The sequence below is a fragment of the Ambystoma mexicanum genome, chromosome 5p, assembly GCF_040938575.1.
Source record: "Ambystoma mexicanum isolate Mex_15411 chromosome 5p, UKY_AmexF1_1, whole genome shotgun sequence".
NCBI lineage: Eukaryota > Metazoa > Chordata > Amphibia > Caudata > Ambystomatidae > Ambystoma > Ambystoma mexicanum.
Window position 1 is genome coordinate 777,863,609 of NC_090930.1, and position 144,179 is coordinate 778,007,787.

Consider the following 144,179-nt stretch of genomic DNA (forward strand, 5'->3'; position numbering starts at 1 on the left):
AACAGTGAGTTGTGAATGCATTTATCCCACTCTGGGTGCCCCTGTGTATCGCGTACCTCTATTCATACCTTTAGTGTAGCTTTGCGGTGTTCGTGTATGCATTTTTTGTGTTGCTGGGTGCAACTGTGTATCGCGTAACACTTTTTTATTTTTACAGAAGATATCCTGGTCTTGCGTATGCACTTTTTTTATTTTTTGGGGTTCCTGTGCGTTACACATCCTGTATTTTTGTCACCTGGGGTACTTTTGAGCCTTGCTGGACCACAGAAGTACATCTTTCATCACGTACACTGCACCCTCAGTCTATTTGGAATACCGCTGTATCAGTGCACACCAATAGTAGATGAATCTTAGGGAATAATATGTCATGTTTTCCTGAAAAATGTGGGTGCAGGGAAGGAATACCGACCCTGACACAAAGCCGTATCATAACATACAACAAAGTAGTGTCCAAACTCTAGACACTCCCTTCCCCTGCACACCACAGGTACTGAATAACAGCCAAATTATTTCGCTGTAATTGCCCAGGACAATTCCTTGCTTTGATCACTTACACCTGGAACATGAGTGGAAAGGCCCCAAGAGGGAAAGGGGTCAGAGGTGGCTGGGGTCAGGGACCTCCTTCTGAAACAGCTGTCCCAGGCCCAAGGATCCAGCTACCTCCTGGGCAAGCAGCTGTCCAAGTCCCAAGGGTCCATGGACCTCCTACGGAAGCAGTTGTCCCAGGCCCAAGGGACCAGTGACCTCCTGTTGAAGCAGATGTCCCATCCCCAAAGGGTAAGGGACGTGCAGCTGAAACAGCTGTCCCAGCCCAGAAGGGTAAGGGACATGCAGCTAAACAGCTGTCCCAGCCCAGAAGGGTAAGGGATGTGCAGCTAAAGCAGCTGTTCCAGCCCAGAAGGGTAGAGGATGTGCTGCTGAAGCAGCTGTCCCAGCCCCAGCGAGTAATGCCATGCCCCAGGCAACTAGTGGTCTGTCATCTGGAGCCCAGAGATATCCCAGCCAGATAGGGCCAACACCATGTGGCAAGAAGACTAAGCCTGCACAGCAGGAGCAGGCTCAACCGCATGGCACGGCACAGGACACTGGCACGTTGAGGAAGAGGAACTTCCATGATGATGAACTCCAAATCCACATGGACTATGTCAACAAACACCACCATGACATGTGCCTGCAACCAGGGAGCACACATCCATCTGCTCATCGTATGGTGCAGTGGCAGCATGTCATGGATGAGATCAATGCCTTAGGGTTTGAGAAGCGCACTGCTGCTCAGGTAGTTAAGTGCTGGAATGACCTCACCATTTGCACCAAGTCCAAGCTGGGTGCCAACCTCGCCTCTGCTATGGCAACTGGAGGGGGTCAACAGAGGAGGAGGAGCACACCAAGCATGAAGATACTATGAGCCAATTCATTCTAATGGAGCAGGTGCAGGGTGTGGGAGGCCTGCCAAATTACAAGGGCATGTCTGGTAAGTGGCCAAGATTGTGCATCCCTAGTGCTTTTAGTGAAGCATAACCAAGATGTATGATTGTGTTGTGCATCTGGCTGCATTTGAATGACTGCCCTGGGTGAACAATGTTGTAGTGTACTCACTCCTGTCCAGTGTACTCAAGACTGGATACAACCCATGTGTTGTACATCATTTGAACATGGCCGTGTGACAGTACTCATCCCCCACTAGCATACCCACCCAACATCTGCAACATGATACCACAGTGTGCCCTCTTGTTAGTTGCATCCTTAATGACAGTGAATCTGGTCTGCTAGACATGTGTTTGTGTCTGAAAACCAGTTACACTTCATGCAGTGAAGGGTATAGATTACCTATTCACACATGTATGTAGGTGCTTCCCTGCTACTTAGAACATCAAAGATGACAACCAACATGCCACACGACATGCCATGAGTAAGTGTGCATGTGTCTAGACTGTGCACATCCCTGCTGCTGCTATGGCAATGACTCCTGAGTCAAATCGTTGTGAGGCCTGATACCTGTTACCCTCCCACACTCAGCACACACTCCATGGGTCCATGCCCCTGTCCCTCTTTTGGGTCACTGTACCTTGTTCCTATCTCCAACTCCATTTGCTTACTCTCTCCACCTCACAGACCTTGGCTAGGTGTTTCTCTTACAGTCATACTTTAACTGGGACTGTTTCCTTTTGTCCACACTTGCGGCATAGTCCCATTGTGTGCAGTCCCTGTGCCAGGTCAACACTGGTGTGGCATGTGATGAATGCAGACTTGGGTGCGAATACGTGTGTCAGCCTGTAGACATGGCATGTAATTACATGTCACAGAGCCACAACGCCATGCCCATTTCACTGGTATTAGTCAACAGTTTGCTGTGCCATGTGCCATAATGTGCTTGCTAACGACTATGTGTGTTGGCAATGTGTCTATTGGCAACATGGCCCTGAGCAGGGAATGTTGTTGCCAGTATGCATATGCCATGATCAGATGGCTTCTTGTACATAGTGAGTTGATGCAATTTCTCTCATGGTGACATGCCCTGCATTTTGTTTAATAGCAGCCATGTGATACACATATTTATTCTAGAGATGTTGCAAATGACTCCTCATGTCTTTTTCTGTCCATGTGCAGGTGAGGAGACACCAGATGCAGTGGAGGAGGAGGAAGATGAGGAAGAAGAGTCTGCAGGGGTTTAGATCACCAGTGGAGTAAATGGCGTGGCTGGCAATGAGAATCCACTGGTGCTACAGACCATCCTGGACCTTGCTGCATACAATTCAGACTCTTTGGACTCCAGAAGCTTTGATGCTGGACCGGATGTGCAGTACTCAATGCTGGCGGAGGTGAGTGCACCAATTGTTAGAGCAGTTGGGGCACATGAGTCTGCAGGTGATCAGGTGCCTTCACAAGGCCAGTCAGTGGTGTCAGGGCCATCTGTGATGGTTATGGATGCAAGGCCATGCTCTGATGTATTGGTTTCTGGTCCTGGGGCAGATGTCCAAGGGAGGGTTGCAGTCCTGCAGCCAGAGACAGTGGCATCACAGCAAGGGCCATTCTACCTTGGGTCAGACAGGCGTGGGCCTCACACACGTGGGGTCATGTGCAGCCTGGGCAGACCGAGAGGGAGCAGCAGATCTTGTGTTCTACACACCTTGAGGGTGCTCCCCATGAGAGTTTGGCTGAGGGCCTGGATAGGATGGCCAGTTGTTCCATGATCCCACCAGCAACACAGGTGGAGCAACAGCTGCAGGTAATGTGGTCCACTTGCCTCTCCCACAGGCTTTGATTGGAGGCCAACATCAGGAGCCAGCGAGCACATCTGAGGTCTCTGCAGGCATCACTGCTTGCAGAGGGTCAGGCATGCAGGGAAGCCCAGAGGCAAGAGTTGTTGACCCACAGAGCTACAATCCATGAGGAAGAGGCAGCCACCAGGAGACTGTTCCAACAGGAGATGCTAACATTGAGGCAGAATATCTCTGGGGAACTCTGTGCATACCGTGAAGTAGTGCATGGTAACCTCCAAGCCCTCAGTTTGCTGGTGCATTCATCAGTGTCACACATGGCCGCTGCAACTGGCGAGCAGGCCAGGACACTGCGTGGTCAGCCTTAAGCACCACTACCAGCTTCTGATTCAACCCAGGATGGTGATGCCAGCAGAGCCATGCCTTCTGGTAAACCATAACCGTGTGGTGCATGAGACCATGGAGGGTTTTTATTTTTTATTTTTTTACTTCCACCCATGTGGAAGTTGACATGCAAATGTACCCTGTCCCTCCACCCTACTGATATTATGTTGTGTACCAGCACATAATGGTTAGTGGTGTTGGTGCTTTCTCAACCATGTACCATGCATACCTTGCCATGGTGTTTGCAACTTCAGGTTGACCGCAGCTCGGTGCATGGCACTGCTGCATTCTATTGAATGCAGTATTTGACCAATTGTATGCTGTGACAATGAATTCTGCATTGACCATGCACTTTTTGTTTGCATCCTACATGTAGCATGCATATATCCTTGCTTGCTGTATCACATTGCTTTGTGTTATCTGCTTATGTCTTCCATGGCAGTTGCCTCGGTGGCAAGCCTTCCATTGTGACATTGGCCTCTGTGAATTTATGTGTCAAGCATGATCCTGTAGTGAGTATTTGTGTACTTGCAGTTTTGTGGTTTGCATCACGACTGCACTGTACAAAATGTGCAGCCAACTTGCCAACCCATCCGCAGTATCTTCTGCCCCTACTCCTTCACAGTCCCTTTGTAATGCACTTGCATCGCACTTATTTTCAAAAAGCTGGGACATACTGAACATCCTTGTGACACGCTCTTCCAACACAACCCTCTCCCCTCTGCCCCCCTAAAACTCAACCTCCTTATTCCTCTTTCTCCTCCTTTGCTCCTGTCTCCCCTGAAGAACTCAACAGAGTTGTCAACTTCATGAAGGTCTCTGCCAAACAGGTGGGTCCATGCTCATCCAGGACCATAAAGGGCAACATCTCCTCTCTGGCCCCTGCTCTTGCTGATCTCTCCAACCACTCATTTGCTGCTGGTCCTTTTCCATCCTCACTCAAGAACTCCCTTGTGCACACCATCCTTACAATACCATCTGCAGACCCTTCCTGCCCAGCCAACCACCACCCAATTTCAATCACGCCCATTCTGGAGAAACTGCTCGAGAAGTTGGCCCTCCCCCAAATCAACACTCATAACGTACTTGTTGGTGGTCTACATGTACACCAGTGTGGATTCAAAGCTTTCTGTGCCACGGATGCTGCTCTCCTGAACACCCGTGAAGATCTGCTTGTATCCCTCAATTCCTAATCCCCTGCTGTCCTCATCCTCCTTGATATCTCATCTGCATTTGACACAGTGAACCATTCCATCCTCATTAAGATGCTCCATGAAACACTTGTTATGTTAAAGTGACCCGTGCACTGGCTTCCTAACCAACCATTCCTGCAAAACCATTATTGGCGTTTTCTCCTCCCTTACTTCCTCCTCCACCTGTGGCATCCCCAGGGTCTCCATTAATTTGCTCTGCATCTTTAACAAGTACATTTCCCTGGCTGCAATATTTCATTGCCTCATCCACCCACAAATTCCAGTGCTATGCTGATGACACTGCACCTTCATTCATCCCTGATTGCTTCTCTGCCATCCTGGCCTGGTCCACTGCAAATTACCTCGGCTCATACGCCATCAAAAACGTGAGTCTCCTTATTGGATCCCCTGCAACCTACTTCTTCCCTTCACTCTGGCCTTTCTCCATGGGCTCACCCTCTGCCCCCTCCTCCAAAGCCAGGAATCTCTGAATCATCTTCGACTCCACCCTTTCCTTCATCCCTCATATTCTGGACAATGTGAAGAAGTCCCACTTTCGGCTCTTACTTCTCAAAGTAACTGTGCCCTTCCACACATTTCCCCTTAGACTCAATGTTACCCATGTTCTGGTTCTCTCCAGGCTACACTTCTGCAACAGCCTCCCCCTTAATCTTCCTTGGTCCATACTGTGACCCCTTCAGTTTACCCAGAATAGGGCAGCAAGACTTATCCTTGGCCTCAGGCCCAGGGACCGCATCTCTCCTGCCCTACAAAGCCTTCACTGGCTCATGCTCTCAGCACAGATTAAATTGTAATCCCTCTGTTTGATCCACAGGGCTATCTGTGGCCGGGTAACACTCTATCTTAAACGCTTCCTGATCAAATACTCCCCTTCTAGACACCTGCATTCCTCTGGCAACTACTCCCTGCATGTGAAGCGCTTTGCAATAGAAAGGGCTGTTGGTTGATCCGTTTCCTCAGCAGACTGCCTTCTGCATAATGGCCTCGCAATCCCTCTGCGTCTTGAGCAGGACCTCCTTAAGTTCCCAATAAACCTCACGTCCTTTCTCTTCTCCTCTTCATTCTCTTCCTCTCTTGCCTGCTAATCATATAATAGTGCTACTGAATTGCAAGGCCCTAATGTATCCTTGGGACCCTGATCCCCCATATCTATCATCCAAGCCACTGTGTACATACTGAACCTACTTACGCTCAGCCTCACACAGGAGGTTGCACTTACTTTTACCTTTTCTTTTCTTAGCACTTCACCTCAAGCATTTCTCCATGAACAACTCAGAACCTTTTCCCTTAAAACCCTCCCCTGTACACTTGCACGTTGGGAACACTCACAAGGCATAGTAGGTTTGTCTCCCTTCCCAGTTATTGTCATGCTTTGTTTGTTACATTGATTCTATTATTTATCTCCATTGTAATTCATTGTCTACAGTCCCCTGTCCCAACCTTGTTGCCCTGTGTGCACTTTGAAACATTGTGCGTAATTGTATAAGTGCCTAACAAGTGATCAATACATAAGTGTATAACAAATGTGCTCTCATGACTGTGTTCAGTGCACTGTCCCAATACTAGGCAGGTGATGGCATGCCTTATCATGTCATTGGTAGTCTTCCAGGGGTGTCCCTGCTTTTTTGTGGGATGAAATATCTTCATATGTGATGTCTTCTCATTTTCATGCAGCATGTTGACTGACGCGTGCATTGTGTATGTGCCATCGTCTAGTGAATGGGGATGTGTGATATGCACATTTGCTGCATGCCATTGAGCACGTGTTTCTGCATTTATGCTGGGATACATGTTCATGGTTGTCTTGTGAGTTGTTGTTTGCATGTGTTATATGTCACTGAGGGGTGCCCATGGATCTTGATTTTTTTGGTGCATGGATGTGTTAGCTGCACAATGTTTCATTTTGTTCATTGTCTGCAGATCCTTCCTTCAGGCAATTATAGCTATTTCATCGGATTAAATTTGACTGTAAACTGCATGCCAAGTGGACAGTTAAGATATTCAATTATATTGATTGTTATGGAATGTTGAGGAACTTGTGCGTCAATACTGCACTGCTTTTCTACCCATAATATGGACATATTTGTGTTCATCATGCACAACGTAAATAGCTGAGGCAATGTATGGCTTGCAGCTCAGACATGATGTTTCAGGATGTATCGATGCTTACAAATTTGACTGCTGTGTTAGTTACTCAGATCCACCAGAGCAGAAGGGGACCACTACAGTGGGTATGGTGTGCAGTATAAATATGCCTTTACATTACATATGGGATGGTTCTGTTGATACAGAGGTGATTTAATTGAATCGCCTCTGTGATTCAAAGAAACAAGCTGGGTGTAGATCTCTGTCTTCGGCCGGGGACTCCCTCTGGAACGGCCTCCCTGCCACTCTGAAACTTGAGGAGAACCATCCCTGTATCCGGAAGAAACTCAAGACCTTCCTCTTTTCTTCTGCTTTTGCTCATCTTCTCCCCTGCTAATCTGCTCTGTCTTGGCATCCCGCACGTGGTTACCCTCTGAGTTTTGGGCCTAGGTACCTTCTCACCCTGCCACCCACCAGTACTGCCTCTTGGCAATCCCTTGCACTGGAGTCTGTACCTGTAACCCTACAGTACCCCCTACTTTTCCTGCATTATCAAACACACCCTGTGTTTTACCTTAATCCTAGCAATTGCCACTTTCTGGCTCAACTACCACTTTTTGTTGCTTTTTATTTTTATTTATTTACAATTTTTTAAAAATCATTTGCTTAGCACTTTCCACTTCTCCCCCTCCTCCCATACACTTTCCCCTTTCCCTCTCCCATGCACTTGTGCGTTCTCAAATTCACTGGGCCTAGTAAGATCATTGTTTTGTTCTCCCTTGTTCCTCTCCCTTGCCTCGTCGTACTCTGAAATATTCTGTACAAGCATGATACAAATAAAATATCAATATTAATGGTTGGCATGATGGTAGTGGTCTACTCCCCATTCAATGTGTTTCTTTTGGAAACACAAGATGAAATGTATTTTAATTCGAAGGGATATACACAATTTAGCACTTCAAAGGGCCTTTCTCAAGGTGGTTTTGTGGGCACAGTGGATTGGCCCATTGTCATCATTGAATGGCACCTGGGATGTAGTGGGATCATGTACACTCCACAGGGGAGGGCTTTTAGGTGAAATATGATTGCATAAGCAGGGTATGTGCAGCCTCTCCACTTGCCCTTTGCCCAGCCATTTGCAAGTGGTGGGCCTGTGGGTGTGGATGGGGTGCCATCACCATTTCCACTGGGATACCATGCCGTGTTGCATCATTGTGCGGGACACATGCTGCAACAATGATCCTGCAGACTACTGGTGGTGCATATAGCAACACACCACCAGAGTGGTCAAGGGAGTGGAAACGTGACTTGAGCACTCCGGATGTGCGCTCCACTATGCCCCGAGTTGCAGTATGGACAGTGTTGTATCTTACCTTGGCAGGTGTGTCGGGGTCGCGTATGGGCGTCATCATGTATGTGCTTAGAGGGCAGGCACTTTCCCCTGAAGAGGTTATAGTGGTTGTTAGTGACATTTGTTGACAGTGTCATTTGGTCTGTGTGCAACATGCATGCATGTGCATGGCCATTCATACTCACCAATGAGCCATGTGTTGCCATGCTTCCCAGCTTCCAGGGCCCAGTATAGAGGGGGCATCCTGAAGATGTAACTATCATGGAAGTAACACGATCATTGGGAAACATCACAGCTCACACAAAGGACATATCCTCGACTATACCAAATGAAGCAATACCCATCTTCAATCTGAGCAACTATATTCTGTCCAGGGCGGAAACCAATATTTTAAGTAAATGTCTCAGCTTTATCCGCAGTCCACACGCAGACAGATTCAACACAGAAATTGAGTTACAGACATTTTTTAGGACTCAGGTTCAGATACTTTTTCAGAGACACCCCGGAAAGAGATCCACCCAAGTCTACCGGCCTAAAATTACCATGAACATTCACACCCCGGTGTGCAATGGTGTATCCAGAAATGTTACCCTATGAAAACCGGATCCTGACTGAGATGCAGAACCTTTTCTCAAACAACATCCGATACAGACATGACTCTAACAAAAACTCGAAGGAAACCATGACTGCCTTATCAAACGAGCAGACAAAGGCGGTGGTATTGTCCTGTGGGGTAGAGACTTATACAACAATGAAGTGAACAAACATCTGTCAGATACTAAATTCTACAGACAAATCAACACAAATCCTACCAGTAGACTTCTCACAGAAATTGAAAGCCTCATGTGTCATGCATGGCACGAAGGATGGATTGATGAGGATGAAAGGGCATTCCTTGTCAACCCCCATCTAATTTTGACTGCTTTTTACTTACTTCCTAAAATACACAAGAACCTCCTCTGTCCCCCTGGCAGGCCAATCGTCGCTGGGATTGGCTCAATTCTGGAACCCATATCAATCTACATTGACTATTTCCTGCATCCATTCATTAGCGAAATGGCATCTTACGTCCAGGACACCACCTCCATGATAAAGAAACTCAGCACCCTGACTACGAATCACAATGATGTCCTGGTAAGACTCGATGTTGAGTCACTGTATATCAGTATCCCCCAGCGTGAATGCATTAAGGTACTAGCCATCTATTTAGACAAAAGACCAAAACTTGAATCGCCTACGCCTTTTCTTCTGGACTGTATCAGACTCGCCCTGACGGAGAACTATTACATTTATGAAAAAAGTTTATACTAACAATGCCACGGCACGAGCATGGGGGCAACCTTTGCCCCCTGACGTAGCAAACCTTTTCATGCACTCTTTTGAAAAAACATCTATCTACCATGAATCAAATACCTTCAATATCAATATATGGTGCTGGTATCATTATATAGACAATGGGCCTCATTCCGAGATCGGAGGTAACCACGCCGCTATTTGCGGCATGGCTGTCTCCAAACTCATCCAAACTCCGGCCTGGTTAATGGAGTAATTACCTGTCCATTCCGAGGTCAGAGGGACCGGTAATTCCCCATTCACCAGGGCCATTCCCCATTCCCATTTGAGCCCCCATTGGGCTCAATGGGAAGGTGGCAATAACAGTACCGTAAATTACGGTACCGTTATTGACCCCGGAGTCCCTTTGTGGGTCCCGTCCTTAATGCCTGCTAAAAGCAGGCATTAACGAAGGACCCGCAAAGGGAACTCGTAGTAAGGCGGTAAGGGTCTCGTTACCAGTGACCGTTAACCCTTACTGCCCTACTCGGAATGAGGCCCAATGTTTTCATGATTTGGCAAGGGACAGAGACACTGCTACTTCATTTGTTAGAATGGCTAAACACAAGGAATACTTGCATCAAGTTCACAATACATCATGACACATCCCATATACCATTTCTGGATCTAGAAATTTACAAAGGGGACAACAACACCCTAGGTACCACTCTGTACAGAAAACCCACATCAAAGAACACTCTTCTAGAGTACAACAGTTTCCATCTTGCAGGGCTAAAAGAGAATTTACCTTATGGCCAATTTGTGCGAGTGTGACACAACTGTACCACTGTGAGTGACTATGAGACCAAAAGCATCGAATTATCTACATGTCTCAAAGAACGTGGATACCATGGACACATCATTCGAAGAGCCAGAAAAAGAGCGAAACATATTAATAGAGGGTCGTGTCTCACTCCAGTCATCAGAAACAAACTCAGGGACAAAATCACCTGTGTAATAACTTTTACACCTCTGAGTAACCCACTCAGAAAGGTGATACTTTGACACTGGGGCATTCTGTCCACAGAATATTTCATACCAGAAAAACCACGGTTTGCGTTCAAACACAGTAGGAACTTAAAAGACCTTCTAGTCCATACCTACGAAGAACCGAGCCAACCACCTAATATGCAACAAACCCTCTGGATTCTACCACCAGTAAAAGGACAATGATAGGTGTGGTGTCTGCTCGGTATGTAGCCTTACCAAAAGCATACACGAGATAGACCTAAATGGCAGGATTTGGACTTTCAATACCTTTACCAACTGTAACACCAAGCGGTCTGTCTATGCTATAAAATGCCTGTGTAACCTACTCTACATAGGTAAATGTAAACCTGCCACTAAGGAAAGGATTTGCAACCACAGACCATGCATAAATAACCTAATAGAAGACAAACCAATGGTGGCACATTTTAAAGCTAAGAAACACAGACACAATGATATCTTCTGGTTCATCCTGCAAACAGTAAAAAATCCCTTCCGCGGTGGCAACCGCGATCTGACACTTCGCATACTTGAACAAAAATAGATTTATCGTCTAGATTCTGTAAGAAAAGGTTTCAATGGTGCAATTGAGCAGAACCTATTCTTTGCGTAAAAACATATATATTCTTTCAAAAACATCCCACTGCACTTCGGCCCCTAAACATAATTAACTAGCAGTCTACCATTATAAAGTAACGTCCCCTACTGCTGAACCTTGTGTACGCAGTGTGCTTACAATATCCCGTGTAGGATCAGAACTATTTTCTCTACTATGCTATGGTTCCTCCTCTGACTTTTGCCTTTTTGTCAGGTTGCACAATTAGTTGTGCTGTTACAAACATTGTTCATTCATTTATTCACATAGACATCTGAGAATGTTGGTCCCTCTTTGCTATTCCTGGTTGCTTTGTTACATTCACTTTTGCCTGCAGTAATTTCAGCATCTTGTACTCTATTGTCAATTACATGACTGCCGCACTTTTGCATATTGATGCTCTGTCACTGTCAACACAATCAGTTATTTCTGGATTCTGACATACGCATTACTGTTCTAAACATGTCCAAATGCTGTGAAAAACCTTGTTACAATCTACTACAACAGTTGCTTCGCATTGTTAACTTTATGGAATCTCAGTATTTATTACTGATGTATCTGTGTTTTTTGAGTTCTGTCATAACATTAATGTATGCCTATTTGTACATGCTAAGGCTTTTTCACCTATGCCTACGACCAACGCCCAAATGGTAGAGTATGTCTAGATTTTTTTTTTTTTGCGTTATTGAGGCTCTGTAATTATTGGTTAATTAAGAGTAACATACCTGTCTTTTTACAGTCAATATTTTGTCATGTAAGGTACTAATACCACCCCCTTTTTCTTGCTACAACATCTATCGCACAGTTATTTCTTCCGCCCGCATGTATGCCAGCTCTGAATGACACAATTTAGCACTTTTCTTCTGCAAAAACATCGTTTTGCAGCTACATGCATTTCCACGTTGGGCGCGGCATTCTTTTTCGCGCCTTGAAACACTTGTGTATAGGCGCATTACAAATAACATATCATATCATATCGTTATTCAACACCCCGGTCTCCCGCTGGCTTTACAGATAACGCTCATTAGCCACCTTTCATGCGATCCCGTGCTCCACTCTAGTATGTCTTCTGTACAAAACATGTGGTTAAATAAAGTTTCACTCTATTCATTACCTCGTGCTTCTGCACATGCGCGCACAAGCAACACTAGTCTCCTGCACAGCTCTACAAAGCGAGGTATGATGAATCAGGGATCTCTTGCCTTTGTACTTTAACTTACCACCTCACTTTGTCCACGCATTTCACCATGCCTCATTGACCCGTACTGCAATATCTCTAAGCACGGCACTCCACACCAGTACAAGGTAATTCATCGAACCCTCTTTCAATAACACAGCGATCTGCCTCTTTATCTCTGCATGCCTGAACCCTCACTGCCCAACCACTAGGTCCACCATTTCAACCACAGGCATATTTAGCATGCCTTTCCCGTGTTGTGTCTACTGACTGATACGTTCTCCTTATCAATAATATTGCATGTCCTTATCTACTGTGTCTACTGACTCATACGTTCTCCTTATCAATAATATTGCATGTCCTTATCTACAGGCCCACGGATGATTATTCCTTCCGCAATGCATTCCGAGAGTTAAGCTCCAGCTGCTTCTGGCTCTTTCATCATTAACTGCTCTGCTGTACTTGTCACTACCTAAGGAAAATGAGGAAAATGAGAGCTCACTATAATGAATATATAATCTTTTGAATTATCGTCATTCAATAATTTTACTTCACGTATGCTGTGTTAACATTTCTCATAAATAAAATGTAGTTTTCATTTCCATTTTTTTTTGTCTGAATGAACGGAATTTATAACACAAGGATGAAGGAGAAATGTTAACACAGGATACCTGAACTAAATTTTATTTTTATATATTCATTATAGTGAAATCAAGAAGATTCAAGCAACCTTTCAAGACAACACTATTTCTTTGCATGTTGAAGTACTTATCAAATCATTAAGGTGAAAGCACAACTTTGGACTTTATTAAACAGTAAGCTATTCCAAAGCTCTGGCCAGCCTCAGGGCATAGTCACAGTTAGCAGCGCACCTTTCCTTAAGATTTAATTTTGAACTTAAAAAAATCTTTAGGAGAGTGCAGGTGCTGTCAATAAGGCTGGTAGTTTTTAAACCATACACTTCAGTAATGATGCCCTGGGCATCACACACAACCTGAACATTGATGGAGTTCCAGTGTTTCCAGTTGCAGTAGATGTGCTCTGTTGCTCGAGGTGGACGTAGAGCAACATGTGTGCAATCAATGGCACCTAGCACTTTTGGGAAGTGTGCCATCCCATACAAATCCTGGACTTCTGCTTGCCTTTCTGCAGGTGTTCTGGGCATATAGATAAGCCGGCAAACAGAAGGTCGTGCAGTTATCAGTGCCAATACCTGGTGTAGGCAGCGTGACTGCGTGGCCTGTGAGAGGCCACCGACTATGTCAGTGGTTCGCTGGAATGAGCTAATGGCCAAAGCCAAAAAATGCAGTACAGTGAACATCCTTTGTAAGGGACTCAGTGGTTAGCAGCACAAGGTGGGTGATGTGAGGTCATCTTCCCACTTTGTGACCAGGTCTAGGATCATATGGGGGAGAAGCCGGACCTGGCAAAAACTGATTGTCAGGCATCCCAACAAGCTGGTCCTAGGGTGGACGAACTGGGCCCTGGCCATCCTCCTCCAGCAGTGTCCCAGGATGACTGCTGCAACAAGTGGTGCATTCATTGTGGCTGTATACATGCATTTGTTGATCATGTGTGCTATTTATGCATTTGTGTGTGCGTTGATGCTTACACCTTCTATCACGTGACGTAGGTGTTTCGGGATTTGCGCGTGTTTTTTCATGCACCAGCGGAATGTCCCTCATAATGCCCACATGGTTGCTTGTTCTTCCTCATTCCACGTGTTCCGCCCCCTTTTCAGGTGGCTGCGCTGGCCTTGACCGGCTCTTCCCTTGGAGCCTCGCGCAAAGTGTTTGCGGGGTCACAGTGACGTGTTGGACTGGCGCGGATTCCTATCAAGTCCAGGGTAAGCCCTGCCACTGTGTTTCATAAATTGACGAATGGGTACTTGCATGCGATTTCACACGCAAGTCACGATTTTGCAGTACAGATTATTCCATGAATCGGGCCCAAATGTTTTTGGAGTATTTTTGCTAGAAATGCAGATGGCATGGACTTGGGGACCAATGATACTCTGGAAATTCATGTTTCCTCCAAAAGACTTTGGGCCTCATTACGAGGTGGGCGCAAAGGGATACCGGGCACCGTTAAGGACATTGGTGCCGGTAATCCCTTTGCACCCTATTCCGAGGTCCCTTAGCGGGTCCCTTCCTTAACGCCTGGTTTTACCAGGCGTTATGGACGGGGCCCGTTAAGGGACTTCAAAGCTAATAGTGGTACCGTTATTAGCGCCTTCCCCCTTCCCATTGAGCCCTATGGGGGCTGAAATGGGAATGGGGAATGGCTTTTTCAATGTGGGGTTACCGGTCCCGCAAAGGTCGGAATAGACCGGTAAGTCCCCATTGAACGAGGTCGGACTCGGTACCGGTATTGGAGGTAGTCATGGCGCTAACAGCGCCATGACTACCTCCAACCTTGGAATGAGGCCCTTTGTTTAAGTATTTTGCCTCTCTTTATAGTCCAAAGGCCAATGTTATAAGAGGGGCAGAGAATCAGGACTTCTTGGAAGATGACACATTTCTACTTTTTGAGGTAACTGAACTTGCATGGGTCATTTCCAGACAAAAACCATACAAAGCGCTGTGGTATGAAGTGATACCTAATGATCTTTTTTTGTGTTTTTAGCGCCATCATCCACACAGCACTGTTACCAACTAACTGGAGAACCAGCATAATTTTGCCTATATGTAAAAAGGGTATTAAACCCCTTTCTTCATCCTACCGTCCAGTTACTGACGGGATGTGCAAGCTCTTTAGGGAATCATACTTAGCAGACTGGAGGAGTGTCAGGGATAATGGCCTCCTTCGTTATATGCAACTGGCTTTCAGGGCGGTGATGGGCATGGTCCATCAGAGCATTAACCTCTATTTCATCGTTGCCAGAATTTCCTTTGTCCTGGGTTCTCCTGTCTATGCAGCCTTTATGGATCTAAGTTTGGCATTTGACCATGTGGACAGAAGACTCCTTTGGGGGACTCTGGATGGGATGAGTAACCGGAAGCCCTTGATTTGGATGCATGAGCTATTGCACACTGATTCCTGTGTTAGGGACTACCCTGGTAAAGCTGGCGAGTTGAGCGACCCAATTATGGTTGGGAAAGGTGTAAGGCTAGGGTGAGTCCTCATCCCCTTCTGTTGAATTAAAATGTAAACTCCCTTGTACCAACCTTAGTATTGATTAATGCTGAAGTCCCTCATAGTAAGGCAGGAAGCCTCTGGTGTTAATTTACGTGGATGACGATCTGTTGCTTGTGAGGACTCTCAGAGCTCTACACATCCATGTGAATACCTATGGCAATTATATGTCAAGCGATGGGCTCGCAGCAAATGCTGGGAAGTGCTATATCATGTGTTTTGCCAATCGTTCATGTAGTATCCCTCCCATTTTGTAGAATGGTCAATATTTGCTGGAATGTACTGCTGTCTCCTCTTTGGGATTAGGTTTAATTGCAGTTTGGCCTGGAAAGCAAATGTAGAAGCACAGAGGTTGAGGATGAACAAGACTATCATAGGGCGTTTTAGATTTGCCAAAAACATAAGGCAGTATTCAGTAAAACATATGCTGGAGGTATATAGGTAAAAGGCAGGGGTGGTTGGGGCCTATGACTGTGAACCTTGGGATTGTGGGTATTTCAAGCCTCTGCAAGGCACTGAAAACATTTTCATTGGTGTCTGCTTGGGGTAAACCCCTCAACATCATCATACATCCTGTATTTAGAGCTGGGGATTACCTGACACATGTGCTTTCACTGCAGCCCATTTTGTTATGGAGGGATGTGTGGAAAAGCAAGGTAGACCAGATTGCTTCTAAGGAGTGTTCTATCATTAGGGTATTATCAGAATATTGAATGGCTCTCCTATATCAAAAATACCCAGTTCTATGGGACTGTGTGATTGTTTCACAAACCCAGAAAATATTGCTTATGTTCCCACCTGGCTCATTAAGGAGAAGTTCTGTGTTGTTAGGAGATCTGGGAGAGAAGATACACATTTGTGTATGGCCCTAGTTGTGCTATAGCTCCTACTATTGCCTCTCAGGGGTCTAGCAGACTATCTGGTGTTGGTCCCTGACACGTAGCACTGGTCCCTGTTAACCAGGCCCGGGGTGCTGTGTCTGGGGAGAGTGGGAATCCCTTGAACATTTTATTATATTCTGTCACTATACAATGCTATCATCAAACGTTTCCTCCTAAATGTCCTCAGAAAATCTGGTTTCCCAACAGTGGAGACCAGCTTTTATGAGGTTGCTGTCACTCCCTGATGTCGGGACTGCATGTGTTTCTTCTAGCTACCCGAAAGGCACCTGGTATTGGAGACTTAAACTTCTGAGTGCATAATGATCCCCTATTGTTAGTTCCCTTTGGGTGATTGTTGTGCCTTCTAGCCTGCTCTGTTTCTGCAAGTCCATGTCATTTTTAAAGTGGCATGAATTATATAATGTTTGGTATGATTTTATAAAACTTATGTTTTTCTCTCTGATAAGTGGCTCTGTCTTAAAGTTCAAAACAAGTGGCACTGATAACTCTTGGAGTATGCTGATCCTAATCGTGTTTACTATTGTGACTGCTTTGTATTTATTTTGTGGAGCTGATTGACTCATTTTAATAATTGTGTTCTAATGCTGTATTATATCTTTGATGTGTATTTGATGCAATAAATCTGGATAAACACATGTCCTACTAAAAAGAAAAAACAGATTGTGTTTCTGGTTTCACCAATAACCTCAGAAAAGGTGTAATGCCGCTCTCCACAATGTAATGCCACAGTAAGTACATAACCATGCTGACATCTTAATTTCCCCCCACACAAATTGCAGTGGCAACAATGCCTTGTCATTATTATCCTAAAAATAACATTACGATTCTGGCTTCAATTTTCCCCAGAAAACTCTGATGTCAGCCCCAACAACGGTGTGCCGATGTTACCCTAGTAGAGCCAGGTACCTTTTTGGTACGGATATCGGGAACCTCGTAGCCAATGACATGCAGTCCTATGGCTGATCAACAATCTCAATTTGATAAGACTAATATACGCCCAACATTCAGTGCATCCAAAGAAACTCTTTTATGGATATGGGTGTTGAGCAAAAGCATTGAAGTAGAAGATTACCAGCTCATTCTGTGATTACATGTGTATAGTTTGAACTTTATTCACATTGGCTGAGGGCTTCTCTGAATTGGTGCTGTATGTGGTCCTGTCGAATATAACAATATTGGTTGTGAAAGAGGTACGTCCTAATTGTTAGCTGTGCGGGAAATGGGTTTTGATCGCCTGCAACCTTCTGCTTGAATGGGATCCAGCTAATTTGATAGTCTTTCGAGACCCTTTCTCCTCCTCATGCTCATCCAAACGTAACACATCTAAACAAAACAAAACATGTCTATCAGTTGTGTGGCAGATTCGACCCTGGCCTTGTCTATGGCGGCTTTGTATCAAGCCTTGCTACCCCAGTGAAGTTTTCATCATTCACCCTGAAAACCAAATCCTAAGTGGCTGTAATCAAGCTTACGCCACTAAGCTGAAAGGGCCGAGGCCCCTGAAATGCCTTTGCTGAGCATTGTATAATGCAGTGATGTGAGGATACGTATAAAGGAGCGGCCAAAGTCTAAAAACGATGATCCTTATTCTAATGTTTTTTTTTCTTTCACGTTCTCAACTGTGAAGACCTGTGTTTATGTTAGATGCCAACCTGTAATTATGTCCATTCTTTTAGCCTTGTCTGGATACTTCCAAAGTCCTTGGTGGTCACACGTCTACATCTCAGGCTACAGTTGTATGGACTAGCCTGCCCGATAGCCTGCCTGATAACCTACTCCTCATCTCTGCTTTTTCTAAAATTTCATGTGGATGCAGACCATGATTTTAAATAGTGCAGTGGTGTGGAAAAAATGGGTCTGTCATCAGTGGCTGTGATTTCCGTGGTAAGGAATGCACTTTTAAATTGAGGCGGCACGACTGTGTTAAGGAATGCGCTTGCAATGTGAGGTGGCACCATGTGTGCACCCAGACAACACAAATATCCTTGTACCTTGCCATAGCTTTAGAGCAGATGTGTCTGGTTTTAGGTGTGTGACCATTTACTATGAACTTGAGAATTTAATTGGCCATAAAAAGGTGCAGTTGGCTTGTGATGATGGCACCAGGGCCTGTGAGGCTAGATCTATAAAGCGAAGACTATGGTTCATTAACTGGTGTCAGGCAGTCACACGTGGTAATTTGAGAATGAACAAAATATCGAATAGTATATGACTGCCTTAGCTTTGCAATTGAGGCTGTTCTTAGTAAATGTATTCTTGGCAATGTTCACCTTTTACACGATTGCACCATTTAAGTGTTCTGACTGTTAATTACGCATCATTTTGATCCAAGGGGGGTTTTGGAGGTGTTCTCCCCCGCCCCCAGATAATTTCTTTTTAAATAATGGGTGAAAATGATGCATTTTAGACCACATTTTTTACAAAAATTGGGTAATAAGCCAAACAGTTTTTGGGTTTCGTAGGGTAACTCATGAAAATAATCCATTAGTTGCAACTCACTAAAGTATACAGGGTTTTCATGATTCATTTGCCCACAATTTGTCCAAGTATAAAAAGATTTTCACGCTGTCTGTACCCATACATGTCCATACTGACTGCACTAATATATGCCAGTATTTGCAAATAAGTTGTGCATAATGCCAATAATTATACTATAAAACAATATGTTCATGCTGGTTCTGCCAATTTATGCCAGTACCCTCACAACATACTCCCGTTGGCTTTACCAAAATGCATGCCGCAGCACACAAGTATATTCAATCGGGCTGCACCAAAATGCCAGTCTAGCTGAGTTTCCCCAATCTTGTTTGTCAAACCAATCAACATTATGCACATATTGCATCTACAAAGCAAAATCAAGAGATGGCTCTACCCCTCTCACACAGCCTAAAGCAAAAACAGGACTTTTGCCGTTCAGGAGCGTGGCTATCATTGGGCCCCAAGTTCTGCAGGGCAGTCTGCACTGCTGAATTTGGGATTTAAAAGAGATGAAATGAACTTACTAGCGCTGGGTCTGGTACAGCCAGCCCCTCTGCCTCTTGTCTCCAGTCATTATTGTGAACTGCAGAGCCCGACCCATGTGCAGGAATTTACGCAAAGGAACCAAACATAGCCAATGGAGCTTGTTTGGTTTGGTTTCAGTTCCTGCACGTGGGTGGGTCCTCATAGTGACGTCACCGTGACTCTCCCTTAGAATTCCAACCTCTCTTGCACAGACTTGGGTGGGGTCTGCAAAGTCTGGACCCACCCTACTTTGTTTCAGGGACAGGACAGGGATTTGTGTTAAGAAAAGGACGCTGTGGGTGCCTTTCTTTCTTAACGTCACCAGACATTCTTTTCAGCTTAGTTTATCGGCTTACGCTGCTGGCCCAGGAGGGCCTGCAGTGTGCAAGTGTGGCAGGGACTGCTGATTTCAGCGCATCCCACTGCACATGCAGTGCAGCCCCCACCATGCCCATGTCTAACAGGATTTTGCTGTTACTTGTGGACATGGTGGGGGTGTCATTGTTGGTGGGGTTCCGACCCTCAGCACCCATTGACCAGCCGTTATTTTTTCTGTTTAGAATATTTTATGTTTTCACTATTACTTGTGTTTAACAATTGATTCTAAGATTTTGTAAATTAATGGGGGCTAGTTCCTTAAATGAGTTCTGAGAATAGTGATTGCACATATTTGTCTATAATAAATACATTTATATTTTTTCAAATTGTGTTGATATATTCATTGTATTAAATGTGCATTCTTAGTACATATGCCCCTACTAAGAGGTTGATATGTATTCTCTGTTTCATAAGTCACTTACTGCAAGATTAATTCATTATCAATTTATTCCATTTGGCACATCATTTTTTTTTTTTTCTTTTTACTGTAGTAGTCTCAATTGTCTGTAGGTTACGGGGATGACCTGTTTTGATGTTTTTTTTTGCCTTGTGAAGAGTGTGCCACCAAGTGGGAAGGATTCCTGGTGCTGGGGAGACTGAGGCCCTGATTTTGATGGAGTCCACATGAGAGTTCACAGAGATAGGATACCAGCAAAATGTTTCCGCTGTTTTACTCTAGGTTTTTTCAAAAGGTCATTAGCAATTTTGAAGGAACTTTTAACTTCCATTAGCACCTGGGTGGGAGAAGCCAGCCAAACAGATGGCTAGGAATGCGGGCTTGACCCGCTGGTACAAACCCGCGTTCCAAGCTGCCTGACGACCGGCTTCCCCGCCACCATCTTCCCCCACCCACCTTCCCATTTTTTTGTCTCCTCCATCCCTGTATTTACCTTATTTCGGTGGTGAGTTTGCTGCCACATCCACCCTTCCCTTCGCCTCCCGCAGGCTGCCATGGAAAGGGAAGATGGGCTCTGTATGGAGCCCTGCCTTCCCTTTCATGGCAGCCATCTTGGAAAAGGATTTTCCTTTCTACAGTGGGACGCTGCACGTGTCCCTTTGTAGGAAGGAACACACATTTTTTTTTTTTTAGCAACCCGGTTTACTGCTTTGGTAACACAGGGTGCTATGGGCCTTCATCCCCCGTTACAGCCCCTAGAACGGGGTATATAGCGGCCAGGAGCCCTTTGTTATCTGCCCACACATCGCTCGGGCTGATCACTTTGGCTGCAGGAACATTATCCCCCATTTCAGTCCCTGAAAATGGGGATGGACGCCACAAGGAATATAGGATATGTATATGGCACCGGTTATATCACTTCTTCGGCAAATCTTGTCCTCCATTTCCTGCCTGAACTACTGAATTTTCCTTAAATAAAGACGGTTTATCAAAAACAGATATCCCCTGATGCATGTATGAAAAAGAGCAATTTAACATATTGCCTTGTAAGAGTTGTGTTGGGTTAGTGCGTGCATGCGTATTCCTTGGAGTGAACAGGTATTAACCATGTGGTGTGTTTTGATACATTTGGATTGCAGATATTTGCAGCTACCTCTCTCATTCACATCAGTGCACCAAAAGTTGCCATTCTACATTTGGAAACATGTTTGTTTTCAAACACAACACCTTTGATAGAGAATAAACTTCTTTCGTTAGCCAAGCCCACCACTTTAGGACTGGAATTTAATTCCACCAAAAGCAAGAAAACCCTTTGGGGCCAGATTACAGAAATGTTTCACGGTATTAGCACTAGGGAAAAGTTTGCCCTAGTTTTAAAAACACTAGGACATATTAGAAAACTATTGCACCATGACAACTGCACCTTGGCATTGTATAAGCACCTGGGCACAAATTTGGATGCGTTTTTTCACCAGGGCAAAATGTGCCCCAGTGCTAATACCATTCCGTGAAAATCTATCTTTTTTGTCCGAGAGCAATTTTTGACCTGATGCCTGCACCATGCCAAATTGCACTTGTTATGGTGCAATAGGTTTCTAATATGTCCAAGTGTTTTGAAAAAATAGGGCAAACTTTGCCCTAGTGCTAATACCGTGCAACTTTGCACTTGCACTGGTGCAAGGTTTCTGTAATCTAGCCCTCTGTTAAAGTGATCACAAAGACAAAGGGGGTCATTACGAGGTTGGAGGTAAGGGATTACCGGTACCGGTAAGGGTGCCGATGCTGGTAATCCCTTACCTCCGTATTCCGAGTTCCCTTTGTGGGTCCTTCCTTATCTCCTGCTTTTAGCAGGAGTAAAGTACGGGACCCGCAAAGGTACCTCGGAGGTAATTACGGTACTGTAATTTACGGTGCCGTAATTACCTCCTTCCCCATTCCCATTGAGCCCTATGGGGCAGAAATGGGAATGGGGAAGGGCAAAAGGTGAATGGGGAATTACCGGTCCCTCCAACCCTGGAATGGACCGGTAATTACTCCATTCACCATGCCGGATTTGGGACGGTTTTGGAGGCAACCATGGAGCTAATTACTCCATGGTTGGCTCCAAACCCAGAATGAGGCCCAAACTAATTGCCATTAAGGACGCTTATTCTGTAAAAGTGATGAAAAAAGATGGTGCCGGTGTATCTTTTAGCAACTCCACCGTTTTTACTTCTAAAACTTGTGTAATGAAAAACAAAAGTGCATTCTTTAGCACAGGCGCACGCGAACTGCCAGCTCATTTTAAAGTGCATTCTCCAAGTGTAATATAACCACTGTGTTTGTGATGTAACACAGTTTAACGTGCAAAGGTGAACACATAAAGTGCCACCTTCTAAAGACTTATTTTAATTAAAATTTCAATCTGCCCATGCCCACAGGCCAATTTTAAATTCATCATCGTTTTTAACTTTATTGCATACGAAAATTTAGCCACTTAATTCAATCTCAAACACGCTAACATTAGCATCTCTTGTGAGCATCAAAACATCATACTGCTAAAACGTTATGCATTTTCATATTCCAGTTTGTTAATCATCAGCAACATACTATTATAATAAACTCCAGCTATACATTTAATATTAAATGATTCCCTTATCGCATTAATTAAGTACCCACATTACATTTCAATCATTTTACCTAATACATTTAACTCAAATTATTCCTGTTGAGCTCCTAATGTGAGCAACGTTATTGAAACATGATTGCACAATCTTCCCACTACTCATTGCACATTATGTAATTTTATCAACTCTGCCATAAACACAGCATATTTCTAGGTTGACATCTCCGTTACCAGTAGAGGTTAACTTATGTTTCCCCTTCTTTTGCATACTCATTTGTATTGTTATAGTGTACAGGCCCATGAACAAGGGCCAAAGTGCAGATTTTCATCAACACAGTAGGTTCATCATAGATCCTAAGTCTACAGCTCCCTCTAGCGGTGACAATAGGTGAAGCTATGAAAATTGCACCACTGAGGAGCATTCTGTGTGTTCGGACAACCTCTACTGCGCATAAAGTCATCAGACAAACATACATCTGGCCTTTTGTTATATAGCAAGATTATTAAATCAATATTGACTTGGACAAAGATGAATTGAATGCTAATGGTCGTGTTTGTTCTTCACACTTGTTCTCCGAGTTGCTAGGTAACATTTCAATCCATATATACTGGTAAGCAAACTCCATATGCTGGTGGGTCCTTTGTTCTAACCTGCCTGGGATCTTGAAGATAAATGGTGCTCAGAACTCATAGCATTTGCCATTGCCCAGTCCTTCAAAAGTAAGTAGGGTGCGAGCGACAGTGTGTTCGCATTGTGATCATTTAAAAGTAAATGTAAAATCGTTGCTGTTTCCCACTCATGCACCATTTCCAAAATAAAATGTCTTTTCATGGTATAATTCATGGTTGTACACTCTTGCAGAATCTCTAGGCATATCCTCTGTTTCTTCATTGAGTATAAGAATAATATGGTAGACAAGTACATTGCCTGTTACATTTCGAAAAATGCAGTTTCACTCTTCCTTCTTGTGCATGCAAATTGGTACATGGGACAGAACACATACGATCCATGTGCTTCCATACCTATTAAGTTTCTCATGTAAGACAGTTGCTAGCAGTAGAGGTGGGCACCACCTGCTATTGCATTTACAATATAATGGCAGCCAGATGATTCACCCACTTTTATTTTACAAGCCAGTTCGTGCTGATTCTTGTCTCTCAACTACTCTTTCTACTGTACTTTGCAATGAGGTAGCTTCTCCACATGTGGCTAGGGAACGACAGCCGCTACCTGATCCTGACCCCGAGGGTGGCTATATGAGGGAAAGGTGACCGTCAGGGGATGATATGACCTCATTGGAGAAAGTCACATACCCCCCATTCCTTTCAGGGATGTTCTTTCCCTTCCTCATGCTATGATGGCCTACTGTGACACTCTTCCCCAACCACTTCCCAGGTCTACTTCAGGCATTCCCCAACATTATACAAGCACTAATATGCCAGTTACATAGACAAGGAAGAGGCAGGGAGCAGTGATGATCACTCCCAATGGTCTTTCAGGAACCGAGATGAGGAAGAGGGACAGAGCAGTAAAGACGAAAAAAAAACAGTAAACCTATGCAACAGTCTAGTCGATGGAAGTTGTTCAATCATGCTGGGATATTAAAATCTGCCACAGCTGACAACCAAAGGAGAGAAGTGCAGAGGCTGTATGGTGCAGCATCAAGAGCTGACACGTTCCGATCGTTGAAGAGAAGCACACCATGGGAAGCGGTGTGTAGACGAATCCAGGCACAGAGAGAAATCGGGCTGCAGAAGCCCTGCTGGCTGAGACCACGAGGCCGCAGGACCCACATTCACCAAAGCTGGACACGGCAAAAGCACACCAAGTAACGGGAAGCACAACAAGTCAACAACCTGAAGTGAAGCACAGCGGGAAGTGCGAGAAAGACTTTAAAGTACCTGGTAAGACAGGAAGATGGATGGGTTACCAGGTTACCTAAAGCCGCAAAGTGAAGCCTGTAAAGAAATTAACATTCATGTTAACTATACCAAGGAGGGGTCGTTGGACCCATATATAAAGAGAGAGAATACCATAAATATGAAGGGTCTTTGAAAAGGGGAAAAGACCCAATGCATGAAAGCAGTTATAGAAAAAACATTGGTAAACATGAATCGATAAACCAACATTGGGCAAATATTGTTTCAAGGAAAAAAGAAAGGCAGTTACCTACAAATCCTGGCAGGGGAAAATACCAGGCAAAGACAAATATTTGAAAGAAACTGCAAACCAAGTATTTGAAAACTGCATAGAAGTCCTGGTAGGAGAGTACACCAGGCTAAGCAAAGTATATGAAAAAGACTAAATCAAGTGGAAATCCTGGTAGGAGAGAATACCAGGCAAGTTCAAGCATGTGTAATAAACATCAGTAAAGAACAGAAACTCATGGAAGATCCATGACCTTGAGATTGTGAGTTGTGGTGAAAGAGAAGAAGAAAATGGCAGGGAAGTTCACCAGATGACCTGCCAGTTTTGGACCCACACATAAAGTTTATTACATTATTACAGTGAAAGAGAAACTCAAGGAGGATACATGCCCATGGGAATGTTCCAACTGTCTTAAATGTGGTAAAGAGAAACCTGGGGAAGAGAGCCATTCCCTGGAATTGTGAACTCACCAAGCGGTGGGAGTTACCAAGAGGAGGGACTTACCCTCTTGGGTTAAAAGGAACTTGATTGTATTGTGTTGTGATAAAGAGGAACCTGGGGAAGGAAGTGATTCCCCTGAACTGTGAACGTTATTCACTTGGAACTTTTGATTGAATTATACCTTTATGTTGGATTCAAACATGTATGCACTTTGAGAACCAGAGACAATACCCTTTTCAGTTTAGGGTTAGTTTTAGAGTGTGAGGGCGAGGATAGAATTCCGGACACAGGACATATTTTACTATGGACATCTTGACAAAGGACAGACCCATTCGTTTTTGCTGAGGTAAGAAAATACCTTCCCAATTAGGGATAGTGGGGCATTTTTCCAAACCCCCTTATTGTTTAAAATAAATGTTTATAGCCCAAAACATGAGTCCTCTGTGTCCGGGTCTCATTCCTGACTCCTCACAACTTAGTTTTTCTTTGTAGAATTCAGGTTTATCATGTAAAGTCCACTTTAGATAGCACAGACATAACCCTTATCTGTATTTAATGATGCTCTTTGGCACATACATCTGTTCTTTTCTGATCGCTTTTTTGTGCTTTACGGAACCATTTCCTCTGAAGTGAACAACTTTCTTGCTTTACCCACTGTCCTGCTCACCCTATTAGCAAGTGGAATCTTTTTTTCCCACTCCTGTGCACTCTTTTATGTGGGCAATAAGCCTTGGTGCTTTCAGCCCATCCCTTCTTTCCTGGCCCTGTTACCCGTGTTACCCTGTTAGCAATTGGGGAATTCCTTCAGTTACTGTTCCCACTCCGGGGAAGATGTATGTCTTCAGCTCTTCTGAAGGCATTGTCTGTGGTCCAGGATGCTCCCTCACAGCAGCCCTTTTTACCTTGTCGCCAATGTTATATCCAATGATTGCACACAAACTTGACAGATAGACACTTGTTCGCGTCGGGCAGTTTATTGAAGTACAGCAAACTTCTAGTCACAGTATGTAGCAAATTCAATAGGCAGAACACCGGTCAGTCATACTCACTGAAGTCAGGCCTCTCTCAAATGTTCATCATGGAAATCTCTTAGTGCCAGCAGGTGAAAGCTCCGTGATGTCAGAGGTTCTATGCTGCGATAGCCTGCTACCACTGAGAGAGAATATCAGAACATAACACATCTTCCCCTTTTACACTGTGCAGACCAGCAGGACAAAACTGACATCACATTCAAAGTTCTTAGTTCTTCTTACATATACATGGTTTCAAATGACATGCTACTGCATGATACTCAGAAATGAACATAGCACATGTTTTCAAAGAGTAATGTTGGCACAAATTGGGCATGAAAATGTTTATTCAATGCACGTTGAATATATTGGGCACAATGAGAATGAGAGGCAGTGCTGGCATGTTTTTGGCAACGCCAGCATGCAAATATATTTTTACAGAGGCAATAATGGCTTTTATTCGGCACAGCCAGCATGAAAAACGTTTTCTCACTGGCACCTCTAGCATATATTGAGCACCGACAGCGTGAAAGGGTGTTTTTAAATGCACTACTGGCAATTTCTGTGCACATATTTAATGAAAATATTCGACAGTGCCAACATTGGCATACATTGAACACAATCAACATAGTTGTGTGTTCATTCAGTGGCAATACTGGCATTCATTGGGCACAACCAGGGGAGTTGCTAGGTCTGGAAGAGACCCGGGGCTAAGCTGATGTCAGAACTGTTGGGACTGGGGGCTAGCTAGTCTTTTGGCTGTAGCTCCTGAGATTCTATCCGGGGCTACAACCAAAAGATCAGGGGCTATAGCCCCCTTAGCCCCCCCCTAGCAACGCCCCTGGGCACAACCATCATTGAAATCATTTACATTGACAATACTGGCATTTTTGGGCACAGCCAGCATAGGTGTTTGTTAATAATTTGCTTTTATATGCAGCACTTTATGCAAGATTCCCTCTGATTCTACATGCTGTGATAACTGTTGTTATTTTTACTCAATATAATGGTACTCAATGTATGAACCTCAGAAGTCTGAAGGACTAAGTCATCCCTACCATGGGAGTCAAACTTGTCAAGTGGAGGTTGGCCAAGTGAAAGGTCATCCCCTAACGTGTGAGGTCATCGAAACAAAGTTTGCTCTTACAGTGGTAATGTCATATATTGGGGCACAGTTCTCAAGAAAGTGTGTGTTATAGTGGCAATGCTGTCTTGTATTGTGAACACAATTGACAAAAATGTGTTAATAAATGCCCATGTGTGCTGTTGGTGGCCTGGCATCTATTGGATTTGTTTATAGGCTACTTTCCACAGAAATTATTATATATTGTATTTATCTTTACCCATTTTGTGTCAAGAATTTGGTTGTAAAATGTACCATTTCAAATAACAATTAAGATTTCAATGGACTATAACCCACCAGAACACATCTAAAATGGTTTTGGCTTCCTTGCTACACTTGATTGCACCCACTAATTCAGAAGAAATATTAATACAGATCTTCTGAAATGAAATCACTTGCCAACCCTGAGCTTGAAACATTTCGAATGGAGCTGGGAACTCGAGATCCCCAACCCCATCTTGCACTCCTTCCCTCCCTCTGATCAGCACCTTGAGAGAAGTCTTAACCGATTGTCTCTGGAGTGACTGGTGAGTACCAAACAGTAAGCCGCTGATTAGTTCATGGGGTGATATAGAGAGTGGGTGCCCTCATGACTACTCTGAATCTGAGCACTTCAATAGAGCTTCGGTATTTGCTGCTTATAGTTTAGAGGATGCATGTGTAGTGGGAGCTACAGAATGTAAATATGACTCTTAGGCAACGTTCTTTGATTTATTTTACTGCTGTTTTAACCTACTATCACGTATCCTGTGGTTGTAATGTTAATGACGTTGGCAAAAATAGTCTGCCAGTATTTGAAGCTGCAGCCCTTCACAACCGTCAACTGTTTGCCAGCACTTGCAGATGCAGCCCTTCACAACCCGCAACTGATGAACAAGCATGTGCAGCTGCAGCCCTTCACAACTGGCAACTGATGGCCAGCACTTGCAGCTGCAGCCCTTCACAACTGGCAACTGATGGCCAGGGCTTGCAGATGCAGCACTTCACAACCCGCAACTGATGAACAAGCGTGTGCAGCTGCAGCCCTTCACAACTGGCAACTGATGGTCATCACTTGCAGCTGCAGCCCTTCACAACTGTCAATGGACGAGCCAGCGCTTGCAGATGCAGACTGTCACAAACCACAACAGATGAGCCAGCGTGTGCAGCCCTTCACAACTGGCAATTGATGGCCAGCGCTTGCATCTGCAGCCCTTCACAACTGGCAACTGATGAGCCAGCACTTGCAGCTGCATCCCTTCACAACCGTCAACTGATGGCCATCTTTTTCAGCTGCAGCACTTCACAACCAGCAACGGACGAGCCAACGCTTGCAGATGCAGCCCTTCATAACCCGCAATTTATGAGCAAACGCGTGGAGCTGCAGCCCTTCACAACTGGCAACTGATGGCCAGGGCTTGCAGTTGCAGCCCTTCACAACTGGCAACTGATGGCCAGGGCTTGCAGCTGCAGCCCTTCACAACTGGCAACTGATGGCCAGCGCTTGCAGCTGCAGCACTTCACAACCCGCAACTGATGGCCATTGCTTGCAGCTGCAGCCCTTCACAACTGGCAACTGATGGCCAGCGCTTGCAGCTGCAGCCCTTCACAACCGGCAACTGATGGCCATTGCTTGCAGCTGCAGCCCTTCACAACTGGCAACTGATGGCCAGCGCTTGCAGCTGCAGCCCTTCACAACTGGCAACTGATGGCCATTGCTTGCAGCTGCAGCCCTTCACAACCGGCAACTGATGACCATTGCTTGCAGTTGCAGCCCTTCACAACTGGCAACTGATGGCCAGCGCTTGCAGCTGCAGCCCTTCACAACTGGCAACTGATGGCCATTGCTTGCAGCTGCAGCCCTTCACAACCGGCAACTGATGACCATTGCTTGCAGTTGCAGCCCTTCACAACTGGCAACTGATGGCCAGCGCTTGCAGCTGCAGCCCTTCACAACTGGCAACTGATGGCCATTGCTTGCAGCTGCAGCCCTTCACAACCGGCAACTGATGACCATTGCTTGCAGTTGCAGCCCTTCACAACTGGCAACTGATGGCCAGCGCTTGCAGCTGCAGCCCTTCACAACTGGCAACTGATGGCCATTGCTTGCAGCTGCAGCTCTTCACATCATGCAAAGGATGCCTCTTATTTTTTTTTTCCTGTGGAATTCATTCGCTGCAGTTTTCATCTACAGAAAAGTACGAAAATCCTCTTGATCCAAAGACATAGGAAATAGTGTATTCCGATTGCAATGAAATAGCTCCTTTTTGTAATGTTTGCTAATAGTCACACAGCAGTTTTCTAATTGTAGTTAATATATTCCTAGCAGTAGGAAGACCATGGAAATGTGCTCCAAATCACGCAATTAAAATATATATAATGCTATTATTCCCGATACAGTTCGAAGATTGTTTAAAAAATGATCCTAAGTAAAATAAGTATCTGAGCAAAAATGACATGTTATGTCTAACATTGCCACACTGTAAATATTTCACAAAATTACGAAGCGACAACATTTAAAAGCAAGATATTCTCAACAAGAATAAAAAACAGAATACCGGTTCATAATTTTCTAGCATTTGAAAAATAAGCCCAGTGCACCTTCAAATATTGAAAGAAAACGTCCTGCATACCGTATGGAATGTGAGTTAGTGCTACCGTTAGGAATTCTTATGATGTGTTCTGCGGTATAGGATTGCCATCTAGTGGTAAAAGTAAACATTATCCTGAAACACATTGCATATTTACGATGACAAGTTGAAAAGTCTGACCAATTTTCTTGTCTGATTTACGCATGCAGTTTAGCATTATTGTCACTGTTTTTGACATCTAACTATAATTATAGAGAAATATTCACACAATGTTTTTCCGTAATGAATTATGTCTAACTTCAGATTATTGACCTGCTACAATTTGAAAATATGTTATCATGTTACATATTGTTTATACCAATGTTCGTCACTTCACTATTTTGAAAAGCATCTACTAAGAAAAACATGGTTACGATATCACTGTGATTTGATACTCATTTCATACAAGAAAGGATCACCATATATAGTGTTAATATCTGTATGTATAGGTCCATATTACCATATTTCTGTGAATGTAAGAAGACGTCCAACTAAACAACATGGACTATTGTACATCGCTTAGGCTAAGCATTAAACAAAGCATTAAACAGACAGAGCATCTCGAAGAGGCCTAATGCAAAGCACAGACATCCAGTGCCTGCCAAGTGTCTGCACACAGACTCGAAACAAAAACTATCCAACCCAAGTCCAACTATAAAAACGATGGTCTGGAGGGTTGGCCAGAGCTGTGCCAGCGGTAATGAATGATTTGAAACCTTCCAGCCATCACCTTTCTATTTTGCTTATATGGTAAGTAACCCACAGTATTTTTTTGTTAGTTGAGGGATACAGTGGAAGGATGTGTTGCAGATCACAGTAATTGCAGTTTCTTTTTTTAATTTTAAAATATGAACAGTAGCAGCAGCTCCAAGACATCAACCCTAGAAAAGCCTGCTGGGCCTACAGGACCACGATGCTCCTCACTGATGATGCCCAATGAGACTGAAACATATTTGGGGATTCTCGTGGTTTCGTGCAGAAGGGATGTGACCTAGCAATTCGAGTTGGACTGCCCCTTTTGGGGTGGGACTAAGCGTGATTTGAATATGGTCTTTCCACTCCTGTAGTGTCTTGGCAGGCTGAAAAACGATGGTCTGGGTGGTTGCCCAGAGCTCTACCAGTTATGAATTATTTGAAACCTTTCAGCTATCACTTTTCTGTTTTGCTTATTTGGTAAGTAACCCACATTTATTTTTGTTAGATGGGAGACAGAGGGGACATGTTGGAGGATGTGTTGCAGGTCACAGTAATTTCAGGGCTTTGTTTGCAAAATGTAAGCATCAGCTCCACAACATCACCTCTAGAAAGCATGCTGGGCCTAGAGTCCTAGGCTACTCCTCACTCACATTGCCCAATGAGACTGGAACATGTCTGGGGATGTTTGTGATCTCATGCAAAAGGAATTTAACCTGGCAGTTGAGGCTGAACTGCCCCTTTTGGGGCAGGACCAAGCATGATTTGTTCCAGTGTTTATGAATGATTTGAAACCTTCCAACCATCACTTTTCTTTTTTGCTTATTTGGTAAGTAACCCACAGTTTATTTATTGGATGGGAGATAGAGGGGAAGGATGTGTTGCAGGTCACAGTAATTGCAGGGTTTTTTTAAATTTGAAATGTGAACAGCAGCAGCAGCAGCTCCATGACATCAACCCTAGAAAAATTGTATCTTATTATTTGATCCTTTATATCTTGCTTAATGCCAGCCTCCTCCAGCTTTTAAGCACTGACAGAGGAACTGAACCCATGTTGCACTGCTTCCTCTTGTTTGGTCCTAAAGCAAGTGCATTGCCCCTGACTTATCCTTCCAAATTCATATTCGTTTTGCTTGAGGAAGCAACAGGTGGTTTACTTCAAAGGCGGAAGGCAACTTGATGTAAATTAATTATCTCAACTACCGCCCATTTAATGTGTGCCTATGATGCAGTTCTGGCAGATCTGGATCAGGTCACACGGTGCCCAGGTAGGATTGGTGGCAGAAGCCACTGGGGCACACCCCTCTCATCACAGGCCCAGTGGCTCACTGGAAGTGCAAAGAAGGCAACGGGAAACACTGATGAAATTTGCGTTCACGCTGTGATGTCACTGAGTACTGCAGGTTGCTCTTACCCATTCCCAGCCGGGTGAAAAAAGCTGTGGCACATTTAGCTGCATTTACGACTACCTTTTTCAGGTGCAACAAAGATATCTGCTGTTGACGCTGCATCTTTGTCCAGTGGCGCAGGTGTCGCAAGGGCACGTCTATGGGTAGCAGAGGGGGAGCCAGGAGTAGCAGCTGCTACCCCTGGCAACCCCCAAATGACATCCCTGAAAAACATGTACTGTAACGCTACTTACTATGTGTCTGAAATCAACTATTGTATTTGGTTGAACCAGAAAATGGTGCTAAAAAGTAAAACATGTACAAAACCACAGAGCAAATACAATAGCAATCCTGCAGCTAAGTGCCTTAAAATAAAAGGGTTGTAAAGGAAACAAAACTAGTTGGAAGCAGCATACAATATAGGACATGATGTTGGAACAATACTCACAGGTCAATAAAACAAACAATAAAAAGAATAATGTCTTAATGGGCATAGTGTCATATGCAATTTATTTGTAAAATGGGGAATGGGAGAGGCTCAGAAAGAGGGCAGGGTAATTCTGTAATAAACAATAAAAAAAACACCCAGCAAGCTCTTGAATCTTTTGAGAAGAGTTGTCACTACCCTCATAATGGGATGGGCTTTTGCACTGATTTGTATTTGTATTTTATATTTGGTTGAAGAAGAGCACAGTCCATTCAATCAGAAATTACTTACAATAACACATTTACAGATGATGGAGTAATCCCCTGAAGGGTGCCTGTACAATGGCACAACGACGAGGGAAAGTGGGGTAAACAAAGACCAATAATAAAACAAGACAAACCCAAGACACAACACAAAACAAATATATATGTACACAGTCACCTGTTTGGCTGTTTGAACATATGTATATAACATATATTTTATAGTGGATAGCGATCCCATTGATTTTGAGGATATAGGGATCAATGTGGACTGGTACAATAAAAGTAAACTTAAGTGTACTTCGAAGTTTAACCAATCCTTGGCTACAGGAAGCAATATATAAGCCTTCCAGAATTTGGTCAAAGAGGATCTTAAAAAGAACAGGAAACGTATAAATACCCAGTACATTGATAATCTTTCAAAGAATCTTTCAAAGAAGAACAGAGTTACCTTAGAAGAGCTGCGCACCTTCCAGAGTATATTATTAAACCCTCAACTAAAGGGAGAAACATTGTTATCATGAATGAGAAGGATTATATCAGAGAAGCTGAAAGACAACTTCATAATCCAACATGTTACGAAAAACTTGCAGCTAACCCGCTTAGGGAACTTGAAACTAAAGTACAAGAATTTCAGGCAGAGTGGGAAATAAAGGTTTGTTGGAAGAGGATGATTGCAAATTCCTGTTTCATCATCATTCAGCGATTTCCACCACATATTTTCTCACCAAATTGCATAAGAGTACCATTGGACCTCCAGGGATACCCATTATAGCATTGGTGGGATTACTATTGGAAAACATGTACACTGATGAAGTTCTCTTTCTTTTCGAATCCACACTTGCATCATAAATTAGGGTTACTAGGGATTTTCTGTACATCTTTGCCATGATGGATGTTGTATCACTGTACACATCCATCCAACATGATTTTGGCAACCATGCTTGTGAATATTTTTTAACTACACATTCCCTGAACTACTTACGGCACACAGAAATTATCCTGACCATGATTGACTTGTGCCTTAAGAACAATTGATTCCTGTTCATCAATATTTTTTTTTCTACAGTCACAAGGCACGGCAATGTGCCCCATTTTGACTCCTTGATGCAAATTTGATGATGGGTTACTGGGAGAAATATGTGGTATCGTCTGGGAAAAATGAAGCCTTCATCGATAACATTGTAATGTGGTCTTGATGTACAGAAATAATAGCTGTGTTTCAGGCCTGCTTCTTACCCTATGTATATGCATCACAAGATGTGACTGAACTGTAAGAACATATGAGAAGGGAACGTCTGAAAATACAGTACCTTTTGAATGTTCTGTTTCTGACTGTCAGCGAAGAAAACCACCTGGCCTAGATATGTCAGTGAATAAAAAAGAAGGAGCCAAACATTTGATGTAATCTTTGATGGCATGGGTGTCAGTCTTAGCAGTGCACAGTGGTGGCGTGAGTTGTGGTTGCTTAATTTACCGTAACTGATGAATTTCTGGGGATTTTACTTGTAACCATAAAATGGATGGATTTTTATTAGTGCAAAGTAACAGTAACGTCCCTTTAACAATGTTTCTGCACTGAATTTGATAGGTTTTTAGTAGCGCAACTGAACCATAACCTCCCTTTAACAACGTTTTTTCACTGAATTTCATAGGTTTTTATTAGCACAACCTAACCATAACGTCCGTTAAACAACATTTTTTCACTGAATTTGATAGGTTTCTATTAGCGCAACTTAACCATAACGTCCCTTTAACAAAGTTCTTTCACTAAGTTTCGTAGGTTTTTATCAGGATACCCTTAATTTGTATAGATGTATCATACAACATACTGAACCCCCTGACCCCATGCGTATAACTACAGGGTCTGCGGACGATGAGACTGTCCGCAGACATTGGGTAGCATTCACAATGCACAAAAGCTCAGGGGTTGTCTCACATTGTTGTAGCGTGCAGCAAAGACGCTGAAAATGTTTAAAGATCAACACATAAGTGAATTATAAGGAAAAATTAAGTAGGTCTACAAACTCTGTACTTATAAAAGCAGCAGTTCAATTGCATAGGGTGTGTAACATGATGGAATGCACCAAGAAGAAAAATAACCTGTGTTTCCAACAGTATTACCTCAGTGCTTTTTTACATATAAACTGAGAAGCAACTGTCAGTGGTAGAAGTGCAAAGTAGTGACAGCAGAACATTATCAGAAAGTGGTACGTACACTATATTTTTTCCTACAACTTTGCAGTTTGTTCTGAGTACATGACTAGTAAAATGTTGTTGTTTTTGTACACACAAATGGCGAGCACCCTGGAGTGGCTTGAGGTGAATGTCCCTCTTGATGAAATGAGTGAAGATAGTAACTCCAATGTACACACTGCAATTTGAAAAATAAGAGAATTAATACACATTGCTTCACATGTAACTGAAACATGTTGTTTTGTTTAACATTACACACATGAAATGAAGAGAATGGCCCAGACGCACCAACTACTACACAAGTGCATGAGCACATAGAAACCCAAACTGACAATGCAAACAATGAACTAGTGAGCGTGGGGGCAAAAGTGGACCAATTGAATGACAGTTTTGCAGATTTAAAGCTACTTGTTCAAAGGCATGAAATGGAAAATATAAAGTACCACTGCCCCCACAAATCCCCTGTAAGCAAAGACGTTATGATGAGACCTGAATCCCTTCCTCCCCTGATGACCAGCCTATACAAAACCCCAATTCCTCTGTATATGTTTTCATTTCCGCTACCCCTTCCCTTTCCTAATTGTGTGTATTTGTGTGTGTAAATAAAGTTATATGTGTATACTGTTGCTGTGTGTGTGTTTTCTTTTTTAAAAGCCCTGTTCGGAGACAGTGGAGCGTGTGACTATCCGGCTTGTCCATAATCAAAATGGAGATGTTCTACGGACAACATGCCTGTCCGTGCTGTCTGCAATCAAAATGGACGTGTCCGTAGTGCCTGTCTAGATATGCCCTAAAAGGTGTGATGTACCTCTCATTAGTTTGGGGACCGTCCCTGTCCTGAGGACACCTGGGTGCACGAGCATCACATTCGCCGTGTCCTACGGACAAAGCGCCTATCCGGCATGTCTGCAAAGTTGTGGCATACTTTTAATTAGTTCAGGAGCCCAGTCCTGTCCAGCAGACACCTGGGTACATGTGCATCTCGTCCCTCGGGTCCTATGAACAACAGACCTGTAGGCATGTACGCAAAGCAGTGACATACTTTAATTCGTTCAGGGAGCCCACCCTTGTCTGGCAGACACCTGGGCACATGCACATCACGCCCCCTCGGTCCTATGAACACCATGCCTGTCTGGCATGTCCGCAAAACAGTGACCTACTTTGATTAGTTCCAGGAGTCCACCCCTGTCCGGCATAAACCTAGGCACATGTGCGTCACACCCCCTGGGTCCTATGAACACCGCGCCTGTCCAGAACTGTCCGCTGCATGAAGAGCCCAACCCTGTCTGTAGGACACCTAGGCGCATGCGCACAACCAATCCCGCACAATAGGTGTCCTGCAGACAGCACGTCCCATTTGTGAACGTTTGCAACATCATCATGTGACCGCACCCACGCTGAGCATCGGTCCTTATTTGCGAACAGGGTCCGGGACCGCGAACAGCAAATATTTGCTTTTTTGAGCAATCCACATTGTTTTACTGTGAAACTCCACCGTTGCAGAGGTCCCAGACCATGACCCTGCCAATCTAGAGACTTTTTGCAACTTTTTGAGCCCAGCTTGGGGTTTGGAGTGTCCGCAAATCGCACAACTATCTGTGAAGCGCTTGCCTGCACCCCTATTAAAGGCCACGCCCCAGTGCTGTTCCTCATTCTGAATAGAGCACTCTGCCAGATTTATGAATTGCTGCCTTACTGTTCGACATTGCTGAATTGCTTCATTACTGCTTCACATTGCTGGATTGCTGCATTATTGAACTGCTGAGTTGCTTCCTGAATAATGACACCCACTGCTGTTACATCTGCTTCCTCTGCCCCAGCACCACCCCCACCACCATCACTACCACCACCTTCCCAAGGACCTGGTTGGGGTCCTCACTACCAGCTGCAGACGTGAGTCTTGGGTGTGGAGGCTTTTTACCACCATTGAGGGGTAGCCAAGGCTCAAGCAGCCAAGGTTCGCCGCAATGAGTACCTTGTACTCAGTTGCAGCAATCCTGGGCTGTAGAGTTATGGCACCACCTCATGCAGCGACATCTGAGACCCAACCACAAAGCAGCAGTTCGGAGGGTCACCCCCTTTGAACAGGGTAATAGGTTAAGTTCCACTAAAGCATCCTTGACATCTGCTCCTGTCACAAAAAGGGACACTTCTGTGGGGCAGCAAATCCCTGACTCAGCCTTGCAGGCCATAAGCACCGCAGTAGATTCTTACCTTTCAAAGGTCACTCTTTTGTGTGTGCACTGCAACGCGGTACTGTGCAGGGGTGACCAGTTCCAGAGTGGTTTCGAGGCTGCGGTCCAGGAACATGAAGGAAAGTGCCCCCTACGTCGATTAGGCCCACCCAACATCTTCCTCTCTCCATCTGGCCCTTCTTATCTCTGTGGTTTGTGCCCCTTACTTACCCTCCCTTTCGTTCCCTCCATTGTGTGTCGTGTTTAAAAAACACCTAATGCACAAATGATTGCTATACTTGCAAGAACGGCTGCAAAGCATTTTGGATATTTCGCAAAAAAAGGTGAATGCAGGCATCAGTAAGATGGACGCCATCTCTGTGGAAAATGTTCATGCTATGAAATGTAAAGTTTTCATTGGGAAGGAAGACATACCAACATCTCGCAAAAATGCGCAAACAGCCTTGTTGACATTGTGCCTGGCTTTCTCCATTTGCAGACCAAATGAGGAAGAGCGCAGCCACATCTTTCTGAAAAATTACTCGAGAATTTGAAACATGTCCATGACTTTCCCAAGTGCTCCCTTCATCGCAAACTGAAGAGAGATTTGCGTAACGTGTCCTAAACTGTTCCCTCCACAATGAACAATAATAATGGCTGGATGATGCAGCGTCACCAAAGCGGCACAAAGGGGAAGCAAATCCAGCCCCTTCATGTCACACACTCCATACTAGTGCACATCCACATGAGGGAATCCAAGATGTGCAGCCACTCCACAGTGCTCTGCATACACCTGCAATGAATGTTTCCAAGAGTCCCCAAAATCCATACACTCTGCCTCCTGAAACACACAACCATAGCCACAGCCATATGCACTCCTCTCAGAAAGCAAAGCCTCTGCCACACTCTCTCCTTGCACACCACACCAGGGAACCTTATTGACCAATACCCTGGCCTCCATAGTCCCATTTCCATGCCTGCCATCCTTAAAAGTCCCAGATGTGGCACGCATGATCTGCGACCTACCGATAGGCCAACTCAAGGGGGTGCAAAGAGACATTTAACCCACAGTAGGAGATTTCCTCTGTTGTGGTGGCTCTGAAAAGAGCCTTGTTTATTTATACATTTATTATTTTTTTTTAGGTGCTGCTGAACAAAACTCCTTTTGCCTTGTATTTTTTTTTGGGGGGGTTCTCTTCTTTTGGTATGGTTACTTGCCACTACATCAAGATTTATAGGAGCAGTGTTAGCAATAGTGGTAGCTGAATTCTTGTTAATCACTTTCTGTTTCGGATTACATTTTGAAAGAGGAGGCAAAGTTTCTGTACTGGAAGCTTGTTTTGTTTCGCTTAATGACCGTATAAGCTGTTTTGTTTGAACTTTTTGTACAAATTCTGCAAGAGATGGATGCTCATTTTGGACACTTTTATTTTGATTTGCTCTACTTCTGCGTTGATTTCTACAGAGTTGCTTTTTGGTAGGCATTCTTTGGGGTCTGTTGGAAAGAAAATAAAGTATGGGCTGGGCTGTTGTGCAATGTATGTGTGCTGTGTGCATGAGTGTCTGAGTATGATGGTAAGGATGTATGTGTAGGTGTGTGAGTGATTGTGCAATGGCCAGCTACAACAAGTTGGGAAGGCTATTCTTGTATTTGTGTGTCACTATACTGGGGTTGACAATACAAAGTAAGCTAGTGGTGAGGGGAAGCACTAACATTCTAGTGTGTTTGAGTAACAGTTAGAACATTATGGTAGTATTGTACTTACTTTTTTGTATGGAAAGAGTAGGTTTCTTCTGAGTTGTTGTTCGTACTTCAGATGCTGCTGCTTTTCAGGAGAGTAGTCTTCACTGCAGTTGTAAAAGAAAGAAGTTAGTAAATGTGTGTGTTTATAGCACTGTTGTTAATTTAGACTTTGATTTTTTATGTTTTTGTAGTAGTAGTTTTTTTGATAACTGAATATAGTGTGTAAATGCAGTTTCCTTTGCCTAAGTGCAGCCTGTATATTTTACTTAGAATCTGTTAGTTGAACATGCTTTGCAAATGAGTATAATACTAAGCGTATGAAACTCACTTGGCTTCTTAAGGCTGTGTTATTGGATGTTAGGAGATAGAATAAATAATCATATACTTATTTTGCTATTTTTATAGGGTAAATGGCAGAAACTGTATAAAAAAGCATGGAATGTATGCATTTGTGAAGCTGTGGGTAATAAAGCAAAAGGATGTAATGTAGAGGCAGTGGTGTTGTTTCAGCTGGGAACTTTTTTAATAATATTGTCTATCTGTGTGAGTGTATAAGGATGCATGAACTCATCCTGGCTGTGTGTAATTTTATAATAAACTAGAAAGTATTTTTATACAATTATACTGTTATTTCTCTGATCTTTTAACATGAAATTACAAATTACCCTTTTTTAGATAGTTGTGTGTGTAAAAGAAGAATTTAGATAGCAGACAGGTTTGGAAGTGACGGTTGATTATAGCAGATGGGAAAAATGACAGTACGTTCATTTTGTAGGTTATACAGGTTAAGTGGCAGTTACCCTGTTTATATGCATTTATACAAGATCTGTACATGTACTGTGCAGAAAATATGCATACCTGTAGTTTGCATTCTTGCATGTGGATATGCTTGAAGCTGCAAGTAGAAATGTTGGAGATTTGTACAGTAGTTTTTGTAGTAGGTGTTTTCCAATGACATGAGACTTGTACTCAGAGTGATCAACAGTACATCTGAAGTCTGAAGTGCTGAACTAAGATGATGGAGTTAGATGTAGAGTTCTTGGATGTGATTGTTGGATGGTTGTGTGACTGCTTAGCTGTAGCCAATGAGGGAATGGCACAGAGAATTAAGTCGAAAGGGTAGAAGGGCTGCCCAAGAGGTACGCACTCCACGGACACTGCGGCTGTCCACGGACAGGGCGTGCCACATCCAGGGTTTTTCAGCAAATCCAGCATGAAAAGGGGACTGTAGGGATTAACCAATCAGGTGTTGAGGTTGTGGATTTGTGTTGAAAGAGGCTGTGTGTAGTGAAGATGTCAGAGGTGGAGAAAGTCAAGGTGTTGGTGGTTGGAGATATGTTTGTGCATGGTTTGGAGCAGTATGCTAAATGCAGGAATGTGGCAAATAATTTTAATGTTAAGAGTGGAGGTGGTGTGGAGCACTGTGCCTGATTTCAATGTGCAGGGAATTGTACACGTTTATGGGCAGGATGAACAGTCCCCATGTGGTAGTTTTGCGCTGTGGTGCTTTGCATTTGGGCTATGTCAGTGCCCATACTTTGTTGGCAGATTTGGAACACTTGTTCAAGCAGTAATGAAAGTCCTTCCAAATGCCAAAGTTATTTTTTCTAGTTTAGTACCTAGGGCAATATGGGACAATAGTTCTGTTTTTTTTGTCCTCAGCAAAACATTGCTAGGTGTGCAATCAACCGAGGCATGTTTACTTCCATGCTTAGAGCTGGTATGTTCTTTTGTAATAATAAGAACATTGATTGTGGTAATGGTGTTTATTTTAAAGAATATGGCACTTCTTTATCTTTTATGGGAAATGCCATGCTGTTTTGGAACACAAGGACTGCTTTGGAGGAGCCAATATGAAGATTTTAGGAGTAAAATAAGAAACAAAACCAAAAAAAAATACAAAATAAAAGGTGTCTCTCAAGCATCTGCTAAAACACCCAAAAAGGCTCTTTTCATAGCCACCCTCAAAGGGGAAATGGGGCACACTATTTAAATTTACATTTACCATGCTCAGATTTTTCAATTTGTCCGCGGACAACACACATTACATACAGGGATTTTGGGGTTGAGAGGAATGCAAGTGAGACTGAGCAGAGCAAGGGATTGGTCAATAAGGTTTACTGGGTGTGTTGTGTATGGAGAGAGTTTGTCAGAAAGTCTTTTTACTGAGAGAAGAACAGATAGCTATGGCTGTGTGTTTCAGAAAATAGATTATCTGGATTTTGGGAGACTCATGGATAAATTGGTTAGAGGTGGATGCAGAACGCTGTGGAGTGGCTGAACATCTTGGATTCCCTCATGTGGAAGTGCATTGGCATGGAGTGCGTGGAATGAAGTGGCTGGATTTTGTACTTCTTTGTGCTACTTTGGTGACACAGCATCATCCAGACATTATTATTATTCATTGTGGAGAGAACAGTTTAGGACATGTGTCTGGAATTTCTTTGCACTTTGCAATGAAAGAAGTCTTGGGAAGGTCATGGACATGTTTCCAAATTCCCAAGTAATTTTTTCCCGTATTGCCCAGAGACAAGTGTGGCTGCGTTCTTCTTCATTTGGTCCACAAATGGAGAAAGCGAGGCGTAATGTCAATAAGGCTGTTTTTGCCTTTTTAAGAGATGTTGGCATGTCCTCTTTTCACAATGAAAATATTATGTTTCACAGCACATACATTTTTCGCAGAGATGGAGTACATCTTACTTATGCTGGCAATCAAATTTTCTGCAGAATATACAAAATGCATTGCAACCTTTTTTGTAAGTAATTTAATACATTTTGCAGTTAATAATTTAAAGTTTTTGAAACACAAAGAACACCACCAAAATGCTCTTTTCAGAGCCACCACTTCCTCCCATAGAAAAGTGCAATGGTTCCGATAGGGCAGCACCCCCAAAAAAATAAATGTCAGTGGACTGTCCGTGAACTTCTAAAAAATGCACAGGGCCCTGCACTATTTATTTGTCACTTCTATTTATATACTGTGAAAGGCAGCTCTGAAAAGAGCCTTTTCTTGTTTTGTTTTTGTTGTTTTATATTTTATTAGGTTTTTTGAACACGACACACAAGGAAAGGAGGGGGAAAGGAGGGTAGGGAAGGGACACCAACCACAGGGATAAGAAAGGGCAGGTGGAGAGAGGAAGATGTAGGGTGGGCCTTATTTAGGTAGGTAGCAGACCTTCTCATGCTCCTTGCCCGCAGTCTCGAAAGCACTCCGAAGGTTCTTCCCCTGCAGAGTACTGGTTCGCAGTACATGCACAATATTTTGACCCTCGAAAGGTAAGGAACAACAGCATCATGAATGGCTTACGAGGCAGCTGGAGTGTCTCTTGTGGTGGCAGGAGCGGAAACGGAGGATGCTGCAGGGGAACTCAACCTACTAGGTTTATCATAAGGTACAACCTTACGAATAGCCCCACCTTGGAATGACCTCAGGTGTCGCTTCATTGATGTCGTACCATAGCTGTACGAACCAGGTTTTCCACGACTCAGCACTATACAGCACTGAGTGCAGATCACCTTATTCCCACAAGCTTTTGGCATTCCATCAAGAGTGGTAAATAACCACCACACCCAAGACTCAGGGTGAGTGCTGGTAGTAGGGACTTCCACTACCTCATCCTCTTCATCCGTCTCCTCTGCATCCTCACACCTGTTCCCCTCTGCAGGCCCTTGGAGAGGTGGTGGGTGGGTGGGGGCGGTGATGAAGCTGAAGCAGCCATGGTTGCCATCTGGACAACAGCAGGCAGAAGTCACCAGCAATGCAGTCAATACAGGTCTGATGCAATGCTCTGTCAGGTAGCCAGAAACACAATGAGGAGCAATTCTAGGGTGTGACCTTTTATAGGGGTGAAGGTGCACGCTGTCCACGGACAGATCGAACACCAAAAAAAGGCTCAAAAAGTTCCAAAAAGTATGTTGATTAGCAGGGACATTGCCAGGGACATGTGCAATGGTGAACTCATAGTGTAAAATACCTTGGATTGTCTAAAAAAGTACTTTTAAAATGTTTAGGTCCCGGACCGTGTCTGCAAATTAGGACACACACTCAGCGTGTGTGCGGTCACTTGATGACATCGCGAACACGTTCGTGAATGGGAAGGCTGTCCGCAGGACACCAACTGTGCATATTCAGTTGTGCGCACGCGTGCGCGTGACAGAGTTGTGCGCATGTGTGCGGGTGTTCTACGGACAGTGTTCTAGTCCCCGAACTAATTTAAAGTGCGACACATGTGCGACTGACAGTTACGGACAGGCACGATGTTCGTAGGACCCATGGGTGTGGTGCGCATTTGCGTAGATATTCTATGGACAGTGTGGAAGACCCCGAATAAAAGGAATGTGCGTCATAGAATTGCGGACAGGTGGACGGGTTAAGTGTTCTACGGACATATTCATTCTGGTTGCGGACATTGTGAACAGGGGATTGTTCTTAGGACACTTTAATTTAAATAATTACAGACATGCGAATAGATGTCGTGTCCTGCGGACACTCCCATTTTAATTATGAACAGTACGAACAGGTATTGTGTCCTTAGGACTCCTCCATTTTGGTTCATTACGGACATCCTGGACATCAAGTATGTTCTAAGAACAGTTCCATTTTGGTTGCAGTCAATACGGACAGGTATAGTGCCCTTAGGACACCTCCATTTTGGTTAATTAATTAATTGGTTAATTACGCACATGCCGGACATCAAGTGTGTTCTATGAACAGTTCGATTTTGATTGCGGACAATACGGACAGGTATAGTGTCCTTAGGACACCTCCAGTCTGGTTAATTGCGGACATCCCATACAACAAGTGTGTTCTAAGAACAGTTCCATTTTGATTGCGGACAGGTATAGTGTTCTTAGGACACCTCCATTTTGGTTAATTGTGGACATTCCGGACACCTGTGCTGTCCACGGACAACTTAACTGCCTTTTAAAAAGAAAAGAAGACACCAAGGAATATAGTAACAACACACATAATATTTTATTATTATATACAAACATAAAATGTATGAAAGAGAGGGGGAAGCAGAAACTGACACAAATACAGGGGAAGTAGGGGTTTGGAGATGATGGATGGGAGGGGATGAAGGGATGGAAGCCTCATCATAACGTTTTTCTTGGTGGTGAAGGTTTGGGGATAGTTGACTGGGACATGGAGAGAGGGAACAGGTACATGTGGCACAGTGATAATGAATGTTTTCTTTTATGTGGTCCTCCAAAGAATGTTTTAAAAGATTGACATTTTTCATTAGCATATCCATTTTTTGTTCCATTCTCTGCAGAGCATTTTCTAATATCGCTCTTGGTATATTATTTTCACTGTTTCTATGGTCTGTATAAAAAAATGTGTTAAGTACACATAAAGTAATGGTTATTGATTGGCTTATACAGAGAAGTGTTGTGTCTACCATTAGTATCACTATCTTCACACATTTCATCACGTGGGAAATTTTCCTCAAGCCATTCCAAAGTACTGAACATTTCTCTATAAAAAAAAATATTACTTTTATTGTACCTAATACAGAAAGTTTAGAAATATATAAGAAAAATTAACCATTGTGTAAAAAAGTTACCGTTGTGTAGGTCTGCTGTTGATTTTTGCTGTGCAATTTCTACGAGGTAATTATGTTGAAGGCATATCTTTTTTTGTTTTGGTATATTCCATTCTAGTGCATATGATATTTAAATGGACGGTTGATGTCTTACATATATAGGGTTCTCTTCTTATTTATTATTACATATAATGTGTTTTTGTGCTGCTTTTTGAACTTGTTCAGTGTTTCTATTGCATGATACAACAATGTAAGATACCCCCTGAGTTTTTGGGTAGTGTTGATGTTGACCGTGTCCGTCCATGGACATATGCACAGTTCCCGGACATCAACATCACTAGCTGGGGGTTCAGTATGTTCTATGTTACATGTATATAAACTAAGGAAATCCTAGTAAACACTTATCAAATTCACACTATGTATATCTATATTCAGTAAAAAAAAACTTTGGTAAAGGGAGGTTATGGTTAAGTTGCGCTATTAAAAACCTGTGAAATTCAGTAAGACAACTTAGTTAAAGGGATGTTATGGTTAAGTTGCGATACTAAAAACCTGTGAAAATTCAGTGAAAAAACTTTATTAAAGGGACGTTATAGTTCCAAGTAAAACCGAAAATCCCCTGAAAATCACCAGTTATGGTATGCTAAGCAACCATAAATCGCGCCACCACCATGCCCTGCTAAGACTAACACCCAGGATATACACATATTTTGTAACAACTTATACCATTGAATAATCAAAATTTTTTTTTTACTCTCATATTTAGTAGATTACAAACCAGTGTACTGTGCAATTTGCTCAGTTTCTCTGTTTGTTGCTAAAATCATTGGGTCTGTAGGAGAAAAAAAAATCCATGCTGGATTTTAAAAAAAACTTTTTTTGTTATGCTACAGTCTATTTGTTTGTTTTCAGTGTTCACTTGTTGTTTCTGTCTAATGCTCTATATATTGGCTTGTTGCAGATTTTTGGAGCAGTTAGATACCTGTTGACATATTCTAACAGTCTATTTTTTGTTATAATGAAGTGGTATTGATTTATCTGTTTGGACATTGTAATATTTTGGGTTAGTTACATACCATTTGGCGTATTCTAGCGGTCTATTTTTTGTTATAATGTAGTGGTATTGATTTATTTGTTTGGTTATTGAAAATCTTGGGGTAGTTAGATACCATTTGGCGTATTCTAACTGTTTATTGTTTGATATAATTTAGAGGTATCATTTATCTGTTTAGTTGTTGTAGAATCATGGGGCAGTTATATAGCTGTTGGCATATTGTAACAGTTTATAGTTTTCTTTTAATAGAAGTTTAGTTAATGTTTAAGTACAGTTTAGTTAATACATTTTGGTTTTAAGAACATTAAATAAGCGTTTGTAAGATTTTCAGGTAATCTCTGCTTTAGAGTAATGGTACTATCATTACATTCGAACCATCCACATTCGTTTTTTATATATGCAGTATACTGACCTGCATTGGTTGTGGCTCCTGTGTGGTAGATTATACTTATTGTTGTGAAGGTTTTTTTACCAAGTGATATTTGACCATGTGTGAATCCAGTTAGCTTGCAGTTGTTTTTGGTATCATCTGCATTGTAACATAGAAGCATTAGTATTACGTATTTACTATGTGTTTGTATTAGTAAGGTGGAGCGATTATCAGAAATGCAGGTAGTACATAATCTACCATGGTTTGCATTTTGTACAAGTTGCTGAAATGGCAAGGATTCACAATTAGGTATTGATACATACACAAAGCTCTCATTGGGGATTTGTTCTTGTGTCACATTGTTGCACAGAGTGCATGTATGTTTCCACATGTATGGAATCTGGAAGATTTCATGTATAGGTATGTTTTTGTTTTCCAGTACTTGTAGTAAGTACATTAGAAATTATTGTTGATCTTCCTGTGAGTTTATAGTGAATTTCACCATTCCCGCACAGTAGTCCAATTGTTGTCTTATTCCATAAACACTATACGTGTAGTCAGGATTGTTTGTTGCGTTTCTATGAAGTACTAACATTTGCAAACACAATTGGTCTGTACTGTGTAAGTAAATGTTGTCAACTATTGGTGGTAATTTAAATAGAATATTCATTGCTACATTTGCGTAGCAACTTACACTAATTACATTTTAAAGTTTAAATGGACCAGGTACTTCTGTATCTGAGTGCTTTTTTGGAGTTTGTCTTCCTTCTTTGAAGAAGTACCTGGTTTACTTTCCCTAATAGGTTCTTTTTTGATTGTGGTACTTGATGAAGTATTAGTTTTTTTAATCTCTTTGGAGGATTTGCAGTGACATCCTGTTGCATTTCGGTTTGATTGACTTTACTTTTAGAACATTTTACTTTTTGTGGAATAGGATATGTTTTTCGATGGGGTGTATAGTGAACGAAATCTATTGTATTCTGAAACGCAATGAATATCAGCGTTTACTTTACTTTCATCATTTACTTTTAACTTCTGAAAGTTTGTCAAAGAGAATATTGACAAACTGAATGTTGTTGTCACGTGGGTATGTTTGAAAGCCAACAACTCTACCCAGTGCTCCATTAACTAGTCCTTGATCCACGTCAAGGTTACGTTTAAGCATTACTCTGCAATTTAAGGATAATTTTAATATTTTTTCCAATCCAGGTGTATTGAAGATTGAATTTTCTAAACTATTTAGTCTCGTTGTGGCTTATTCACACATGGGTAGTGTCATACCATGTATGTCTAGTTTGTCTGTGGCGCTAATTTCAATTATTGGTTGCTTTTCTTTTTTTAACATTGTTTCATTGAATTTGAAACAGCTTGCAAGAGTTGGCATTAAGGCCATACATTTGACATTTTTGTGGGCTAATTGTTCCATAACATCCGTAGCACATGCATTATCGCCATAAAGTGCATTCATGTGCCGGGTTTTCGATTCTGCATGTGCTTCTTGAGATAATATACCAACTCTAATACTTTTAAAGATGTTGGCATAAGTGAGATCTGCAGATTGCTGCATGTTTTCTGTTAATTCTCTGTATTGGAAATGTTGCCAAAGGTTTACATTTCCAATGCTGCCAATGCTGCCAACAGTTTTACTGCAGAGTTTGTGTCCTAAGGTTTTAAAAATAGGCTCACCTTTCACTGGTGTCAATTGAAGAAGATCTCTGAAAACAATAATGTGTTTTCCTCCAAAGAGCTCTTCGTAGTTTGTTTTGAGTACTTCTTCAAGGCCAACATTAGGTTGGAGACCATGCTCACTTCATCTATTAGTAGCATTTTCATTTCTTTTAATACTCTGAGCAGTTCCATTGCAGCTTCTGTAGAAGGTTTGTAATAGTCTAATTTGTTTTGGTGCTCTACTGGCAGGAGTAGTAATCGGTGTAAAGTGACACTGCCTATGTTGTAGGCAGCTAAACCTGTGGGGGCAGTGACAACAGCTGACAGTTTGTTGTTTGTCAATTGTTGAAGGAATTTACTGATGATTTTGATTAAGAATGTTTTGCCAGAAACAGCTTTACCACTGACGTACAGTAGTATAGGTTTGTAATTTTGGCAGGTGCATTCTTTGTTTTCATGTTGTACACCATGTGCAATTTCTTTTGTTACTTCTTCAAAAATGCTATGTTGCTCATTGTTTAGTTTTGATTGTAGTATAGTTAAGTCTTCTTTATCTTCATACTGACACATGGCGTTTTCTACTTCTGTCATAGCTAATTCTGCCTCATTTGTTATTAGTGGCTCTCCCATTGGTTCTTGGCTTCCTGTCACAGAAGGTTGACTACTGTCAGGAGTGTCCTTATCTAGTTGGGCCTGGAGTTCTTCTTCATGTTGCTGTTCTTTGTGCAACATTGTTTTGTACTGTGTAAAGTTTACATCAGTTATAGTGCTTTCATTTGCTTTGAAAGCGTCTTCATAGGAGTCATAGTTATCTAGTATTTCTTCTTCTTTTCTCCATGGTTTAAAGAGTTGTAGCAGGGACATGTGATATAGTTCTTTATGTTGAGGAGTGTTTAATGACAATTTGATATCATTAATTAAATTTGGTTTTGTGAGTTTTACTAAGCTACCGTCACAATTTGTCACTTTGTATTTACCTTTTTTTCATCGGGTTTTATATTATTTTTGTATGTGAAGTTTTGTGCTATGTGGTATAGACATATGGTTTCCAAAGGGGTACTTCTGTTTGGGTAGTATGTGTCCAGTAAATTGTTTTTTCAAATGTCTTGGCTTTTGGGATCATGTTTGGCTATTGTTTCTATATCTTTATATGATTTTAGAATTCTTTTTCTAGATTTAGCAGGACAAAGACTTAGCCATACTATATTTTCACATTTCCATACAAAGCAGTACCAGTTAAATGATGTGCTGCTTCATAGGAGCCACATTCTCCATGGGAAAGCATGACAGGTCATTCCAGAGGTCATGGAGCTCTGTTTTTTCTGCTTTGGTTAAGTATGCTGTAACATATCGTGCAACTGCAGTGGAATTGTCTGCAATGTACTGCACATCTATGTTTGCATTCCATAAGTGGGCAATGATTGCATTCATATATTTTTTTTCTTCTGTTCTTTTTATGTAATATGTATTTTTAGGTGATTTAATTACCTATAACACTATGGGCCTCATTACACGGATGGCGGTAAGGATTTACCGGTACCGGTAAAATACCGGTACTGGTAAATCCTTACCGCCTTACTACGAGGTCCCTTTGGGAATTGAGGGATTTAACGCCTGCTTTTTGCAGGCGTTAAAAACCAACCCGCAAAGGGAGCCAGGGAGCTAATTACGGTACCGCAATTTGCGGTACCGTAATTAGCGCCTTCCCCATACCCATTGAGCCCTATGGGGCAAAAATGGGAATGGGGAAGGGCAATGGTGGAAGGGGGAATTACCGCCTCGCCAACCTTGGAATGGGGCGGTAATTCCCCTTTCCGCCAAGGCGGTGCCGGTATTTTACCGGCATGAACCATGGCGCTGATAGCGCCATGGTTCTCCGCCATCCGTGTAATGAGGCCCTATGTCTAACTGAAGACATTAAGTTGTTCACTTGACTTGTTTTTTAACCGGTCTAGGGAAACCAAAGCGGCATTTGGTGTAGTATTTCCCTTTGTATTTCGGACAACAATATTTGCCACATTTGTGTCTTTGAAATTGTAAAATTTGTGCATGAAGATCACTTCAGTTGTGTCACTGTCTTGACCAAATTTAGGAGCATCTTTAATCCATAAAAGCATGTGGATATGTGGTGCCCCTCTGGCTTGGTATTCTTTTCTCCAAAAAGAAGTGTTGCACTTCTCCGAGGGGTGGAGCAGTTTTATAACAAATAAAGTGTAGCATAGCAATGAAGTGATGGTGAAAATATCTCGAAACATTAACAGGATCTAGAGAACAAAGTTCTCCAGGTGTTAGTATATCTATGTTTGTTTTGTTTTTGTTTGATATGCATAGGAAATCATGTAAATCTTCCCATGTACATTCTGCACAACTTAATGTAACACACCAAGTGGGTGGGACAAGGTTTCTTATAATACAACGTACATCTCTATGACGTCGAAACCAGTACTCTTTAGTACCATGCATATTTGCTAATAGATTTGTAATATTTGATTGTAAAACCTCATCTTTTTGTTGCATTTTTTGTAATAATTGTGTAGCTGACATATTTTGAAAGTGGGATCCTGATTTTAATGTGTGTGCAACTCCGTAACATAAAGTTGCTGGTTCACTTTCAAAGAGTAGGTGGAATATGTATTCCACATTTTGTCTAAACCTGGGATCTTCAGAATACATCCGTGATGAGCGGTATTCTGTTGCTGTTATTTAAATAGGTCGATAATCGTGCCTTCCTCCTTTGCCATTAGGAAAAAGTAGAGGAAAAGCACATGCTTCTATACTTTTTTCCCATATGCTGATTGGTGATCCTTTTGTTTGACGCATTTGGTACGTTTCTAGTGCATCTTCTATGGTGTCATTAGAGTGCAATGGGTGAATTGTATAATGGTCTAAAGTATTGGATATTGTAGCAGGATCTAGAAGCTCAAATTGACCAGCTTCTTGTGTCTCTTGAATTATTGCAGTGGTATCCTACAGGTTTTCTTCAATATTAATTTCTTTGTAATATTCATTATTGTCTTTTAGATATTGCAAGGCTTGTCTAACTTTATGTAAATCTACCAGTTGTTACAATTTGTTTTGTCTTTTGTAGGTACACCATTTACTAAGATAATTAAAGATTGCTCCATTGGACGTTGCACTCCTAGAGTGCGCACATTTTCTTTTAGATCTAATGGTAAATACACTACTTTTCCCCGAATACCTTTCACTAATTCAGAGGGAGGTAATTTTGCTGTTTTTGGTTAAAGGCGTATTATTGCTTGAAATGGGTGCACTGTTTGAATTATGATGCTCTCATATAAATTCAGTTGTTGTAGGGGTTTTGGTAGTGGAAATAATTCCAAATTATTTCTGATAGCACGTGAAGGAGTTTGGTTGTTGTCAGGTTTTGTAGTGAAGTAACTGCAAAGTATTAAGGGGTCAGTTATTTCATATTTGTTTTCTGCGATAAGGTAGAGAGCTAATTCAAACCATTTGGAATCTTCATTGTCTTCTATTTTGTATTTTAGGTCTACAGTTTTTGTGTTACTTTTATAAAATGTTCTACGGCAACATACACACACGGTTTGGTATTTCAGCAGATGTACTTTTAAATTTCAGTATTTCTTTTTTGTATGTGTGTAGTAGAAGGTTGCCATGCATAGAATTTTTGCTAATTTGCTTTAAAGCTATTTAATTCTGTAAGTGGCTTTCACTTCCAAGATATTTTTTCTGGATATAGTCAATTTCTTCAAGTAGGTCTTTTGCTGTACCATGTAGAAGAATGTTTTTTTTAAATTGGCCAGTGCTAAAGCAGGACTTTTAGCATAGTACAGTTTATAGACTAGATTTCTTATAGTTGAATGATGTGTTGATATCATTTTGATATAATGGAAGGTGGTTTTGCAAGTAGGTCCTGAAATGCAGGCCAATGCAGGCCAATGAATGTCCTTGTAGTCCTGTGTACTTGCGCACTGGACAGGTATCCATATTTTGCAGTAGTTTAATTTTGATTTCGTCTTTGCCTTTCACATATTGATTGAGGAATTGGCATAAAGACTTGAAAGATTCTTTGGGAATGTTACACATTGACGTGCATGGCCATTTGTATACTAGACGTTCTGATTTAGTTGAATGGAGAGGTAATTCTAAGTTTTTCGGGGATATTTTTGTAAGGAGTATTGTAAGGAGTATTTCTTGTTCCATTATGGTATTATTAATGTTTTCATAACCTCTTCCACTGTATGGCAATTGTATTTCTTTGCTTTTGTTTGTAAGCTTCTTCATTAAAGTATGGTTCTGTGCTCGTAGTGTGACTCCATTCACCTCCACAGATACTTAAGAAGTTATTTCTGTTGACATTTTGTTTATTGAGAAGTCTTTGTAATTTAGTCATTAGTTTTGTTAGTGGTTTCATTTTGCTTAACACTAAAATGAATAACTTTCTTTTGAGAAGGATTGCACTGTCTATCTACGCTTCTAAGATTAATTTCCTACGATAGGTTTTAAGGGTTGAGCTTCATTTCTCTCCTGTTTTTATAAGATTTAGAAGGACTCTGTGACGGAACATTTTTGCTAAAATACTTTTTTTGGTATGCTTAGTTTGCACTATATCAAAATTTATAAGAGCAGTTTTATCTGTAGTGGTAGCTGATTTTTTGTTAATTGTTTTGTGGTTCGTTTTACATTTTGATAGAGGAGGCAAAGTTTCTGTACTTGTAGTTTGTTTTGTTTCGCTAAATGACTGTATTAGCTGTTTTGTTTTAACTTTTTTTTACAAATTCTGCTAGAGATGGATGCTTGTTTTGGACACTTCTATTTTCATTTGCTCTGCTTCTCCGTTGCTTTCTACGGACTTGATTTTTGGTAGGCATTCTTTAGGGTCTGTTGAAAAAAATAAAGAAGGTATGGGTTGGGGTGTTCTTAATGTATGAGTGCTGTGTCCATGAGTGTGTGAGTAAGATGATAAAGATGTATGTAATGATGTGTGATTGTCCGCGGACTTCCAAAAAATACACAGGGACCTGCTTAATTTATTTTCACTTTTATTTTTTAACTGTGAAAATAAAAAAAAAAGCTCTTTTAGATCTGCAGCCTGTGTTCTTAGAACAGTTTCAACTTGCCTGCAAACAATACGGACAGGCATAGCATCCTCAGGACACCCCCATTTTGTTTATTTATGAACATCCCAGGACACATACAGGCCGATTCATGGAATTAATGTGCGCTGAAAATTTCTGCGCAAGCGTGCGAATCGCAGCGCTGGTGCGAAAATCGCAGCGAAACCCGCGCACAGCGATTCATGGAAGTCCGTGCGCGTGCCTGGATGTGCGCCAAAATCCTGCGTGGTGCACGCTGGTGCACACGTCTTCAAACAGCGTGCACTATGCGCACAGCGAAAGTGCACATAGCGCAGCGCACTCAACAAAAGTAGGCGTAACACGGGGCGTAACATGCGGAATGGGGAACAACGCGTGAAAATGTGGGCGTCACGGGGGAAGTACAGGAGGCAAATGTGCGGAACGCCCACACGCGCGCCTACAACACGTATTCATGGAATCGAACGGGACTAATGTATGCGCCAAAAAAGACACGCTAATCCGGAAACACGTACGCCAGCAGGAATCAGGCGTACGTGGACCCGCGCAGCATAAAAGTGCGCACAAACAACAAACAAGCTCAGATGCTAATATGAATATACCATTCCTTGCAGCAGTGGTTGTGGGATACCGCAGGAGGAGGAGGAGGATAGTCAGGCTCAGAATTTTTACACCCAGAACCAGCCTTTTTGGGATGCCTGATGACCAGGTGTATGGGAGGTACAGGTTTCCACCTCACATAATACTCGACCTGGTGAGTGAGTGGGAGGATGACCTCACATCACTCACCGTGTGCTCCCAAGCACTGAGCCCCCTGGTAAAGGTGCTCAATGTACTGCACTTCTTGGCCACTGGATCATTTCAGCGGACAAGTGCTATAGTGGGGGGGGTGTCACAGGCCACGCAGTCACGCTTCCTACACCAGGTGTTGGCCATCATGACTGCACACCCATCAGTCTACAGGCACATCTACCTGCCCAGAACACCTGCAGAAAGGCAGGCTGCCGTCCAGGATTTCTACGGGGTGGCACAATTCCCCAAAGTGCTGGGTGCCATTGATTGCACCCATGTGGCTCTACGTCCCCCCAGGGCAACGGAGCACATCTATAGAAACCGCAAGCACTGGCATGCCATTAACGTGCAGGTAGTATGTGATGCCAAGGGAATAATCACCTCAGTATATGCCAACTATCCTGGGTCCACCCATGACAGTTTTATTTACAGAATGTGAACCCTAAACCGGGACCTAGAAGCTGGGCGGCATGGCGATACATGGATGCTTGGTGAGTATAAATGCCACTGCACATGCATGCATGTCAGATACTGAGTAATTTCACAAACCCACAAATGATACCCATCACCCCCTCCCCAGGGGACAGTGCCTACCCTCTGAGCACCCACATGATGACGCCAATTCGGAACCCCACCACACCACCCAAGGTAAGATACAACACAGCCCATATTGCAAACCGGGGCATAGTGGAGCGCACATTCGGAGTGCTCAAGTCATGTTTTCGCTCCCTTGACCGCTCTGGTGGGCAGCTGCTATGCGCTCCCCCAGTAGTCCAACACGCTGGGGCCTGCGGGTGGACATGGTGGTGCCCCCACATCCCAACCACATGCACGGCCGCTGCGCATGGGAGGGGAAAGGGCACGTGGTGAGGCAGCCCGTACGCAGCTGGTGGCCAATTACTTCACCTAAAATCACACCCTGTGGAGTGCACACAGTCCTGGCACATACCAGCTGACAATCAATGATGATGACATAAGGGACAGTCAACTGTCACAACCATACCAGTCTGAGATTGGTCACCTGGAAGTGTTACATTGTGTGCATCCTTACCTACCGAAACACCACCAATGCTGTGTCATTATAAGACATACATCTATGCTGCTAAATTGATAACCCCTTTGCAAAATACAACATGAAAACAGCGCCATGTCACCCAGCCCCTCCCCAGCTCTGCCACCCTGCACACCATGGCATGTCATGCAGTGTGAAAGCAAACAAAGCAATGCACAAGACCTGACACAAGTGTCACAAAGTGCACTGTCCCAAATGGAAACTGCCCACAGACAATATGCTCCCAGTAATCAATAACAAACAGCACACATGAACAAATACTTACCACCAACACAATATAGCAACACACCATGAAACATTGCAAAAACATGACAGTACTAAGTGAAAGTAGTGGTAGTCTTACAACCTGAATAAGCCAGCACATCGACCACTTCCAACTGTAGAGTGTTGCTGCCAGGCAAATGTGTCAGTGTACTGCATACAACATGAACTCCATCTGCAAAGGAGACGGCCTTTTGAAGACATGAGGAAGGAACCTGATAATTAGGAGGAAGACATGGATGCAAAAGCACATATCAATACACCATGTAGTGTACAATACAACAACAATACCCACTAGGGATGGCAACACAGTATTGACTACAGACTTCCCACACAGCTCATGGGAGTCCAAAGTCACTGTGTAAGTCACTGTCACTTGGTCACACCCTTTACAAGTCCATGGAAACGGGAAGCAGGAGGGGTGTGTGTGTCACGAACCCAAGCATCTAACCCAAACTCAGGACAAGCCTGCATGTACCCAGCCGGAATACAGTGGATGCCCATGGGAGCCACACAAGGCAACACACTGTAAAAATAAAACAAATCAAATATGGCCATGTGGGGGATAGGGGGGTCACCCAGGAGGTTCGAGGACAGGGTGCACACCAACACCCACCTGCGTGGATGTTGCAGAAAAAAAAATACCTCCATGGGCTCATGGCCTGCACGGCTATGCCATTGAGGGAGAACTGCTGTCGCTCACTTCACCCTCTGCTGTTGCATCAGGAGGTGGTGGCACTATGGGAGGCAGCCCACGCAAAGCCCTGGTATGGTCCTCCATGGCAGCAAACATGTGGGTCTGGAAGGGCTGATTTTGGAGGATTAAAGTGCAGCGATCCCCATGCAGCACCTCACGGGTTGCCTGCACTTCTGCACGCATGGCCTCGCGTGATGCCAGGATCTCCTCACGTGTTGCCTGCAGTTCAGCTGAGAGCAAACGTGTGAGCTGCTCCAGCTGCTGTTCTTCCCTAACATTTCGGGAAGCCTCAAGTTCAAGCAGATTCTGCCTGAGGTTATGGAGTTCTACCCTCAGGGCTTCCCTGTGGCCCTGTGACTATCTCCAGTGCCGCCCGTCGGTCCCTGTTGGACGCCAACATGTCTTCCCTGTGTGATTTGCAAATGGAGTCTGTTGCCTGCTGTTGTTGCTCCATCTGCCTTTCAGGGGGGATAATTGAAGTGGCCACCCTCTCCATTGCCTGAGCCATCATTTCTACTGATGCTGCTTGTTGGGTTGCCATACCGTACATGGAGTTTTCCCATACAGTATTGCCTGGTGGCGCACGGCCACCGCGTCAACGGACACCACACCTGCTCGGGGCAAGGCGATCTGCACCTTGCTGTGCTGGCACTGCCTGAGGCTGCAGGACTGCAATCCCCCTCTGATCTGCTGGCCCAGGAACAGGATCAGATGCTGTGGAGTGTGACCCTGCATCCGTAACCGCCAAAGGCGGACCTACCAACACTGACATCCCCATAGAGCGTTCTACCCCTGGTGCAGGTGGGTTGGACAGAACAGAATCCCTGCCAGAGGCATTGACCTGTGACAGCACATAAGTCTCATCATCCGACTCAGCAGCTGAATAGAGGTCTGGGGAGGATTGGGTTTTCACCCACCACCACACCACATCCCCCACTGGTGCTTGGTCGTGGCTGAGAATCCTCCTGTGTCTGCACCATCTCCTGAACCTCACCAGCATCAAGTGCGTCGTCACCTGCAAAAACATGAAATACAAGAAATTTAAACAGGCATGAGCACCATAGCACACACATAGGCCTGACAAGACAGATATCCTGTACATGGTTTACACATGTCCGACATGACTATAACCTGGCACGCATGCACTGTCAATGAGTTTGAAGGGGAGTCAAAAAGGCAGACAATGAGGACACCAAGATGGAAAAGCAACACATTCACAGCATGCTGTGTAGCACTGGCATCACACATCAGCCTGTGAGTGGCATGTCCAATACACATACATGACACATGCCAGCACACAGATGTCATGTAGCATAGCCATGAAAAATTAGACAACTACAGCAATATGTCAGTGAATGAGTACTGTTACACATCCATGTCACATGGACATGATGAGAAGATTAATGGAGAGTAGTGTTGCAAAATATGCATGTGCCACACACTGAAACACATCCAGTGTACAATAATACAGTGATTGTAGGCAGATGTACACATCAATGGTTGGTCACTTCAACATGACAGGAAACAACTATCATGTTCCACATGCAAACAGGCCCTAAAAATAAATTTCAGCAGGCCAATACTCTCTCGCCCTGAATGGTCTAATCATTCACATAACCAGGTAGCTAATGTGGCACAATGTGGGGTGTAAACAATGACAGAAGCTTGTCACATATGTGGCATTAGGGATGAAAAAAGCATATGAAAAATGGGATGATCTAAACAATCAACCTGAATGAACACAGAAAAAATCAGAACAATGTTGTTGCAAGATGATAGTTCAAGGGAAACAGCAGTAATGTGGGGCTAATTGGCTACTGTGGGCAGAAGGGATACTGTCATACCCAAATCAAAGGCACGTGAATGTATTGTAGGAAGCCAATGGGTGACCCATAACACTCAGGAGTACACACCCTCACCTGGCACTCAATCAGAACCCATCACCCAAACAACATACACATGATTTACACACACATGCATGGGCACTCACCGGACAATGCGTCGTAATCAGGTAGGTCTCCCACGCCTTGGATCTGTTCCTCTGTGACGAAGGTCCCAGCAACAGACTCAGTGAGTTTGTTGTCCTCTGGTGGAGACCCACTGCCAGTCACCAGAGTAGCAGCATGATTTGAGGCCAGCTTGTTCTCTGCTCTGCGTTTCAGGTCATTCCACCGCTTGTAGCAATCATCAGCTGTGCGCCTCACAAATCCAAGGGCACTTATGCAGCCCGCGATGGTCTGCCAGTGTGCCCTACATTGACCAGGTGTGGTCTTGCACCCTGCAGTCACCAACATTTCGTGGCTATGTGCCGACACATAGGCCACAAGTGCATCAAGTTCGCCGTCATTAAAGCTAGGCTTCCTTGACGTGCCGGAGTGTGTAGCCATGTCTGGGGTCTCAGCCTGTAGTGCCACAGCACCCTTCTTCCTCTTTTTCAAAGGTGGAGCGGAGCCTGAGTGGCTTACGCTGCTCTGGTCAGTAGGGGCTGAAGCGCCGGTGGACTGGGTACTAGGAGTGTGCGAAGGCACAATGACCATAGGTCTTGGTGCATGCATTGGCTGAAGTGTGATGTTGGCAGGGGCAACGTTGGTTTGATGGACCTGGACCGACACTGTCCCGGCTGGGAGACTCAGAGCTGGGGTGGATAGAGCTGCAGCTGCCCCTGCAGCCTCCCCACCCTGCCTACTTGGGGCAGCAGATGACATTGCTGCCCCAGATCCACGTGGCCTGGTGACACCAACTTGCACCACCACATGTGGCTTAGACTAGCTGACCTGGAAGTCAGCCTGGGAGTCATCCTGTGCTGCGTCAGGTGCCACAATGGCCTGGTCCAACAAGGGCTGAGCTGGGATGGTGTCAGCTACGTTTCCCACAACCATGGGGGGAGGGGGATGGGTGTCCCTGATTGGTCCTCCACACATGGGGGTCTAGGGGCACCCTGCAAATCCGGGCCACGTCCCCTACCACACCCACCATGCCCACCTTTTGGAGGTCAGCCACCTTTGCCTCCCTTACCACTTGGTCGCCTCCCAACCATGACACTGATATTGTTGTGCGTATGGGAGTAGCAGTAAACGATTGTCCTGGGCAATTGGGAATGAAAGGGGTAGGGTACTAGATGGAATTGGTACCCTAGTGCTCTAGCAAGGCTGTCTTTTACCCCTGGGGGAAGATGACGGGTCACGCAACGCACAGGCACCCGGAAAACAAAAAATAAAGTGCACGCAACCCCTGGTAGACCACGTGCGTGGAAAAATGAACCTGCACTCTGATGTGGCACCCAGGAACACAAAAATAAGCGTACGTGTGTTACACACAGCCTACAATGACCTCTGAAGGGGTACGCAACACACGGGGCAAGCACAATTGGTAAATACGTGCATGACTCACCGTCTGCCTGGAAAAAGAACGTGAAAAAGACACACGTGTGCACGTTGGCAACACCCCGCCAAAAGAAGAATTGTACGCTGTCTGAGAAGACAGGACAAAAGAAGAAGTGAATGCTGTTTGAGGAAACAGGCCCAACAAAAAAAATGAACGCTGTCAGAGGTAACAGGGAGTACAAACTTGAAACTCTGTGAAGTAATCGCGTGTGAACCGACAAGAAGTACACCCAGTCGCTCTCCATGAAAAGCATGTACAAGGAAATGGGGTCCTCCACGTACCTTTTAAAGCGGCCCACACGCACAACGTCACTTACGTGTGTACGCGCTAAAGCCCCTTCCTCCAATTACACGAGCTGGCACTCGGATGTGCAGTTTTTGGACGTGTACAATGAACATGCACCCGTGTTGAGGGAAACACCCGCGCGTGTCACGTCACATACGCGTAGGCCCTTTCCTCGGATTACACGCATTCACACACAGACGTGCAGTTTTTTCACATGCCATGAGACACTATGCCCACGTCATGAGGGAAACGCCCCCGCATGTAACGTCACAGATGCACTTACGCGCCAAGGTCCTATCCTCGAATTACATGCAGACGTGCAAGATGTTCACGTGCCAAATCACTCCATATCATGCTGGCCACGCAACAACACACGGAAGACCACACTCTTGCCCAGAAGGCCAAATTACTGCCCCCCAGAACCCCTGAGCATGCTCCCACCTGCCATCTGCTGCTGCCTGCCTGCTTGCTGCCCACGTGCCCTGCTATTTGGTGCCTGCACGTCAGCCAGGGTTCCAGTTGCTGTGTCCACCCCTTCTAGAATAGAAGACTCCCGACTGGGATACCATCGCTCCACAGCCCAGCCCCAGGACCCAGTTGCCCACCCACGCCTGCCTCGGGGGCTGCCATGTCGGGGCAAACACCATCTGAGACCACTGGCAACCCCCAGCCAGAGAGGCAGAGGGCCACCAGCTTCAGTGTGAAGGAAGTTGGTGTCCGGGTGGAGCATGTCCTGGGGCATTATGATGTCCTCTTCGGAACATCATGCGCCAACAAGGAAGGACGGGAGAGGATCTGGGACGACGTAGTGTTTAACATCAAAGTGGAGGGGGTGGCAACCCGCGACATCAAGCACGTCAAGAAGCGCTGGGAGGACTTCAGGTCCAGGACACTCCACAAGGCCCGGCACCTCGCGGAGGGGGGCCGTGTCAGCATGAATGACATCCAGATGAGGGTCCTGGAAGACGTATGCCCAGCGCTCCACGCCCAGATCCTTTCGGAGGAAGACCCATCTGGAGTTGAGTGGTAAGTGGCCAAGCATTGGTGTGTGAGACAGGGCATGTTGCAGTGTGCTGGTAGCCTGATACTTGCCTGTATGTGTGACATGGGCCATGTATGGATGTCTGTGTGCAGGGACATCATGGTCATGCATGTGAGACCAGTAATGTCCGAACCACATGGTTGGTGCATGAGTTCCAATGCAACATGGGGAGCTGTATGGCAAATGCACACATGAAAGCATGCCAGTGTCTGTTCTTGCACATGGTGGGTTTGTGAGGGAGGGGTGCTGTTGTCATATACATGTATGGTGCACATGTGTGTGTGTCTGAGAAGTGTGTCTGTGACTTCGATATGCCAAGGATTCATGACACATGTCCGTGATGATGTGTACATTCACTCATTGTTGTATGCACTGTGTCTATCCACTGTGTCTGTAGTGTACAAGGCATGATGCATGACCCTCCGGTGATGTGTGTGCATGGGATCAGTGTGAGCCATGATGCATGTGTGTTTGAAGGCAACATTTTTATTAATAGAGGTCCTTGTACATGGATGCTTATGTTGATTGCAGGTGCCATGCCTGTTTATGCATGTGTGTTGCGTGCATTCACCCATGTATTGTGGAGGGACAGGATGGAAGTGACGTTAGACACTGCCACTCATTGCTTATTGCTTCCTGTCTAGGGGAATATTGTACTGTACCCTGATGCTTGTGTTCTATGTCTCCCTCTATGCAGAGTCAAGTGACGCAAGGCCCAGCCACCCTCCCAGGATTTGCCATCATCCTGCAGCGAGGGGGCTGGTGCCGCGTCTGCCACTAAGGCTGTGGTGGAAGGGCCGGGTGAGCCCCCACAGGGGCTTGCAATGGCGGAAGACGTTACGGAGACATCCAGGTTGGTGGTCTCCACAGAGGAGGAGGAGCCCGCTACTGAGCCGCACATGGGGCCTGGTGGGGGTAGTACCACTGGTGCAAGTGGTGCAGTCCAGGGCCAGGGTCAGGAGGCAGCACAGGTCACCGCGGAGGGGCCTGTGCATGTCCCTGTCCTTGACCCTGTGACTGCACCACCATGCACCAGCAGTGATGCCCCATCCAAGGCCAGTCAGCAGGTAGGGGAGAGTGCCATGTCATCTGCCTCTCCACTACCTGCGGACGAGGGGTCCCATGAACGTATGGGCTCCATCCTGAGTGGTGTCGCGTTGCGCACGCGTGACATTCGTGATGACGTGCATTCTTCCTGGGTAGAGAACGCACGCCATCACGAACAGCAGCGTCGCGACGTGGCACTGTTGGGAGGGGCCCTGGTTGGTGGGTTCCTACATGTGATGCGCACTCTGGCGGACCTCTCTTCTCCCTGCCGTTTTCCAGCCCAGATTCCACCAAGGCCCCCTGTGGACCTGGCCTGACCAACACAGCCAGCTTGGTGGAGATCCCATCCCTGCCACAGCCGGGAGTCGGTGGTCCAGCTGGGGTGGACACCACAACTGGAGACCAGCTGATGGAGGATGTGCAGGCATCATTGGGCAGGGCACATGGACAGCAGCAGCAGCAGGAGCAGGCTCTAGGTGGGAGCAATGATGGCTCAGGGCCATCAACATCAGGGGGGAAGGCATCGGCCAGAGGGCAGGAGGACCCTGGAATGGATGTGTCTTCCGTGTGGCTGCGGTTGGGCCAGCGTATAGGTGCGGAGCGGCGGCGGGCGGAAGAGGCGCGGCTCACCATGGTCAGGGCGGAGTTCTCCATGCGTCAGGCATTGAGGCGGGCAGGGTGCCTCGAGGCGACTCGCAGGGAGTTGGAACAGGCCAGGACAGAGGCCCGCCTCCAGCAAATAGACATGGAGTTCGATGATGCCCTGGCCGAAAACATCACTGAGTGAGCCGCAGGACTTGCCTGTCGCCATTGTAAATAGTTTACAGTGTTAGGTTTCCTTTTATTTTTTTTATTTTGGGGCTTTTGGACTATACCCCACACTTTTGTAAATAGTTTTTTTGTTAGGTAGGTTATTAGATAGGTTTAATTTGTTTTGTTGGGCTCATGGACCCTTGAAAATTGAATTGTACATAGTTGGACGTTGGATTTATTTGGACATTTTAATATCATTTCACCATGGATCAATGGATTTACCTTTTTGCGTTTCATTTGGATTTGGTTTGGTGGATAGAGAGTTTTGGCCATTTTTCTTTCGGATTACTTTTGAGGATTTTTTTTTTTTATTTGGACATGCATTTCATTGCATGTTTGCCATGGATTCACTCATTGGGTTCATGCATGTTGACATATGGGTTTACTCAATCAATGGCAATGTGTGTGTGTGTGTGTGTGTGTGTGTGTGTGTGTGTGTGTGTGTGTGTGTACATAGTTGACTTTTGGTTTGTGTCATGAGATCTGCTGGGTGGGTGAGTGGGTGGGGGGACATGAGTGGGACATGAGACGGGGCCTGCTGGCAGGTTTCCCTCACTGCAGGGGGGTGGGGGTGTTGTGTTCTTAGAACAGTTTCAACTTGCCTGCAAACAATACGGACAGGAATAGCGTCCTCAGGCCACCCCCATTTTGTTTCTTTATGAACATTTCAGGACATCGCGTGTGTTCTTAGAACAGTTTCAACTTGCCAGCGAACAGTAGGGACAGATATAGTGTTCTTAGGACACCTCTATTTTCGTCTCTTCACGGACATTTCAGACACCCGCGCTGACCAAGAAATGAATTAGGACACAATATAATAATTTTACTTTATTTTACATGTATGTCAAATTTATGACAGAGAAGGTGAGGCAGAAACTGAAACAAAAACAGGAGAATTGGGGGTTTCAAGAGGATTTATGTGAGTTGAAGATGGGATGGAAGTCTCTTCAAAATGTTTTGGTTCATGTAGAGGGTTTGGGGATAATTGACTGGGATATGGTGAGGGAGGACAGGTACATGTGGGACAATGGTATGTAGTTGTTTGTTTGAAGTGATCCTCCACAAAGTTTTTTAAATTATTAAAATTTGCCAAGAGTAGGTCCATTTCATCTTCTATGTGCTGAAGAGTCTTATCCAATACTGCTTTTTCTTTAGTATTTTCAATTTTTGTATGGTCTGTACAAAAAAATATATATATGTTAAATGTATATAAAATAATATTAATTAATTGGTTTATATAGTAAAGTGTCTACCATTAGATTCACTATCTTCTGACATTTCCTCACGTGGGAAATGCTCCTCTAGCCACTCCAGAGTACTAGACATTTCTGTGAGAAAAAAAACATAATATCATTTTTTTTGTATCTAATACAGAAAGTGTACAAATATATGAGTAAAATGCAGTACACATACTATTTCAGGTAAATTGTGTTCTGAGTGGTCTGTAGATCTGCTGTTGCTCTTAGTTGTGGAGTTTCTGTGAGGTAATCATGTTGGAAGCCAATCTTTCTTCTTTTGGTATATTCCATTTTAGAACATATTGGGCTTCATTACACGGACGGCGGTAACCATGGCGCTATTAGCGCCATGGTTGCCGCTGGTATTTTACTGAGTCCGCCATGGTGAATGGCGGAATTACCGCCGTATTCCAAGGTGTGTGGGGGCGGTAATTCCCCATTCACCATGGCCCTTCCCCATTCCCATTTTTTCCCCCATAGGGCTCAATGGGAATGGGGAAGGCGGTAATTACGGTACCGCAAATTGCGGTACCGTAATGACCTCCTAGGTCCCTTTACGGGTCCCGTCCTTAACGGCTGGTAAAACCAGACATCAAGGTAGGGTCCCACAAAGGGACCTCGTAGTAAGGCGGTAAGGGTTTACCGGCACTGGTACCCTTACCGGTACCGGTAAACCCTTACTGCCATCCATGTATTAAGGCCCATTGTATTTAAATGAATGGTTAGTGTGTTATATATATGGGTTACAATTCTTATTTATTACTACATATAATGTGTATGTGTGCTGGTTTGTGAATTTGTTGTAAAATGTTCATATGTTAGGATATAACAATTAAACATACCCCCCCAGACTTTTTGGGTAGTGGTGCTGTTGTCCGAACATGTCCGCGGACATTAAAAGAGTTCGCGGACATCAAATTTAGTAGAGGGGGTTCAGTATGTTCTATGTTACTTTTACATAAAGTCAGAGTTATTATTGTTAAATTGCGCTACTAAAAACCTATGAAATTCAGTAAAAAAACTTTGTTAAAGGGACACTATGGTTAAGTTGCGCTACTAAAAACCTATGAAATTCAGTGAAAAAACTTTATTAAAGGGACATTATGGTTAAGTTGCGCTACTAAAAACCTATGAAATTGAGTGAAAAAACTTTGTTGAAGGGATGTTATGGTTCCAAGTAAAACTGAAAAACCCCTGAAATTCGCCAGTTATGGTAAACTAAGCAACCATAACTCGCGCCACCAACGTGCACTGCTAAGACTAACACCCACGACATCAAGATGACATCATAAATGTCATTGATGACATCACTGATGACATCACATGTCTGTCTCCCTCTTTTTTCCTTTACTGACATATCTAGGCCACATGGTTTTCTTCAGTAACAGTCAGGAACTAAAAATTATAATCACACTATATTTGTAGACTTATCATTCAAGCATGTTCTTACAGTAATTCCCTTAGGGTCCAGTCATATATGAAACTTATACATATGGCAAGACACAAGCTTGAAAAACAGCAATCCTTTCTGTGCATGAAGATAATCAGTAGAGTTATCAGCACTTTCTGATAGTTCTGTTTTTTTTTTATTACTGTATTTTCCCTGTATATGCTCATATTTGTATACATTGTATTCACACTACTTTCCTTAGGGTCCAGTCACATCATGTGATACATGTACATAGGGTAAATAGCAGCTTTGAAACAGAGGAATCATTTATTTTCATAAAGATAATCAGTTAGGTTATGAATTGTTTCTGCTACTACTTCTGCTTTTTTGCTTACTTCACTTTCCCTGTATATACCCATATTTGTATGTGTTATTGTGTCTTTGTGTTTTGTCTGTAATAATGCAATTATGTTATACGTGGGTTTTATTAGCTACTTATTACGTATTTCACAGTACACAAAACTCTAATAAGAAAACAGTTATCATTTCATTATTCAACATATCAACATTATGAATATTATACCTTCATCATGTATGCTGCACACAATGCCTATGTTTCTGCATGAGTAGCTTAGTATACTGGATAGAACTTCATAATAGAATCCTATTTATATCAATGCATTGCTTAATGCACTAAGTAGCTCTTTATATTTATTCCAATGATCTTTGACACTTTTTTCTCAACATTATAATAAGAATCCCTTGTACAGACATTTCATGAAAAGTAAATGCACATGTGATGTCATCAGTGATGTCATCAATAACATTTGTGATGTCATCTTTGATGTCGTGGGTGTTAGTCTTAGCAGTGCACAGTGGTTGCTTAGCTTACCATAACTTGCGAATTTCAGGTTTTTTTTGGTTTTACTTGGAACCATAATGTCCCTTTAACAAAGTTTTTTTCACTGAATATATATATATATATATATATATATATATATATATGTATATATTTATATTTATATTTATTTCAGTTTTCTTCTTCTGTGTTAGCCAATGGTAATATAAATTGTGTTGCTCCAAAAAAGACAAGATGATGCCTTAGGTAGGCTAACTAAGGTATAGTCTTTTTTAGAGTATCATCTTGTCTTTGAACTGGGGTGTCCGACCCAGCCCTTTAAGACGAGGCAGCAATACTTAGAGACAGATGGAGATGCAGATTATTACTCAAACATCAATAATCAAAACTGACTCAGGAAGTTGGCTAAATGCAACTGTTTTAATATCAATTATCTAAAACAGGAAGTTGCAACGAATATCAACGCGTTTGCTCGATCTTCACTCTCAATGCAACACAGCAAAAACAGGTTATATACTAAACACCCATCATTATTGACATCAGTCTATGTTGCAAACTACAACAACTTACTTGGGATGGTGATAGGATTACAGGGAACATCTAGGTAAACGTTCCATACTTATCAGGGAAGGTGATTGGGTGTCTACATCAGGTGGGGCACTAATCTCTCCCCTAGTGCAGGTTTCTATGAACATCATCAAATACACAAAATTGTTGGTTATACAAAATATAGTGCTCTCTATCACGTGTCCTTGTATAATTGGTTGGCACCCTTGTACCCTTCTGCAATATTCCACCTACGCAAGCAGCACAGAGGCTGGCACACAGGTGCTGGTCATAACCATAGCTTCCCACCAATTTGGCACTGGCATCCATCATCACTCTTGCAGTCTACTAGTTAATTAATGCTTTGAACTCGGCCTTGGAAATTTTCTCTGTGCTGGAGAATACGAGGGAGTATAGCATACTCTATCTTCTTGGTTTTGATACAGCTCATCATAGTGACTATTTTCATCTGACCAAATGACTGTAGACCATGTTTTCGATTCTTACTGCATTTAAAATACTATTATTTCATGAACCTTTGACGTCTTCAGTGTTCTTGCCCCTCACTTAAGATAGAAGGTTTATTCTTTTCACACGTTCTGTAATTGTACGCACATCTAGGCCCACGGTGGCCTTGACTTCCTGGTGTTGACCCAACCAAGCCTTTCTTTGATTTACCTCCATGGTTAAGTTTTACCGATTTCTAACTGCGACACACTGAAAAATACGTTTTTTTCAGCGAAATATATTTCTGCTCATGGGATCCAGCTCTGCTAAAGTGCATTGTGGAATCATGCATAGTCCTTACATTTCCTATGTATATATGTTGGCGCATCGCCACAATCTATTCACTACATAGCTAGCCTTTAAGAATTCTTGGTCTCCAACTGTTACTGCATTTGTACAATTATAAAATTACTTGATATCTTCTTCATTATTTATGTAGCTTGAGCATCTTCATCTCGAGCCTGAAATGTTGCTCATCTTTAACACCTCCTCTTTAGAGCTTATAGAATATTTATGTTCTCTCGTCTCTGCATCTCTTCTGGGTGTATCAGCTCTGCTTTTCATGACATCACCAGTCTTCCCCTTTGCTCAGTTTTCACACTTCCTGAGGGATTTCATTCAAATGGCCATCATATTGACGTGTATTCATGTATGGCTTTCTCAATGAGAATCTTACTTCCAGGATTCTCTTTGGTATAGGTATTATTACTGGTAATGCGCGAGTCTCAGACGCTGGCTCCCAAAATACAGGTAACATGGGAGAGGAGCTTTGGATGGGGGTACTTGGCTCCACCTCTAGATCTTTTTTGGAGCAACCACTATGTGTGTGTGTAAATAAACATGGGACAGACTTAAAAAGTCAAACTTATTATTAAGCATCAATGAAAGGGGTCATGAGATATGATGTAGAGGATGGAAGAGGGTGTAGGTAGAGCTCCCTCTTTGGCAAGTAAGTGAAGTTTAAGCCAAACTTTAAAACAATCCTTTAATGTCTTGCCCAGAGTGTGCTGTTGACTTTGCACGCCAAAGCCTTCAATATATTCAAGATATTGGGGAATGGTCTAGTGCAAACCATTCCTTATTGACAAAGCAATCATATCCCCTTTCATACAGTGGCAGTCCATGATAATAGAAAGCCAAACAGGGTTGCAATACCTTTGGTATGAATTGGTAATAATTTTGATCCTTCTAAAGATCAACAGTGTACAGACAGCACCACACTGCAGACCATGAGCTGTTTTCTGTTTTTGTAGAAACATCTTGTATCCTAGCTGCACAATATTACTCAAACATCAATAATCAAAACTGACTCAGGAAATTGGCTAAGTGTGACTATTTTAATATTAATTATCTAAAACAGAGAGTTACAACGAACATCAACGTGTTTGCTCGATCTTCACACTCAATACAACACATAACAAAAACAGGTTATATACTAAATACTTGTGATTATTGACGTCAGTCTATGTTGCAAACTACAAAAACCTACTTGGGATGGTGATAGGCTTACAGGGAATAACTAGGTATATGATCCATAGTTGTCAGGGAATGTGATTGGGTGTCTACATCAGGTGAGGCAACTAAGCCCTCCCCCAGTGCAAGTTTCTATCAATGTCATCAAATACACAAAGTCCCATTGGTTATACAAACTATAGGGCTCTCTATTACGTGTCCCTCTATAATTGGTTGGCTCCCTTGTACCACTCTGTAATATTTCACCTACGCAAGCAGCAAAGAGGCTGGCACACAGGTGCTGGTCATAACCATAGCTTCCCACCAATTTGGCACTGGCATCCATCATCACTCTTGCAGTCTACTAGTCAATTAAGGCGTTGTACTCGGCCTTGGAAATGTTCTCTGTGCTGGAGAATACGAGGGAGTATAGCATACTCTGTCTTCTTGGTTTCGATACAGCTCATCATAGTGTCTATTTTCATCTGACCACGTGACCGTAGACTATGTTTTCTATTCTTACTGCGTTTAAAATACTATTATTTGATGAACCTCTGACATCTTCAATGTTCTTGCCCTTCCCTTAAGATCGAAGGTTTATTCTTTTCACATGTTCTGTAATTGTTTGTACCCACATCTAGGACCATGGTGGCCGTGACTTCTTGGTGTTGATCCAACCAAGCCTTTCTTTGATTTACCTCCATGGTTAAGTTTTCCCGATTTCTAACAGTGACACACTGAAAAAATTATTTCTGCTCATGGGATCCAGCTCTGCTAAAGTGCGTTGTGGAATCATCCATAGTCCTTACATGTCCTATGTATATATGTTGGTGCATCGCCGCAATCTATTCACTACATAGCTAGCCTTTAAGAATTCTTGGTCTAAAAGCGTTACTGCATCTGTACAATTATAAAATGACTTGATATCGTCTTCATTATTTCTGTAGCATGAGCATCTTCATCTCGAGCCTGAAATGTTGCTCATCTTTAACACCTCCTCTTTAGAGCTTATAGAATATTTATGTTCTCTCCTCTCTGCATCTCTTCTGGGTGTATCAGCTCTGCTTTTCATGACATCATCAGTCTTCCCTTTTGCTCAGTTTTCACACTTCCTCAGGGATTTCATTCAAATGGCCATCATATTGTCGTGTATACATGTATGGCTTTCTCAATGGGAATCTTACTTCCAGGATTCTCTTTGGTATAGGTATTCTTACTGGTAATGCACAAGTCTCACACTCTGGCTCCCAACATACAGGCAACATGGAGAAGGAGCTTTGGATGGGTTACTTGGCTCCACCTCTACATCATTTTTGGAGCAACCACTATGTGTGTGTGTGTGTGTAAATAAACATGGGACAGACTTGCAAAGTCAAACTTATTATTAAGCGCCAATGAAAGGAGTCACGAGATCTGGTGTAGAGGATGGAAGAGGGTGTAGGTACAGCTCCCTCTTTGGCATGTAAGCGAAGTTTAAGCCAGACTTTAAAACAACCCTTTAATGTCTTGCCCAGATTGTGCTGTTGACTTTGCATGCCAAAGCCTTCAATATATTCAAGATATTGGGGAAGGGTCTAGTGCAAACCAATCCTTATTGAAGAAGCAATCATATCCCCTTTCATACAGTGGCAGTCTATGATAATATCAAGCCAAACAGGGTAGCAATACCTTTGGTATGAATTGGTAATCATTTTGATCCTTCCAAAGATCATCAGGGTACAAACAACACCAAACTGCAGACCAAGAGCTGTTTTCTGTTTCTGTTCCTGTTTCTGTAGCAACATATTGTATACTAGCTATGGTTTACAATAAGGAGATTGGTGGGATCTATACCTGACTGGTTTGCATTAATACACATTTAGAATGATGGCCAGAAACAGCTGCCTCTTTAGCAGCAGAATCTGCTAAAACATTTCTTTTTCAAAACTTGTTGCAAAAGAGCACACTTAACAAAGCAAATTATTTTGGTGAAACGATTCCATAAAATAGGGCAAAAACAAAGGCATTAAGTTGATTGGGGAACCTGATGATGTGAGAAAACCGCTCTGATTCCAAAGCGGAACAAAATCAGGCATTCCTACAATCTGTATATTTTGTAACACTTTGTTGTTCTGCTAATTTGCGTGCTCTGCCAATATTGACAAATTCAGCATCTTGAGCAAAATACACATTTGTCAGTTGGGCACTTTGTATGAACAGCTTCGAGGGACCAGACCATACGACCAACAATGAATCCCCTTTATCATCACAGAGACATGACCCATCAACAAGATAAATCAGCATTGTATAATAATAATAATACATTTATTGTGAATTAGTTCAAATTGAACTTTACACAAACAATCTATATAAAATAGAGAATATATGTAATAAATTAAATTAATACCTACATTCAAGCTAACCATTACACTTTAAATAAACATATAATTTAAACATAACATATAAATCCGAGTGCAATGCAATACATGACTGCCTAAATAAGTGGTACAGGTCTCACTTGTTATACATCCCGTGCAACCCAGGCATACAAAGTGGTACTTGTGGCAGGATAATCACAATGGACACTAGAGACGCTAGGCACTAGGCACCACACTAGCATCATGCGTCAGGCCTAAAGGCCAAACGGATAGACATCAAGCATCAGGCCTGGAGGCCAGAAGAACAGGCATCAAGCGAAAGGCATGTAAGCTAGGCCCTACGAGACCACTCTAGGGTCCACTTTGGCCAGTTGATTTGGTAATAGACTTTTGACTCTGACCCAGACCCTATACAATGCCAGTTGGGTCCCAATAGAGTCCGAATTTAAACAGTAGTCCCAGAAGGACTCTCCCTTGATGGTATCATAGTTGCTTACCAACGTTCCCAACAGGCACATATATAATGACCTAATTCAGGGCACATTGTTAAAATGTGCCTGGTGGTTTCAAGATGTTCATCCTTCATACAGATACGACAATACCTGTCCTTTACTGAAATACCAAGCCGAGGCCCCGTAATCGCTAGTACCTGGAGTTGGTTTGTCCTTAACCTTAGCATGAAATGATGTACCTCTGGGTGAGGGCATAATTAGTTTGGTGAAACGATTCCAAGAAATAGGGCAAAAACAAAGGCATTAAGTTGATTGGGGAACCTGATGATGTGAGAAAACCGCTCTGTTTCCAAAGCGGCACAAAATCAGGCATACCTACAATCTGTATATTTTGTAACACTTTGTTGTTCTGCTAATTTGCGTGCTCTGCCCATATTGACCAATTCAGCATCTTTAGCAAAATACACATTTGTCATTTGGGCACTTTGTATGAACAGCCTAAAGGGAACAAACCATACGACCAACAATGAATCCCCTTTATCATCACAGAGACATGACCCATCAACAAGATAAATTAGCATTGTATAATGGTAAGAAGTTATTTTATTTGTTGTGCAGGTTCATCTGCAATGTGAATACATGCATTGGGGCTCAGTGTCTATAGTACTAAGTAGGAGATATGCAGGAGTCAAAACGGGGCCTCATGTCAAATTGATATAGGATGAATTCAACTTCAATTCAATTTTCAGAAAATGAAAAGAATCATATTTTTTTCATCAAATGTGCGGGTATATAGTGCTGAAACCTTCATTGCTGCACTTCCAATATGGTTGCTGCAGCAGACCTGGGAAAGGAGGAAAACCTGTAAGAAACGGGTCTCATACAATTCTGTGATATGCAACTGGGATGTACTTTTCAACATTTCCTCTGTGGTAAAATTGCTACTGCAAACCTGGTTTGCTCATAAAAATACAGAATGAATGTTTTCTAGTAACCCTGAAGCAGTTTACTTCGATGAATGCTTGTGCTGCTTCTGAAGCCCATGGCAGTGGCTCTGGTGTGTTTAAGTGTGTTAGTTCTTGTAAAGGTTTGACAAGGGCTCCATAAGCCTGTATGCATTGGTAATAATATCCTTCCATACTCAAAGATATTTGCATCTGTATAATGATGGTTGATCAGATACTTTTAATATTGCTTTAGTGGTAGTGTTTGTTAACACTGTAACAACAGTGCAACAAGGACATTTTAAAGGTAATTAACAACTTCTCTGCACATTTGTGATTTATGTTTCCATGCGTAGTGTCCTATCTGGACTAATGCAGTCAATGATACCAATGTATCTTGTTTCCAAGCATCGTTAGAGTGTGAAGCTAATAGGGATATTATTCACATATTTTTGCAACATTTACTTTCCTGGGAATGTATGCCATATAAATCCCTTTTCAATAACTGGGAAATCAAAGTGAGAGACTCTCTATACCTCTTTGAGCAATGTCTATGTGTTCTGTGACCCATGTTATGAAAAAGCGCATAGAACAGTGAAACAAGTAGTTGAAGATAAAAAACAATGAATCATGCTGGTCAAGTGGCACAGCGAGTAGAGCGCTCGCTTTGACATCCGTGCAGAGCCTGCTAACGCAGGTTCGAATCCCAGCGAGCACCACACACCATGGGTAATAATAAGCAGCGCTCAGATACCTGAGGGTTTGTAGTGCTATATAAATGCCAAATTATTATTATTAATCAGCAGGAATAGAGACTATAAAAAAGGTGGCAGTATTACTGAACTAACTGCATGAAGGTCCTGTACAAAACTATTTTGTACCCTGTGTAATGAGAATCTACCACGTAAAAGCCTTCTGAAAGGCTTGTATGCATTAGGTTCTCATCACAGTCCATTTTCATGGGTTTGTATAGCAGTAAGGGGGACGGATTGTAGGTTATGTTTCTGCCGCACCCTTCGTCCTTGCCATACAAACACTCCAGCATTATCGCCAGCACAGATTTTTGATAGCACCAGCAAAAGTCAGTCAGACTCCATAAGAAACCATTGTAAATGCTAGCTGCCATGAGTACATGGCATTCAGTGATTACTCAATTTGCATGACGGAACAAAGTACCGAAATAAGGTGGTGGGGACATGTCTACGTTAAAGTGGAAACATAACAGGTCACTGCTGTCTTTTAACAGAGAACTTGAAAATGAGCTCTAATTTATTGTACAACTGACATGTAGACCTCTACTGTTATATCCATTTGGCAATCAAAAAAGACCCATATGGTTTGTCCCTCGTGGTCATGGGCAGTAGCCAGATTGTCCGGGTCATGGCCTTATGCCATGACCCGGACAATCTGTGCAATGCCCATGGCCACAGTCTACTCCTCAGTCAGCAAAGGTGTATCACTATTTTTGAACCTACATTATGACACTTGTCAAAAAATAATACACAGGCACATTTGCAAAACCATGCTTTAAGGTCCTTGCCAATGCTCCTTAGACATGTTTGCTGGAAATCCACCCATGTTTTATTTTTCAAAAGTGTCAACATGTATGTACATACAATAGTCATATAACTTAGCCCCACTTGACAAAATCCATTCAGACTTTACACAAACATTCAAGGGTGGGTCTATAATCTTTCTGAAAACGTTTGTCCACATTCGTCAAATGTCAACAAAGTTATAAGCCATCTAAAAATGTTTAGACCCCCGTCTAATTTAGCCCCCTCTTGACAAAATCTTACCAAACTTTAGAAAAACATTTATATCTTGATCTAAAATCCTTTTGCAAATTTTTGTGTAAATTCGTCAAATGGCACCACATTTATAAGCCGTTACATTATTTTGAGACCCCCCTCTACTGAGGATGATTCCTGGTGAAGGATGGGCCACGGGACATGGGCTGCTGTGCACAGTGCTGCTCGGTACGGCGCCTGGCCTTCTCCAGGATGATTCCTGGTTAAGGCCGGGCCGTGGGACTTGGACTGCTGTGCACAGTCCTGCTCGGTCCGCCGCCTGGCCTTCACCAGGATGATTCCGGTAAAGGCCGGGCCGCGGGACTTGGGCTGCTGTTATGCACAGTTCCTTTTAAATTTTACCCACAAAACATAGTTTCCTTTCTTGTGCCTCGTTTATAAAACTTTAAAATGTTCCATTTGTATGCGAACTAGAGAATCCTTAGTGCTTTTTAGTCACCTTCCCTTATTTGTGCATGTATGAGAACCATTTCCAGTTGTCTATGTTAGCGTTGTGAATCTATTTGTTTGCCTAGAGACCGGTGTCTTGATTTTTATTTTTTGCCTTGATTCCGTCCTTACAAAAATGAATTGAAATTGAGTGAGAGCAGGCTTTTACTTTGGTGGAAAATGGAGCAAGAAGAGAAGGTTCACACTTCTATGGTGACAAGCATGCTTGCCCTCAAGGTAAACGCCAGGGGTGCTGATGGTGGGTCTGTTGTCTTTTTTCACATAAACAGAATCCACAGGTAACAAGCTTGCAATGTTGCACATTTTCCCTAAATTGTTGCAATTTATGGAAAACGCGAGACGTAACAAGTTTGCGACCTGTGGATTCTGTTTATGTGTAAAAAGGCTTCGGGCACCGGGCCACCATTCACATTGGATCCAAAATGGATCCCTCCTTCCATTTCTATGGCATAGGGATCGAGGTTCTGGCAGATGCCAGACACATGAAGATGGGACCCGCAGAATGTGGCACTGGGTGTTTTGTAAGGATATGATATGGTAGGTTATTTATAACGTGCTTAACACCCAGAGGTTTCATGGCGCGGACCCGGGGATCGAACCCGTGTTGCTCCGTGTTGTCTTGCTTCCAAGGCAAGAACGTTGCCCCACCCCACGTTATCCTCCCGAGAAACCAAATGGCAAATTAATAGCACTGAAAGGTCAACTCCATCGGTTGCCCATAACACTGGTCAAGAGGCACACATTGGGCCTCATTACACGGTAGGCGGTGGACCAAGGTGCTTTAAAGTAAAGGTAAATTACCGGCACCGCCTTGGTGGAAAGGGGAATTACCGCCCTACTCCAAGGTTGGTGGGGCGGTAATTCCCCCTTCCACCATTGCCCTTCCCCATTCCCATTTTTGCCCCATAGGGCATAATGGGAAAGGGGAAGGTGCTAATTAAGGTACCGCAAATTTGCGGTGCCGTAATTAGCACCAAGGTCCCTTTGCGGGTTGGGTTTTAACGCCTGCAAAAAGCAGGCGTTAAATTCCCCAACCCGCAAAGGGACCTTGTAGTACGACGGTAAGGGTTCACGGTCACCGTTACCATTAACGGTGACCGTGAACCCTTACCGCAGTCCGTGTAATGAGGCCCTTAGCCTTAGAAAAAAGGCAAACTGTGAAGCACCCAAAATGCTCTCTTGCCATCTTACAATTCCAGGGGGCTAATATAGTTTTGGGGAATTTCTTCTCGTGGGGGTTCTTACAACTGCGCACTGATGAGTCATCAGTGCGCAGTTGTAAGAACCCACACGAGAAGAAATAAAGCAGGGATCACACGCATTGGAGATGTTAAGCAAAAAACAATATTAACTTGAGAGTGGGCATAGATTAAGAGACTTTTAAATGCTAATTTGTCAACACTCTTATAACTGCTTTTATAGTTGACTGGACGAAATCTACTCTGCTTCCTCCTGACTTTGTCAAAATCATTTTGTATGAGGGATATATTTATACAACTATATTAAAATTTTACATTGTGACATGTTTTCGAGGTATGCAGTTTTTAGACATTTTCTAGGATGGTAGTGTTGCATTTCTATTGCAGATTCATTGTGGGTCTTCCTGTAAAGGGGCGTATTTTCCGAGACACTGAAGCGTTTGCTTTTCCTGGCAGGCTTTCATTCTGTTTTAAAACCACCTAAATAAAAAGGTCAGAATGTGTCCACATGCATCTTTCACACCCAGTGCGTTCAGATGATGCTGCATGCATTAAAGAATGTTTTTGGTTCTGTTCCCCATAGATGTAATAGGCCAGTAACACTGTTCCTTAATTGTATAAACGTCTTCCATTACAAGTTGTAAGGAAGACCTTCGCCAACCAGAGGGACCTAGTGAAGTGGTACAAAGGCAGAGTCCATAGCAAACGAAAAGTGGTTATGTATTGAATGCTTTCAATTAATCTTAACCTCTGCAATTGCTCTGGACAACACAGATCCTCCTACAGCCTGCCAGTTAATTAAAGCAAAGGTTAAGACAATATGTAAAAGGGGCCTGGTCACACCCCAAAAGTGAAAATACTAAACTTAGTAAACTATTTCTGTTGCATTTTTCTCCATGCAATATGTATGTGCTATTTCTGTGACCTGTGCGTTCCACGTGTTTCAACTTAGAGCAACTGAAGCAATGGGGGCTTAGCGAGGCAGGCAGTCATTAGAGGTAGGACAAATGTTGCATTGATTAAGTGGTTAACAACTTATTTTAGCTTGGTTTCTCCCCTTTCAGAAAATTCCTAAAATCCCACCTTAGTAAGAGGATGAACGCATATGAATGCCAGTAACAGCATGACAAAATGATATTTTTCCATCATTACTGGTGATTTATATAATTAATTTTTTTATGCATGCACCATAGTATCAGTTAATCTCAAGACAAGCTTCTGTAAAATACACCATCACACTTGCATACGTAAGAATAATGTACCACAATTAGTGTGTAAAACCTAATGCTTTTTATGTCATATTTCAGTGGGTCTGGACAGTAAATTGCACATTTTGGAGGCCATTTTTTCAAACAATTTCCAGGGTGGAGACCCCCCCCTGCAACTCCCTGCAGTGGCGTGGGCTCACGCACGGCGCACGCTCGCTGACAAATTCCCAGAGGGAAATGTATGCCGCACCAACTTTCAAACTCACCAGCCACCACTGGCCCTTGCTCTTTGTCTTTTCTGTGAGATACCCATAGTCCCTTAGCATAATGTTTTGCAGGATGCTATGGGCACTGGAGGGGCAGAGAGTGTGAGCACCAGCTAGCAGTGCTGGGTTTCCTGTGCATGCGCCCTGGAGCTGCTAACAGTATCTTTCTCACACGCAATCTTCTTTAAGATGCTTCTAGTCAAGCACAGAAGCACAGTTCTGGCTCGCTGCCTGGAATACCAATAACAAACCAGACTGTGCGCCAACCAGCCACACCGTGCGTTTCATCCACCTACACTGACAGACATGCATTAGCAATTGCTCTGTACTGGGCTGTCTTAATTGTCAGAAACGCTTGTGATAGCATGGGAAGAGTGCCTGAGTGGGGGTTCTTTGTGGATGGAGCCTCTGCAGGTCTCTTCTGCTGATGGTTGCTTCTCTTAGAGCTGCAGCCCTCTGTCTCTTGATCTTCGCTTCACTTTCTGGAGATGGAAGACGGCAATGCACTGGTGTTTTACCAGTGCAATGCTCATGGGTGCTACTATGTCCGTTTTGGGATGTGGGCTCTTTTCGGGTTGGTAGGAGTCTCCTCTATCACTTCAGTTTTGACCCCATGAAGGCATAAATACCCTCTCTCAACATCCTCTGGCTAAAATCTCAACACACTCCACCAAAAAGGACCAATAAAACCGATCTCCTCCCTTCCAAAATATCTGAGAGACTGGGGGCCTCATTACACGGATGGCGGTAAGGGTTTACCGGTACCGGTACTTTACCGGTACATCCTTACCGCCTTACTACGAGGTCCCTTTGCGGGTTGGGGAATTTAACGCCTGCTTTTTGGAGGCGTTAAAAACCAACCAGCAAAGGGACCAGGGAGCTAATTACGGTACCGCAAATTGCGGTATCGTAATTAGCGCCTTCCCCATTCCCATAGAGCCCTATTGGGCAAAAATGCGAATGGGGAAGGGCAATGGTGTAAGAGGATTCAATTCAGCACTACAGCCAAGTTAACGCCTAGTCTAGAATACTGAATGAAAACCCTTATTGATATATCTTTAGGTCCAGTTCATGCGTTCTGGATGACTACCCTTGTATAACACCCCTCTCTTGGAATCCCCCTGACCCCACTGAGACAAGAAGTAATTCTGGTTTGCAAGTTTAAAAGGTTTATTTGATAAATTAAAATATATATCACACTTTTTAATAAATTAATAATTGAATATCACACTTAATCTGATATGGTAAATATTAACAACGGAGAATCTGGCACTAGCACACTTCTTTAATCACTAATGAGTTGACATGAAATGGATAAGGTAGCACACTGGTAAATAGGAACAAAAGTATAATGTGGTAGAGGATGCTTTATGTAGGCTCAGGTGGATGCAATATTCAATGAATGCAGTACAGAAAATACGCAATATGATTTCAACCAAACAATGTAATCACTTTTCTCTGGCTACTCCCCTCCCCCCCTTGATGCAAGGCAAGGAAATGGAAGGAAAACACACAGTTCTCAGAAATGCAATCAACTGTAATTCAGTTCAATCCAGCAAGCTTAAACAGAAGTTTGAAAACACAGGCAAATGCTTTGATAGGTGCTAGCAATGAATGAGAAATATGCTGGAAACGCTCTTAATTCCCTTTTAGAGGTTCAGGATGAGTGGTATCTAGTTAATATTAGTCCAGGCTCACACTAGCAATGATGCAGGGATAGTTATCAGGTTAAACGAATTTCTGGCAAATGAAATCAGGCAGCAGCAGTTTTTTTACATGTGAAGAAATTGCAAATCGCGGCAAAATTCGCGGATGCGCCGAGCGCTATTACAAAGGAACCGCAAGGACTATCTCTACCGTTTTGGGGTCCTAGGAAAGCCTGGGATCTCAGCTTCCAAATGAAAGTTATTGCAAGTCTCTAGCCCAAACGGTTGCGGAGATATGAGTAATTTAGTAAAGGTCGTTTTTGGTTTTGTAAATTTTAAACGCACACTTTGACAAGTGACAAATTTTACTAGAAATGACAGGTGACAGCTAGGAGGCAGTTCTACTTAGGTTAAATAGATTGAATTAGATGAATTTAAACTAAGAGATGTGTTCTGAGTTTTGCTAAGTACTCACAAGAGATTTTGAACAGGAAAGCGGCTTTGTCACGATCTGGTCAACAGTCTGGTCAGGTCTTTCCGGGTTCTGCTCACAGCGCCTGGTCTGGTCTCTGCTAAGCACAGCACTGCTTTCTCTCTGGTCTGGTCTCTGCTAGGCACAGCACTGCTTTCTCTCTGGTCTGGTCTCTGCTAGGCACAGCACTGCTTTCTCTCTGGTCTGGTCTCTGCTCTGGATAGATTGAAGTCTCTAGTTTGGCTTTCTGGAGTTTGATGGAGGTAAGTATGGATTTTTCCGGCAGGGCTTCCAGCGGCAGATGAAATTGAATGTCTCTATGTGTCCTGACTCTCTGCTTTTATCTGTTTCTTGAGAATGGGTGTGTGTGTGGCATCACTAGACTTGCCCCTCTCATTCGTCATTGGTCAGGCTTCCATTCCTCCGCTTGATTGGCAAACTGAACTGTGAGACAGATTGATGTCATTTTATGATCTCTTGAAACAACCTCCCTATCATCTGTGCACCCAAATATATATATGATCAAAATCCATACTTCAGAGTTACACAGTTGTTTGAAATTACATATACATGGTGTGGCTGAATTTAGCCATGTCTATGTCCAAATCTGCTCATTCTCGGAGCTTGCATTCAAAGAGTGTACATAATTGACTTTTTAACTGCTTTTTCAATTTCCGACATGGACCCAACTTTACATACATGTGTGCAGGGGGTAGGGACATTAACTGATGAAGTTTCAGATTTTTAACATGCACACATTTAGAGTAATATCCACTTTTCCGCTAAAACCCCCCTGAACATACCACCGGTTCCTACCACGTCTTAAACTGTGGGCAGAAAAATCACAAGAATTATGGTATCATTTATAAAATTTTCACATGTCCGCTCTATGAGTTATTCATCTTTTTAAAGTTATGTTCTGGCTCCAAAGGGGTGTGGTTTACCCTCAGCACAAGGTTGAATTTCTGGTTCTTTCCAGTTCTGCCAAGCCAGCTTGCTCTCACAGGCAGTGCTCCTCCCAGCTTCTCCAGGAGGAAGCCACTTTTTACGACGTCTGTAATAAAAACCCTTGCCTGAGTGGAGAGGGCTTTGTTCACTCTCTGCAGAGCACAGATAATTCAATTATCAGATAGATGGCATATCCTTTGTGTGAGCAGCAAAAGGGCAGATGGCCTGGGAACACAGCTGTGACTCAAGTTTCCTTTCTGATGGGTAGTTGCTAGGCAAAATCAAGTTCCTTAAGCCAGACCTTCAGCTAACTGGCAGGTTTTTTTTGTTGCTTTTTAACTTAACTTGCAATTTTACACATGCAGCTAGAATGCTGATTCTAAGTGCAAAACTATGACATTTCAACAGTTACAAAGGCATGTGACACCAAACATAGGTCACTCATTTAATTTAACATTTTCGATTTTGGTGGTTTTAAATCCAGTTGCAGTTAGGCTTAAGCTGCTGACTCCATAGCATTTTTGTTATAAGCATTGTTTTTGGGCTCTTCATTTCCCAGATTTTGTAGGCACACAAAACTCCATTCTGCCAAATGTCTGCTGGTGTTCAGTGAATATTTTGCACATGTTGCAAGGTTTGAAATAGGCATTTTGCTTTGCCTTCAGAAACACACAGAGTGGTTTTAAAACGCCGGCTTTTGGATAGTGGTGAGTACTGGTACTGCACTCATTTTTGGGATTTAAGAAATGAATTCCCCACACTTCTAGGTTGCATTTGGCAATCAGCATTGCCATTCCCAATGGTTTCAGACTACTGTGCGGGTAGTCCAATGGTGGTTTTAAAGCGCTTTGAAGCTAACCGGCGCTACTGTTTTTCCTTTGGCAACCCATTTCCCTCATGGCAACCCGGCCTTTCATTCTCGCACTGGTGGGTGGCAAGTGAGGCAACCATTTTGGTGGGCGCACAAACTGCGCAGCTTTCCTGGATTTCGGCGCACATGTGGGTTTTCCGCCATCTTGAATTTCCTAAGCCCACAGCACCAAATGTTGTAGCAGGGTAGCTTAAACGTGGGTCAGGACACCCTACAAGCCCCCCCACGTGACTGCACTTTGAGTTTGGGTCAATGGGGAGTCGCGTGCCCAAGGGTTTTGACCCACGCACCGGTCTGTCCGCATAATCTTCTTCCTCTTCTGTAGATGGCACAGTTCAGCATCTTCTTCTCCATCCGGTCAGATCGATCAGTTCTCCTCGCCGGTCCTGATGGGAAGATTGGGCGGTACCCCGGGCCCGTTGTGTCTTTGCTCCCGGTCTCCGGATCGTCCTTCTTGGTCATCCTTCATGGTTTCATCTCTCCTAGGATGATAAAGGAAGAGCGGCAATATCTACTCATAGACGATTTTTTTTTCCACCACTGTTGAGATAGTGGGGCAGCATATGCATTTCATCGTAACGAAATATTACATTCTTATTTTGAAAAAAAAAAACAGCATCACTAGAGACAGTTTCATGTAAATCACAATATTTTAGAGACTAGATGTGGTAGGTTTTATGATTGGAACTGAATTAGTCTGATACAGTACCCGCTAGGATTCCAGATGATTCCTCCAGTTGTTGCAGAGTGTGCCTGGGATGGCAACATTTCAACTGGTTTATGTGGACCCACTTGTCTTCCCCCTCTGCCGAACCACCTTTGGGGATGCGGATCTTGTAGGCCACAGGGGAGATCTTATCGACGATCTCAAAGGGTCCCTTCCATGTAGGCAAAAATTTGCGCTGCTTGGCCTGGTTCCTTTGGAAGTTGTATAGATAGACCCGGTCTCCCACCTGATATTCCTTCCTGGAAGTTTTCAGGTCATAATGGGTCTTCATGCTATCAGTCGATCTTTCTAGATTCCGCTGAGCATAAGCAAAAGCATGTTGGAGGTGTTTCCTTAAATTCTCTACATACTCATGAGTAGTGGAGGCATTTATCAGTGTCTGCTCTTGGGTCCTGTAGAGCAAATGCTGCGGAAGCACCATCTTGCGCCCAGTCATCAACTCAAATGGTGACATTTTGGTTGCAGATGAAGGGGTAGATCTGATGGCCATTAGGACCAGAGGTAATCGGATATCCCAACTTGGCCCAGAATCTGCCACAAACTTCTTTAATATGCTCACAATTGTCCGGTTATATCTCTCTACTGCCCCAGAAGAAGCTGGTCTATAAGCAATATGCAGCTTTCTCTTGACCCCCAGTATCTCCCACATCTTTGTCATTACTTCACTGGTGAAGTGGCTACCTCTGTCTGACTCAATCCTTTGAGGTAGACCAAAACGGGAAAAGATGTGGTTAATCATCAAGGCAGCTGCAGTTTCTGCCTTGCAGTTTGGGGCTGGGAGACATTCCACCCACTTGGTAAACAAGCATGTCACAGTCAACATGTACTTATTCCCCCTAGCCGAGCGAACCACGGGGCCTACAAAGTCGATTTGTAAATCTGACCATGGCAGTGTCATTCCCCTCTTTTGTAAAGGCGCCCTGTGTGTGAGGGATGTCGGCTGAAATTGTGCACACACAAGACAACCCTTCAAATATTGGTTGAGGTCCTGGCCCATGTGTGGCCAGTATGCAACCTCTCTTAAGATTTCCAGTGTTGTGTGAAACCCCCTATGACCGGCGGTGGCCGCATCATGGGCGTGACTTAACATCAGGCTTCGGAATGAGGTAGGAACCACCCACTGATCGTGGCCAGCTTTGGATTTCCTTACCAACAAACCGTCTTGGATTCGGAACATTTTTGGACATTTCATCAACACTCTTAGGTCCTCTTTCCCAATGTAATCGGTATCCGTCAGGGGAAAGTTCTCAGGGTCCTCAAGGTGCTGGTAAAATTTACCAATTATTGGATCCCCCTTCTGAGCGGTAATCAAATCAGCATCAGGGGTCTCCTTACTCCATTGTGCAATTGAAAGGTCGTTGTGAGCATTTGTCTGGGACCTAGTGATGGCAGTGACCTGGATTTCCCCCAACAGGGACTCAATCTCAATTAGATCCCCTTGGATGGCCCCGGTTTTGGCCAGCTGATCAGCTAAGTCATTTCCAGTTTTGTCTGGTCCCTCTACTTTGGAATGACCCTTGATCTTCTTCCAATAGATGGTCATCCCATTCGAGGTGACCAGATCATCAATGTTTTGGATCAACTTCCCATGTTTCAAGGGTTTGTTGTTAGCACATACCATGCCTCTGGTCTTCCAATTAACCAGGTGCTCCACGAACCCGTTCCGTACATAATCCGAATCTGTGATTATGACCAGTTTGTGGAGTTGATGCCGGACAGCAGTGAGGATGGCCTGATACACAGCCATCAATTCTGCCACCTGACTACTTCGGGGACCAATTTTGTATCCAGCGGAGGGTTCTGGGGACTCATTCACCCATGCATTCCCTACGCCGGCCACCAGTTCTTTCTCCCCGTTGTTGTCGACATGGTAAGAGCATCCATCCACATACACAGTGGGCATTCCCTCACACTTGTCTTCTTCAAAGACTTTGTGGGGGGAATTAAGGTATGCCTCCATGTTGTCCTTTATTTTTAGACTTTCGTCCTCGAGACAGTTTTCTCTGGCACAATCATGCAAGTCAGCCAGACCTTGCGCGAGGGGACTCTTCTTGTTTTGGCCATATCTGACCTCCACAGGAAAGCCTTGCATTGACAGAATCCAGGAAGTAATTCGGGAATTACTCACATTTCCGGCCCGGATTCTGTCACTTTGGAGATATTGCAGAGGCTGGTGTGGAGTCTCCACTCTGATGTGTTCCCCCTGGATAAACGGGCGGTAATTCTTCAATGCCCACACCGTTGCCAGGAGTGCCTTCTCACAATCGTTGAATTTTTCCTCCACAGAGGATAAGGTTTTGCTCGCATAGGAGATTACTTTATTGACCTTGTCATGCTTTTGATATAATACTGCCGTCAAGCACGTATTAGAGAACCCCGTCTCCAGGAAGAACTCCTTGTTTCTGACAGGGTAAGCTAGGCAAGGCGCTTGTGAGAGGCTTCTTTTGAGTTGTCTTACTGCCTCGGCTTGTTCTGGACCCCATTCCCACTTGACCCCCCCCTTCAGGAGATGAATCAGGGGTCTGGTGATCTCTGCGTAGCCCTCAATGAACTTTCTGCTGTAATTAGTCAGTCCAAGGAGGCTCCTTAGTTCCCGCAGAGTTGTGGGGTCTTTCAGTTTCTGAAGTGCTTCCACTTTCTTTTCCTGGGGACAGAGGCCCTGAGGAGTAATCTCATGCCCCAAGAAATTAACACGGGTTCTACACCACTGTGCTTTCTGAAAGGAAAGTTTTGCTCCGGCGGCCCTCAACTGTGTCAGAACATAACGGATCTCCGCTATGTGTTCCTCCACAGATGAACTTTTGATGAGGACATCATCTACATAAGCCAGGTTACCCCTTGCACCCAGGTCGGGCATGGCCTTATGTAGGAAAATGTTGAATTCATTGCCGGAGTTGAGGTATCCGAAGGGAGTCCGGGTCCATGTGTACTGCTGGCCCCCAAAGTTAAAAGCCAGTTTGTATTGGTCCTCCCTGCTGACAGGCACGGTCCAGTATCCATTGGTCAGGTCTATTGCAGTGAATACCTGTGACCCCTGAATCTGGGCCAGCCCTTGGTCAATGTAGGGCAGAGGCCATCGGGAAGTATGGACCCGTTTGTTGAGCTCCCTGAGGTCGGCGCAGAGTCTCCACTGGCCGTTTGGCTTCAATATTCCCAGCACCGGATTATTGAAGGTGCTGTGGACTGGACGGATTATTCCCCGGGACTCAAGGTTCTTAATTATTTCAGTAAGGGACTCCATTGATGCGAGAGGCAAGCGATATTGCTTCACAAATACTGGAGTCATGCCAGGGTCCGTGGGGATTGTTGTGGTGTGGATGTCGGTGCGACCACAGTCATATGAGTCTACCGCAAAGAGATCTTGGAAATCCAAGAAAACTTGTTTCAACTTTTGCTTTTGTTCAAGAGTCACACTGGCATCAGCTAGGTTGACTCTCTCTTCCACCATCTGCCTGAAGCCTGGAAAGACTTCTGGTTTGGCTATCTCCGCGGCCTCCTCCAGCTGGGTGGAGAAGTCCCTGGTCAGGGTGCTGATTTGGACCGGAGGCTTCAGGTGGGAAAGGCAGCCCTCATGGACCTGGAAAATCACCTCATCCCTCCTGAAGTCACAGGTCACATCTTCCTTACCATAGGGGCAGGAAGTGTACACCAGGAAGTTCCCCCCATGCCGGGTAAAGATCCTGTCTGGTGTTGCGTTGTCATCACTGTCACTGTCAAAACAGTCCTTGGGGATGGGTCCTAACAGTTCATTTACAAGATCAATGGAGAAATGTCGGTCATCAACCGCCATTCCAATAATGGTGCCTGCGGCTAGAGTAATACTCTTTAAGTCGCTGTTATCCACCTCTATTAGAATGGGGTCATGTTCTATGTTGACTAATGGAGTCGGGTTTACCCCCAACCCTTGCTGTTGGAGAGAAGCATTTAGATGTATGTAAGCATCAGGGTTTTTCAACTCTTGTCCCCTTTTAACTTTCACTTCCAGGGAGAATTGTCGGGTCCTTTCTGGGATGGTGACTCCCTCTTTAACCTGAATTTCAACTGCATAAGGTAGCAATTGAGCTGACCTAAATGCTTTTTCTGGATCATCAAAGCCCATGGGATTATCCGCTAATCGGGACCAAGCTTTGAAGTTTATTAGGTCCAAACTAATGGCAAAGCGATTGAGAATGTCACTGCCTAAGTAAAAGGCGGCAGTGACGTCTCGCACGACCCAACAATTATGGACTATGCTCTTGTTGCCAATGGAGATTTTGAGCATACACCTGCTCGGCAGGAGATGTTTGGAGTCAGGTGCTTCCAGGTCCATTTCCCATTTGTCTATCAGTTTGAAGGTGGGAATGGCTGGATCTTTTGGGAGTTGGCGGAACATGGCTTCGCTGATGAAGCTCTTACCGTTGTTCACACACACTCGAGCGAGAACAGAGTCCTTCCCATCATTTAACTGAACAGGGATGAACAACTGCTCTCCAATTTGCTGAATATCAGCCAGGCTTTGAGCTGATTTCACATCTTTCTGGACTATAGGAGTGGGGGTTTCTGATTGTGGATTAGTATAGAATTTCAGAGTGTTTCCTTCCAGCGTGGAATACCACTTTAGACTGGAAGGAAGGTTGATTTTCAGAAATAGAGAGGACCCCCCATCACCAGTCTGTTGTCCTACTGCTATTACCGTCACGTCTGGAATTTGGTTGTTCTGGAAGTGAAATTCTACTTGGTCAGATTTTTGTTCAACCATGTGGCATGTGCCGTTTAAACTAACATGGTTGACACTCTGTTTTAATTTTATGGGTCGGCTAGTCTGAGTCCAGAGGACCTTGTTTACGCAATCTATTAGGGGTGACAACCTTCTCAGGAGGTCATTCCCTAGTAAACAAGGGGTGCCCTCTGGGGTCACAACTATGACCGGGTGTTTCAACTTATGTCGCCCGATCTTAATGTCCAAGTCTGCCGTCCCCTCGACGGGAATTTCCTTCCCGTCAAAGTTCTGCAGTTGTCCAGGAAGAGAGGTGAGAGGAATTTGGTAATTCTCTCCCCTTCCTGCATTCAGTTCGTCAAAGGCCCTTCTGGACAGAAGGGTAGCTTGAGATCCAGTGTCCACCAGTGCTGAGATTGTACCCTGCCCCTGTACTTGTACCGGGGCATAATATCTTCCCTCCTTCTCCTCAAGGGGGCACAGATAATGTACATTTTTGGACAACTGGTGGGCCAATTTTCTGGTTTTGGACATCGCTAGCGAGGAGATTTGGGCAGAATTCTGTGGAGAGTCTTGGGAATCTGAAAGAAAAAATTTGCAACTGGAGATCAGAGCCATTGTGGGTTCCCCTGGCTCCGTTTCTGGGCCGCCCCCCCCTTTTTGGAGGCAGTCGCCAGGATGGGTTTGAACCAGGGGATTTTCTTGCTGTTGGTTCTGGGATGAGATGGTGGGCGGCGGTAGCTCAGTCTCCACATCTCCCCAGTCTGGATTTGCATCCCTAGGGACCCATTTTTCTTTGGGAGGAGTTCCCCCCTCTCTGAAGGAGAAGATCCTTTTCCCAGGATCCTCTGAGGATCCCTCTCCCTCAAATTGGAAGATCTGTACCTCCTCCTCAAACTGAGTCTGTTTGGGTCTTTTGTTTCTCCTACCCCCCCTCTGCTCCTTAGGAGGCAGACTTTCAGGGGCAAGAGATTTTGTTTCCGGTTCCTGGGTTTCCAGGGGCTGTTTACAAGTGAGGAAGGAAGGTTCCTCCAAGGCTTTACACCCCCCTTCCCTTTGTGCCTCCTCCCTGGGAACCGGTGAGTTATCGGGGTGCTGCCCCCGTCATTGTTCTGGAGCACCAGGTCCAGAGTTGGGTGCGTTCTGCGCCGTCACGCCCATCTGAGGGTTCTGCTGAGCCCTCAGTATGTGACCCAGATCCCGCGCCATGTTTTGAACCTGGCGCTCTAACTGGGAAACCCGCTCAGGCTGATACGGGGCCCTGTTTTCTCCCCTGGGCTGATCCCGGGAAGGGTAGCTGTCCCTCCTCTGGTAATACCCCGGGTTGGGAAGATTTGGGTAGCCCTCCACCCTTGGCCTCCCCTCTCCCGGATTCAGTGGTCTGGGCTCAGGGAATTGGGGAAAGAAGGATGGATGGTTTTGGGGCTGAAAGTCGGGTGGATATCTGGGGAAAAAGTTCTGCCCAGGGTTTGGTAAATTTCTGCCCTCCTGTGGGAAGTTTGGAGGGAAGTTCCCTGGGTTAGGTGCTTGGCTGGATCCCCCCCCTTGGGCTGGAGGAGTCCACACATAACCCAGGATGGGTCTGTTACCTTTGTAGCGAGGACTTACATAGTCAGGAGAGCGAGGGACCCCATTTGCGGGGCTGCCTCCCTGGCTCCCTGTCTGCGACTGGCCCGAGGACCTTCTGGGCCTAGCATTATTAGGTGCAGGTAGGTTTTTAGGCCCCCCCATCTCCAAATCCAAAACGGGGGTGACCTTTACCTCTGCCACCTTGACAGCAGCAGGGGTGCTGTTGGCTTTGGGGTTTTTCTGGGCATTGCTTTTATTTTCTATGGGCTTCTGCACCTCATAGATCCGGGTAGCCTGTTCAATGACCCAGTCTAAAGATCTTTTCTCATGAAAATCTCTCACGAGCTGGGTCATTATATATTTGGGCAAGGCATGTAAAAATGTATTGACAAACTCTCTACTATCTGTGCGCACCCTTCTTGTGGTCTGTGCAAAAGCACGCTTTAACTCCTGCACAAATTCTTGTGGGGCCTGATCCTCCCCACATTGTAAATTGTAGGCTGCCTTGCGAGCCTCTTGAGGATTTCTGTGAACAGAAAAATGTTTCAAGATGGCCGCCTTATAGGTGGACCATCTTAAATGATTTTGGTCCTCCAGCCCTGCAAAGAAACTGGAGTATTCCGGGGAGAAGGTCCACTTTACATATTGAATGCAGCTTTGGCTGTCCTTCAAATGGAAAGTCTCCATCATTTGTTCAAACAACTCTAAGTGCTCCCAAACAGAATACTTAGCGTTCTTATGGTAAGGCGTGATGACGCTCCTGATCGCCTTAATCTGCTTTAAGGGGTCCTTAAGCAAGGCCCTTTTTGCCTTATTGGCCTTTTTGGTTCGGGTAACCCTTGTCCATTCTTCCTCGGACTCAGAGGCACTGCTCCCAGAGGTTCCCGTCTGTTCTTCCAGGTTTTCTTGGATTCTGCGAGCCTGGGAATGGCTGGCAGAATGTGGGGACCTGGTCTCCTGTGTCCTGCGCAGTTCAGAGGAGTCTTCAGATTCCTCCTTGCTGCCAGGATTTGATGGGTACCCCCTCCACTGACCTAACTGGGCAGAGGTTTTCAGGATGCCCTTAATGGGCCTACTCTCCTGGGGTTCCCCATTGAACTGTACTGTACTTGGGTGCCCATACCCGGATGTCCACCCCTCCATTCCTGAGTGGTACTGGCCTATGAGCCCCATACTCTTAGCTGGATAGTAATCTGCCATCCCTGTGGCCCTGTGCTCATGTGCGCCAGGGGACATGGGGGTGGTAGAGTCCAGGGACTGGGGAAGATGAAGGCCCCTGGTGTTAGGGCTCCTGCGGTTATGGTCAGGAGTCTCTCTTTCCCAGCGGACCTCATCTCTATCCGCCCCTTCTCCCTGTTGCAATGCAAGAGCCTGCATTTGTGCTTTCAGTTCCTCTGTTAAGGCCTTACTCGACTCTATCAGTCTCTCCTGCATCGCTACCTGCTGTTGGAGCCTATCATTGTGCTGGCAGAGAGCTTCATTCTCTCTCTGTGTTTCCTGGTTGGTCCTGGAGAACTGGGCCAGTCTTTGCTGCAGGAGGGTTACCTCCTGAGCTGTGTCCCTATTGGCCTGCTCCTTTCTTGCTAGAGCATCCTCCACCCTTCTGGTGTGCTCTACCAAGTTCTGGTTTTCTTTTTGGAGGTCACCCAGCCCCTGGTGGGCCAGGTGATTTTCTTCCATTTTTCTTTTTAAATGGCAGACTTCCTGGCCTAAGGCGTCTCTTTCCTGACTAAGAGCCTGCATTTGTGCCGCCAGGTCGTCCCTTTGCCTTTGGAAGGCACCAGCTTTCTGGCGCTCCTGATCAAACTCTGCCTGGGTATCCAGGTCTTTCAGAATCAGTTTATTGCTCTCCTCCTTCACTCTATCTAGGTGGCCTTGCAGGGTGACTACCTGCTCAGCACATGCCCTATTGAAGTCTAGCTGTTGCTCCAGCTTTTTCTGGCTTTGCAGTAGGGAGTCCAAACCTTCTTGGTGTTCCTTCTGCAAGGCCAGAAATCTGGTATCCTGTTCTGACTTTTCCTTTTGCAGCACATCCATATCCTCCTTTATTTTAGTGATGTACTGTCTGGTCTCATTTTCTGACTCCTGGCTTCTGTGCAGCCTTTGCTCAGAAGAGTCCAGATCAGATTGGGCCTTCTCTAACGCCATCTGTTGCCTTTTTGCCAGATCATGGCCTTCAGCACATTTATTCTGTATGGCTCCCATGTATAAATATAAATATGCCGCTATCCTAACAATCTTGTCGTGCTCATCTTTGGCCTTAGGAGCCATATATAGTTCACTCAGGGCCACGTGTAATGGACCCTGATCTCTATATATATCTGACCCTGTTTCAGTGACCTGTTGCGTGATGGCCTGCAACCAGACCGTTTGGTCCTGGTGAGTCCATTCACCTCTCACAAATAGTTTGTGTAAGAAGTGCTCTCTGGCTATTTTCATATCTACCAAGGTCGTCATTCTAGAGATTGGTCTCTGTCCTGACTTACAGAAGTTAGTATTTTAGTTTTGCGGAACAGAACTTTTCTTGGAGTGTCCCTTTTGAGGAATGCTTCACAGCGTAATGCAGCGTGGTGATCCGACTGGATGTATGTATCCCGTCAGTTAGCACACTGTATTAAGCTGCACAAGTGGTAAATCTAACCCAACGTCTCGGCTCGAGCCCCCACTTTGTAAGAGGATTCAATTCAGCACTACAGCCAAGTTAACGCCTAGTCTAGAATACTGAATGAAAACCCTTATTGATATATCTTTAGGTCCAGTTCATGCGTTCTGGATGACTACCCTTGTATAACACCCCTCTCTTGGAATCCCCCTGACCCCACTGAGCCAAGAAGTAATTCTGGTTTGCAAGTTTAAAAGGTTTATTTGATAAATTAAAATATATATCACACTTTTTAATAAATTAATAATTGAATATCACACTTAATCTGATATGGTAAATATTAACAACGGAGAATCTGGCACTAGCACACTTCTTTAATCACTAATGAGTTGACATGAAATGGATAAGGTAGCACACTGGTAAATAGGAACAAAAGTATAATGTGGTAGAGGATGCTTTATGTAGGCTCAGGTGGATGCAATATTCAATGAATGCAGTACAGAAAATACGCAATATGATTTCAACCAAACAATGTAATCACTTTTCTCTGGCTACTCCCCTCCCCCCCTTGATGCAAGGCAAGGAAATGGAAGGAAAACACACAGTTCTCAGAAATGCAATCAACTGTAATTCAGTTCAATCCAGCAAGCTTAAACAGAAGTTTGAAAACACAGGCAAATGCTTTGATAGGTGCTAGCAATGAATGAGAAATATGCTGGAAACGCTCTTAATTCCCTTTTAGAGGTTCAGGATGAGTGGTATCTAGTTAATATTAGTCCAGGCTCACACTAGCAATGATGCAGGGATAGTTAGCAGGTTAAACGAATTTCTGGCAAATGAAATCAGGCAGCAGCAGTTTTTTTACATGTGAAGAAATTGCAAATCGCGGCAAAATTCGCGGATGCGCCGAGCGCTATTACAAAGGAACCGCAAGGACTATCTCTACCGTTTTGGGGTCCTAGGAAAGCCTGGGATCTCAGCTTCCAAATGAAAGTTATTGCAAGTCTCTAGCCCAAACGGTTGCGGAGATATGAGTAATTTAGTAAAGGTCGTTTTTGGTTTTGTAAATTTTAAACGCACACTTTGACAAGTGACAAATTTTACTAGAAATGACAGGTGACAGCTAGGAGGCAGTTCTACTTAGGTTAAATAGATTGAATTAGATGAATTTAAACTAAGAGATGTGTTCTGAGTTTTGCTAAGTACTCACAAGAGATTTTGAACAGGAAAGCGGCTTTGTCACGATCTGGTCAACAGTCTGGTCAGGTCTTTCCGGGTTCTGCTCACAGCGCCTGGTCTGGTCTCTGCTAAGCACAGCACTGCTTTCTCTCTGGTCTGGTCTCTGCTAGGCACAGCACTGCTTTCTCTCTGGTCTGGTCTCTGCTAGGCACAGCACTGCTTTCTCTCTGGTCTGGTCTCTGCTCTGGATAGATTGAAGTCTCTAGTTTGGCTTTCTGGAGATCTCTTGAAACAACCTCCCTATCATCTGTGCACCCAAATATATATATGATCAAAATCCATACTTCAGAGTTACACAGTTGTTTGAAATTACATATACATGGTGTGGCTGAATTTAGCCATGTCTATGTCCAAATCTGCTCATTCTCGGAGCTTGCATTCAAAGAGTGTACATAATTGACTTTTTAACTGCTTTTTCAATTTCCGACATGGACCCAACTTTACATACATGTGTGCAGGGGGTAGGGACATTAACTGATGAAGTTTCAGATTTTTAACATGCACACATTTAGAGTAATATCCACTTTTCCGCTAAAACCCCCCTGAACATACCACCGGTTCCTACCACGTCTTAAACTGTGGGCAGAAAAATCACAAGAATTATGGTATCATTTATAAAATTTTCACATGTCCGCTCTATGAGTTATTCATCTTTTTAAAGTTATGTTCTGGCTCCAAAGGGGTGTGGTTTACCCTCAGCACAAGGTTGAATTTCTGGTTCTTTCCAGTTCTGCCAAGCCAGCTTGCTCTCACAGGCAGTGCTCCTCCCAGCTTCTCCAGGAGGAAGCCACTTTTTACGACGTCTGTAATAAAAACCCTTGCCTGAGTGGAGAGGGCTTTGTTCACTCTCTGCAGAGCACAGATAATTCAATTATCAGATAGATGGCATATCCTTTGTGTGAGCAGCAAAAGGGCAGATGGCCTGGGAACACAGCTGTGACTCAAGTTTCCTTTCTGATGGGTAGTTGCTAGGCAAAATCAAGTTCCTTAAGCCAGACCTTCAGCTAACTGGCAGGTTTTTTTTGTTGCTTTTTAACTTAACTTGCAATTTTACACATGCAGCTAGAATGCTGATTCTAAGTGCAAAACTATGACATTTCAACAGTTACAAAGGCATGTGACACCAAACATAGGTCACTCATTTAATTTAACATTTTCGATTTTGGTGGTTTTAAATCCAGTTGCAGTTAGGCTTAAGCTGCTGACTCCATAGCATTTTTGTTATAAGCATTGTTTTTGGGCTCTTCATTTCCCAGATTTTGTAGGCACACAAAACTCCATTCTGCCAAATGTCTGCTGGTGTTCAGTGAATATTTTGCACATGTTGCAAGGTTTGAAATAGGCATTTTGCTTTGCCTTCAGAAACACACAGAGTGGTTTTAAAACGCCGGCTTTTGGATAGTGGTGAGTACTGGTACTGCACTCATTTTTGGGATTTAAGAAATGAATTCCCCACACTTCTAGGTTGCATTTGGCAATCAGCATTGCCATTCCCAATGGTTTCAGACTACTGTGCGGGTAGTCCAATGGTGGTTTTAAAGCGCTTTGAAGCTAACCGGCGCTACGGTTTTTCCTTTGGCAACCCATTTCCCTCATGGCAACCCGGCCTTTCATTCTCGCACTGGTGGGTGGCAAGTGAGGCAACCATTTTGGTGGGCGCACAAACTGCGCAGCTTTCCTGGATTTCGGCGCACATGTGGGTTTTCCGCCATCTTGAATTTCCTAAGCCCACAGCACCAAATGTTGTAGCAGGGTAGCTTAAACGTGGGTCAGGACACCCTACAATGGTGGAAGGGGGAATTACCGTCCCGCCAACCTTGGAATAGGGCGGTAATTCCCTTTTCCACCAAGGCGGTGCCGGTATTTTACCGGCATGAACCATGGCGCTAATAGCGTCATGGCTCACCGCCATCTGTGTAATGAGGCCCTGGGTCTACATTTTTTTCTGGTTTACAATTTATAGTAAACAGTTACAGTAAAACTGCATATTTCCATGTGCTCATTAGGAAACCCCTTCACATAGATATGTACATGGCTTCACGCGTACACATCTACACAACGACATAGTATACACAAGCAGTACATGGAAGCAAACTCCAGAAAGTTGCAGAAATACATACACAAAAGCAAACATTGTCACATTGTCACGTCCCAGGGATTAGCAAACTATTCAAAGCCATTCAAAGGAATTTATTTTGCAAATATAAAACTAAGGTTTAGATTCACTTCATGTGAAATATACAGAACACAAGAAAATGAAGATGTTCTACTAGAATGTGTCCTTCGCTCTCTCGACTATGATCTCCCCCAAGGTGAAATGCAGTATCTCCCAGTCTTTGCAGTTTAAGATTTCCACACTCTTGGCCCTTGAAGTGGCTTGCTTGGCTTTTGAAAATGTTTCCAAGATGTCACACTTTTTTGGCAAATACGGCACCATCACCCCATCTATCATCTTTCGTTTAGGTGTGTCGCATGCGTCAGATACTGTACGGTCTTTTCGGGGTCCCATTGATGACTTGGGTTTTTAAACGTAATCCCTTGCAGACTGCCAGAAACCTAATCCGAGAAACCCCCGTCACCATGCTAGGAGTCTCTCCCAGACTACAGGGTTGAACCAGCATTATCTATTTAAGCTTATCATTTAGCCTCTGTCTCCTCCTCCTTGTCACTTTATCTCTTCTCTGATCTCTCTTCTTCCTTCTCATCTCTGCCCTCTTCCTTCTCTCTCTCCTCCATTCCTCCTTGATGTTCTCCAGTGCTCTAATATGGGCCTCATCCATCCCTCTCTTCCATACCTCTTCTTTCAATTTCTATTCCTCTCATGTTATCGCTCTTTTCTCGTTCAGTGTAAATTCATATCCTTCATCCTTATTTGTGGTATTGAACACGACCCCTTTTTTCTTAAATAACCTCTCGTTCTCCTTAAGCCTCTTGAGACCTCCTTACCTTGCAGTCCATTCACTTTCTCTGATTTTCTCCCCTCCTTTGTAAGGTAGCCCTTCTTACTCTTGTTTGCCTCCACAACTCTTGCTACTTCTGAGGGTCTGCTCTCCTGCATCGCCATGCTTCTTTTTACACTCTTCTCTTCCATTCCTCCTCCTTTGACTGTGGTTCTCCTCTCTTCCTCTCTCCTCTGTAGCTCATTCACAGCCTCCTTCTAGCACTGGTTTTCTTCCATTCTCCTCCTCTATACACATCTTCTCCTCGTTCTATTTCACTCCTTCTTTCTCTGTTATTCCCTCGTCCTTTCTGCTCCCCTCTTCTACCTCCGGCCCGCTCTTTCCCACATACCACGTTGCCATTTGTATCTTCATATCCAAAATCTGACTCCTCACTCCCATTCGTCACTCTTGTTCCCTCTCCTTTTTATAGTCTGGCGAGATTATCTACATAGTTTGCAATGTTTAAATTGATTTAATCTGAGATACCATCGTGAGCGTGCACTGTGTCTGGCATTCTTGCCATGGAACCATAAGCCACAGGGACTATCATGCAGGCCCACACAGGCCTCAGGAACCTAGAGCTCTTTAGTTTGGTCCACCATCTTGGATTCCTTTGCATTGTCATTGCGGGCATGGTCATTTTGCAGACTTTAAAATTCCTGCGTACAAGCAGTGGGTACATAATTTCTTGACTGCCTCTTGCCTGCTTCCAAGAACACCAGCAGTCTAGATTCATGTGGGCAACCACTACCAGCAACAGCTGCACAATGACTTGTCTTGCTCCATCCTATACTTGCCATGAACTTCAAAGAAACCGTGGATGTGGTAATGTGGTTTGCAGAGCTTAGTGTTTGAAATCTATGTTGTTTGTTAAATGTGTGAAACAATACGTCATCTATGAATGGGACATGTGGAATTTCTTCCAAGCACACAATGGTATCAGCACAATTTATCTTAGGGATACTAACACGTTCTCTATGAGCAGGATCAATGGCACTTCTCCAAGGCCAGGGCATATTGACAGGTTTTTTCTGAATGTTTCAAGATATGTCTTCCTTAGTAGAAAGACCCCTTGACCTGTACAAGGATTGTTGCTATATATGGACCGGGCTTCTTTGGCCTGCATACACAGAAGAGGAAAGATGGATTTCGGACCCTGGGAAATCCAACATAACCACATCTGGTGCCTACATTATGGGACAGGTGAAGGTTCTGGCTCCATATGATAGGTTTTTTATAACGCGCTTAATATCCAGAGGTTTCTAAGCGTGGACCCGGGGTTCAAACCTGTGTTGCTCCGTGGGGTCTTGCTTCCAAGGTGAGCACATTGCCCCTCTGCTATCCTCCCGAGACTGGTGCCTGCACCATGGACCAGTTGAACGTCCCGGCTCCCCATAGTCTCCCCAGTTCAAACCACTAGCCTATGACTTTGGATTTTATCACTACACACAAATACTGATACTTACATATTGAAATTGAGGGAGCTGGTAATCTGGGATGAAAATTGAACTTATCTCTTAGTGTTGGTTATCCTGTGTTGCCTCAATGTGATAGTGCTGTGGACCAATAGAATGCTCAGTCGGTTGTTGCAATTGCTGCAGAGAAATGGTAGGATGGATGGGCACCAGCACAGAAGTTACTTTACAGAACCTCTATTTGGCCCTCCAGTTTGTCCCAGTAGCATGTTGTGATATACATGTCTAGAAGAAATCAGCTGCCATGAGCACACACAGGGCTTTATTAGCTACTTGGCACCTGTTTATGGCTCGTCTGCATATCTACTGAAGATCAAGCCTCCACACCCACTTCACATTCCACTCTTTCACATACTCAATCTCACTCTGCCCACTGGCTCCTCTACCGATACCTGAAATCTCCCACCACCAAGAATTGAGTTGAGCTGGATTTCCATATCAGATAGTCACATTTTCTGGTTTGGATGTAGTGTAGTTTGCAGTTTATTGGGTTTCTTGTTTCCGGTTATTCGCATTTCAAACCTGATACCGATTGGTACATTTTCTTGCCTGCCTTCTCTCTTCTTCCATCCTCTCTGCTTCGATCCCAAACTCTTCTTTCTCTATCTAATCCTCCCTTCCCCTCTCCTTTTTCTTCCCATCTCCTTTCTCTTATCAAATTCACAACACTCCTCTTTCCCCACCCCCTTCCTCTTGAGACATCTTTACCTCATTTTGACCACTCGCCTTCCCTCCCTCACCTTCCTCTCCCTCAATGCCCTCCTATTACTTCACTGCCTGTCTTCTTTTTGTTGCTGTCACCCTGCTCTCTCTGCTTCTCTCCCATGTATCAATTTCTCCATTAAATGCATCACTAATTCCTCTCAGACTTCTACCGTATAATCTGCCCCTCTTCGCACCTTCTTTTGCTACATAAATAGTTTCTTCTATCTCCTTCTTTACTTTCCCCCTCATCCTCCCTACTCATGGCAGTTGTTGTATCACCCATCCACCCTACTTCATCCTCGTTTTTCAACATCTACTCACCATATCATCCTGGGTATACCCCACCAACCCACCCTTCCACATAAATGTCTCTCCATAACCCTCTATTAAACTAATCTCCAATCACACCCTTTTCCCACCCTACCAACTCCACCTCATTGTCATTTTTCAAAGCACATCTTACCCTACCCCTCTATTTCATCCTGAGGGTAGAGCCCCCCAGGGTACCGGCATCTGGTATTTACCTTTACCGGCACACGGTCTGGCGGCATTGCCTCCGGATTACGGGTGCTGGCGGAGTGGTGTAAATCCCAATTCATGGAGTCCCATTGGATTCAATGGGGGGGTTTGCTGTCATTACCACCACAGGCAATGCCGATGGTGGTTACAAGGACTTTTTTTGCCGGTAGGGCATCTGGAACGCAGGTGCCCTAATGGCACTCTCGTAGCCGGAGAAGTGCTGGTATCCTCATTTTACCAGACTGCCCGACTTGGAATGAGGCCCAATGTTGGTTGAGTTACGGTGGTGGAATTACCGCTCACAGTAATTCCACCAAAATCCCCATGGAATCTTTGAACTGGGATGAACACTGCCTGGCCACCATTCATAATCCGGTGGTAAACACACAGGAATTGGAGAGCTAACAGTAATCGATTTTGGCAGTGGTTCAGCTAATTTACCTCCGAATTACTGGCAAACTCATAATGAGGCCCTAAGTGTGACCATCATTATGAATGTTGACCATCAAAGACTTGCCAGTTTCTTTTCCTCCATAGCTCACCCTTGCCCATGCACTGTGCAACTCCATGAAATACCTCCCCTCTCCCAGCCCTCCTCCCTGTACAATCTCCAGGTCTACATGTTCAAGCTATCAAACAAGCAAATACTATAAGAGTGAGCATTATACAGAGAGCACTGGACTAACAGAGCATGAAATACCTCCCCTCTCCCAGCCCTCCTCCCTGTACAATCTCCAGGTCTACATGTTCAAGCTATCAAACAAGCAAAGACTATAAGAGTGAGCATTATACAGAGAGCACTGGACTAACAGAGCAGACAGCGAAGTGGCAGAGCAATAGGGCAGGACCATCCGGCTTCAAAGCAAGTCCTGCATGACTAGTAGGCTACCAAAATGACCTGCAGCTCTCTGTGCTAGAGGCCACACCTGCGCTTGTGGGAAAATGTTTATTAGGAGTTGCATTGTTGTCAGTCATGACCCTGAACAAAATATGCAAACTGCACGAAATTGCATTCCATTTAATGGGAGAGCTGATAACTACACACATTTGCTACAGGATAGACAGTGCATCCTAATGTACGTTTCATGTTCCACCTTTTAGCACAGCATCCCAATAACAGCATGCAGAGTCCAATGACCCACATTCTGTGCAATGTCACAATTCACTAATCACTGACTTAATTAAATGCACTGCAATCCCACCCAGCTCTTCACAAGTACTTTTAAAGATAATTGTACAGTACTCTTTACCTCTGCCAAAGCAATTTTTGATTTCCTGCAGCGCAAAGCAAAATATATCATGTTATCTTCTAGCAATGTAATGTACAGTTTATTATGCAATGGCAGACAGGGCTCACAACTGCGATCACTTGTTCCAGGTCAGATACTCACATTCCAAAGCACGTTTCCTGCTCATCATTTTAGCGAAACATTCTTGTAACAGTTTTCAGGGTCCTGCGAGCTGAATCCACTTTTCTTTCTACCAGTCACTAATTTACTGACGGGCCTGGTTCATGGAACGTTTTCCTATGAGATTGCGCCATTATAAAACACTTCCATGAATCAGGTATAGTCAAGAAGACACACACCCTGATTCATGGAATTATTTGCGAATAAGATGGTGATTTGCATGCCATTCTGCCCGCAAATCACCATTTAACAAGCAAATAATTCCATGAATCAGGGCCACAGTATTAACCACCCGATTCATAACAACTCTTAAAGGTCATGTTTCAATAATGGTCACATCTGCCAAAGAAATTAATTCATATTTTCCTGCAACAAAGTGTATAGTTTATCATGGTCTGCACCTGAAATGCAATGCACATTTAATCATGTTATGTATGTATGAATAGTTAATCATGTAATGTTCAGACTGTGGTCTACCACAAACCATGCAACTCACAGTGCTTCAGGACCATAACAATGCTTGTTGTTGCTTGGGAGATTTTATTAGTAAGCCCTTTATCCGTCAATATGAAGCACTCAATCAGTAGAAAGCTTAACTATAAAGCCCATTTTCATACAGTGACTATGCCAGGATTGTGATGGCAGTTTTTGGCCATGTGCAGGTGCATGTGGCAAATGTGGGCTGCAACTGGTGATATAGAGCTATACTTTAAATATGGTGACCACCCTAGACTTAATGATAACTTTATTAGGGCATCTGGGGCTGCATTTAGCATATGATGAAAGCATCACTGAGGCTGCACCGTAGATATGGTGATTTAGCAGGCAAGGTTGCCAAATCCTATTGGCACTGCTTTTACTTGTTTCAAAGAACTTTGTTTCCTTCAGTTACTGAGATTCCGTTACCCATCTCAAGGATGGCAGAAAACACAGAATGGTCCACAAGTGCCTAAACTGACAACTTCAAATGTAGGGTTTTCAACCTCACTTGGAATGTTTTTCAATAGTTATCATTAATCCAGGCCTGGCCAGACAGACCTTTAGATTTCTTGTGGCGTTCATTAAGGAGCAACCTTAAGGGGCCCTGGTGTCAATCGGCTGCTTCATATTGCAGACATTGGGGATCATTACGAGGTAGGAAGTAACCATGCCGCTATTAGTGGCATGGCTACCCCCTTACTGGGTACCGGGTCCGGTTTCCTTGAATGAGGAATTACTGGGCCATTCCGACCTTGGAGGGCCCGATAATTCCTCATTCAAGGAACCCATCCCCATTCCCATTCGAGCCCCCATAGGGCTCAATGGGAAGGGGGAGGGTGCTACCAACGCACCCATTAATAACGGGCCCATTGTTAGCACCCTGGTCTGCTCGCAGGACCCGCTAAGGGCGCCTGGTAAAACCAGGTATCCCTTAGTGGGTTCCCGCGAGCAGACTCGTAATGGGGAGGTACGGGGTTGATGGCTCCGGCACCTTAACCGGCGCTGTTAACCCCTTATCGCCAAACTCGTAATGACCGCCATTGTCTGTGATTAGCCCACTGCACTCCGCTTCACTCACTTCCACTCAATTTGTTTATTTTTGAATGTGTATGGTTCCACACGCCACAAGTGGTCTTAGAGCATGCATGCCTCCTACCCAAATCTTGGTAACCTTGTTTCCTCCCATGTATTTGGAAGCATGCTTACTTCCTTTTTAAAGGTATTTCCTGTGCCTCTCCGCTCTCACCCTTGCTCCAACATGGTGGGTACTGTTAAGGGACACTACATACTTTCTTATTGGCTGATATAATAATGAACAATGGGCCTCATTACAAGTTTGGTGGCATTTTGGCAGTAAGTATGGCAAGATACCACCTACTGTATTACCGTTATTGCTGCTTCGTCTGGCGGTATTACTGCTGGATTACAATTGGAAGTAGGAAGTCTTATTCCTCATTGATTGGAGGCCATTGGACTCCATGGATGGATTTTGGCGGTACAACCGCCAGTGGTAATTCTGACAGCAGTAATTATGCCATATTTGCCGATTTTGGGCAGTAAGGTGGAGGAAATGCTTCTTGAGGTATTTCATCCACCTTACTACCAAACTTGTATTTGGGTGGTATATGGTATTACCAGTGCATTTTACCACATCACCCAACTCATAACGAGGCCCTGCATCCCACCACAGACGGGCACTAGGTACTCCCACTGTGTACCAAATATTGGCAATAAGCCCATGGCATGCTAATGCCTGGTCTGTGGTGTGGATGGACATTTGATGGCAATACATGGCAGATCGCGAGGCTTTATAGAGCACTCCAGTCATACATTTATTTGTTAAAACAACTAAACATATGAACATTCAACAGCCTAAAATCCAGCAAAACGACACACAAACAATACTCTCAAACACATATCTATTCACTCGTAAATATATCCACTTACTAATAGACGAATTTAACGTAACCAACACCTATTTGTTTTACCACATCATTATGTTAATTGGTGTTGACAATTCGGAACAATTTCTCTGAAAAGGTATTTTGTATCATTGATCCAGAGTATATTTGTGTGACCCTGTGTTCTGTTCTAATGAATCTACATTTACCAATATATCTATCAGGTTTGTGAGAAACAGACGTTTCATTATTTTACCAGATTGCATTACGTCACAAACAAGAATCTTCCCACTCATTAAATAGCGTTATTTATTTATTTATTTATTCACATTTGTATAGCGCACTTGCAGCCCATGGACAGATGGTTTGCCGGAAATTCAACATGGTTTTGATCCAGCATTAATATCACCGATGCAGCGCTATGAAAAACTACAGATCTAAATACCACACATGATTAAAATGCTAAAAAGATACATTGGCTAAACCTTTTGAAGTAAAGGTTGTGCTTTAGTTAGTTACATTAAACATGAAACTATTAAAACAAACTTGTTTGATCATTTAGCCCTAGGCATTTACTTTTTTGGGAGATTTTTACATCGAATAGATAACTTCCAATAATACTTGGAAGTGAGCTGTTAAAAGTCATGAAATGGAAAAATAAAGCGAAACTACCTCTCTAATGTACTAAATAGAGAACAATTAAAATGGCCTTAAAACTCAGAAACAGACCCGTTCAAAATGCCTTTGAAGTGTTCACATTCATAACAGTAAAAATACTAATCTATAGCGCCCTACAGATTCTCTCCGCTTGACCGCAGTGATCTCCAAAGTTATAAAGAGTGTTGTAAAAAAGTTCCCGACACTTACAGAAGAGGAAGTTATAAGACATTGTAAAAGTCATGTTCAAAGAAAAAAGGCTTGCTTAGACTACCTCATAAAGACTGTTCACAAATTAATAATACATCTGAAATACCATCCAAAGAACTCACTGAAGCAAAAGTTTACATGGACAAAAGTGGTGAATTTAATTATACAACTAACTGATTAGGCATGCCATTGATCATCAATACTGTGTTTTAGTGGCTGTCAAAAGAGGAACATTACATTCCTTGTTAGAAAGCAGTATAAAATCAGGATGAATAATTATAAATCTGCCAAAGGTGTAGGTTCTTAGGGGGGGTCATTACAAGGTAGGTGGTAAGGGGTTAACGGCGCCGGTAAAGGTGCCGGAGCCATCAACCCCTTACCGCCTCATTAAGAGTTCTGCTTGCGGGACCCGCTAAGGCCGCCTGGTTTTACCAGGCGGCCTTAGCGGGTCCCGCAAGCAGCCCAGAATGCTAACAATGGACCCGCTATTAACGGGCCCGTTGTTAGCCTGCTCCCCATTCCCATTGAGCCCTACGGGGGCTCGAATGGGAAAGGGGATGTACAGGGTCTGGGTTCCTTGAATGAGGAATTACCGGGCCCTCCAAGGTCGGAATGGCCCGGTAATTCCTCATTCAAGGAACCCGGACCCGGTACCCAGTAAGGGGGCAGCCATGACGCTAATAGCGGCATGGTTACCCCCTACCTCGTAATGACCCCCATACTGTGTAGTCAACCAATGTTAAATGGAGGTGAAGCCACATCACATAATACTTGATAATATTGCATAGGCTTGAGTGGGATTGCCTGAAAAACAATTTGGAAAAGGAGTGTTTGTTCTACCGTCATCTACAATGAAACAAGATTTGCATTGGCAAATCTGCTTCACACTAGGATGTTTAAAGTGTGTTCAGAGTCAGAAACACCTCTTTATTTCTATACATCTCAATCACTCACTCTCCCTCATCTTCTTCACTCTCCTTCCCAGTCATGTCAACTAACCCATGGAACATCATACTTAGATGACGTGGCACCTTGGAAGACCACATAACTTCTGAAAACCACTTAAGGCTTGGCTTTCTTTTAGAGCATTATACTATAAACATCAGATGTATGTTTGTCCGCAGCTGTCCTGCCCGCTTCACCTGTTATCACCACTAGAGGGAGCTGGTGTCTTATTAATGCAACAACAAAACTTCAGGTTCATCTTCCAGGCGAACAAAATGTTTATTTCATGTTATTACCGCTAGAGGGGGGTATTGTTTTACGCATACAACAATACGGCTTCAAGCTCATCTTGCAGGCAAACAAAATATGTATTTCGACAATGATAACATACAATTAGCTGCAGAAAAGGCCCAAAACAGGGATACCACTTTAACAGCATACTTCAAGAGGCATACACTAAGAAAATATATACATTACAAAAACATATAAACAGAAATTCATTTGATTAATCAGTATGTCTCTAACAAAATACATACATTTTTTAATGTACTCATGTATTATGCAATTATTCATCGTGATATTTTGTGGTATGTATTTATTTGGCTTCAATTCACTTTATTGTATGATCTCATGTCTACTTCGAATCATGTGGCACGTGAATTGTATTACTGTGACATCCCTCAACATTATGTATTTCAGTCCAAATCCCATAAGTGGAATCCAAGACAGTGAACAGCAGATACAATTGGTTGTATGTACAATGTAAAACTTTCAATGATTTTGTTAGATTCTGTTGGAGGTTACTACTCCTCCAAGTAAAAGGAGTGCAATCCATGACAGTGTTTTTTTTGTTACTAACATAAATTACTTTAAAATACACCACATATTATTTTTACACTCTGAAAATGTCTTCTTTTACTCACATCAGCCCGTGTGCACAGGCTTTTCCACTAGTGATACATAAAATATCAATGTAATGTATGTAGCAAAGGCCAGACCCCATCAGGCTGATCTAACTCAAAACTCTTAAATAGAGACTCGGGAATCTAAGATTTCCAATTGAGTACAAGTGAGCAAACACAACGCCTCCCATGTCTGGACCCATTTTTTCCAGTCTCGACCATACATAATTCATGGTGAGACATGAGCCATCAACACCACCTTTGAGCACAGGCTCAGGCAGAGACCATTGAACCACGGGTACCCAACACTAGGCCCTTTAAGACAGGGTAGAAATACTTTGAGATTGATAGGGATGCAGAATATACTCAAACTTCAATAATCAGACTGACTGAGGAAGTTGGCAAAGTATGTCTGTTTTATTTTCAATTATCTAAAACAGGTATAACGAACATCAACAAACATCTGCTCAATCTTCTCACTCAGTGAGTTGAAAATAAAACATAGCTTACATAGTAAACACTCGTCATCATTGATGTCAATCTATTTGGCAAACTACAAAAACCTACTTGGGAAAGTGATAGGCATAAAGGGAACATCTAGGTATATGTTCCATACTTGTCCAGAAAAGTGATTGGGTCTCTAACATCAGATGGGCAACTAAACCCTCCTCTAGTGCAAGTCACTATGAAGGTCATCAAATACACAACATCCTATTGGTTGTACAAACAAAAGGGCTCTCTATTCCGTGGCCCTCTATAATTGGTTGGCACCCTTGTACCCATCTGTAATCTTCCACACGCGCAAGCAGCACGCAGGCTGGCACCCAGGTGCTGGTGGGCTGGTCATAACATAGCTTCCCACCTAATTAGAATGCCATCTATCATCACTCTTGCCGTCTGCCAGTCAATTAGCCTTTGAACATTGGCCTTGGAAATGTTCTCTGTGCCTGAGAATAAAAGGGAGTATAGGCATACTTTGTATCTTGGTTTCGATACCCCTCAACTCAGTATCTATTTTCATCCGACCATGTGACTGGAGAACATGTTTCCGAGCTTTTCTGTATTTGAAATACTATTAAATGATGAACCTCTGACATTTACAATGTTCTTTCACCTCACCTCGGAAAGGAGTTTGTTCTTTTCACACGTTTTATAGCTACTGCATGCACATCCAAGCTCACGGTGGCCTTGACTTCCTGGTGCGGAGCCAGCCAAGCCTTTCTTGAATCCACCGCCATCATCAAGTCATTTTCCAACTTCGCCACACTGAAAAAGCCTTTCTGTTCATGGGGTCCAGACTCTGCTAATGTTTGTTGTGTAACATCCATAGCCTACACATTCCAATGCATATACGTTGGCACATCAGCGCAATCCATTCACTACGAAGCCAGCCTTAAGAATACTTTTCCCTACTTGCATTTTCTGCATCTGTACAATTGTAAAATGACTTTGCATTTTCTTTATCATTTCTGTAGCATGAGCATCTTCATCTAGAGCCTGAAATGTTACTCATCTTTATCACTTTGTCTTCAGATTCATAGTATGTTTCCATTCTTCAGCCTCTCTTCTGGATGCATCAGCTCTGCTTCACATGACATCATCAGTCTTTTTTCTTGCTCATTTTCACACTTCCTCCGTGATTTCATACACATGGCCATCATATTGTAATGAGTGTATATATGGTTTCCTCAATGGGTACTTTACTTCCAGGATTCTTTTCGGTATAGGTATTCTCACTGGCACTGCACGTGTCTCACATTCTGGCTCACAACACATGGGCAACATGGGAGCAGAGCTTTGAGTGGGGGTACTTGGCTCCACCTCTACACCATCAAATTACTAAAAGCATAAATCTGTTACCAGTCTCCCAGGGATGCTGATTGTGATACTTTGTGGCTCCATCCTGGAACCTATTGGCCAGTATTTAGACAAACTGTTGCAACCACAGGCGATCAACACCAGGTCATACTTCAGTGATTCGAAATCTGTCATGAATACTTTTAAAAATATTTTTTTTTACCCCAAAAGCAATATCTTGGCAACACTCGATATTGTGACACTGTACACCAACATTCCACAGAATGAAGCACTTAGGGTCATGCAGAATAAACTGGATATCAGACCTTTTCTGCAAATAATTCCAACAACATTCATTATTGCCTTTCTTGTAATCACCCTATGTAACACCTTCTTTGTTTTTGACACCACCCTGTTACTCCAAGAGAAAGGCACTGCCATGGGTGCTTCATTTGCCCCTAGTTTGGCAAAGATCTTTATGGCCAAGTTTGAGGAACTATATGTCTTCGATAACAATCCATACGAAACATCCACAACCCTTTGGCATCGGTATATAGTATCTGGTTGGGACAGGAAGAAGGATTGTTGGAATTTGTAAACTGGCTCAATCAGTGCCATCCGGCTCTGGCTTTCACAAGCAATTGCAGTAGGCACCAAATACTATTCCTGGATTTGACAAGGGATACATTTGTTAATTTAAGTTGAACCAGGGATGGCACAATACAAGGTACCCTTATCCCACAAGGAAAAGTGTCACATGTCGGGGGATCAGGGCACCACCCATGTGGCAACTGCTCAGTGTGTGCATTCAACAGTAAAACTACTCTTTTCATACACCAACATGTCAACTGGAGTTTACGACAGTTTACCAACTGCAACGCCAAGAAGGTGATTTATGAGATCTCATGTCCATGTGAATTAGTATATGTTGGCATGACCATGAGAAAGATGGGCATTCACATTGGAGAACATTGCAGCAAGATCAGAAACAATACAGCCAATGCCCTCCCTAGTAAAACACTTCCAGGAATATATCATGGTCCTGATGATATTACATGGGTAGTGATGGATCAACTAAAACCTGATCTATATGGTTTTCTGAACCTTGCTAAACTCCTCAAATTGGAGCACACTTGAATCCACCATTTAAAAACCCACATCAATGGCCTGAACAATGGGATCCAATGGTCAGCCCTTATTACCTCAGAGGACAGTGACTCATCCCGGTCCAGATTCCCTATGACCCACTGGACACTTTGTACCATAGGTTCATGAAACTTTACATTCCCATGATTAACATGTCACACATGTTTCTCGGCCTCCAAGGGGCTCCCTCAGCCTACAGGGTAGCTAGATACACACCATTCTAAGATGCCCACCAGGGAAGCACAACCTGTAGTCTCGAGCCAGCGTAGAAGACTTCTACATGCAGACATGCCCACCGGCCTGCCACAGATGTCAGTTGCTAGTACAAGATGGCAACACTTTTGTATAAGTGTTAGACCACAAGAAAAAGTATTTAGAGAGTTGACAAACATCCTGGGCCAAAGATCGGCCTGATGCTAACAAATTTCAGATCCCTGATTTGATTCCCGACATGCACCCAGCGACCATGCAGACAAGCATCGCACAGGAGGTGCAAGTGCTTCCACTCTCCTAAACCTAAAAATCTATGTAAGCGTCCTTGGTCATTATGTCACCAATGTGTGACTGCTTGGCATTCCAGCACGGGTGAGAGGCTACCTATTTGATTCATCCAGTTCTTGCTCTTTTTTCACTTCTAGGTGTCTGATGTACATGGCACACAAAGGGAGCCCACACACACTGCTAGTACCTATTAGTACAGTGAGCTAAGCACTGTTCTGCATTCTGAGTTCTCAGCACCATGCAGGATTGGAATGTCTGCTAGGTAAGGCCACTGTCAGTGGAATCCACACTATCACACAGTGAAAAATCTTTCCCCCTTCTATGCATGCGGATGCACGAGGCACAAGCTAGCATGCAAGCTTGTTCTTCATTCATGAATCACCTAGGCAGAATGCATCACCCCCCTCGGATCACCACAATTGGTGGATGGGTTTGTCTGTCTGGTTGCATTCCGGGGCATCTGAAACTCTTGGTGGGTGGCTGTTGGTAGGAGGACCCACGTGAGTGCAGCATCTGGCACATTGGTTACATGTTAGATTGGCAATCAACAGAAAATACCAATTGATGCATCATTATACACCATTCTGCTTTTTCTTTTTCAATTCAATTTATATCCCTCATACATTGCTTCTCACATTGAGTTTTATATCTGGCAGACATTTTTGACTGTGTTTCTTCCATGCTCCCAGCTTCTTGCCCTGAAGAAGGCCTTATGGACCACAACTTCCATTGTCGCAGTGGCTGAAACTCGAGTTGGCATATGTCGATGATTTCTTTGTGATTAACATTCTCCAACTGCTTGAGGCCTTTTTGTGTAAATGTATGTGACATATATGAATGTAGCTGGTAATCTCTCTCAAACGTCTTGTTCTACAGAGAAATGGCACATAGTGTTCATTATTGACACTGCTTTCTGTATTTGTACACAGGATAAGAGGAGCTGATCAGATTGCTCAGCCCCCAATTGGGTTTTCTTGTTTTTGTTTCTTTAATGGTTAGTTTACAACTTTCTGTCTTCTACATGTGTTTTTGCGCTAGCATGTGTCAGTATGAATGAGAGTGTGGTTGTGCGAATGTTTGATGCTTGCAGTACCTCTCACTAGATAAACTATATATCCTGTGAGGGACAGTGGGGAAGAAAAACCAAATGGGTTACATATTTTCCATGCAATGTCATGTCCCCCAACTTTCTTCCTATGTATGTTTGGTATGTATGTGATATCTTGATTTTAGAAATAGCTTTTTGATTAAAATTGTATTGTTCAAAACCATGCAGTGCTTGATTTTTCACTGAAATGAAAAATGAACATTTAGAAATTCAACTTTGTTAAACAGTAGAAGGGTCTTTTTCTTCTTGTGTCATTCAAATTCCCTCCACATCAGCACACGCTTTGAAGGTGTCTCCTCTAATACAGTGTTATCTGTTAATGTTAGATGTTTGAATATGGTTAGTGTTATGTTTTTGTATTGAGCCTTAGTGCTAGTGTTAGGCTTGCCAGTTGTCCAATATCTACCAGGTATATCACACAGATTAACCAAAGGCATAGCACAGCAGGACTTCTCAATGAGCACGCACTCAAGCTACCAACCCGCACAAATAATCATACGAACAAACATAGACAGGAGTCCTTGCTGTAATAAAAACTGTTCTACATACATGGCTACCCATACAGACTTAATCTGTAATACATGCTAGTATCCTCACCACTTCGCTAACTCCAGTGATGTTATGGGGAGCGTTCTCCGGATGACTTTGCAACACATCTCTCCTGACACCACACATCAGCCAACCAGTGGCTCTGCTGTTGAATCTGCACTTATAATGAATGGAGCAGATACTTCAAGTGTTACTTCCAGGAACCTACAAGCACACAGGAGCCAGACTTCTAACCTGCACCCAGCAACACCTCAGGATTCAATCTATTGCTCCTTCTTACTCCACTGACCAAAACCTCCCCACCTCTCATACGGAATCGTGCACCAAGAGGCCACAACAGTGGCAGCAGCTGCTCTATAGAAGATTGTTTTGCATTGCTATAGATTACATCCACACTTTGTGCCAATAAAATCAAGAGTAGGGGAAAGAAACCCATCACACATGGAAATAAAATATAAAATAGGTTAGTATAGAATTAAACATGAGAGGAAGTGAGTGCAACATCGGATAAGATGAGGATGAGAGGCCACTCAGTGTGTCAATTATGGCAGCCCGTAGATAAGGGTGCCGATAGCACCAGACCAGCACCCTTTCTGCACTGCCATACTACAACAATGTCGGTAGGGATCATGGATCTCCCGGCAGGCCTGACCAGCTGGGTTTTCATTCCCCTACCGGCATGGTTGTCACTGAAGCACCATTACCATTAGCAATGGTGCCAGCGCTTTAGTGACTCCACTGGATTCCATGGAAATAGGGATTTACCATAACCACATTGCTTGCGATATCCCAGTGGCACCAGGATATCAGGTGGTGTTAAGGGTGTTACAGGGTTACGGGTAACCGCTGCCTACGAGCGGTTTTTAGCAGCAACCCTGTAATGACCCCCAAATCTTTCATAATAGAACCCACAGTTCCGACAGGCAACAGTGATATATTTCACCGGAACACGTTGGTGCAGGTATGAGCAGCAGTGCTGTGCTTTGTTGCAGTAGCTCAATCAAGAAATCTGATAATATGTACTCTAAATTCCAGGAGACATTTGAGAGCCAGGGAATGAACTGTGAAAGCCATCTTCGGTGTGAGATAAATCTGCAACTTGCCATCTTAGAAATGGCACTCCTCCTGCCTTTTCCATTGTGAAGAACTATGTTTTCCTATGATGTATTGCTAGAGCTCTGTATACCTTGAAGTCCCTGGGCACATTGAATTTGAAAGTCCTAGGATGCACTAGAGGCCAAATGTTCACCTCTATACAGATTACATGGGGAAGGGAACTTGTAATGGCTCCCGACCTACCACGCAATCAAGGTATTGACATATCAGGTTCATTAATAGCAAGCCAACATCTGACATGTACATTGGGCCTTGAATAGAATGATGTCTGTTTATTTTATGTGAGTTATGACATTAATAAAGGAGATCCCCCTCACTTTCACTTTCCATAAGTCACTTTGCATCATCTTTTAAAAAGCATCAGTCCATTGTGGCATGTTTCCACAACCACCAATGTTTGAAAGATGCTTCCTTGACAGTTAATTAGAGGACCTTTCGTTGAACACTAGAGAAACACATTTGTTTGACTTTTTGAATCAGGAAAATCTATTTTCTTTTCATGAATGTGTGTATATTACTTTTGTATTGCATAGTGTTTAGTAACATTGCCAGCTTTGGAAAACAAGTCCTTGGATAAAAACCCATTAGGTTCTATCCTTAACAAATAAACATTTCTTTTTTTTTTTTTTTTTTTTTTTTTTCAAAACTTTATTTACATTTTACAATAACCGGTAGGCATGGCTCCAACAGGGAGCTGCCGAATGCAATATCCCACCACAATTCCCCCGCCCCACCGCCCCCCATCCCCCGTTTCCACAGTATCTTTGAGAGTTTCTACTCGTTGCCTTAGTCGCATGGACGTTTTCTCTCCTTGTCTTCCCGCTCCTCCCTCTTACGGACCTGAGTTCTGGGTGTTTGGATTATCTGAGTCCGAAGTAACAGATTTGTTCATCAGGTAGATGATATATGGTCCCCAGTTGTCAGGAGGGCGTGCGTGTAAAGGTAGTGTACGAATAAATTCAGTGTCCATATCTTGGCAATAAGTTATATCCTTTTCCCAGTCAGCTACCCTAGGGAGTGGGCCCCTGCCCCACGACATGGCTATTCTCCTTCGTGCTAGCACCATGAGGAGTGCCGCCAGCTTGCGTGACGATGGCTGCAGATGTCTTGTGAGGCCAAGAAGCGGGCCCAGCGGCAGGGGGGTCATCTGCTCTCCTATAATCTCGGATGTTGTTTGTATAACGGTGGACCAGAATTGCTGGATACCGGGGCAGACCCATGCCAGATGAAGAAAGTCGGCGTTGGGACAAACGCATCTCTCACACTGGGCCGACGCCTCTGGGTGGTGCCTGTGTTTTTTGGCGGGTGTGTAATATGTTTGGTGTACAAAATTGAAATGGATCAGTTTGTAGCGAGAATTTAGCGCCACTTTTTGAGTTTGTCGCAGAATGTAGGCCCAGTCTTCCTCACTGATTGGTTCCTGTAAAACCGATTCCCACCTGTGTTGCACTTTAGGTAGGAGCTTCCTCGTGTCACTCACCAAGGTTTTGTACAGAGTTGACACCAGTCTGCCCTCTCCCTGTGCTAATATTGTGTTATGTAGCAGCTCCCACGTGGGGGGTTGTTTAGGGAATGAGGGGAATAGCCCCTGCAGGGCGTGACGGAGTCTGAAATAGAGAAAAACGTCCAAGGATGTGTTCCCTCCCTTGTCCTTGGCCATTTGGGTGGTCAGAAAGGTGCCCTCTGGGAAGAGGTCTCCTAGCGTTTTTACTCCTATTTTGTCTACCCATAGCAGGAATACCTTTTCGTTCGTGAGAGGGATACCGGGGATACATTTTATAGGTAGTATGGGGGAGAATCGTACAGCCACTCCACACGCACTGGCGATCTTCTTCCATATCGCATATGTAGACAGGACCGTGTTCAGTGTCTTATGCGGCACGGGGATGTGGCTGATTATGACTGCGGATAGTAAATCGGGGGAGGCCAGGGCTCTTTCCACTTGCACATGTGGTCTTACATAGTGGATTGAGTACCAGTGGCTCAGGAATTGGGCCTGAGCCGCCCAGTAATATTTCTCTATATCTGGGAGCGCCAGACCTCCCTTCGCTATAGGTAAAGTGAGTGTGTCGTATGCCACCCGAGCTGGTTTCCCCGCCCATATTAACTCTAGGATCGTGCTCTTGATCTTTGACAGAAAGGACTTGGGGAGAAGTAGCGGGATATTTGTGAAGAGATATAAGAGTTTGGGGAGAATAACCATTTTCGTCAGTGAGGTCCTGCCCCACAGCGTCAATGGGAGTGATTTCCATCTCTGAATACGTTCAAGTAATAGCTGCAGTGCGGTTCCGTAATTATCTCTAAATATCTCGTGATGGTTACGTGACATCTTGATCCCCAAGTAGCGCACTTTCGAGGTTTCCCATTGGAACCCATGGTCGTCGGCGAACTCTGAGGTGCACGGAGTCAGGGGGAATACTATCGATTTGGAGTGGTTGGTTTTGAGTCCTGACATTAACCCGAATTTTATCACCTCTCGCATTACGGGGTTGAGGTTGACTTGGGGGTCGCTAACGAACAGCATGACGTCGTCCGCGTAGAGGGAGATGATTAGCCTGTGAGGACCCAGTTTTAACCCTCGCTCTAACTGCTCGGCCCGTAGCCTCGAGGCTAGGGGTTCCATCACCAGGGCGAAGATAAGGGCCGAAAGAGGGCAACCCTGTCTCGTCCCGCGTTCCAATGTGATCCCCGATGATTTAGTGTTCCCGAGTGTGATGTACGAGCGTGGTTTATTGTAAAGCAGAGCTACCAGCTTCAGGAAGAAGTTGCCCAGACCCATCTGCTTCAGTGTCGCGAACATGAAAGGCCACTCTACAGAGTCAAACGCCTTCTCGGCGTCCAGCAGTACTGCTATTGCCTGCTGTGTCGAGTCTAGGGCCTCGATGACACCAAACAGCCTCCTTATGCCGAACGTTGTGCTACGCCCCGGGATGAACCCGGCCTGGTCACCCAGCACTAGTGCTGGCATCAGAGGGAGCAGTCTGGCCGCCAGGATTTTGGCCAGGATTTTGTTGTCCAGGTTGATCAGAGAGATCGGTCTATACGAGGCGCAGCTCTCTGTAGGTTTTCCGGGTTTATGCAGCATCATCACGTTGGCTTCACGCGTTGTGGGGGGAAGTGCTCCTCGACCCACCGCCTCTTCGTAGACCTGCAAGAGGAGGGGGGCCACTATGTCCATGTGCGCCTTGTAGAACTCGCCGTTGAGCCCATCGGGGCCGGGTGCTTTGATGTTAGGTAGGGATTTGATTGCCATCCGGATTTCTTCCAGTGAGATGGGCGCGTTCAGGGGTTCGCGCAAGTCTTGGCTTACCCAATACAGTTCTGTGTCATTCAGGTATTCTTGTATCGTTTCGGGGTCTGATGTTCCTTTTGAGCTGTACAGGTCTTGATAGAATTCCCGGAAGGTGTTGGAGATCCCCTCCTCCGTGTAGACTATCTGTCCTTGCGCATCTGTGACACATTCAATATGAGGTGGGACTCTGTCTATCGATAATAGTCGGGCCAGCAATGCACCTGGTTTTTGCCCCTCACCGTACTGCCTGATCTGCTGTCTATGACCCATGAACTTCAGTTCGCGGTCCGCTGTCTCCTTAAATTTCAAGAGTTCTTGTTTAAGCTTGGCTTGCGTGCATGGATCGGGGGTGTTGAGGAGATTCTGTTCCAATTCCTTTAAACGGTCCTCTATGTTGGACAGTTCCCTTCGGATCATTTTTAGTGTCCCGTTTTCTTTGGTCAGGCAGATTCCTCTGACAAAGCACTTGAATGTTTCCCAAATGGTGCCTGCGGAGTCGACCGAGTTTTGGTTGGTGTCTATGAAGGAGAGTATTTCTTGCCGCAGTTCTGCTGCAAACACTGCGTCTGTGAGTGAACCGGGTTTAAACCTCCAGTTGAGGCCTGGCACTGCTGTGCCCGCTAGGGTGGCCTCCAATACCACCATCGAATGGTCGGAATAGGACCTTGGTAGGATCTGGCACGCGTCCCACCTGAAGGGGCTGTGGGAGGACGCCAGGATATAATCGATTCTAGAACTGGTGTTGTGCACAGCTGATCGGAAGGTATAGTCTCTCTTGTCTCGGTTGTGTCTTCTCCACATGTCGGAAAGATTGAAGGCCTGACAAATCTCTCGAACCTGAGTACTTGCTTTGGACGGGTTTCCTGAAGTGTTGTGGGACCTGTCGAGCCTGGGGTCGAGCGCGGTGTTGAGGTCGGCCCCCCACACCACAGTCGACGCGTCGGTCGTGGCTAGATGGGACATTATCCAGTTAAAGTTATCGTGTCCGTCTGTGTTTGGAGCGTAAGAGTTGACCACCACCACTTCCTTTCCAGCGATTATTCCTTTCACCAGTAGGGCCCTTCCTTCGGTGTCTTTCTTTGACTCGATGAGGCTGAAATTGGTCCTCTTATCGATCAGGATCGCCACGCCTCTGGCGAACGATGAGTAGGACGAGAAGTACCGGTGGCATCCCCATGATCTGGCCCAGCGCTGTTCCGACGAGGGTAGTAGGTGAGTCTCCTGGAGTATCGCTATGTTAATTTTGTGTCTCCGCAGATATTGAAGGATTCTCCTCATTTTCGTAGGCTGGTTGCCGCCGCGTATATTCCAGGTGGCGATTCTCAACGTTGTCGCTGCCATCTGAACGGATCAGTGTAATCCTGTCGGGCCGGGGCCCGCGGAGTTAGCTGGAGTCGCTTTCGGAGAAGGAGCCAGGAAGACTTGGCGATTGGTAGGTACATAGTTCCTCGCGTGGCTGTCGTGGATCGGGGGTATGTGGGTTGAGGCGGTATTACTGAATTAACTTCCCTCCCATGCACGGGCAACCCCCAACAGGCCCGTGGTAAACAGTCCCATAGTAACGAAACAACTTGCATTGCTGTGCTCGGGGCGCAAGTGGCCCTCCAAGAGAGGGCTAGCTCCCTTCCCCGGATACAATAGTGGGCTGCGGTGGTCTCTCCTTGTCAGCCATGCAGACACTAGCCCTCCCATTAGGTACCTTGTAGGCATATTTTATGGTGGATTTCTTCTCGGTCTCTCTCCCCTTTGAGGCCTTCCGTTGGAGGAGGCGGGTCTGCAGCCCGAGCGGTCCAGATAATCGCTCGTCTCTTCCGGAGAGTTGAAAAACTGGGTCGTCCCCTCATGTTGGATTCGGAGTTTGGCAGGGTAGAGCATGGCGTATTGTATCTGGTTCTCTTGAAGCCTGCGCTTTACTGCCATGTACGATCTTCTTTGCGCTTGGACCGCCTGGGAGAAATCCGGGAAAAACTGGATCTTATCACCGTCGTACTGAAGATCGCCTTTCTCCCTGGCCGCCCGTAGGATGGCGTCCCGGTCTTTGTAGTTGAGCACTCTCGCTATGATTGGGCGAGGATTAGCCCCCGGGATCGGTCTGGTGTTGGGAATTCGGTGGGCTCTCTCCACAACAAACAGTTTGGACAGGATGTCTGTGCCGAAAAGGTCCACGCATAACTTCTCAATGTAGTCCTCCATCTTTATGTTGAGTTGTTGTTCCCTAGCTCCAACGATCCTGATGTTGTTGCGTCGGGAGCGGCCCTCCAAGTCTTCATTCTTTGCGTTTACCGCTTTCATTTGCACTTCTAGGGAGGCCACTCTGGAAGTCAGGGCCGCCGCTCCGTCGTCGAGGTCCGACACCCTCTGCTCGACTGTGTCAAGTCTCTCGGCGTGTTTGTCTAACCGGTGCTGGAGCAGATCAACCTTAGAGGAGAGGGTGTCGAGTTTGCTCCCAAGACCGCCAATTCCGGCTTTCAGTTCTAGGAGAATTTCCCTGATGTCAAACCCGTGGGCCTCCTCCTCGTCTTGGATGGGAGATAGCGCTCTGCCATTTGAGGTGGTTGGTTTGGTCACGGAGCTGCCCTCAAAGTTTAGCTTCTTTTGAGCTCTGTCCATTTTCTTTGAGGCCGCCATTGGCGCTCGTGTAGCGGGGGTCCTACAGGGCACCGGAGGTAGGTCCGGGGTCCCGGTTGATCCGTGCCTCCGTTGCGCTATCCCGGATGGGGTTTCTCTCCTGATGTTTCCCTTTGTGATAGGGTATAGTGGAAGCGGGAGTGACGCCGGGTCCAAGCGCTATCTACTGCTGGTTCTCGGCTGGGTGGCCCGTACGTTGGAGGTTCACGCGGACCCTGGCTTGCGGTTTCCCGCGCCCCGCGCCTTCACACAGGCTGAAATTCACCCCGGGGAGTATGGACGGGGGCGCACGGGGGCGCGCGTACCTGATCTTCGGGGTTCGTTCAGGACGGCTCCTCCGAGATTCTGCCGGATGTCCCACCGCTTTCGGCCGCTCAGGCCGTCCCCCTCCGGGCCCGCTCTGTCTCCGACTGCCTCGCGTCTAGCCCGCGCCGGCGCTCCACTCGGACCAGGGAGGGGGAGGGTTTCTCGTCGCTGAGGAATCTGGACCCAGCATCCGAATTACGACGAAAGAAGTACTTCGTTCTGTTCAGAATCGCTTTGGCTACAAACTGGGGGTGGCTGCATACACAATGCCCATCGCAGATGCCTCGATTAGTCAGGATTTCTGAGGGAGCTCCGTGGAGCTCACAGGGAGGCCGCCATCTTGGACGGCTCTCTAGCGCCCTCTCTTAACAAATAAACATTTCTTAATTCACATTGCCATATTATAATGCCATTGTCAAACTATGCATACCAAAATGGATTTGAGAAACCATGCTTTTAAATTCTCCTTTAAATTGCCTTCCTCTTTGTTATAATACAATATCTGTGTATGTGGATCTCTCTTTCATTATATTTTGTTAACTTACCTACCAATTATTCGATATCTGAAATGGTCAGTATATAGACACATTAGGCAACCAATAGAACATTTCAAACTATAAAATCAAAATATCAACCAAATTGTATATTTATCTACTTCTAGAATTGTAGCTTTTGTGACACGAATTGGGGCTGATTTAAAAAAAAAAAACGTTTTTTAAAGGGAAGATCCATTGAAATATGCTTTGTAAATTATGCCCTTTGCCCCATCGTTTCTAAATAATAAGGTAAACTGTAACTATATGGTTCAGCAAACCCTCGTGATGGCATATCAAAAAATCCAACACAAGTTCCCTATTTAGTGTATGTATTTTGGTTTCAGTAAACAAAAGCATAAGAGGATAACAATGTGAGATTTCAGAACCTTTGCTCAAATTTCTTCAGAATGTCAGTGATTTATTTTTTCCAAAGATGGTCCAGTGTTTTCAGGAATCCTTCCTCTTCTGACCGTTTGCTATTCACACACAATGTATTTATAATGTTTAATGAATTATGTTGTTGTTACTCTCACACAAGTAGGTAGGTGATTTTATAAATGAAGCTTATAAATATGAAGATTCCCTTTACTTAGGATTAATATTTATGTTGTGTATTTTTTAACAATGTGTCATTCACAAATAATGCAAACAAAAGATATTCGTATTTAATTTACCATTGCTGCATACTACTTAAAATGAATTATGTTATTTGGGAACATTTTATTTCGAAACCTGTAATCACAACATACCCGATGACACAGTCGCTTCCATTCAACAAGCACTGCTGTACCTCGACCTTTATTGCAGGAGTCCTCAACTATTTGTCGGCAATAATCAACATTTGTGTATCAAATGAATTGCTGCACAAAATCTGTACTTCAACATAACATATCAACTATCACTTTGTGGCAAAAATGTACAGCAAAACATATAACTGCAACTAACTTAATACTACAAATATAATATGTTAAAGGGCCACATTTAATGGCAATCTGGACCAGGCGCAATTCTACTCCAGGCAATTTGTAGTGCATTTTACTTTGTTTGTCTTTATCTTGTTGTTTACAAGGCCTCTCGGACATTAGGGGTCTGATTTACAAAAATGTTTTCAATGGTACTTTCCCATGTTAAAACATTTTTGTAAATCGGGCACTAAGTAACGGAGAGGCATTTTTTGGCACAAGATGTGTAAGAAGGTTCACACATATGGCAGGATTTAAGAAATATTGCAGAGATCGTGCGGTTCTCCCACATTTTCAGGACATTTACTAGCAGATGGTATCATTTAGGAATGTTTGGACAGTATCATTGGTCACAATTTGGATAATGTAATGCAACCATTAAATGACATGAGCATTTTAAAAGGGTCCATCCCCCCGGCCACCCATTCCCAATGAGTTTCCAGGATCCTTACTTGCAAGTGTAGCATTTTTTACGCACACCAGAAAGGGTGCACTGATCAAAAACATGGTAGCATACATCACTTCCCTTAGGCTGCATGAAATAATGCCACTTAAATCACAAGTCATGAGTTATCTTGGTGAAAAAGCGGCTAGGAATAATGAAAACATGTTACTGAAGGATATGTGGGATCACCTTTGGGAACTTCATTTGCAAGACAATTAGTCCTTTAACATTGGGTATATCTTGAAGCACTTGAAGACCACTTTAGGGAAGGGGAAGGGGTTGAGGATGTTACCTTAAATGTGGAGGAATTATTTAATCATTGTCCATTTGCTATGTCTTTGCCGTATTTGCCCATTAACCCTGTGGCAGGTTGGGAAAGTATCAGGTGATGGCAAAAGTTCCACCTGGGCACTGCAATAAGTATACAACCTTTTCTAGAAATACTACATATGGTGGCATCAAACAAACCTCAGGTGTACAAAGATTGCCATTTGCAAATTAGTTAGTAAAGAAATGTGTTGCATGCTTGACATCTATCTGTACCTTATCCACTTGCCAGCTTGTCAAATGAACCACGAGTGTTTTCACAGGTGCTCAATACACATCCACATGGGTCACTTATTTTGTCCAATAATGCACTTTAATTATGAGGACGTTGCAAAATCCACCGTGAACCGCGCTGGATAACTTTTGACCACCATCAGTGCAGCCATGATTCATTAACCTGAACTAACAACATGTCATTAACAAGTTTATGCATTAGAGCATCTACACTTTTCCGTGTTTTGCATCATTTTGATGTTCAAACATTCCAGCCATTCTCTTTGCTGCTTAGCTCTTAGCAACATAGACAATGGGCCTCATTACGAGTCCGGCGATAACCGAGGCGGTAAAACCGCCTGGTGACCGCCGGACTCGTATTACCATTCCGCCTCCGTGATTCCCAGAATTTACAACCCCGGTGTCCTGGGAATTCTGGAGGCGGAATGGTGTAAATCCCCATTCCCATTGAGTCCTATGGGACAGGTCAGACCTGGCGGGAACGCCACCTCCTGCCTGCAGGACTCGGGATCGGGCGGTCCGGAATTAACAGTGGTGGCGGGTTTACCGCCACTGTTATTTCCGGACCGCCCGACCTGTAATGAGGCCCAGTGTCTTCATACAATACAAATTAATGACACTAGATCATAAATATAATGAGCTGTAGGGCAGATAAAGAAATTCACACTAACATCCATGCTTCTAACATATACATACGGGCTAATAAAAGCTGAAGTCTCAGAGGGAATTCAGCAGCTTTAGTTTTGAACTTCCAGCACAACAGAAAGGTTATTGTGCCAAAAGATGTTTGCCGGTGTAGCATCTGTTCCTAAGGAAGACACAGCAGCCACAGTAATCCTTGCTGAAGTGGCACCGGCACCAAGCCGCCACCAGGGCCTTTACTACTGCCTTGACAGCCTTCATGGTATGAGGAAGAAAATAAATGGCAAGTTCCAGCAAATCCAAGATCAGTCGGACCAGGTGGAGGCCATGGTGGGGTGTTTCGAAGAGTGGCTCACCTTCTGCGATTGTGGCCTTTAATAATTTCCATTTCCCTTCTTACATTTTTCCCCTTTTTGTGTATTTTTTTATGGTCATATGTATTTGTGACTGGACAGATGGACACTGTTTTTCCTTTTGTTTTAACTTTTGGATTGCTGCTGAGAGGTAAGAGATTTTTTTTTGTACTAAAAATATTTTTGAATCTCCTTGTGACATTTGCCATGTTGTATTGTTTGGCCCACCGGAGCCATAGAACAGTGCCACAGTGTCTAGGCAAGTGGTGGTACAAACGTATGGATGACACAGGGACTAATTCATGTGGGCTACTGGTCTGCAGTAGTGTTGTGTGTTGGTTTCTTCTTCCATAGCTTTTAAAGGTTGATATTTCCATTTTGTGAGGTGAGTACTTACATTACACTTCCATGTCTGCAAAACGTAACTGAATACATTATGTGAAATTCTTAGTTTAGGCTTAACCAAAGTGAGCATTCAAAAAATAAGCTATTTACAAAACGAATTTAGAGAAATGATCCAAAATTAGACTGCTTTTGCAAATACAGTAGACGGACTTGAAGAAGATACGCTTCCCACATAACACACCCAATCCAATTGGCCTAGCATGCACTGCAGGAAGTGAATGAAAATATGAAATCAGTGAAGACCATGCAAACATACCATGCTAAAACATACCTTGCCAACACGTACTGGCACAATGCTCACCAATTCACAATGTTACAGTCCAGAGGTGACTGATACACACAGTTGTATATCATACTCCCCCGCACATGACCAGTCAAAAATACCTACAGCACTCACGGAACACCATATCCACAAACTAATGACTAACTAATGGAAGCATCCATGCCTGTATACACACATGGGAGAGAAGAACAAGGAAATAGCCATGAGTTACCACATCCCTCCAATGCACTCCAGAGTTGTCAGCTGAATATGAGATTTACAACATGCAATGGGGTAGCAGTAACACGCCCATCTCAACCCAGTCATTCCTCAACCATAGGCACATACATTTGCATGAAATGCCCAGGCTATGGACAGCTGTCAGAGGCACTGGGCTCCTGCAAAAATCCAATCCATATCCCCACTCATCGTGCACATGGCATGGACCTACTTGTGGCACAATGAGCAAGGACATGGTGTCCGGGACATAGATTTACACTGTGCAGAGCAATGGCCAACATCACTGAAGATATATGTATGCATGGAATTGCCATATCAGAATGCCCACACAATCAATCAACTGTCTCTCATATGGCAACATTGACTGGCTTCATGCATAATGACAACAGAGGTATGTAGACCTCCTGCAAAAAAGGATAGGTCAAATTGGGCTGGTTATGTTCATGGTAAATCTGTTGATGCATGTGCCTGAGTAATGCTACCAACAGAAATGTAGAGCAAATTCAGAGGGTGCTGGGAGTATGGCTGAATGTTACTCAGCTGCCATGTTACACATATGAAAGACATATCTCCATTATCTGTCTTCCACCAGAGTGCCTAGTTACCCCCGTCAATGATGTGAAGGCACTACATACTGTGCTTTTGCACATGGCCAAGTCACACTGATCTGCATGCCCAATACTGTGGGCACACATTACCCAGGACAACTGCACACACCACTGTATAGGAAGCACATTGTTGCCACATGTACGAGCAGCACTAACATTGTCTTCTCTTTGACAGGGGATGAAGATGACACTTAGGAGGAGGAAGATGTGGATAACAGTGATGTTGATGACACCATGGAGTGGACAAGCCAACCTGGCCATTATGATACAGTGGAGAGTGAAGCTCCATAGGACACCTTGCCACCACCAGTTTACACCATAGCGACACGGCCCCCCACATGCCCGCAAAGGCACAGCCACAATGACCAGGATACTGACATCACTGTCACCACCATAGACAACGTCTGTGGCTCCATGTGAAATCCTTCTACTGATGGCTAAGCAGTGCATTAAGTGGGATTAGAAATCGAAGGGGCTCTCCTTGGTGGCATTGCCTATTTAGGCCATGCCACCACAGAGAGCCCCCACTTGCATAAGTTTGGAGGTTCAGGTAATGGACGTAGAGCTGGCACGCACTGGCATTGTTAACTTTTAAACAAAAGAAGGGGCTGGGTGCCCCAGCTCACACACAGCAGGCAGTCCTTTCATCCATTGAGGTGGTGGTAGGCAATGCATTAAGCACCAGCTCCTTGAATTAAACGTCACCCTGCTGCTGATGTCTCTGTACTCAGAAACAGGAGGAGGGCTTGACGGCCCAGCTCTCCTTTTGTTTTCGAGGTAAGTCTTCAAGCAGCATGAAGCCCTTTGGCTTCATGCTGCGTGATGGGTATTTACTCAGAAAAAAAGGCGCACTGAGCAGTCCAGCCCTCCTCCTGTTTCTGAGTACAGAGATATCAAGCAACCTGTGTAGCCTAAGTGCTGCTGATTACACAGGCTGCTTGCAGATGTCACTACTTTTGAAGTGCTGACATCTGCAGGCAGCCTGTGTAACTGCAACACTTTGGCTACACAGGCTGCCTGACTGAAGTGTCGGCGTGGTTGGGGCTAGTCGGGGGTGGCCCCCACCAGGGCCCCAGCTCACAAGCCCTTTTTGGAGCCTGCCAGGGCTCAACCCTGGCTAGCCCCGGCCCACTTAAAGCCCTGGGCCTAGTTACAATCTGGTGGTGGAGAACATCACTGCTTCTTCTGTGGAGCCATCTCTTCCATGTCCACGTAGGGCTCAAAAATACTTCTGGTTATCTGCCAACTACAGACCATACACCCAGCATTTCCAGCCAACATCCTGTATGCATTGCACCTGTCCCTGTGGCTGCTGCTCTCTTGGCAAACATAATTGAGAGAATAATAGCCCTGGAGGCAACCCAGTAACAGGTAGAGGCAAGGGGAAGTCAATGCTGGGTACCTGCCTTGAGCCAGTGCTGGTGAATGTCCAACTATCCCTGCAGAATGAACACTATGAACTGGTGACAGAAAACTGGGTGAGAGGAGTCTGCTGGTTGAGGTACAGTCTTCTGGAGAGAAGCCAGGGAGGATGGTCAGCTTTCTTGAGTGCAAGCCTCTTCTGCTACTGCAACAGCTCAAGAGGTCTGTGCTCAGGGAAGGGAGGATTCCTGGCTTGAGGGCTTGAAAGGGTGCAGGTGGCTGCGCTGGCATCATAGGCCTACAGCAGGCCAGGGTGGAAGCCCGAATAGCCTGAGTGCAGGCCTCTGCAGTGGATGCAGTGGCGGCAGATGCCTATGCTGGTGCCAGAGAAGTCATTAGCTGACACAGAGGCCACTACAGAGGCCTATGCTGGGGTCAAGGAAGTGTATAAAATCCATGGAATTCCCCTTGAGTGGATTCCCGGCTTGAGAGAGCAGGTGGCTGTGCTGGCATCAGAGGCCTACAGCAAGGTTAGATTGATATTTTCTCACTTGTTAATGGTTTCTGTTTGTTTGTTCCTTTATTCCGTACGTTTATTACAAATAATTATTCTTCCACTTTCCCAGGGAACATTAGCCAACCTTAATGATTCTGTCTCTTGAGACTCTCTTCCCTTCTGTATAATTCACAACCTTGGTTCCTTCTACTGAATCAGTTTTTGGACTTATATTTCAGTTTGTCCTTCTCTTCAGGCTTTTCTCTTCTCTCTTTGCTTTCTGTCTTGGTTATGCTTTCTTGGATATGACTGGGAGGAGTATGAGTATTCCTATAGTGATGCTCATCCACTTCTCTTGCTTCTAATGTTACAGTATTGTCATCTTGACTGGGATGAGTATGACTAGTGCCATAACGATTGTCAGTCTCTCTTCTGTTCAGACACTGGGAAGTTACGTGGTTCCAACGCATGGTGGTTTTGGCATTCTTTCTGGGACTGCCGGTCCACCATGAGATCATCATGTTCATCCCACTATTCATTGTTCCTCTCACGCGCCAATGTACAGGACACTGCTTGTCAGCTCTCGTGTCTGGGTTTGTGAGCAGTTTTGCACCTTGCAGGCTTTTCCAAATTCACTGGCTACTCCACTCTCAGGTATTGCTTAGCCGTGGGCCTTCTCTGGCATACGTTTGATTCTCTCTCTGCCTTCTGCGGCCTCTCTTCTCATTGCTCCACCGTCCTTATCTCAGTTGAATGGAGTTTTCCATTTAAAGGGATACTCACAATTTCTTGAAGGACAAAAACAGATACTTGTTCTTTCTTCATATAAATCTTTGCACGGTTTGCCTAAAGATGTAATATTGGGCTGTTATTTAGGGAGTTCCTCACAGGAACAGGAGTCCTTGTCCCAACAAGGGGAGTATGATCCTGCTTTCCACTACCACTAGGGAGGGTGTTGCAGAGCGGGCTCACCTCGCTAGCCTCGCAGGGTAGCCTCCCCCTCAGATAGAAGGGACGAATTCCCACAATTTGTCAGAGCCAATTCTCAAAGCGTTTAATGGTGCAAGTGATAAGATGCACTAGTGCAACTTATCACTTCCACCCAAAAAAATGTATGCCCTATTCACAAAATGAGTGAATAGTGTGGGATATATTGACCCACTCAATGGCATTGCCCCACATCAATAAGCTGCATTTGTGCAAAAAACAGCAACCTGGCTGTGCTGGCTCCTGCGTGCAACAGGACCTCAAAACTGTGCTTTGGCAGCAACAAAAAAATGGCTGCACCATCCTGCCTAGCACACTTCAGACAAAATGGAACCAGGGGACACATTGAAAAAGTATGCCAGTGTGTTCTGAAACATATCTATGGAATCAAGTGGAAAAGCTACGTTGCTTTGCTGCAAAAGCCAAAAATCCCCTTCAAAAGGAAACCTTTTCACCCTTTACAAATGTTGTTTTGACGCTAATCAGTTAATTCTGAAACCACTGTGAGTAGAAAGGCCCTGTCATGCCCAGGATATTTCACTGTGCTTCACCAAAACCAGACATAATTCCTGAGTGACAGTCCCAGTCAAACCAACTCTGAGGGAAATCAAGATGCAACTTCATTTTCATTCGCATGGGAACACACATTTATTTACCTTCCAAATGTATCCAGGCTCAGCAGTTCGAAGAGACTTTAACTCTTTGAGCCAGGTCAGTGGAAAATGTATCTATACTTTAGATAAGACTCCTGCTTCAAGGAAATGACTACAGCTGCAAAGACAGAGTGGGCAATCTGAGAGAGCTACCAAACCGAATTTAAAGAAAGAAATGCTAGCAGTTTTAACACAAAATAAATTGTTGAATAAAAGCCTGCTTACTTAGCAATGGAAAGGGATTATGTTAGTGGTGATAATACACGCATAGGCTTTCTTCTTTCACAAGTTGTTTTAATTCAGGACCCAAAATAAGAAATTAAAGAGTCTAAAGCACATGGGCTGGATTAGCAAATTCTTAGAAAAAAACACTCATTCCAGTTGCCAGCCATGAATCTTCCCCAAGGAAGGGAGACACACCATAAATTCAGGACACGTAAGTGAAAATTGCCAGCTTGAAAAACTATGAATGGGCTAGGACAAAGAAAGTTCACACGCTCGTCAGACATTCGTCTGTGCTCCAGGCTGGGACAATAAGTCCTGGGAAACTAACCTGTCAAGTGTAAGGGGCAATACAAATTTCAATTAAGATGGGAACCTCCCCTTGCCTTGAAGGAAATGACAGTTGCTTGCAGTTGGAGGAAGAAAAAAAGAGGATCTGGTAACAATGGACTGCCTTTTGGTTACAAAGACAATTTTATAAAAAAACTTTAAAGACTTTTTATCTCGGCAGCAAGAATTATTAAAATGTAAAAAGTTTGCAATTTCAAATCTAATTGTATGGGCTATCTTTTAAAACTAAAAAAAATATGACAGATGACAAGGAAATGATTAATGTTTCAAACATTACATTTTGTACATACATCCCTGGGGACAATTCACATCTGTGTATAAAATTGTGGAATTTTAGGCCAAATTTTTAATGTGTAAAATTACCAAAATATATTCGAAGGGCGAAGCAAGGTCGCACAGACTGGAGCATTGGACTGATCTGTGCTGCACACATTATGTAACATGTGTGTTTAATTTGCCAAGAGATTGCAATTGTAGAAATGTATGTTTTTGGCAAAATCAGACGTTCAGAAAAGTAAATGTGGGAGTTCCTGGACATTGTAAAACTCACCTCATAAACCTGACATCATTCCCTTAGAAATCCAACCAACTGAGAGCGAGGCAGAGACTAGCACCCTAGTCCAATCCCTTTGTTAGGGGTGTGTTTAGCTAAGCCTGACCCAGTCATATACTTGGATGATGTCACTAGGCATTATAAATAAGGGTCCCTGACAAGACTAGAGACTCTTCCTGATTCCTGCGCTCCATTCCTTTACCCGTCATCTATCCAGACTCCAGATCCCAACTACAAGACCAAGTATTATTGATCCTGCTCCAGCATGGCCTCAAATTCTGAAAACAAACTAAAATTCACAAATAACCAAAGGGAAAAACTGTGGTACGTTGGCATGCTGACCCAGATTGGCTTGCTGCCACTCACTGCATGCTGCTGCCATCCTGCTACCCTGATGCCCTATCTTATCCAGTGACCGGAATTGCCAGTCCAGAAGTGATACCCGGTAACCAGTACATGCCCAGCTGATCCTGTCCCATTGATTTTGTACAGCTGTCCTTTGTTAGACCACATGCGTGTGGTGATCAGAACGCTGACTATCCAGAACCCAAAAAACTAAAAAGTGGACAGTGAGCATCAATTGCCACCCCACTTAAACCCATATCCTATATTGTCTTTGTCCTCATCCCACTCTTTAAGTCATCCTGTCCTTATCCTGATAACTTGTAATATTGTCAGAATCATACTTGCAACCCTGTCTTTGATTTCTTGTGCTAGCACCATCTCTGTAGTAATTCTGCCCTGTATAAATCCTAAACTATTAATCCTATTTTGAGTGATCGGACTGGTTCCGCCAGGACGGGTGCTGGGAACTAAGGTTGAATTTGCGAATCAACCCTGGAGCTTACTGTGTCCCTCTTTGGTGTCCTAACTTGAATGCTCTAGTATAGAGTAAAACTGTTCTTGTCAAAACTGATTTCCTTTACTCAAAATGCACCTTTCTAGATCTTGCATAACTCATTCAATTTACCAGCTAGAGACCTACTGCCTGATTCATGGAATTATTTGCGTGAAAAATGCAGATTTACGCGCCTTTCTGCACGAAAATCCCCATACTTCAAACAGCGATTTTCAGGCAGAAAGGTGCGCAAATCTGCGTTTTTCACGCAAATAATTCCATGAATCAGGGTATTAATTTCACTTCCATATTGTACCTATGATCTATAGGTACACCCCCACACAAAAACCGCATTCAGAATATTTCACCCATTTTTATTAAAAACCGCTTTGGTAATTTCAGGCAGGAATTGCAAAAGTTTGCAAAATTCCCCATGCGTTATTTGCTGCAACATGTTTTAAAACCTGTCACTCATTTTCAAACTGTATGCTCTTGCTGATCCATTGCTTGTGATTGTTTGCACTGTTACATTGTTGCTTTAGTGAAGAACTGTATTTGTTTTAAGGTTTTTGCACACATTCATTATTTTATTCATCCATTTCCGAGTCATTTTTAGCATTGGCAGGGTTTAAAATCCGTTTTTCTCTCTTGTTTGTGGAGGGAAGGTCCAATTTCAATTCTGTTTTCCATTTGTCATTCTTGATTACCTGCAGTTTCTGTTTATCCACTCAACATGGATTATGTGTGGGTTGAGCGAACATTGCAGGGGGAAATTCTAACTCAAGTGCTATCTTACCTAAAATCGAAAAGTGCTCATATTCCCTAGTGTTTTGTAGATGTGTCAATAGAAGGTTAACTAAGTGAATTGCTTACATTCCTATTGTTCTTTTCACCCCATTGGTGATTGCTGCCCCAGATCAAAAAATGAATGATTTCTTTTAATTTTCAAATAAATAAATATTATATTTTACCAACCAGCCTGGTTCATGGTCCATTATGACCGGAGGTATTTGAAAAGGGGGTGTGATATGAGTGGTGTACCATCTCAATATTGAATCTAACATAAAAACATAAGCATTTCAATTGCGCGCTGCATACTAGGCTGAGAATAAGTTGTGTGTCGCCTGATTGAAATCCTTAACAATAACGTGACATTTTTCACAGTCATGCAAATAATAAACATCCTCTGCACATTGAATCATTTGCATTACTGTTTGTGAATTTGGCACTGTTGTTTTTATATTACAAATATTTATCAGGTGAAAACAAAGATTTAATTTTCATTCTGAAAAGCCAGGAGACAGGTGTTAGGCAGGATTATATGCAGTACCCTTTGGGACCACCACACACAATTAGGACTACAAGTGACAGTACAAATCTACCTTTGCGATGGCTGAGCAGCCATACTTATCTCAAGAGTATGTGAGCCGTATCAATAGTTACACAAAGGACAGCAATTACTATGATTCAAACAAACACTGACTCAAGGTTTCTGAGTAAAAGAATATACATTTATTTACATGTCAGTTGTAAAACAGTTCACTAAAGTAAAGCAGTTGAAAAATCATACTCTTAATAAACTACACCACACCCAATAGATTCTGGACATGTTAGGCTCAAAATGAAGTGTGAGCAAAATGGCACTCAAGTAATTCAAAAGGGAGGGAAAGACAAAGTTAGACAAGAATTGAGCAGCACCAACAAGTAAGTAAGCAGGGCAATCTAGAATAAAAGGAACTACAGTGAGGCTATCAAATTAAAGGGGCCTAGCCCAAAGTCAATGGATCAATGTCTTTGCTCAAGATCATACAGTTCAGGGTAGTTCGCGGTTAAGTCTTTGCCAAGAGTTCAGGACGAAGTTGGTCGGCAAAAAAGTTAGTTTAAAGAATGGAGAAGGACAAGCCCTTGGATTGGCAAAAGGTTTCACACACTTCCAACACGGCTGGACGAAAAGAACAACAACTGATTTGAACAGTACCTTAAATGAAGAAGAAGGCTGTATCTGAGGCGGACGTTCCTGGCAGGTCCTGCAGGCTCACGGTTCTTGAAGTGACTGTTGGACTGACATGAAGTAGGAAGACTTGAGGGTCCTGCACTTCCCAGGGAAGATACCAGCAGCAGAGCAAAGCAACAAATAAAAGGTGTGCTCCTTAAAATGCAAGCAGGGTCCTTTCCTCCTGGCTATCCGGTTCACTGTAGCTCTGTACAGCAAATTCGACCAGGGAAGGGAGGCCTGTTGCACAGTTTGGTGAACTGGTAGTTCCCACCAGCTCAAGAAGAGAAGAATCCTTGCAGATCTTACCTGTCATTGGAGTATGAAGATTCGGACCTGCAGCAGGGCTTCACTGGGTGGTTCAGTCATGTTAGGGGTCCTCTTCTGTCAGCTCCTCTTTGGTTCTCTCGTTCCAGTGGGGACTCTGCCTTTCCAGCCCCAGAGACCTGCTTTTTATGCAATTTTGCCTCATTCACACAGCCTGGCTGTCAATCACACAGCAGGGTGGCTGTCCCGCCGGGACAATCACCACAGCCAATCAGATCAGAGTGTGACATGGGTCTCCAAGGAGACCCTGTGCAGGGAGTCCTAAACCCCTCCCTCACATCCTGTCCCCCCCAGACATACAGGCACCTAAGGGGGGCTTCTGTGCAGAAGCCGCACAGAGTAAAACACGAGAAACATTTTTACAAAATGAAATGGCGACGAAATCAGTCGGAACTGTATTAAAACATATATGGTCAAGCGGGTTAAAGTTCGAGGCTACCAAGGTAGCCTAAAACAATACCAGGGTTATTTAAAATAACCTTGCTAGGAAAAATAGGGTAGTTACCACTGCCACCAGCCAAGTCTTAATGTAAAGGGAGCGACACAATGCTCCAAGAGAAACAGACAAAAAGGGATAAGTATTAACCCTTTCCAGAACTCTATTTAAGATAGCTTGTACTGGGTCTGTGAGTTTTAAAAGAGACTAATAAAGTCAATGGCAACTTTACATGTTCTTGGAGACAGTAGTCAGTCCCAGAAAATGGAGTTGGAGTTGGGAAGTCAAAAAGACAACCTTGTGTCACCGCACTGAAGGTGCTGTGTAACAAACAGTAAAAAGATGATGCCTATGGAGTAGGTGAGGCTCCACAGTCTATGAACACAAAACATGTTAAACACACACAGAAAAACCCATGTAAGAGTGGGAAAAAATGCTCACACTCTTACCAGGTGAAAGAAATAAATCCTAGAAATCCAGCAAAGCTGCTGAGGGACTTAGTAGGTAAGGTAAATTAGCCATTCTGGGGAATTCTCACTAACATTCGCCCCCCAAACTAAGGGACAGGAGGATTTAATCCACTCCTGGATGAATCTCTACCTCTAGTCAGTTAAAAACATCCTAAAGAGACCATCTGCATTTTGGTGGTGATGTGGAATTGGTGAAATTAGGAGCCTGGGATTGTTATCTTTAGAAGAATCATAACACCCATTAGAAGAATAAGTACTATCCGTAGAGAACCATTATCCATTATTAGTCTCACTGTTAGAGAATCATTAGAGACACCATTACCCAATCATTAGAATCTTTGCTATGGAATCATTCCATTATTGCATTCTGTTTAGTTCTGATTAATACATTGCTCAAGTAGACACTATCCACATATTAGACTGTCACCTTTCTATGCATTTGTAATATGCTTTTAGAATGATACTGTATGCATATAGCGCTTGCCATTAAGCCACTTTGCTCTTTGCCATTTGCAAATAGAATGACACTTGCACATATTTGAAGTGCCATGTAGTGTTTTAGAGACACGATATATACTCACCATGAAATGCTATGTATTTATGTTTGCATTAGAAATAGCACTTAAGCTGTGAGAGAAATGTATGTTTGCACTAGAGAGAAACACATTAGGCCTGGAATGACACACACACTGGCATATTTGAAATGCACGTAAAGCCATTCACACATTGCTATGCTTTGTAGAGACATATTCAGAGATATGTTTGGTATGTCATGTATGTATGCATGTATGTTGAGTTACTTAGAATGAGTTTGCATTGTAGTGCTTGCATTGTGAGAATATCGTAAACGCTAGAAAGCATTAGGCTGGCATTTGAATCCATTCTGATGGAGCAGAAGTTGCCTGCGACACTGGGCTCAGTGTGGAGAATTGTTATGAATTAAACTGAGAAAGTATTTGTAAACATTGGCAGAGAGAACAGATAACATGGACCCTTGTCCTAGTAGAGACGGCCTAGGAAGCTTATCAGCATGACTGGTGTGCTTCGCAGAGAGAACACGAGGGTTGGGGCCATGAAGGGAGCACATGGAGAGATGGGAGAAGGTGCTTTTGCATGAGAGGGACGGGGCCTAAGACAGCATTTTTGCAAATGCACACAGAGCCTACAGTGGAGTGAATGGAGAAACAGGGAATAGGTGGTGTTTCGCACACAGAATGGCCATGAAAGAAAGATATGATGTTCTAATGTCACGCTGACAGTACACGCAGTAACAGGACATGCCGAGACAAGAAACATGCAAGGAGACAGGCAGGCATTTTGCTAAATGCTGAGGGAGAGACATTCTTAGAGATATGTGCGTCATTGGAGACTATAACCAGGAGGGCTGGAGAGAAAGGAATGAGGAGTTCGAAGTTGTTTGCTGGAGCTAGTTCGAGGGAGTTCGGGAGAGTGAGAGAGTTGCGGAGTAGTTGGTTGTGGAAGGAGTTTGAGAGAGTTGCTGAAGTTGTTGGCTGTTGGTTGGAGATGGTACAAGCATTGCAGCAGACCCTGATGAGGCAGAGAGAGAGCTTGGCTTTGATGAGATCGAGGGCTTGGCAGTTGGCAGTTAGCAGAATTGAGGCCTGCCACTGACTGGCTGATTGCAGAGTCGTGCAGAGATGGCAAAGACAGAGCTGGGAACACATGAAAATGGGAAGTATGGGTTTGACCTAGACTGACTGATTGATCAGAATAGACACTCACAGAAGGGGAGAAGGGGAAACCAGACAGGGATTGTTTAGAGTGTGAAGAGGGTGTGGATTGGGGTGGATTTGCCCATGAAGGTGATGGATGATTGGCGCTTGCATTAGATTGCATTAGAACCACACACTTGCAGCACAGGCTTACATATTTACTGCATGGTAGCTTTGCACCAGAAGTATAAACGGTGCAAATTAGACATAGCATTAAAACTGCCTGCATTGTTATGCTTTATGCTTAGCTGTGTGTATATAAATAAATGTATCCCATTGTTATAAATTGAATCAATTCTTTGTGTTTTCTTTGTGTCTTAATGTTATTTGTTATTTGTGTAAGTAAACACAGTGCACATAGGGCCTGATGCGAATGCAGTCAAGGGGGGGTTTAGTGATCCATAACCCCCTAGGAGATTGTCATAGATTGTCTGAAGACCGGAGCGTCCTTGCCCAAAAAGGGGGGGGGGCAACACGACAGTTAGGAGTTTGGTTTTTTCAGACTGACAAATGGAGGGGACACCCGGATCTTCACTCAATGCGGACTGATCAAGATAGATGTTTTGCAGCTGGTCTGCTAGTACACTTATCGGGTTTCGCAAGAGTCAAAGTTTGAACATCTTGTGCAACTGTGTAATTGTTTTTTGTTTTTCTGTTAGTTCATCGTGGGATAGATTTTTCTTTTGTTTCATGTTTTGTCTGTCTTGGTTATGTTATTGTCTTAGAGCATGCTGTCTGCAATTTCGTTCGTCGTAGGAAGGGGAACGTAATTGTTTGACCTTGGTTGCCGGAATTGGTTGACATTAGTTGACAAATGTTTTATGAATAAATGTACATTAATTCACTGAGTGAGAGAGTTTTTTTTTCTTGAAGACGCTCGGGGTATTGAAACTGCAGAATGAGTTCATTTCTTAGTGACCTGAAGGCAATAAGAAATTGGCTTAAAAATACACTTACCTCCTGGGAGGTATCACAGGAACCAACTGTATTGAAAGTGAAAAGTGTCATCGCTACAGACGGGAGCCCATATATTGTTGATTTGCACTCTGTAATATATCGTCTCAGAGATGTGATTAGTAACTGGGAAAATGTCCTAGCATTAGACCCATTGAATTCAATTTCATCAGCAGTGATGGGCAGGAATATAGTGCATGTTGTTCATGGGGAGAAAAAGTTACCTCAGAACAATGGAAGAGATAGTGCAGATTTGACAGACATGTGCAGTGTGCCTAGAGAATTGGCTAGGGGAATGCATAGAGAGTTTGCCTATGAAGATCTGAGGCTTTGTGAAACTGTGTCATTAGAGAGATGCCTGCATGAACAGAGTTATGTGCATGAAAAGAGTTATGTGCAGATCTTTGATTTGAACAGATAGAGACAGTTTTTGCAGTGGTAACACCAGTATTTTGATTCCTATGTTTTTGAGTGAAAATAAAATATTGTCCAATGACCTAGATATTTTGGAAACATTGAGAGGGAAGACAGATAAAAGGAATCGTGCTAAATTTGGATGTTTCGAAAGCTTGCATTCCTGGAATTTTCGTAGTTTTAATGTGTGCATGGAAAGCATGTTTGTTGACATTGGAGAACGTGCGGGACTGGCAGACTGTTTATTTGAAGCACAAGGCAGTGGATTGCAGGAATGTAGTTTGAATGTGAATTATAGTGTATATGAGAGAGGTTTTTGGAATGAAACTGATTTAATTTTTCAGCATGTAGTAATTCAGCGTTGTGAATTCTTAATGAAGAAAATTGGGGAGAGTGTTGTGACATCTAGAGGACATGGAGGTGATACAGAAGGAAATGCAGGAGTGGAATTGAATGCAGTTGTGACATGGTTGGAGTATGTGAACTTGATTGTTTTGTTTTGCTTTGAAAAAGATTGCAATGTAATGGCAGGAGTCATGCATTAAGCATGCATGCATTATGAGGCATGGTTAGACAGGAACAACAATAGTTAGAGGCACTGACACATTGATAGAACACACAGAGGAGATAGCATTGATGTCTGTAGATAGGCATGGGAAAGTGTAGGACTAGCAGATGTGCACTTCAACGCACAATGAGAAATGCTGTTTTATTTTTTGTTTTGAAAAACACCTGAAACTGAGTAAAACTGATTCTTGCACTTTTGTTTCTTTACATGAAATTTGGAGACACCTTGACCAGACCAGATGGCATCGCCGCATGAAATGACCAGACCATGAATGAGACAGCAGCATGACGCCTGAGAGCAGCATGTCCAGATGACCGGCATGATGACCAGATGAAATGACCAGACCTTGTTGACCGTCTGTTCGAGATCAATGATGGCTGACACCTTGTGACTTTGCAGCACCAGAAAGAGACTGGCTTTTGTCACCTTGAAATGTGACTTTGCATCATGGCTGTTTGTTTGCAGCAATGATGAGCCACTTGACGCTTTGCAGCAGCACTTTTGGGGAATGCCGACTGACCGACTTGAGGCCTTAGGGTGTCGCCTTGTCCAATGGCTGTGCTCTGAGAATGTTCCCAGTAAATCTGCTTGCTACCCAGACTAAAGAGTCGTTGTGGCATGACACCTATTGCCATGAGAAGTGAAGAGAGTGACCGACTGTGCAGAGAGAAACTTGCAGCATCCTGTGCCAAGATGTGAGAGAGAAGAGCAGAAAGAAATTGTTCAGCAGTGAAGCAGCAGGAGAGGAGAGCAGAGCAGAGAATACCTTTTGCACCAGACAAGTTTGGCCTGAGCAGAGAAAGAGAAAAATGCAGCAAGAGCAGCAATGAGCAGGAAGACACGCTTTGAAAGAATTTCTTGCCTGATCCATTTTTGGAAATGCAGTGAAGCTGTTGTTCTCTTGAGTGAAAGAGACAGAGCATGGTGCTTTGAAAGCATTTTGCACTCGCATCCGACGCTGGCTGTCCCTCATTTGAAGAGCATAGGACTGGCTGGCATGGCAACAGCATGACCTGGCAAGAGGAGAGAATTTGAACCTGCTAGAGATGGGCCTATGGAGGAGGGCCACGCTGTGTCCAGAAGAGAGTAACCACCTGCAATGTCTTGCAAACACTCTGAATGAGTGCACCTGTAGCCTTTGTTCATGAAGTGAAGGGAAAAAGGGAGCATAAGCATCGATTGGCATCAATTGAAAGTTCTGACACGCGGTTTTTCCCTGTGCTACCTTTGAAGTGAAGGGCATGTGTGATCACCCCATGGGGACGAATGGGGCACATATGGTACCTGACACTTGCTTGCTCCTTGATGGAGCCCTGCGCGAAAATCTCATGCTGGCCATTTATCAAGCAGGCCAACCTGAATTGGCTTGTACATGTTTCTGCTACCTGAACACTTTGCTGCTTCACACGTTTGTTGCTGTGGAGAACACTTTGCAACCTGAACTTTGACCTTTTGCTGAACACTGATATGCTCTTAGTGAACACAGTATCCGATTTGTGAACACTTGCTTTGTTGACATTGCATCTTTGTTGACATTCCTTGGCTGAAACCTTTTTCTATTAGAATTGAATTTGTACTGTGTACGGTTGTGAGGACACACATACCTCATGAGTGACTTGGAAAAACCTTGGACTGGAATATATGACCAATACATTGCATGTATACACTGATATGTATGCATTGATCAATGGATTGTTTGGCCTGTTTGGCTACTGACATCTGTACTGACCATTGACACCTGTGAAAGTGATTGGCATATTTTGTGCCTGACACATTGAATTGGAAACACCTGTATACACAGTACTTATGCATTGATTCTATGCATTGCATTTTCGTTTTCTGCTTGTAGAGACACTATCACACCTTTGGCTTGTAGACACTTTTGACTTCTGATTTTTTGCTTTACTTTTGACCTTTGACATTTGGCTATGCTATTCTGATTTCTGTCACATTTGCAGCTTTGCATTGTAATATTTTAGCTTGCCACTGATAGAGTGAAATTCTTGCATTTTTTAGAAGGGTTTTTTGCATCATGAGAAATATGTTTTTTCCCCTCAGTAATATTGCTTGGTATTAGACTGCCACTATTGCTATGTTATGTATGACATATGTTTTGTTATGTTATGATTTATTTAATGATAAAAGGGAGGATGGTGGAATTGGTGAAATGAGGAGCCTGGGATTGTTATCTTTAGAAGAATCATAACACCCATTAGAAGAATAAGTATTATCCGTAGAGAACCATTATCCATTACTAGACTCACTGTTAGAGAATCATTAGAGACACCATTACCCAATCATTAGAATCTTTGCTATGGAATCATTCCATTATTGCATTGTGTTTAGTTCCGATTAATAAATTGCTCAAGTAGACACTATCCACATATTAGACTGTCACCTTTGTATGCATTTGCAATATGCTTTTAGAATGATATGTATGCATATAGCGCTTGCCATTAAGCCATTTTGCACTTTGCCATTTGCAAATAGAATGACACTTACACATATTTGAAGTGCCATGTAGTGTTTTAGAGACACGATATATACTCACCATGATATGCTATGTATTTATGTTTGCATTAGAAATAGCGCTTAGGCTGTGAGAGAAACTTATGTTTGCACTAGAGGGAAGCGAATTAGGGCTGGAATGACGCACACACTGGCATATTTGAAATGCACGTAAAGCCCTTCACACACTGTTATGCTTTGTAGAGACACATTTAGAGATATGTTTGGTATGTCATGTATGTATGTATGTATGTTGAGTCACTTAGAATGGGTTTGCATTGTAGTGCTTGCATTGTGAGAATATCGTAAACGCTAGAAAGCATTAGGCTGGCATTTGAATCCATTCTGATGGAGCAGAAGTTGCCTGCGCCACTGGGCTCAGTGCAGAGAATTGTTATGAATTACACTGAGAAAGTATTTGTAAACATTGGCAGAGAGTACAGATAACATGAACCCTTGTCCTAGTAGAGACGGCCTAGGAAGCTTAGCAGCATGGCTGGTGTGCTTCGCGGAGAGAACACGAGGGTTGGGGCCATGAAGGGAGCACATGGAGAGATGGGAGAACATGCTCTTGCATGAGAGGGACGGGGCCTAAAACAGCATTTTTATAAATGCACACAGAGCCTACAGTGGAGTGAATGGAGAAACAGGAAATAGGTGGTGTTTCGCACACAGAATGGCCATGAAAGAAAGATATGATGTTCTAATGTCACGCTGACAGTACATGCAGTAACAGGACATGCCGAGACAAGAAACACTCAAGGAGACAGGCAGGCATTTTGCTAAATGCTGAGGGAGAGACATTATTAGAGATCTGTGCGTCATTGGAGACTATAACCAGGAGGGCTGGAGAGAAAGGAAGGAGGAGTTCGAAGTTTTTTGCTGGAGCTAGTTCGAGGGAGTTCGGGAGAGTGAGAGAGTTGCGGAGTAGTTGGTTGTTGAAGGAGTTCAAGAGAGTTGCTGCGGTTGTAGGCTGTTGGTTGGAGATGGTGCAAGCATTGCAGCAGACCCTGATGAGGCAGAGAGAGAACTTGGCTTTGATGAGATCTAGGGCTTGGCAGTTGGCAGTTACCAGAATTGAGGGCTGCCACTGACTGGCTGATTGCAGAGTCGTGCAGAGATGGCAAAGACAGAGCTGGGAACACATGAAAATGGGAAGTATGGGTTTGACCTAGACTGACTGATTGATCAGAATAGACACTCACAGAAGGGGAGAAGGGGAAACCAGACAGGGATTGTTTAGAGTGTGAAGATGTTGTGGATTGGGGTGGATTTGCCCATGAAGGTGATGGATGATTGGCGCTTGCATTAGATTGCATTAGAACCACACATTTGCAGCACAGGCTTACATAGTTACTGCATGGTAGCTTTGCACCAGAAGTATAAAAGGTGCAAATTAGACATAGCATTAGAACTGCCTGCATTGTTATGCATTATGCTTAGCTGTGTGTATATAAATACATGTATCCCATTGTTATAAATTGAATTGATTCTTTGTGTTTTCTTTGTGTCTTAATGTTATTTGTTATTTGTGCAAATAAACACAGTGCATGTAGGGACTGATACGAATGCAGTCAAGGGGGGGTATAGTGACCCATAACCCCCTAGGAAATTGTCAAAGATTGTCTGAAGACCGGAGCGTGCTTGCCCAAAAAGGGGGGTGGGAGGGCAACACAAAGGTTAGGGGTTTGGTTTTTTCAGACTGACAGTAACATCGTGCTCTGTACCTAATGGTGAAATCAAACCCTTGCAGGCAGATTGACCATCTCAGAAGTTTGGGGTTCTCCCCTTTCATTTGCATTAATCATCAAGCGCTGGTGGTCTGTCTGAATCACAAAAGTAGATCCACAAGTATGGCCTAAACTTATTCAGAGACCACACAATGGCAAAGCATTCATGCTCAATGGTTGCCCACCTTGTTTCTGGTTCCTTCAGTTTCCTACTGATGAAGCAAATGGGGTGTTCCCTACCTTTCTCATCCAGTTGACTAAGGACGGCAACTATACCTGTATTGGATGCATTTGTCTGCACAATGAAGGGTTGGTGATAATCAGGAGCTGTTAGGACTGGAGCTTGACAAAGGGCTTTCTTCGGGTTTTCAAAGGCTTGAGTGCACTCCTCATTCCATCTAACCTTTTTAGGGCATTTTGGAGAGGAGATCACATTCAAGGGACAAGCTATGGTCCCATAGTTCTCTCTGAAATTCCTGTAGTACCTAGTGAAACCTAGGAGGTCTCTCACTTGGGTTTGAGTAGTAGGGGTGGCCCAGTTTTGTACAGCTTGCACTTTGCTAGGCAATGGCCTTATTTCACCTCCTGACCAAGGTAGACCACTTTGCTCTCACCAATTTGACAGTTGCTTGCCTTTATGGTCAGATGGGCCTGATCAAGAGCCTACAAAACATATCCTAATTGATCAATATGTTCTTTCCATGTAGGGCGGAACACTGCAATGTCATTCAGATATGCCATGCAGAAGTCCTCCATCCCATTCAGAACTTGATTGATGCAATGTAGCAGGTGCATTCTTTAGTCCAAAAGGCATAACCTTATACTGGTAGAGGCCTGCTGGGGTTGAGAATGCAGTTTTCTCCTTGGCATGATCTGTCAGGGCTATTTGCCAATAGCCTGACGTCAGATCAAATGTACTGAGGTACTTGTCACGATCCATGCCCCTGACCCCCACAGTTATAACAGCCCCCTGGCAGCAGTGGGGCTAAAGCCCTTCACACTGGCCCCAAGTGCCTTAAAACTCCATCAGAAATATGAAGGAGTCAGTCCTGGTACCTTTGGCGCCAGGTTCATTATCAGGAGTAAAGCAATACCAGTTTTGGCCCTTAATCCAACATGGAGGCCTATTACACAGATCAGTTCTTTAGAACCAAGCCATGCGGTCTAGTGTTTTGGGTGTGGCTGGGCCTGGAACTACTTGGCCTGGAACTACTTTACCTGGGCTATTTAAACCACACCCAAACAGCAGAACACGCTTCGCATTATTCTGCACTCCTGTAGCGTAATGTTCACCGTGTCCAGCTCCTGCTCATCTGCTTCTCCGGCGGTCCGATCCTGAAGCCCTAGATCCGGATTCCATTAATAACCTGGAAGACCAAGAACAGCATTAGTGATCAAGAACACTTACCTGTGAAGTAACCAGTCTTGAATCCATCCTGCACTTCGCTTACCTTGCCCATTTCCAGAGTTCGCCGCAACCTGCAAAGGTAAAGAAACAATGCAGCATTGATAACAATTCTTACCTGGGCAAGCAGCAAGTCCTGGCAGCACCCTGCGCTTCTCTTACCTCGCCCATCTCCAGGTTTCACCACAACCTGCAAGGGAGAAGAAACAAGGTCAGCATTAACAAATCACTTACCTGGGCAAGCATCGCTTCGATCGCTCATCACTCCGGAACATCACTGCAACCTGTACAAAGAGAAGAGAACACAGGTTAGCAATTAACACCAATAAACAGCACAGCGCTCCGCGCATCAATAACTCACTGTGGTCTTTGCCATCAGCGCAGCAACTCCGAGATTGCAACCAGCCCTGTGAAAATAAAAAGAGACATTGTTAGGGAACAGCGTAGTGGAGCATGACGCCGAGAAGACAGAGAAAACGGAGGGAAAGAAAGAGACAGAATAAAGACGGAAAAGACATTATAACTCACCTGGAAGACAGCAAGCAGAGTCAGAGTCACAGCCAGTCTGGACCCGACATAAGGGCTCACGGACCAGTGAAGCAACTAGGTCCACAGAACGCCCGCACCAACCGCGCGCCCCTGCACAGAGACACAGGACGGAGAGTTCAACGCAAAAATTCCTGAGGTGAGCAATAACCCCAAGGGAGGGGATTTGGACCAGATGGAAATGGGAGTCCACCCATCACAGAACCAGTATCTTAACCCTCCATTCTCCTGTTATAGGCGCTACCCAACGTTCGGCACATAACCAAGCAGACAGGGGTCCGGGATAGCGCTTAGACCTCCATCCAGTATCGTGTGGCACCCCCATGGTTTCCAGGTGAGCATAACAGTACTTGGCTGAACCAAGTCTATCCACCAGTTCATCTGTCATTGGCAACGTATGGGCATCAGCCTTAGTGACTGCATTTAGATCTCTATAGTCTACACAGAATCTCAACTCCTTGGATCCTGCCTTTGGTACCTGAACATCTGGACTAGATCATGGACTTGTAGAGGGCTCCCTAACCCTGAGATTAAGCATGTTGTTGACCTCTCCTTTGATGAGGGATCTCACATGTTCTGACATTTTGTAACCTCTGCTTTTCACAGGTAGACAGTCACCAGTGAGAATATCATGCTGGCCCCAAGGGGTTAGGCTTGGTGAAAGTGAAAACAGGGAGGCAAACTGATTTAACAGAACTTTGCACTCCTCCTGTTGTTCAGATGTCAGTTGAGAAGAGAGATTGACTACTTCTATTTTCTCATCCAAAGTTTGGCCTCTGAGGAGGTCAGGTAGATGTTCACTCTCCTCATCCTCTTGAGCTGAAGCTAGAAGCAAAGCTCCCACTTCTGGTCTCAAGACATATGCTTTAAACGGTTGGTGTGGAAGACTCTGGGAGCCTCCTTAGGTCTGCCTAAGTCCACCAAATAGTTCACCTCTCCTAGTTTGCCCACAACCTTGAAGGGTCCTATCCATTTGTCCTGCAAGGCCCTATGCCTTGTTGGCACCATAACTAATACAAGCTGGTCTTGAGTATCCTCAACCATGCTGGCCTTCTGGTCATGCCAATGTTTGACCAGTGCCTGCCCTGCTTTTAAGTTATCACTAGCTTCTGCCATAATATGTGACATTCTCCTCCGGAGACCTATCACATAGTCAGTCACTCTGACTGGCTTGGGATAAGGAGCACTCTCCAACCCCTCCTTAATCAGGGCCAATGGACATCTGACTGTATGGCCATAAAGAAGTCCAAATTGACTCTATCCAACTCCCTCCTGAGAGACTTCTCTATAAGCAAAGAGAAGGCATGGCAGTAGAAGGTCCCACTTTCTTTTAAGGGGTTCCTCTAAAGCACCTATCATGCTCTTCATAGTTTGATTAAACCTCTGTACCAGTCCATTTGTCTGTGGATGGAAGGCTGTAGAGAACGTGTAAGTAGCACCACAGTTTTTCCACATGGCCTGCATGTAGTGGACATCAAATTGGATCCCCTGTTGGATATCACTTCCTTAGGAAACCCCACTCTGGTAAAAATACCAAGTAGAGCCTTAGCCACAGCCTGAGCCGTAACCGTCCTCATAGGTATTGCTTCTGGGTATCTTGTAGCATGGTCTACTACAACCAGGATAAACCTGTTCCCTGAAGATGTGGGAGGGTCAAGGGGACCAACAATGTTGATGCCCATCCTCTCAAAAGGAACTCCCACCACTGGCAGAGGCACCAGGGGTGCCACATTCTTGGCTCCACTCTTGCCAGAGGTTTGGCAAGTGTGACCGCTCCTATAGAATTTGTCAACTTCTGAACCCATTTTAGGCCAGTAGAAGTATAAGGAGAGCCTTTCCTTGGTCTTTTTGAAACTCAAATGACCAGCCAAAGGTATCTCATGGGCCAACTGTAGGAACTGGAGTCTGATGGTAAGGGGCACTACAATTATTTTGCAGTCCCCAGGGATAGACTCAGTTGGTTCACTGCAGAAGAGGCCATCTTCCCAGCTTAACCTATGCTTTCCAACGTCTTGCCCATCAAGTTGAGAAGCAGCCTGTTGTCAAAGACCTTCTAGAGTAGGGCACTCTCTTTGTCCTCTACTGAAGTCTGCCCTCTTGGGTCCACCTTCTGCCAGTGCCAGTAAATACTGCAGCTCAGGATGGTCAACAGGGTAAAGATCTCCAACCAAAACAGTGTCTTCCTTCAGTTCTGATTCCTCAGAAACTGGATCAACCACACAGGGTTGTACCTCACACTCTTCCTCAGCATGTGGAGGAGTCAAGGTGTGATTTTGGACAATCTTGGGGATGTCCATGTTGGTAGCACAGGGGTGCTGTCTGACTTTTTCCTTGAGGTCCTGGGTTTCCCCTTTGCCTCTTTCTTTCCAGAAATAGCAGTGGCCAACTCCTGTGGAGTGGGAGTGATAGTTTCCTCTATCAACTCCTCTGGATAGCCTCTTAAGGTCCTCTCCCATGCAGGCCTAGTGAGCTCCTGTCTCCTTTTATTGGGAGGCCTGGGGTACTGGACACAACTCCAAGAGTTTTCAAGTAATTACCCAACAGGACTCTCCCAGGTACTTCACTCTGCACACTAACAGGTATTTTGACAATCAAATCATCACACTGGATTAGAGCTGGTAACTGGGGAAGCATTTGCACGGGGCCTCCAGCTAACTTGGTGAGGCGTTTGGGTGTCTTAGCAACATCCTCCACCTTGAAAAATGATTCATCCACCACAGTTATGCTGGCTCCAGTGTCTCTGGTGACAGGAGTCTCCTGGCCATTCACAAGAACACTATCTTTATAATACGCTTTAGAATTATCTGGGATGAAATTATACACATCTAAATTCTGTTGTTCCCACAAGCCCAGGGACACTAAAGAAACACTAGCTGAGACTCTCATGGGTTCATCAGCCAGCAGGTGAAAGTTTCCACTTGCCATAGGTACTTCTTCCTCTGGGGAGAAGGCTAAGGAGACAGTGTGGACCCCTGAAGGTTTACCATTACATCTGGGATCCCCTTTCACATGGTCAGTTGACCCAAAAACATAACATTTCCCAAATGTCTTGATGAATGGGGGTTTGTTCTGACCTCCATCCGGTTTGGGTCCAGATGGTGCACTAGCCTGATTCAGTTTCCCTTGTGGCTTACCCTTATGTTGCTGTTTGTGGCCCTCTTTTGGATTAGAGGTATTAGAATTCTTCTTGTTAACTCACAAGTCAGCAGCCTTAGCTAACTTCTTGGGATCTATCTCCTTTGAATCAGCCAAGTGCTATCTGAGCTCAGGAGAGCAGGTATCATAAATTGACTCCAACATAACACAATTTCACATACCTTCATAAGTGTTTACTCTGTAACCCTTAACGCAACCATCTAAGTTTTTCAAACATTCCCATACCCAGGTAGCCCAAGAGGTACCATCATGCTTTTTGAGGGTCCTAAACCTCTTAAGGTACTGGGAAGGGGTCTTCCCAAATCCTGCAATTAAAGCTAGCTTCACCCACTCATAATCCATCCTATCCACGTCCCCCAGCTCCATCACAACATCAGATGCATCAGTGGGTAGCCTAGAGAAGAGCCAAAGAAGCAACTGATTCCCTGTAATGTCATGAATCCCATGGTTATATTCAAACATTGCCAACCAATCCAAAATATAAAGCTTAACCTCATACATACCCACAATGTCTTTAGGCATACTGGGTCTGTTAGAACTGGAAACTAGAAGACTCTGGGAGAGAAGCATTTTCAATAGACAACATTTTCATTTCTCTGAGCTTAAGGTCTTGATGCTTTTGTTCAGTTTGAGCATTTAAATGTTTAAATTCCAATTCAAGCCTCATCTTTTCTAGAGCAATGAATTCAGGACTGAGTGTAGGACCTGTAGGGGTCCCAGTGGAAAAAGGTTGAGGTTGCTGAGAAGATAAGGGAGCAGTGGGGCCTACATTATGAGACACCTCTGCCTCTTCTAACTCATCAATAATAGACACATTATCATCCTCATTATTTTCCATATTTGCTGAGGGGTCAGGTATTTCAGGCCCACACTCCAGACTTTGTTTCTCTAACAATCTTTCAATCAATTCAGACTTTTTGTCTTTGACAGAGAGATTCCTTTCTCTAGACAGATTTTTCAGATAATCTACAGTGTAACTAAGGAGGGTCTCCTGACTGTAGCTTTCCATATCACACATAATGAATATTCCTTTTTAGTGATGTTTATCCTTGTGGTTAGTTGATCCAAGGTAATAGCAGCACTCTAAGTGTAATCACGATACATGATCCTCACCGCTGCACACCAGTTTTAGGCAGAATTATATGCAGTACCCTTTAGGAACACCACACACAATTAGGACTACAAGTGACAGTACAAATTCAACTTTGGTACAAGCCCGTACTACACAGTAAAGTGGTAGCGATGGCTTAGCATCCAGACTTATCTCAAGAGTACGTGAGCAGTATCAATAGTTACACAAATGACATCAATTACTATGAGTGAAAAAATATACATTTATTTAC